At 36.8% G+C, this 144,179-nt stretch overlaps 2 long non-coding RNA genes across 3 annotated transcripts in view, besides 1 other annotated feature; both read left to right on the top strand.

The window, feature by feature from the left end:
- LOC105377698 (uncharacterized) overlaps positions 1-29,328 on the top strand; it is a 37,591-nt gene extending 8,263 nt beyond the window's left edge. Inside the window, exons 1-3 of one of the 2 annotated variants that reach the window (XR_941160.2) lie at positions 28,229-28,300; positions 28,455-28,694; positions 29,188-29,328. This is a non-coding gene — a long non-coding RNA (uncharacterized LOC105377698). Of the gene's footprint in view, positions 1-28,228; positions 28,301-28,454; positions 28,695-29,187 lie in introns of those variants that run through there. The other variant, XR_001742958.1, reaches the window with a different exon arrangement.
- Positions 29,329-60,983: 31,655 nt separating this feature from the next.
- On the top strand, positions 60,984-117,726 carry LOC105377697 (uncharacterized). Its single transcript, XR_941159.2, has 10 exons — positions 60,984-61,059; positions 90,725-90,884; positions 93,612-94,374; positions 96,359-96,638; positions 100,525-100,630; positions 103,749-103,840; positions 105,443-105,631; positions 107,481-107,592; positions 113,697-113,839; positions 117,606-117,726. It is a non-coding gene; the product is annotated as an uncharacterized LOC105377697 (long non-coding RNA).
- Positions 121,363-121,878: an enhancer, noted in NCBI's record as "H3K27ac-H3K4me1 hESC enhancer chr5:161957797-161958312 (GRCh37/hg19 assembly coordinates)". NCBI's record gives its function as "activates a minimal SCP1, AML or CMV promoter by ChIP-STARR-seq in naive H9 embryonic stem cells {active_cell/tissue: H9 hESC(naive)}" and the evidence as "EXISTENCE:reporter gene assay evidence [ECO:0000049][PMID:30033119]".

The raw sequence follows: 144,179 nt of genomic DNA, 5'->3' as shown, positions 1-144,179 counted from the left end.
CCCACCATCCTTCCCAGCCTCTGGGAACCATTATTCTACTCTCTACCTCCATGAGATTAACATTTTAGCTCCCACATATGAATGAGACATGCAGTATTTGTCATTCTGTGCCTAGCTTATTTCATGAAATACAACTTCCAGTTCCATCCATGTTGTTATATATGGTGGGATTTTATTTTTTAATTGCTGAATAATATGCCATTGTCTATATATACACCACGTTTTCTTTATTCATTCATCTGTTGATGGACACTTCCATATCCTGGCTATTGTGAATAGTGCTGCAATAAACGTGGAAGTGCAGATATTTCTTCAATATAGTGAATTCCTTTTTTCTGAGGGGGGGTGGGTACACAGACAATAGTGGAATTGCTGGATCATATGTTAGTTCTATTGTTAGTTTTTTGAGGGACCTCCAAACTGTTCTTCATAGTGGATGTAGTAATTTATATTCCCACCAAAGTGTACAAAGTTTCTTCTTTCTGTGTCTCCTTACCAGCATTTGTTATTGCCTTTTTTGTGAAAGCCATTTTAACTGATGTCTCACTGCAATTTTGATTTGAATTTCTCTGATGATTAGCCATGTTGAGCATGTTTTCGTATACATGTTGGCCATTTGTATGTCTTCTTTTGAAAAATGTCTATTCAGATCTTTTGCCCATTTTTAAATCAGATATATTTTGCTATTGAGTTGATCGAACTTCTTATATGTTCTGGTTATTAATCACTTGTCAGAGGGTCAGTTTGCAAATATTTTTTCTCATTCTGTGGGTTATCTTTTCATTTTGTTATTGTTTTCTTTGCTGTGCGGAAGCTTTTTAGCTTGATGTGATCTCATTTGTCCATTTTTATTTTGTTGCCTGTGCTTTTGGGGTCTTAAGAAATCTTTGCTCAAATCAATGTCTTAGAGCATTTCGTTAATATTTTCTTCCAGTAGTTTGATAGTTTCAAATATTAAATTTAAATATTCGATCCATTTTTATTTGACTTTTTCTATATGTTGAGGCATGGGGTTTAATTTCATTCTTCTGCCTGTGGATAACCAGTTTCCTCAGCACCATTTATTGAAGAGACTGTCCTTTCACCAAAGTATGCTCTTGACAGCTTTGTCAAAAATGAGTTGACTATAAATGTGCAGTTTTATTTCTGGGTTCTCTATTCGGTTCCATTGGTCTATGTGTCTGCTTTTATACCAATACCATACTGTTTTGGTTACTATAGCTTTGCAATATAATTTGAAGTTAGACAAAGTGATGCTTTCAGCTCTGTTCTTTTTGCTTAGGATTGCTTTGGCTATTTGGGGTCTTTTGTGGTTCCATATAAATTTTGAGGTTTTTCTTTCTATTTCTGTGAAAAATTAATAGACTTCACTTTTAACTTGAATAAGTAACTCTTGGGGAATCTCAGTTATCTCATCATGGCAAGTGGCTTGATATGGATGTCAGTTTCTTTACATATATAAAAAATAGATGATATCAACATTATTGAACTGTTGAGAAATTTAATGAGACCATTTATATAAAGCTGTTGGTAGAGTGTCTGATATTTAATAAGAACTCAGCAAATGTTAAATATTATAATAATTATGATTATGATGGTGGCAGCAAATTATTATTTGGGATTCTGGAAGTTAAGAGGATCTGAGAAGACCATATTATTCAGCAAAACAAAACAAAAACAGCAACAACAAAAAACTAGCACTAGCTTGAGGACAGACACTTAGTCTTAGAAGGACATTATGTTTCTCAAATAATATTCTGCTGTCTGCAAAGTAGGAATCACACAAAGATAGTAGGTCAATAAGGGTGGATTGTGAGAGGGATAGAGAGAGATATTGAAAGTGTCTAGCCTATTCTGCCCCATGCCCTCAGCACTCCGCAGATTTCAGGGCTTGTATAAAGCTCAATTTTATTCCGATACACAAGGGCTAATGGAGTTGGGATTACTTTGACACTTTTCATCTGGTTCAACATTATCAAATGAGGACATCCAAGAGCTTCAAATCAGACCATTAGTAGATCCAGCTGTGTGAATTAGAAAGGCCAAAGGCAGGGATATGAAACTACACAATCCATGCCAAGCTCTTGGCACAATGCCCCACAAATACTACTTGTAATTGTGGTGATTTCCTCCTTGACACTTTCTACTCTTGACTTACCTGATAACTAGGGTTGCCAGATTTAGCAAATAAATAATACAAGGTGCTCAGTTACATTTGCTTACCAGAGAAGCTATGACTAATTTTCAATATAGGTATTTCCCAAATGTTGCATATATTTAATAACCTCAGTGATAACCCACTTTCCTGGATTTCCTTTTTTCCCTTGCTACACATTCTGAGTCTTCTCCGGTGGTTCCTCCTCCTCATGAACTACACTGACCTCATATCCCATGTGTCAAACTTCTTCCTACCCTGTAAACTTAGCATATGTTATTGTCTTTGTCTGGAAAAAAAAACATTCTACCACTGTTAGCCTGGCCGCATTAGGCTCATCCTTTAAGTCTGGACATACTCATATTATCCTCACATTAAGTTAAATTCTTTATCATATAGTTTCACAGCACAATTTGCAGCACATATTACATTTACATTTGTTGAGTGCTGATTGCTAATTTTCAGCTAAACTCCATGGGGCAAGAACTGTGTTTGACTTAATATCTACTGAGTCTCCTGCACTTGGGACAGTAAACCTAATTAATAAACATGTAGAATGCAGCAGGAATAACTTTTGTTACTATGATTACTAACAAGCACTAGCATTTTGCCCTGCATTTTTCCAATATATTTCAAAGACACTGAAAAGTACACTTCTATTACATACTAATGAGATGTTAGTCAACAACAAGTTTTCATTGAGTATTGGTCATTCCTGTTTTCTAATATAATAATACAAATTTACTGAGCACCTGTAATGTCCCAGGTGCTGTGGGAAGTGCTTACAATACTCAGTTGTATCCACAGTCAATCATAATAAGATCAATTGTAATTCACAGAACATTAATTCACAGAATAATAATTCACAGAACATTAATTAATAATCTAGAATAATTAATAATCAGCTATTAACTTAATATTTGTCAGGATACTGATATTTGAAAAAAATTACTTATAAACCAAGGACAATACTCAATATGGGCAGGACAACTCAAGAAATCAAGCACTAAAGAGAAAGTTTTTGGTGAGTAAAGGGAGTTAGTGGCAGCATAAAGAAATAATGTCACAAGCTGCAAGAATTTGATTCTTTCTTTTCCAATATTTAGAGGTCATTTCTGTCTAGATGATGAATATTACACTTATTAGACTCAAATAACATAGTCTCTTATTGACTGTCAATTTCTACATAATATCTTATCATCTTTGTTTTACTAAGCCATTAAAAAATGACTGTCATAACTCATCCCACCAGAAATATTATAATTTTCTAAATATTGTCATTTCTTCAATTATAAATATTTTTAAATGATGTTCTATGTTGAAAACCCACAGAAGTCTTATCAATAACATAGTTACAAATTATTTCTTTGTTGTGAATAGCTTCCATATGATGAGTAATTTCACTCTTGTTAGGTATATTTTTATTCAGTTTCTGCAAATGATATTATCTACATTTGTTTTAAATGCTTGGTATCTACCCTTTCTGAGGACTGCAACTTCCTGTTCCCATATTACAAGGTGTTTTAAATTATTCAGAGACAAGAGAAAATGTTAAACAAAAATATTGTCAAGATTTGGCTATAGTTACTAGACTATATTAATACAAGTTTCTACAATAAAATCAAAGTTGGATACAACCACATTTTTATATCATTTATCAAATTTTAATACATGTTTAATAGAAGTTTAACGTGCTTGCAGACATACTTTGCTTTATTGCGCTTTTTTCTTGTGCTTCAAATATATTGTGCTTTATAGAAATTGATGGTTTGTGGCAACCCTGTGTCAAACAAGTCTTTTGGAGTCATTTGTCCAATAGTGTCTGCTCACTTGGTGCCTCTGTGTCACATTTTGATAATTCTCACAATTTATTTATTTATTTATTTGTTTATTTTGAGACAGAGTCTTGCTCTGTCACCAGGCTAGAGTGCAGTGGCGCAATCTCGGCTCACTGCAACCTCCGCCTCCCGGGTTCAAGTGATTCTCCTGCCTCAGCCTCCCGAGTATCTGGGATTACATGCTCACGCCACCATGTCCAGTTAATTTTTGTATTTTTAGTAGATACGGGGTTTCATCATGTTGGCCAGGATGGTCTCAATCTCTTGACTTTGTGATCTGTCTGCCTCGGCCTCCAAAGCACTGGGATTACAGGCGTGAGCCAATTCTCGCAATATTTTAAACTTTTTCAGTTTTATAATACAAATTATGGTGTTCTGTGATCAGGGATTTTGATATGACTATTGAAATTATTTTGAGGGTACCACAAACCACATGAGTATAAGAAGATGGACTTAATCAATAAATGCGTGTGTTCTGACTGATTCACCAACTGGTTGTTTTCTCATCGCTCTCTCTCTCTTCAAGCCTTACTATTCTCTGAGACACAACAATATTGAAATTAGTCCTGTTAATAACCCTACAGTGGGCTCTAAATGTTCAAGTGAAAGAAGGAGTTGCAAGTCTCTCACTTCAAATAAAAATCTAGAAATTATTTAGTTTAGCGAGGAAGGTACATCAGAAGCTGAAATAGACCAAAAAGCTAGGCCTCTTGGGCCAAATAGTTAACCAAGTTGTGCATGCAAGGAAAAGTTCTTGACAGAAATTAAAAGTGCTACTCCAGTGAACACACAAATGATAAGAAAGTGAAATAGCCTCAATCCTGATATTCAGAAGGTTTTAGTGGTCTGGATGGAAGATCAAACTGGCCACAGCAGTTCCTCAAGTCAAAACCTAATCCAGAGCAAGGCCCTATCTCTCTTCAATTCTGTGAAGGCTAAGAGAGACAAGGAAGCTGCACAATTAAAGCTGGAAGCTAACAGAGGTTGGTTCATGAAGTTTAAGGAAAGAAGACATCTCCACCCCGTAAAAATACCATGGTCAGAAACAAGTGCTAATGTAGAAACCTCAGCAAGTTATCCAGAAGATCTAGCTGAGATACCTGAAGGTGACTATATGTCTGGAGTTGGTTCCTTCCAGTGGATTTGTGGTCTTGCTGACTTCAAGAATGAAGCCGCAGAACTTCACAGTGTAACAGCTCTTAAAGATGGCACAGACTCAAAGAGTGGGCAGTAGCAAGATTTATTGTGAAGAGTGAAAGAACAAAGCTTCCACAGTGTGGAAGGGAACCCGAGTGCATTGCCACTGCTGGCTGGGGTGGCCAGCTTTTATTCCCTTATTTGTCCCCATCCATGTCGTGCTGGTTGGTCCATTTTACAGAGTGCTGATTGGTCCATTTTACAAACCTCTAGCTAGCCACAGAGTGGTGACTGGTGCATTTTGCAATCCTAGCTAGAGTGCTGATTGGTGCATTTTACAATCCTCCTGTAAGACAGAAAAGTTCTCCAAGTCCCCACCTAACCCAGAAGTTCAGCTGGCTTCACCTCTCAACTATACAAAACAACAGATTTTCAATGTGGATGAAAGAGTCTTATATTGAAAAAAAGATGTCATTTAGGACTTTAATAGCTAGAGAGGAGAAGTCAATGTCTGGCTTCAAAGCTTCAAAACACAGGCTGACTTTCTTGTTAGCAGCTAATGCAGCTTGTTACTTTAAGTGGAAACCAGTGCCTATTTACCATTCCAAAAGTTATAGGGCCCTTAAGCTTTATGCTAAATCTACTCTGCTTCTGCTCTATACATGGAATGACAAAGCCTGGATGACAGCCCTTTTATGTTTACAGCATGGTTTAGTGAACATTATAAGCCTACTGTTAAGAACTGCTGTTCAGAAAAAAAGATTTATTTCAAAACATTACTACTCTTTGGCAAGGCATCTGGTCACTCGGTAGCTCTGAGGGAAATGTGCATGAAGATTAATATTGTTTTCATGCCTCCCAGCACAACATCCATTCTGCAGCCTATAGACCAAGGAGTAATTTAGACTTCGAAGTCTTATTATTTAAGAAATCTTTTTCATAAGGCTAGAGCTACCATAGACAGTGATTCCTCTTATGAATTTAGGTAAAGTAAATTGAAACGCTTCTGGAAAGAATCCACTATTCTGCATGCCATTAAGAAAATTCATGATTCATGTGAGGGTGTGAAAATATCAACATTAACAAGAGTTTGGCAGAAGTAAATTCTAACCTTCCTGGATGACTATGAGGGGTTCAAAATTTCAGTGGAGGAAGTCACTGCAGATGTGGCAAAAATAGCAAGAAGACTAGAATTAGAAGTGGAGCTTGAAGATGTGACTGAATTGCTGCAATCTCATGATAAAACTTTAATAGATGAGCAGTTGCTTCTTATGAATGAACGAAAAAAGAAAGTTTTTTTTTTTTTTTTTTTTTTGAGATAGAATATACTCCTGGTGAAGATGCTGTGAACATTGTTCAAATGATAACAAAAGATTTGGAATACTACATAGGCTTAGTCGATAAAACAGCAGCAGGGTTTGAGAGAAGTAAATTCAATTTTGAAAGATGTTCAAGTGTGGGTAAAATGCTACCAAACAGCATGATACAGAGAAAACTTTCATGGAAAGGAGAGTAAATTAATGTGGCAAACTTCACTGTTGTCTTATTTCAACCCATTTCCACAGCCACCCCAACATTCAGCAACCACCACTTGATTAGTCAGCAGCCATCAACATCAAGGCAAGATGTTCCACCACAAAAATGTGACTCGCTGAAGGCTCAGGTAATCATTAGCATGTGTAGTAATAAAGTATGTTTAATTAAGGTACATTTTTACACATAATGATATTGTACACTTAATAGATTATAGTACAGTCTAATCATAATTTATATGCACTGGGAAACCAAAAAATTTGTGTGACTTGCTTTATGGCAAATTGGTTTTATCATGGTAGTCTGGAGCCAAACCCACAATATATCTGTGGTATGCCTGTATGTAAAAATGTACAGATCTAAAGTGTTCAACTTTTTGAATTATCACAGCCTGATCATACCTTTGTAACCCACCGCATAGATCAAAAGTAGACTATTTCCAGCATACCAAAAGCTAGTCTCTGGCTTCTATATCACTATCTTCATTCTACTCACCAAAGATACAAGGTGTTCTTAGTTTCAACATCTTAATTTAAATAAGTTGGCTTATATAAAATAGTTACCATTATATGTAGAAATGAAATTATACAGAATATGTTTTTGTGTCCAGTTTTATTAGCTTGTGTTGTTTTTTCAATCTCTTGTAGAAAGATGAACAGTGTATTTATCATCTCAGCTTCTTAGCTACAAGTTTTTCATCACATTCTCAGATGATGCTTTGGAATTTATGTATCCACAGTGGAAAAGTGGCACTGGATGTAGGGCTCATTTTTCTTTGTGCTTTCTTTCTCTACATGATCTTGGCCCGCAAATCTTCACTGCCTTGACGTATCTCCAGTGTCTTCAAACATAAATCTTTTTTATATTTTGGGCAGCTTTTCTAGTTGTTCTCAGTGTACATGTTGATCAGCAACAAGCTAATTCTTTATCAATATGAGTATAAATCAAGTGAAGCAATTTTCTTGTTGTAGAATTGTTCTTTCAGTTTTACTGGCTAATTTTATGGTACAAAAGTTTAATTGTCTTGCTTCTTATCCTGTAGAAGCTCCTTTTCATAGAGACTTATCTCTTCTTCTCAAGCATCCACCTACCATACCCTCATCGTTTCCCACAGGACAAGTACTACTTTCTTCAACACAAAGATTTCCTCTTGGCGTCTATCTTGCATCCATAATGCACTCTGTAATCTTGAGTGACATGTCATACTTCTACCAGGTACTTGCTCATCAGCATCTCTACACTGTTCAGAATGGGTAAGGGAAAGAAAGGAAATATTGTTTTTATCTTCAAGAGTAAGGATGAATAGCCATTATCTGTTCTATTTGAAGTTCCCAAAAGGTAAAGTCTACGGATTTGCTGCATCCTTCAATACTTGAGTTACTAAGTAGCATGTATCTCCAAAAAGTTTTTATCTGAAGCAAAACAATGTTTCCTGCATAAATCTCATTTTCCCTATTACTAGGGTTCTGGTTCTGACTTTCAAGCCTCATGGCTCTCTGTGGCAAACTGAGAAGCTGCGCATTCTCTGTTTGCCCAGGGTGTGTCAGTGACATAAAATGTCAAACATTCTTTAAATCCTAGTCTATTTTCTACTTTGGGAATGGTGGCTCCAATGACTTTGCTCTATTTAGTGCCTCTCTGATGTAAATGGAGTGTGTGTGTTGTTTGTGTGTGTGTGTGTGTGTGTGTGTGTGTGTGTGTGTGTGTACCAATTCCTCTTACCATGCACTGTGGCTTTATTCTTACATTGCTCTCTATTATTCCCCCTTAAATTGGTCAATTATAAAACTGTATTCATTTTCTCCTGGAGATATGGTAACAGCTGTACGCCTGCTCCTTTATAGTCTTTCTGTTGACCCTCTCATTATCTCTCCCTGAGATTATTACAGTCCCTGATGAAGAATCTCATTCTATTTCTTCCTGTTTTCTGATTGCTTCCACTGTTTGTTCCATGTAACGCAGCCTTCCTACAACATAGCTCCGATACCATTAAGCTGTTAAAATTTGTCACTATCCCCTCACTGTCAAACAAATAAAATTAAAATTACTTAGTCTGTGATCTTATATGGGGCTCATTACAGTACAAAAAATCAAATCTCACCTACCTTAAGTTATTAAAATATATTGATAGGAAGTGGTGGCAGATGCCTATTGCTCCTTGGTCACCGGCATATACTTCTCTTCTACAACCCTATTTCCTGTTTTGTTTTGGAAAATTATATTTCTCTTATTATATGTTGCCTTATTGTAGACTGCATACCAAAACACCCTGCCCTACTCTGGCCAAAGGGCAAGTAACAACCCTCTTGACTAGTACATGATCTAGTTAGTCAAATTAGGCTCCCTTTCAACCCTTTCAGGACTTTGAGTCTTGATTAGAGAGATAGGAGATAGATCAGATAGATCCCTGTAACTCTAGCAGCAGCACCCAATCAGAATGGTCAATATCTTCAGCAGTTTAGTTACTCCAAACTGCCTTGGCTTTTGTTCTCATTTCATCTCTTGTTTCTTTCCTGAAATGAGACATTCAGTCATTAACTAAGCTACCTAGTTTATCTCCAATCTTTTCAAGTTTTGCTTAGCTTATCCAAAATATTTCTTCGTGTTTTTGCAATCAATATAAACTGATAGAAGAGGAATAGGGAGAACTGAGGCATAGCAAGAGCAGAGCATACAGAGAAGATTTGGTGGACCACAACTAGAATTACTATATGGGTAAGAAACAGGGCAAGTTTTCCTTCTGTCTGTCTCTCTTTCTGGGATCACATGGTCTTTTCTCTGTTTCTACCTAATTTTCTCCTCTCTATCCACATTGGCTTTTTCTGATTCAAATAAATCTGCCCTCAGATTATCTGCTTCAACCCTTACTCAAAGTGCTGTCCAAATCGAAAAGCTCATACAGACCATCTTGAATCTTTGTTTGTAACAAATACGAATTTCTAAAAGAAAATATGTGATTGTCCTGGATTTGATCTTGTGCCCAATCTGGTTAAACCAGGTGTGGCCAATGTTGTGTATAATATAAACCATGCTTCTCTGGATTAAGTATGTTCTCCAAGAAGGGAATGTTGGGGTTGGGGGAAAAGTTGATATCTCTAGTGTATTTTAATTATATGGTCTTCTGTTCAGTCCTTTGTGCTTTGGTTCCGATTCGTGTGTGAACTATCTATGTGCCTTTCTATTTCTGTGTCATATTGACTCAATGCCTATTGAATTAAAAATTGTGACTATTCTTGAAGGACTTCTTCAAATGTTTCCTGATCCACAGAGTCATTCCTTTTTGTTCTTAACATTACAGTCTTACCTGAAAATAGCCACTCTTTATTCTAAAATTCCATGGAAGATAGTATTTAATTTATGACAGAAATTATTAATACATCTTAACTGTATTAAAATTATTATACATGCTTAATGAACATTATTATCTTGAAAGCCACATGAAGGCAGAAAATTTGTCTCATTTATTCTGTCTACTATAGTGTATTTTAATTAATATACTGGGATACATATTTGCTCAGTAAAAAAATAAAATTTTTAGGAATATAATTATTTTTAAAGAAATAGGGTCTCACTCTGTGGTCCAGGTTGGAGTACAGTGGTGCCTGATATCATAGCTCACTGCAGCCTTGAATTTCTGGGCTCAAGCAATCCTCCTGTCTCAGCCTCCGAAAGAGCTGGGACTACAGACTTGTGCCATCATGTCTGGAAGTGAATACAATCTTGAGTGAAATCTTTTTATGTTCTATGAATAAGGATTTCTGGTCAACACATCAATATTGACAATTTCTTTAGGAATTGAGCTGTCTTAAGGGTACTTAGATAGTTCAAATGGCTTCATTACATTTTTATAATACTCTAAAGCATCAGAAAACAGATGCTTAACATTTGTCATTATGAAAGTTAAGAATAGAAAAATGGTTGGTGTAACATCAAATAACTTGCTGGATGGACCTTCAGTCATAAAAGTCCACTTTTCTCACTAACCTATCTAGGAATTCCCACATAGGCTTGCTGTTGATGCCACTTGGACTTGTATCTTGGGTTAAAAAAAGAATTTGAAAGTTACTACGTTTTAGTTGAATTAGCTACATATATGCAATTTTCCACATTTTTTTCATATGCTAAATTACTACAAAATTGAGGTTATAGAGTTTCAGTTATATGATATGGTTAAAATACCAACATTTCATGAGATTTAGGAGAAACATCTTTAAATAAATTTATGATATTTTACATAAAACTAAATGCAAAACTGAAAAAATCTAGCAGTTTATGCATCATTACAAAGATTAATTAATTACTCATGTAGGAGAGAAACAACAACACATGATATATGAGGGTATATGCATTCCCTGCTACAGCCAGAGGGTGCAGTGATTGTTGATCTGTGACTGCTTAGATAATGCTGTCTGTTTAAAGGTCTCCAAATTTTACAAACAAAATCGCCACTCTCCTTCAAACAGGAAATGCGTTACCTTCCACAGTAATTTAACCTCTATGTTTACTCATCTTGAAAATGATAATGTCATAATTAACATGACTACTGTGTGAGACAATGGATATTTTCTTCCTTGCTTTTGAAGATGTTTTCTATAAAGCAGCATGAGCTCTTCCGAGAAAGCTGTGGTGTAATGAGCATTTTTTTTAAATTAGAAGTCATAGTGAGAGGCTAGTTAGCTGGAGAGCAGGCCATATAGGACTCAGATCGTAGGCTACAGTCCTATGTGATCAGATACATCTAGTTCTGTAAGTCTTGACCTATTCTCCAACCTCAGAAACCCTTTTTAAAAGTGATTGTCCACACCTATAGTGAACTCATTTTCCACAAAGATGACAGGAACATCCACTGGGGAAAAATCAGTCTCTTCAATAAATGGTGCTGGGAAAACTGGATATACATATGCAGAAGAATGAAACTAGACCCCATGTTTCACCATATATAAAAATTAAATAAAAATGGGTTACAGACTTAAATCTAAGACCTCAAACTATGAAACTACTACAAGAACACATTAGGGAAAATCTCTAAGACATTGGTCTGGGCAAACATTTCTTGAGCAATACATCGTGAGCACAGGCAACCAAAACAAAAATGGACAAATGACATTACATCAAGTCAAAAGGCTTCTGCACAGCAAAGGATACAATCAACAAAGTGAAGAGACAACCCACAGAATGAGACAAAATATTTGCAAGCTACCAATCTGACAAAAGATTAAGAACCAGAATATGTAAGGAGCTAAAACAACTCTACAGGCAAAAAATCTAATGATCCAATCAAAAATAGGCAAAAAATTTGAATATGACGTTTCTGAAAAGAAGGCAGACAAAAGACAAACAGGTATATGAAAAGGTGCTTAACATTACTAATTGTCAAGTAATGCAAATCAAAACTATAATGAGATATCTCAGTCCTGTTAAAATGACTTAGATCCAATAGACAGGCGATGACAAATGCTGGCGAGGATGTGGAGAAAAGAAAGCCATTGTATGCTGTTGGTGGGAATGTATTAATAAATTAGTACAACCACTATGGAGAAGAGTTTGGAGGTTCCTAAAAAAAACTAAAAATTGAGCTACCATATGATCCAGCAACCCCACTGCTGGGTATATACCTAAAATAAAGGAAATCAGTATATCAAAGAGATATCTGCATTCCTGTGTTTGTGCAGCACTGCTGGCAATAGCTGTGATTCAGAAGCAACCTATGTGTCCATCAGGAGACAAATGAATAAAGAAAATGTGCTGCATATAAACAATGAGGTACTGTTTGGCCATAAAAAAAAAGAGAGATCCAGTCATTTGCAACAAGATGGATGAAACTGGAGATCATTATGTTAAGTGAAATAAGCCAGATACAGAAAGACAACCATCTCATATTCTCACTTATTTGTGGGATCTAAAAATGAAAACAATTGAACTTATGAACATAGACGTAGGCAGATTGGAGAAGGTAGTCGGGGGCTGGAAGGGTGATACGAATGGGTAATGGGTACAAAACATAGTCAGGATGAATAAGGCCTACTGTTTGATCACACAGGAGGGTGACTATAGTCAATAATGACTTAACTGTGCATTTTAAAGTAACTTAAAGAGTGTAATTGGATTATTTGTAACTCAAAGGATAAATGCTTGAGGGGATGGATACCCCATTTTCCACAATGTGTTCATTTCATATTGCAAGCCTGTATCAAAACATTTCATGTATGCCATAAATACATACATCTACTATGTAACCACAAAAATAAAAAATAAGAATAAATAAATTATTATCATTGATCAGAAAGAGTGAGAAATGGCAGTTTTTAAAAAGAGATACTATAAGAAAATTCTTTTAATTACCCTCTATTTTGTCTGCCTTAGCTCTTTGTTTTGTCACATTGCAGAGCTATGCTTATAGAAATCAGGTTTAAATACATTGCTTACACTTAAAATAATATAAAAACTCAAAACTACAACTAAATATTGACGATGCATTTGACTGAGATTTCTTTCCATCTGGGAATTTGAGGCTCTTTATACTATGCCCTTATGGTAGGGCAGGATCCCAGTGGAATATACCTCTTTGTTATGCATATATAAACCTGAATTTTGCTTTTTTAAAAGCAAAATATAAAAGCAAAATTCACAGATTAAATTTGTGAAGAAAACAGATCTACTTCCGCTTGTTAAATTACTGTTCTAGAGAATGGATCAGCGTAAACAATCTTAGGTTTTATTGTAGACTAGAGCTAATCTAATTGATACTGATAGAGAGTGTGGTACGTTTGTCAAGAGTGACTTTGGGGTCAGCCAGCCTGGGTGTGACTTTCTGTTTTACTTACTTGACACATTATCAAAGCTTCCAATGTAATTCTTTGCAAGATGAAGGTTTAGTGGGTACCTATTGTTTTGGTCAGCACAGCATGCATTCAGCTCCCTTCTAATAACAGCTTCCTGGGCTTCTTTTGGGAGCTAGCCTTCCCTTAGATTCAATGTTTACATTTCAGTTGGTGCTGAACCTGCTCTGTGAATTCAGAGGTAAGCACATGACTTAGGCATAGTCAAAGAGTATGAGTGAACAATAGTGCTAAGATTTTAGGTGAAATTACTAGAAAATCTAATGGGATGGCAAGTCTGGAAGGATGTTTAAATATTTTTAAACAAATGTGCTTCCAACTAAAGTCAGCACAATGGAAAACAATTACTGGAGAGAATGAGAGAACCAATAAAATGTTATGTGGGCACCTGAATTTTGCTCTGCTTAAAGTCAGATGACTCCTTTATGACTTCAATTTTAGAAACAAATGAATATTGTTTATTTTGAAAAAAGAGTGTTGAATAATAAAAAGTAAAATTAGAATGTTTATAATCTTGTAGGAATTTTATGATTATAGAGTATTCGCTATAGTACCCACTAACTGTTTGATGACATTTGTTTGTGTGAACACCTATCTTGGTCAATCTAGATCAATGACTGAGTCTTACCAACAGTACTTATCTGAAGATTGAGGGAGGCAACCATGATAAACTTTTACAGAATTTCTTCTTAGCAATAACAAGCAACTTTTAGAAACAGAACACATAATTTTCAAAAAATTAGGACATATCCTTCCATGAAACTTTACTGGAATGCATTTATAGAGCATGGTCCATGTGTCAGATATATTTTCTTGTTCTCAGATATTTTTCCTCTTCCTAGCTAAAGCCAGAATCTCACTTTACAATATTAGTGCCAAGACTCTGTAGGACAAACAGCCTAAGAGTAAAAACAATAGTAACACATGTAAATAATACATAGAAAACATGGATTATACTAGAACTAGAGACACTCTTGAGTCATGTCTGGCTAAAGATTTTCACTAGTATCTTTGGAAGAAATAACAAAAATATATCTAATTCCATTATTTGAGTACAATCAATCTTAATTTTTTATAACCTCCATCATTTCTAGAAACTTCTGCATTTAGAGTACCTTTTATGATATGCAGATCTTGGCCAAAAGGCACAGATTCTATTATACCATTTCATCCAATATTCTGGTGCCCAGAATGGGCACATCGTGGAGAATGTTACCTTAAAAAGCTCAGCCATCTGGAGCTCTTAAACATCTGCAGACATATCTGCATGTAGAAAGTGTATGGACTTCTCAGCATCTATCCCGACATTCCCATGCAATACTCTTTTACCGTGGAGAATTCAACTTCACAAATGGCATTAAAAATTGCATCTTTGAGAGTCTTATAATAGCGCTGTTAACATATTAGCAATCTGTTAGCAGTCTGGACTGCCATGAGCAAGAACCCACGCACAGTATGAGCCATCGTTTATTTTTGGTCACACCAAGAAAGTACAACATTTATTTTAATAAACTAAGACACAAAAATCCCCAGCAGGTTGAGATACACCAAATGGGATATTGATAGACGACAAAATGTTGTTGACTCTTTATAAGGACAGAGGACAGACTGGGAGCTTGCAGCTTGTTTTTAACTCTTGTAAAAATAGGCGAGCCATTCTCTTGGTCACTCTAGGAAGAAATCTCAATTACTGTGTTAGTTTTCTTCTCAAGTGGTGATTGGTTGATGCCATTATTTACAATCCACGAGGATTGTTTTTCAAAGAGATATTCTGTTGGAAACATGAAACAGTGTGCTCTTAGCCTGCTGTACTGAGTTATTTTTATTCCCCTTTGGGAATAGTGAAGTATGATTCTGCACATACAGTACATGATTATGGCAAGACATTTTTAAATGGGAAACTATTGAGCATGAATGTGTAGGTACCAGGGTGAAAATTGGGCAGTGCCTGTAGAATGTAATTCATAATACCTATCTCTGGTGGTTGATATTCTGAAAAGGAGAAGCTTATAATAATCTTATTATACATAATGCATGTATACTAAGGAAATAACTTTTATGTTTATTTTTTGAATTTGGTCTTTCCCTTGAAGTCAGAAGAGGAAAATTACTGGCTTGAAACTCAGAGGCTGAAGAAAAGAAAATAGAAATAGGGCTTTGGTGAGGAACCATAGGCCTGGTGTGCAGTGCACAGACTGTACTTGCATAAGAATTACATATTTTGAGCAGGTTTTTCCAAGCCCCCAAAATGAAGGAATTTCCGCAGGAGAATGGCCATCCCAGGTGGGAAGCAATTTTAAACATAGTTGCTTCCTCACTAGAAAGTTGGGAGCAGAGTAAGAGACATCGTTAGTACAATAACGTACTGTGCAAGATGAAAACTGCATCAGCAGAGAGATCCTATGATGTTTATGTGGGACGAATCATTTATCTGTTTTCTTTTCACTTAGAGTAGAAGTAGTCACATACTTTTCTTTTTTTCCTTCTGAAAAGCTTCTTTTTTTCAGAAACTCATAAACCATTGCCCACAACCATACCTGGCTGTTTTCTCAAGAGTGAGCTCTTAATCTCATTCTCTTTGGTTGTTGAAAAATTGGGTGAACTCACCTGGTTAAGATGAGTTCTGAGGAGATACGACAGGCAGTGGAAGTATTTGTTACCTACAATGGCACATTGATGGAGCCCAAGGAAAAGCCCAGTTGCATAGATTATGAGGGCCAGGATTCAAAATATTATACGCATAAGTTTGCAAAACAAGTTGCAGGCATTTGGAACTGGAGTACTGAGCTTGGCAATTTCAAGAGTGGGTTGAAAAGGTGAGTTGATGTGGAACTTCTGGCATCCAGACTTTTTCAGGAAGCTGTTGTATGGAAGAGATACATTCACTTAAAAGGTCTGAGGACATTTACTCCATATAACAGTATTAGAAATGCAGCTGTGAGTAAAACACTATGCTGGCTCTCATGAGGCTTACAGCCTCATACCAGTTTTTATCAGCAAGATATTGCTTTTCTCGGGAAATGATTTGGCTTTTAAATTGTTTTCAGTGGATTGTATGTCAGGCTATGTGTTTGTTTTAAATAAGCCAATCTACAATAATCTGCAGTAAAAAAAACTTTATTTTTATCTTTTCCCAGTTCATCATGAAAATGAAATGTGCTGATCAAACATTTCATCAGGCAATGTATAGATTTTTGGGTTGTACAAAGTGATTAATATTCTGGAACTATGTTTAATCTTCTGGAGATAAACTAAAAAGATGAATGTTTCAATTGGCAGGAATTGCTGCTCATTAATCTCTGTTGTCAACATTAAAAAAAGAAAGAAAGGAGAAAAGCAAGCAAGCAGGCAAGTAAGAAAAGACAAGCCTCCTTGAAGTACTTTGTGAAAACTTATCTCCTTGCCTTAATGTGGTCAGTAGCCACAGCTTTATTAACCCATGGCAATTGACCCAATTAAATCACACTTTTATGTCTTTTCAATTTTTATTTCACTAGGAATTTTTCTCCACTTTGATATTCCATATCTCTATAGCACTTTTGCTACTTAGATTATCTCTAATGTCTTACTGATTTAATTATTTTTACCTTTTGAAACTACGTAGATAATTTCCAGACATAAATGATTTTGTCATAAGAATATACTTCAGAGAAATATCAATTTTTAAAACACACAAGGTAATGTTTTAAATAATAAATGTTGACATGTTTTGGATTTGTGTCCCCACCCAAATCTCATGTTAAATTGTAAACCCCAGTGTTGGAGGAGGGGCCTTGTGGGAGGTGATTTGATCATGGGATCAAATTTCCCCCTTGCTATTATCATGATAGTGAGTTCTCATGGGATCTGGTTGTTTTAAAGTGTGTAGCATCTCCGCCTTTGCTCTCTTCCTCCCTGGTCGTGTGAAGAAGTGCCCCCTTCCTTTTCACCTTCTGCCATGAGTGTAAGTTTCCTGAGGCCTCCCAGGCCATGCTTCCAGTACAGCCTGTGGAATCATGTGCCAACTAAACCTCTTTTCTTTATAAATTACACAGTATCAGGTATTTTTTATAGCAGTGCGAGAACAGACTAATATAGAAAATTGGTACCAAGAAGTGGGACACAGCTATAAAGACACCTGAAAGTGTGGAAGCAGCTTTGGAATTGGGTAATGGGAAGAGGTTGGAAGAGTGTGGAGGGCTCCGAAGGAGACAGGAAGATGATGGAAAGTTTGGAACTTCCTAGAGACTTCTTAAATTATTGTGACCAAACTGATTATTGTGATATGGCCAATGAAGTCCAGGCTGAAGAGGTCTCAGATGGAGATGTGAAAGTTACTGAGAACTTAAGCAAGGATCACTTTTGTTATGTCTTGGCAAAGAGGTTGGAAGTATTGTGCCCCTGCTCTAGAAATCTATGAACTTTGACCTTGAGAGTGATGATTTAGGCCATGTGATGGAAGAAATTTCTAAGCAGCAAAACATTCAAGATATGACCTGGCTGCTTCTAGAAGCTTATGCTCATATTCATGAGCAAAAAATATGTAGAACTAGAACTTATATTTAAAAGGGAAGCAGAACATAAAAGTTTGAAAAGTTTGCAGCCTGGCCATATGGTGGGAAAGAAAAACCCATTTTTGGGGAGGAATTCAAGCTGGCTTCAGAAATTTGCATAAGTAAAGGGGAGCCAAATGTTGATAGCCAGGATAATGGGGATAATGCCTTGAAGGCATTTCAGAGATCTACAAGGCAGCTTCTCCCATTGCAGGCCTGGAGGTGTAGGAGGGAAGAATGGTTTTGTGGGCCAGGGCCTGGGCCCTCCTGCTCTGTGCAGTCTCAGGACATGGCCCCCTGCATTGTAGCTGCTCCAGCTCCATCAATGGCTAAAAGGAGCCAATGGGCAGCTCAGGCTGTTGCTTCAGAAGGTGCAAACCATAAGACTTTGTGGCTTTCACATGGTATTAAGTCTGTAGGGGTGCAGAGTGTGAGAGTTGAGGCTTGGGAGCCTGCACCTGTATTTCAGAGGATGTATGGAAATGCCTGGATGTCCAGGCAGAAGTCTGCTGCAAGGGTGGAGGCTTCATGGAGAATGTCTACTAGGGCAGTGCCAAGATGAAATGTGGGTTTGGAGCCCCCACACAGAGTCTCCACTGGGGCACTGCCTATTGGAGCTGTGAGAAGAGGGCCACCATCCTTCAGACCCCAGAATAGAATGGTAGATCCACTGACAGCTTGTACCATGCTTTTGGAAAAGCCTCAGGCATTCAACACCCCATGAAAGCCCATGAAAGCAGCTGCAGGGGCTGTACCCTGCAGAGCCATAGGAGCAGAGCTGCCCAAGGCCTTGGGAGTCCACCCCTTGGATCAGTGTTGCCTGGATCTGACACATGGAGTCAAAGGAGATTATTTTGGAGCTTGAAGATTTAATGACTGCCCTGCTGGGTTTTGGACTTGCACAAGGTCTGTCACCCCTGCTTTTGGCAGATTTCTCCCCTTTGGAAAGGGAGTATTTACCCAATGCATTTCCCCCCATTTCATCTTGGAAGTAACTAACTTGTGTTTTATTTTATAGGCTCATAAGTGGGAGCAATGAACCTTGTCTCAGATGAGACTTTAGACTGTGGACTTTTGAGTTAATGCTGAAGTGAGTTAAGACTTGAGGGACTATTGAGAAGGAATGATTGTCTTTTGTAATGTGAGAAGGACATGAGATTTGGGAGGGGCCACGGGCGGAATGATATGGTTTGGATTTGTGTCCCCACCCAAATCTCATTTCAAATTGTAATCTCCAGTGTTGAAGGAGGGGCCTGGTGGGAAGTGATTGGATCCTGAGGGCAGAACTTCTCCTTGCTCTCCCTGTGATAGTGAGTGAGTTTTCATGAGATCTGGTTATTTAAAAGTGTGTAGCACCTCCCCTTTCTCACTCTTCCTCTGCTCTGACCATGTGAAGAGGTGCCTTCTTCCTCTTCACCTTCTGCCATGATTGTAAGTCTCCTGAGGCCTCCTCAGCCATGCTTCATGTACAGCCTGTGGAACCATGAGCCAATTAAATCTCTTTTCTTTATAAATTATCCAGACTTAGATATTTCTTTTTGGCAGTGCAAAAATGGACTAATACATATGTGTTATTAAGTTCTACTGGATATTTGTAATTTCTAGTATCAGAATTTCAAAACCAATAACTTCCTGTCATACTTTAAGTCATGAAGCTCATACAAATAGTGAGTTTTAGAAAATAAGAGCCTGGATTTTGCATCTTGTTGCATACCTAATGTTGAGATCATTCCTAAAACTTTTTTTTGATCGGAGAAGCTGATACTAAATCTCTCAAGGTGAAGTCTGTTGCCATCATTGCCCTTGTATATACAACAGCTTAACTGGCTTTTCTGTTCTTAGGAACCTAGGAAGGCCAGTGTTTCAGAAAGAGCTATGAGGAATAATTTAGCCATTCTGTGAGAAATTTAAATTAGCCCAATGATTTTTGTGAAAAAGAACTTATTTAATCAACTCCTAGAGGACAGAAAATAAAAATGTCCCATCGCTGACAGTCATATCCCAGCCTTTCTTGGTTAAAGTACAGGTGTTAACAAAAGAGTATCCTCTGAGTGTGGGAACCATTCACTTCATTGAACTGGTAATGAGATTCATTGTAACTATAAAGAACCATGTATGTGAATATCTTGCCACTCATCAGCTGAATAATCTTGGGTAAATTACTTAATTCTTTGCACACAAGATGCTTGAATTGGAAAATGGGCATAATAATAAAACCTACCTCATAGAGTTGTTATGCACACCAAATGAGTTAATATTATAAAGCACTTGAATACGACCATTTGAGAAGCAGTTTATTGTTTTGGTGCTCTATAAAGAAAATTACAAGGACACTAGAATAAAACAATATAGTGTCTCCATGATTACTTGCACACTGAGTCTTCATCAAATATTAGATTTCCATCCTCAATTCCTTTTTTCTATATGAGAAAAGAAGTGGATTAAACAACTATCTTCAAAGTATATGAGGGTCTTCAGAGTGTGGTCATTAGTTGTCAGGCTGCCTAGGTTCAAACCCTAACTACTATGCGCTTCTGTGATCTTAGGCAAAAATCTTAAACCACACTGTGTTGTATTTCTCTTGCTTGTGAAACAATAGTACTGGAAACATAAAATTATTTTATGAGGGTTAATTAACATGATGGGTGATAAAGATTTAGCCATTACAATGCTATTGTAAATTTTCTTTTTTTTTTTTCTTTTACTTTAAGTTATGGGATACCTGTGCTGAAAGTGCAGGTTTGTTACATAGCTAAACATGTGCCATGGTGGTTTGCTGCACCTATCAACCCGTCATCTAGGTTTTAAGCCCCACATGCATTAGGTATTTGTCCTAATGTTCTCCCTCCCTTTTCTTCCAACCTCTGACAAGCCCTGGCATGTGATGTTCCCCTCCCTGTGTCCATGTGTTCTCACTGTTCAGCTTCCACTTATGAGTGACAACATGCAGTGCTTGGTTTTCTGTTCCTGTGATAGTTTGCTGAGAATGATGGTTTCCAGCTTCATCCATGTCCCTGCAAAGGACATGAGCTCATTCTTTTGTATGGCTGCATAGTATTCCATGGAGTATATGTGCTACATTTTCTTTATCCAGTCTATCGTTGATGGACATTTGGGTTGGTTCCAAGTCTTTGCTATTGTAAATAGTGCTGCAATAAACATATGCGTGCATGTGTGTGTCTTTATAGTAGAATAATTTATAATCTTTGGGTATATACCCAGTAATGGGATTGCAGGGTCAAATGGTATTTCTGGTTCTAGATCTTTGAAGAATCCCACGCTGTCTTCCACAATGGTTGAACTAATTTACACTCCCACCAACAGTGTATAAGCGTTTCTATTTCTCCACATTCTCACCAGCATCTGTTCTTTCCAGACTTTTTAATAATCGCCATTCTAACTGGCATGAGATGGTATCTCATTGTGGTTTTGGTTTGCATTTCTCTAATGACCCATGATGATGAGCTTTTTTTCATGTTTGTTGTCTGCATAAATGTCTTCTTTTGAGAAGTGTCTGTTCATATTCTTCACCCACTGTTTGATGGGCTTGTTTTTTTTTCTTGTAATTTTTTTAAAGTTCCTTGTATATTCTGGATATTAGACCTTTGTCAGATGGATAGATTGTAAAAATTTTCTCCCATTTGTAGGTTGCCTGTTCACTCTGATGATACACTTTCTTTTGCTGAGCAGAAGCTCTTTAGTTTAATTAGATCCCATTTATCAATTTTGGCTTTTGTTACAATTGCTTTTGGTGTTTTCGTCATGAAGTTTTTGCCCATGCCTATGTCCTGATTGGTATTGCCTAGGTTTTCTTCAAGGGTTTTTATGGTTTTGGTTTTATGTTTAAGTCTTTAATCCATCTTGAGTTAATTTTTGTTTAAGGTATAAGGAAGGAGTCCAATTTCTGTTTTCTGCATATGGCTAGCCAGTTTTCCCAGCACCATTTATTAAACAGGGAATCATTTCCCCATTGCTTGTTTTTGTCAGGTTTGTCAAAGATCAGATGGTTTTAGATGTGTAATGTTATTTCTGGGATCTCTGTTCTGTTCCATTGGTCTATATATCTGTTTTGGTATCAGTACCATGCTGTTTTGGTTACTGTAGCCTTAGTTTGAAGTCAGGTAGTGTGATGCCTCCAGCTTTGTTCTTTTTGCTTAGGATTGTCTTGGACATATGGGTTCTTTTTTGGTTCCATATGACATTTAAAGTAGTTTTTTTTCTAATTCTGTGAAGAAAGTCAATGGTAACTTGATGGGAATAACATTGAATCTGTAAATTACTTTGGGCAGTTTGGCCATTTTCATGATATTGATTCTTCCTATCCATGAGCATGGAAGTTTTTCCATTTGTTTGTGTCCTCTCTTATTTCCTTGAGCAGTGGATTCTGGTTCTCCTTGAAGAAGTCCTTCATGTCCCTTGTAAGTTCTATTCCTAGGTATTTTATTATCTTTGTAGTAATTGTGAATGGGAGTTCACTGACGATTTGGCCCTCTGCGTGTCTATTATTGGTGTATAAGAATTCTTGTGAGTTTTGCACACGGATTTTGTAACCTGAGACTTTGCTAAAGTTCCTTGTCATACTAAGGAGTTTTTGGGCTGAGATGATGGGGTTTTCTAAATATACAATCATGTTATCTGTAGAGATAAGTTGACTTCCTCTCTTCCTATTTGAGTACCCCTTATTTCTTTCTCTTGCCTGGTTTCTATGGCCAGAACTTCCAACACTATGTTGAATAGGAGTAGTGAGAAAGGGCATGCTTGTCTTGTGCCGGTTTTCAAAGGGCATGCTTCCCATTCCCTTTGACAATCCCTTATGACAAACCCATAGCCAATATCATACTGAATGGGCATTCAATATGATGGGCATTCAGTATGATATCGGTTATGGGTTTGTCATAAATAGCTCTTATTATTTTGAGATATGTTCCATCAATACCTAGTTTATTTAGAGTTTTTAGCATAAAGCGGTGTTGAATTTTATCAAAGGCCTTTTCTGCATCTATTGAGATAATCATGAGATTTTTGTCATTGGTCCTGTTTATGTAATGGATTATGTTTACTGATTTGCATATGTTGAACCAGCCTTGCATCCCAGAGATGAAGTCGACTTGAACATAGTAGATAAGCTTTTTCATGTGCTGCTGGATTCTGTTTGCCAGTATTTTATTGAGGATTTTCACACTGAGGTTCATCAGGGATATTGGCCTGAAATTTTCTTTGTGTGTGTGTGTGTGTCTCTAACAGGTTTTGGTATCAGGATGATGCTGGCCTCATAAAATGAGTTAGGGGGGAGTCCCTCTTTTTCTATTGTTAGGAATAGTTTCAGAGGGAATGATACCAGCTCCTTTCTGTACCTCTAGTAGAATTCAACTGTGAATCCTTCTGGTACTGGGCTTTTTTGGTTGGTAGGCTATTAATTACTGCCTCAATTTCAGAACTTGTTATTGGTCTATTCAGGGATTTGACTTCTTCCTGATTTAGCCTTGGGAGGGTGTATGAGTCCAGGAATTTATCCATTTATTCTAGATTTTCTAGTATATTTGCATAGAGGTGTTTATTGTATTCTCTGATTGTCGTTTGTATTTCTGTGGGATCAGGAGTGATATCCCCTTTATCATTTTTATTGTGTCTATTTGATTGTTCTCTCTTTTCTTCTTTATTAGTCTGGCTAGCAGTCTATTTTGTTAATCTTTCAAAGAACCAGCTCCTGGATTCATTGACTTTTTAAAAGGTTTCTCATGTCTCTATCTCCTTCAGTTCTGCTCTGATCTTAGTTATTTTTTTGTCTTCTGCTAGCTTTTGAATTTGTTTGTTCTTTCTTCTCCAGTTTTTTTACTTGTGATGTTAGGGTGTTTATTTTAGACCTTTCATACTCTCTGATGTGAGCATTTAATGCTATGAATTTCCCTCTTAACACTGCTTTAGCTGTGTTTGATAGATTCTGGTATGTTGTCTCTTTGTTCTCATTGGTTTCAAAGAACTTATTTATTTCTGACTTAATTTCGTTATTTACCCAGTAGTCATTCAGGAGCAGGCTGTTCAGTTTCTATGTAATTGTGCAGTTTTGAGTGAGTTTCTTAATTCTGAGTTCTAATTTGATTGCACTGTGGTCTGAATGTTTGTTATGATTTCCATTCTTTTGCATTTGCTGTGGAGTGTTTTACTTCTAATTATGTGGTTGATTTTAGAATAAGTGCTATGTGGTGCTGAGAAGAATGTATATTCTGTTGATTTGTGGTGGAGAGTTCTGTAGATGTCTATTAGTTCTGCTTGGTCCAGAGCTGAGTTCAAGTCCTGAATATCCTTGTTGATTTTCTGTCTTGTTGAATTGTCTAATATTGACAGTGGAGTGTTAAAGTCTCCCACTGTTATTGTGTGGGAGTCTTTGTAGGTCTCTAAGAGCTTGCTTTATGAGTCTGGGTGCACCTGTATTGGGTGCATATATGTTTAGAATAGTTAGCTCTTTTTGTTGCATTGATCCCTTCACCATTATGTGGTGCCCTTCTTTGTCCATTTTGACCTCTGTTGGTTTAAAGTTGGTTTTATCAGAGACTAGGATTGCAACCCCTGCTTTCTTTGCTTTCCATTTGCTTGGTAAATTTTCCTTCATCCCTTTATTTTGAGCCTATGTGTGTCTTTGCACGTGAGATGGGTCTCCTGAAGGTAGCACACTGATTGGTCTTGACTTTTTATCCAATTTGCCTGTGTGTGTCTTTTAATTGGGGCACTTAGCCCATTGACATTTAAGGTTAGTATTGTTATGTGTGAATTTGATCCTGTTTTTATGATTCTAGCTGGTTATTTTGCACAAAAGTTGATGTAATTTCTTCACAGTGTTGTTGGTCTTCATATTTTGGTGTGTTTTTGCAGCAGCTGGTACTGGGTTTTTCTTTCCATATTTAGTGCTTCCTTCAGGAGGCAGGCCTGGTGCTGAAAAAAATCCCTCAGCATTTTCTAGTCTGTATAGGATTTTATTTTTCCTCCACTTATGAAGCTTAGTTTGGCTGCATATAAAATTCTGGGTTGAAAATTTTATTCTTTAAGAATATTGAATATTGGCCCCTACACTCCTCTAACTTGTAGCGTTTCTGCAGAGAGATCTGCTGTTAGTCTTATGAGATTCCCTTTGTAGGTAACCTGACATTTCTCTCTGGCTGCCATTAACATTTTTTCCTTCATTTCAACCTTGGGTAATCTGATGATTATGTGTCTTGGGGTTGCTCTTCTTGAGGAATATCTTAATGGTGTTTCTGTATTTCCTGAATTGGAATGTCGGCCTGTCTCGCTGGGTTGGGTAAGTTCTCCTGAATAGTATCCCGAAGTGTGTTTTCCAAGTTGGTTCCATTCTCCCCATCACTTTCAGGGACCCCAATCAATCGTAGGTTTGGTCTTTTCACAGTACCATATTTCTTGGAGGCTTTGTTCATTCCTTTTAATTCCTTTTTGTTTAATCTTGTCTTCTTGCCTTATTTTAGTAAGTTGATCTTCAATCTCTGATATCCTTTCTTCCACTTGATCAATTTGGCTATTGATACTTGTGTATGCTTCACGAAGTTCTTGTCCTGGGTTTTTCAGCTCCATCAGGTCATTTATGTTCTTCTCTAAACTGATTATTCTAGTTAGCAGTTCCTGTAACCTTTGTCAAGATTCTTAGCTTCCTTGTATTGGGTTAGAACCTGTTCTTCTAGCTCTGAGGAGTTTGTTATTACCCACCTTCTGAAGCCTCCTTCTGTCAATTCGTCAAACTCATTCTCCATCTAGTTTTGTGCCCTTGCTGGAGAGGAGTTGTGATCATTTGGAGGAGAAGAGGCATTCTGGTGTTTCGAATTTTTAGCATTTTGGGGCTGTTTTTTCCTCATCTTTGTGGATTTATCTACCTTTGATCTTTGACGCTGATTACCTTTGCATGAGATTTCTATGTGGGGGTCCTTTTTATTATGCTGATGTTATTGCTTTCTGTTTGTTAATTTTTCTTCTAACAGTCAGGCCTCTCATTTTCAGGTCTGCTGTGATTTGCTAGAGGTCCACTCCACACCCTATTTGCCTGGGTATCACCAGCAGAGGCTGCAGAACAGCAAAGATTGCTGCCTGCTCCTTCTTCTGGAAACTTTATCCTAGAGAGGCACCAGCCTGATGCCAGCCAGAGCTATCCTGTATTAGGTGTCTGTCAACCCCAGTTGGGAGGTCTCTCCCAGTTAGGAAGCATGGGGGTCAGAAACCCACTTGAGGAGGCAGCCTGTCCCTTATCAGAGCTCGAGTGCTCTGCTGGGAGAACCCTCCTTGTCAGGATCTGCTGCTCTCTTCAGAGCAGCCAGGCAAGAATGTTTAGGTCTGCTGAAGCTGCACCCACAGCCTCTCCTTCCCCCAGCTGCTCTGTTCCAGGCAGATGGGAGATTTATCTATAAGCCTCTTACTGGGGCTGCTGCCTTTCTCTCAGAGATGCCCTGCCCAGTGAAGAGGAATAACAGATGGGACAGAGAGGCAGTCCGGCCATAGCCACTTTGCTATGCTGTGTTGAGTTCCACCCAGTCCAAATTTCCAGGCCTCTTTGGCACTGTCAGGGGAAAACCACCTATTCAAGCCTCAGTAATGGTAGACTGATCCTCCCCCCTCCCCACCAAGCTTGATCATCGCAGGTCAACTTCAGACTGCTGTGCTGGCAGTGAGAATTTCAAGCCAGTGGTTCTTAGCTTGCTGGGCCCAGTGGGAGTAGGATCTGCTGAGCGAGACCACTTGACTCCCTGACTTCAGCCCCCTTTCCTGGGGAGTGAATGGTTCTGTCTCGCTGGAGTTCCAGGTGCCATTGGGGGTGGGGAGTGTGAGGGGAACAAAAAAAAAACTCCTGCAGCTAGCTCGGTGTCTGCCCAAACAGATGCCCAGTTTTTAAACCCAGGTCCCTGATGGTGTAGGCACACAAGGGAATCTCCTGATCTGAAGATTGCAAAAACCCTGGGAAAAATGTAGTATCTGGGCTGGATAGCATAGTCCCTCATGGCTTCCCTTGGCTGGGAAAGGGAGGCCCCCCACTCCTCATACTTCCTGGGTGAGGCAATGCCCCACCCTGCTTCTGCTAGCCCTCCATGGACTGCACTCTCTGCCTAACCAGTCCCAATGAGATGAACAGTGTACCTCAGATGGAAATGTAGAAGTCACTCACCTTCTGCATGGGTCTCGCTGGGAGCTGCAGACCAGAGCTGTTCCTATTTGGCCATCTTGCCAGATCCCCCTGTAAATTTTTAATGATGCTGTTTTTATTATTATTGTTACATATGTTATATATACGTAATATGCATTAAGACAGTTGAATAAAATATTAAATCAACAGATGACACATTGTAACATTTTTCACCCAAGTTGGACTGGTTAGTTATTTTATGTCTTTTTATTTAAAGAGTGGTTTCTCAACTATTACTATTGTTATTATTGGCACACTTATGAATTTAGCTAATAGTGCCATAAAACTAAGTAAAATAGGGTGTCAAAACAAGCTAAAAAATAAGAAACTATTTCTTCCCTGGTCATGTAAATACTAGCATCATTGTACTTAAATATATGAAGTTGAGTATTTTATTACCCAGGTAGCTGTCCTACTATGTGAAATGATTGCTTTCCTTATAAAAAGTATCAAATGAGCTTCTGAAATTTTGCCCTAGATTGCAGAGCCAGAAGAGAAAGAGTTGTCAGGAACATGTTGGAACCAGATTCAGAGCATGATATGTACCCAGGGGGTCATAACGAAGCCTGGGCTGGAAAAAGAGTTTGATAGTTCAACTTTCATGAAAAATGTGGAGTGGAAAGGAGTGAAAAATCTGGTTTCCTTCTCCACTGTTTTCCATTTCAGTATTGAAGTATTTCAATTCTCTGGACAATAAAATAAGGGAGTACATGATAGATGGCTGTCAAAGGCAATATTGCTCTTCAGCACCATTAATATTTTAAGTTTACACTAAAATAGCAGGTGGGACCTCTATGGTGATTTTGGCTTAAGGCAATGCTAAATCCTGAGAATTGCTGAAGCACTTTGAAGAACAGCACCCCAAGCTCTATTCCACAAGCTGGCTTTGATGATTGATAAATTATAATGGCAATTAATGTAGTTAATTTCAAAAATTAAAGAGATAGCTATTTTCTTTCAAGTTTTGCTATAATATGCAGCATTTTTTTCAAAGATACTCAGACTCAATTGCTGTTTGCCTCAGGTTTTGTATTCATCGCCTGACTTCCTACAGCTCTTCAGCAGGTCTCTCTGACATGAACCCACCTGAGGTATGTCAGCGTGCTTCCACTGCCCAATTGTTCTATACTCCAAATCAAAAGAATGACATCCTTCTCTAGTGTTCTGGAGTTCTGAAAATTGGATGCTTTATTTGAAAACACAAAGAAAATGTGACTCTTTCTCATGTTGTTCTTCTCTCCACAGGGAGGCCATTACATTAATGCCTTCAGCTTTCCGCACAGCCCATATTGCTTTGGTGGACGCTTTGAAATGTCTGGTCGTTATAACTCAGTCACTCAAGACACCTCACTTAAAAATTCTAGTTATGGAATAATTGTGATGCCATAGGAAGAAAATTAAGCAAGCTGTCTACTCTTGGGAAATGTTAACAAATGCCTGTGCATACTGTGAAGAGTCCACGGGGAAGAAAATGAGCCACACAAGGTCAGAATAACTTACTATGCTGTTAATAATATCTTCCTGGTTATTGAGGGGCTATTCATTTTTATTAAATAACAAAACACTGAGGCATTAAAAATATTTAACTCTAGTTGTTTTGATGAAAAATATAGATTTTTTTTATTTTAGCTAACAGTTTTTGAAAGCTGATTATTGGTCAGACTCTATGCCTAACACTTTATATATATATATATATATATTCCTTCACCTAATCTTCACAATGATCTGTGATCTAAGGCTTTTATGAAGATTCAATCAGAAAACATATAGAAAATAGTTGCAATAAATGTCTTCTGACACATACAAATTGTGGTATTACGATTTTTCTTATTTATTGCAATTAGGTGAGACTTAAGCACACATAGGCATAATATATATGATCATAAATGCTTGCACTAATTACAATGACCAAAAAAATTTAAACACATTTGAATTATTAATTGACTTAAGAGAAGTGTCTCTGACTTGGTTCCTTCAGATGGTCCCACCTATATTTATTATACACTGATCACTATGAAGACATAAAGATTTGTTAAAAGTGGCCTTTGAAGAGCATGTAATTGTGTCCAGAATTGGCGGGTTCTTGGTCTCACTGACTTCAAGAATGAAGCCGCAGACCCTCACGGTAAGTGTTACAGTTCTTAAAGGCAGCGTGTCCGGAGTTTGTTCCTTCTGATGTTCGGATGTGTTTGGAGTTTCTTCCTACTGGTGGGTTCGTGGTCTCGCTGGCTCAGGAGTGAAGCTGCATTCCTTCGCGGTCAGTGTTACAGCTTTTAAGGCGGTGCATCTGGAGTTGTTCGTTCCTCCCAGTGGGTTCGTGGTTTCACTGGCTTCAGGAGTGAAGCTGCAGACCTTCTCGGTGAGTGTTACAGCTCATAAAGGTGGTGTGGACCCAAAGATTGAGCAGTAGCAAGATTTATTGCAAAGAGCGAAAGAATAAAGCTTCCACGGTGTGGAAGGGGACCCAAGCGGGTTGCCCCTGCTGGCTGGGGCAGCCTGCTTTTATTCTCTTATCTGGCCCCACGCACATCCTGCTGATTGGTCCATTTTACAGAGAGCCGATTGGTCTGTTTTACAGAGAGCTGATTGATCCGTTTTGACAGGATGCTGAGTGGTGCATTTACAATCCCTGAGCTAGACACAAAAGTTCTCCATGTCCCCACTAAATTAGCTAGATACAGAGTATCCATTGGTGTATTTACAAACCCTGAGCTAGACACACAGTGCTGATTGGTGCATTTACAAACCTTGAGCTAGATACAGAGTGACGATTGGTGCATTCACAATCCCTTAGCTAGACATAAAGATTCTCCAAGTCCCCACCAGATTAGCTAGATACAGAGTGCCGATTGGTGCATCCACAAACCCTGAGCTAGACACAGGGTACTGATTGGTGTGTTTACAAACCTTGAGCTAGATACATAGTGCCGATTGGTGTATTCACAATCCCTTAGCTAGACATAAAGATTGTCCAAGTCCCCACCAGATTAGCTAGATACAGAGTACTGACTGGTGCATCCACAAACCCTGAGCTAGACACAGGGTGCTGATTGGTGTGTTTACAAACCTTGAGCTAGATACAGGGTGCCGATTGGTGTATTTACAATCCCCTAGCTAGACATAAAGGTTCTCCAAGTCCCTACCAGACTCAGGATCCCAGCTGGCTTCACCCAGTGGATCCCGCACTGGGGCCACAGGTGGAGCTGCTTCCAGTCCCGCACCGTGCGCCTGCACTCCTCAGCCCTTGGGTGGTCGATGGGACCGGGCACTGTGGAGCAGGGGGCAGCGCTCGTCAGGGAGGCTTGGGCCGTGCAGGAGCCCATGGCAGGGGGAGGGGAGGCTCAGACATGGCGGGCTGCAGGTGCCAAGCCCTGCCCCACGGGGAGGCAGCTAAGGCCTGGCAAGAAATCGAGTGCAGCGCCAGTGGGCTGGCACTGCTGGGGGACCTGGCGCACCCTCCGCAGCTGCTGGCCCAGGTGCTAAGCCCCTCACTACCCGGAGCCGGTGGGGCCAGCCGGCTGCTCCGAGTGTGGGGCCTGCCAAGCCCACGCCCACCCAGAAGTCTAGTTGGCCCGCAAGCACTGTGTGCAGCCCCGGTTCCCGCCCGTGCCTCTCCCTCCACACCTCGCCGCAGGCTGAGGGAGCCAGCTCTGGCCTCAGCCATCCGAGGAAGGGGCTCCCACAGTGAAGTGGTGGGCTGAAGGGCTCCTCAAGCATGGCCAGAATGGGCACCAAGGCCAAGGAGGCACCGAGAGCGAGTGAGGGCTGCGAGGGCTGCCAGCACGCTGTCACCTCTCATAATGAAATTGGAAAATCATTCTAAGCTTGCAGAAAACTTATGGAATAATAGATATTGGTATACAGTCAAATGCTAAATGGTAAGATGTAGGCGACTGACTAAAAATAGAGTTTGGAGAATTTTCCTGGAGGAAATAAAGCTTGCTGAAGTCTTCAAATTTGAAAATTTAGGTGATTTTATTTTAAAGAGGAAAGGAAAGGAAAAAAAAAAAACTACTGTAAGTAATACCTGAAGTTTCTTTCCATGGTGAGCAGTGGGAAATGAGTTCTTAAAGATTCTTGGTGCTCATTGATGGGAAAAATCAATATTGTTAAAATGGCCGTACTACCCAAAGCAATTTACAGATTCAATGCTATTCTTATAAAACTACCAATGTCATTCTTCACAAAACTAAAAAAAGCTATTTTAAAATTCATATGGATCCAAAAAAGAGCCTGAAAACCCAAAGCAATTCTAAACAGAAAGAAAAAGCTGGAGGCATCACGTTATCTGACTCCAAACTATACTACAAGGCTACAGTAACCAAAAAGGCATGGTACTGGTATAAAAACAGACACATAGACCAATGGAACAGAATAAAGAGCCCAGAAATACAGCTGCACAGTTAAAACCATCTGATCCTCAATAAAGGTGACAAGATCAAGCAATGGGGAAAAGACTTCCTATTCAATAAATAGTTTGGGGATAACTGGCTAGCCATATACAGAAGATTGAAGCTGGATGCCTTCCTTACACTATTTACAAAAATCAACCCAAGATTGATTAAAAACTTAAATGTAAAACTTAAACATTTAAAATTCCTGGAAGATAACCTAGGAAATACTGTTCTGAACATAGGCCTTGGCAAAGATTTTGTGATGAAGATGCCAAAAGCAATTGCAACAAAAACAAAAATTCACAGATGGGACCTAATTAAACTAAACAGCTTCTGGACAGGAGAAGAAACTACTGACAGAGTAAACAGACAACCTACAGAATGGGAGAAAACATTTGCAATCTATGCAGCTGACAAAGGTCTAACATCCAGAATCTATAAGGAACTTTAACTAACAAGCAAAGGGCCAGGCATAGTGGCTCACACCTGTAATCCTAACACTTTGGGAAGCCAAGGCGGGTGGATCTTCTGAGGTCAGGAGCTCGAGACCAGCCTGACCAACATGGTGAAACCCTGTCTCTACTAAACTACAAAAATTAGCCAGGTGTGGTGCCTGTAATTCCAGCTATTGGGAGGCTGAGGCAGGAGAATTGCTTCAACCTGGGAGGTGGAGATTGCAGTGAGCCAAGGTCACACCACTGCACTCCAGCCTGGGAGACAGAGTGAGTTACCATCTCAAAAAAAAAAAAAAAAAAAAAAGGAACAAGCAAAAAACAATGCCATTAAAAAGTGTGCAAAGGACATGAACAAACACTTCTCAAAACAAGTCATAATGTGGCCAACAAGGATATGAAAAAATGCTCAACATCACTAATCTCTAAAGCAGGGGTCCCCAACCACTGGGCTGTGGACCTCTAGAAGTCTGTGGCATTAAATTCTTATGGGAGCATGAATGCTGTTGTGAACTGCACAAGGAATCTAGGTTGTGCACTCCACTCCTTATGAGAATCTAATGCCTGATGATCTGAGGTGGAACAATTTTATCCTGAAACCATCCCACCTCATCCATGGAAAAATTGTCATCCACAAAACTGGTCTCTGGTGCCCAAAATGTTGGAAACTGCTGCTTTAGAGAAATGCGAATCAAAACCCCAATGAAATACCATCTCACACCAGTCAGAATGATTATTATTAAAAAGTAAAAAAATAACAGATGCTGTTGAGGTTGTGGAGAAAAGGGAATGCTTATACACAGGTCATGGGAATGTAAATTAATTCAGCCATTGTGGAAAGTAGTTTGCAATTTCTCAAAGAACTTAAAATAGAACTACCATTCAACCCAGCAATCCTATTGTTGAGTACATACCCAAAGGAATATAAATCATTCGACCATAAAGGCACAGGCACTCATATATTCATTGCAGCTCTATCACAGTAGCAGAGCCATGGAATCAATCTAAATGCCCATCAATGGTAGACTGGAGGAAGAAAATGTGGTACATATATATCATGGAATACTACACGGCCATAAAAAAGAATGAAGTCATGGTCCTTTGCAGCAACATGCATGGAACTGCAGGCTGGGATCCTAAGTGAATTAATGCAGGAACAAAAAGTAAAACACCACATGTTCTCTTATAAATGGAAGCTAAATATTGAGTAAACATAGACATAATGAAAGGAACAACAGACACTGGGGGCTACTTGGAGGTAGAGGGTGGTAGGAGTCAGAGGATTGAAAAAAACTACCTATTTGGTACTATGCTCATTACCTTGGTGGCAAAATAATCTGTACAACAAACCCCCATGACATGCAATTTACCTACATAACAAACCTGCACATGTACCCTTGAACCTAAAATAAAATTTTTTAAAAATTTAAATTTAAATAAAATTTTAAAAAATATTATATAATAAAAAATTATTACATAATCTTTGACCAAAAGTACTCGGAAAAATCTATGGTTCATCACAAATATAATTTCACACTGTTTGTCTTAGAGCCTAATAGTCTATTTCTTGACTCCAGCCAAAGACCTTTAATTGGACCTAAAACAAATGTTCTGTGCCTGGACATTGGGAGGGCTAAAGCTGGCATCTCTCTAACTAGCCCCTCCTACACCCCAACCCTACTCCTCAGTGAAAGTTGAAGAGAATCTACCTTCTCAGAGTTGAATGGATGTGCTGAAGCTACAAGAAAAATGTCAGGACTGATATTTTAGGCTGAAGTGAATCTGCTAATTTCAATTTGGGTTATTAGCATTTGAGGCCTTTCATTTCTCTCTCTTCTCCTTCTCATCTTCCCCTTACTTATATGCTCCCCTTTGTCTGTCATAGTTATTTATTTATTAATATTTTATAACTTACTTTGAAAAATGAAACCACTGGAAACAAATGCTCATATGCTCTTGCAATCTTGTTAGTTATCTACATTTGCAAGATGTCTTCATGAAACATGAGGTAAGACTTCTATTTACAACTATTCCCCATACGTTATCTGTGCTTTCCATACTCTGTGCTTTGCTTCTCATAGATCTCTCTTTCTCTGATGTCCTTTTCACCTTCTGTGATAAACAGAATAATGCTACCCCTCCAAACATGAAATGTATTTTTTTTAATCTCTGGAATCCATGTATATGTTAGGTTACATGGAAAAATTGAATTAAGGTTGCAGATAAAATTAAGATTGCTACCAACTGACCTTGAAATAGAGAGATTATCATGATTTATCCAACTGACCTGGTATAAACACAAAGGTATTTTATTTATTTATTTATTTATTTATTTATTTATTTTTGAGAGAGGGTCTTGCTCTGTCACCCAGGCTGGAGTGCAGTGGCCTGATCTTGGCTCACTGCAACCTCCGCCTCCTGGGTTCAAGCGATTCTCCTGCCTCAGCCTCCCTAGTAGCTGGGATTAGAGGCACACGCCGCTACCCCGGCTAATTTTTATATTTTTAGTAGAGATGGGGTTTCACCATGTTGGCCAGGCTGGTCTTGAATGCCTGACCTCAAGTGATCCACCTGCCTCAGCCTCCCAAAGTGAACACAAAGGATTTAAAATGTAGAAAAGGAATACAGAAGAGGAGAGTTATAGGGAGATGTTACTACGTAAGAAAGACACAGACAGATGCAAAGCTGACAGCTTTGAAGGTGGAGGAAGAAGATCACACACCAAGAAATGTGGGCAGCTTCTGGAAGCTGAAAAGGTAAAGAAACAGAAGCTCCCACAGAACCTTCAGAGAGTAATGCTTACACCTTGATTTTTAGCCAAGGAGACTCATGCCAAACTCCCAGACTACAGAATTGTAATGTAATAAACTAATGATGTTTCAGCTACTAAATTTGTGTCAATTTGTTACAACAGCAACAGGAAACCTTCACAATTCAAAATACATAGTGTAGATTCCATGATCGTTGCAGCTCCGTGGTAACATTCTATGTCTTTCACAATTGCTGAAACTATGATACATAGAAGAAACCTAGTAGAATGTCTGTTGGATTGATGAACAGATAGAGGCCTCCTCATGGAAAAGTAGCAATCTAGGTGTTATACCAGTTTGAGGAATTATGACCACCAGAATATATGGGGACAGTTGGTTTCTACTCAGTAGGGATATACCATAGATATATCGGTAAGGAAGGGTATTGAGATATGTATCTGAAATCCAGCAAAAGGGGACATAGATGAGACCAAGTACTGCTGCAGAAAATCAAGTACTAGAGAAGAGGAACAAAATAGGATCCGCCAAGGCAGAGAAAGTATTAGAAATAAACAGCAGGTCAAGGGAAAGGAGGCCTTCCCTGAGACTGAGAGGTTTCTGGCTATGGGGGTTATGTGTATGGGGTACGCTTTCCTAAGGTGGGGTTTAAGCTAATTGATTTGGACCTAATGGGTGACTCTGGATTATATCCATTCACTGTGATTACTTTGTTCTTACTGTTGTTTTAACTGAAAAATATCTTAATGCTTCAATGCGTAAACTTTGAAATGGACCAGACTGAGTTCTATTTCTATGTCTTTTACAGACTATATGGGCCTCAGTTCCTGATTTGTAGATTTTGGGTAACAACCATGCTTACATCACAGAGTTGGCATAACACATTTAAATATCTTAGGTGCCCAGCATCCCAGTAAGCCTACAGTGAATGATAACTTTCATTACTACAATGATAATTACATAATATTTATAAATTTAGCAAAACAGAGACCTATGATGTTTGGCACACTGATGTCCCCATCAATTGCAGCTAAAAAAGTGGCCTATTTTCCTAAAGGTTCTAAAATTGGAAAATTCTACATTCCACTCCAGTGCAGCCTTATGGAGCATTCTACTTAATGTTACAGAAAGATGTGTTAATTTTAGCTGTCACAGCTGGATATTTATTAAATGCAAGCCTTTCATCAGCAAGAGCAGAAATTTCAAAACACATGCAGGCATTCTCTTACACAATTAGAACATGTAAGTTGTTGACATTTCTGTTCCAAATGGTTTACAAAATCATGAAATGTATAAGTATCTACATATGTATTCTAGGCCCTGTAGTTATTAAAAGGAATATAATACCACCTGTAGCCCCCAAAAAGAACATTTTAAATATATAAAATGATTATTGAGGACGAGATTGTGTATAATAAACAGCTAATTTTGTGCAACAGAAAACTGGTAAATGGCCATTTTAAAAACCAAATGTTAGTTGTGTGTTTGAGAAAATGACATTTAACAGAGCACTACAAGAGACTGATGGTGGCTACAATAATCTAAGAAGCCTTCATTGAAAATTGGGATTTTATTTGGGGTTTGAAGCACGAATCGGTGGAGAGCAATGGTGGCAATTTCTGAAAGGAGAAATGGTATCAGAAAGGAATTAGAGGAAGTGAGACCATATTAACAAATGAGGGACAGTGATTGATAGCTATCCACCTCCAAGTAAAGTTGTGTAGAGGAGACATCTGGAAATGATTTCAATTTCTGGAAGTTTTGTTCAAGTGCCCTAGTCACCCCAGGGCTGGCATTTAGTAAATGACCTCCCAAACCTAGTCCTATTATTTTTGTCATAGCTTGACCTTGGCTCTTTGTTTTAATATGTAACTCATGGTTACTGTACTTAGAATGGCAGTGGAAAAAGAGAAATGGAAAGAGATAATGTAAGAAAATCAGGTTTAATGTTAAGCTAACCATGTCTTCTCACAAGAAGTTCAGGCTTCTCTACTAATTGGCTCTATTATATATAATATGACTGTTGAGAAAGTTTTTGCACGAGAAGGAAAATAAATGAGGAGCAATATGCAGATGTTCAAGTATCAGACTCATTAATTAGGTATGTATTAACTAATTCTAATAGCCTACTTGCTGTGCCTCAAGGAATTTATAGGGAGGTTAAAGAGATTTTATTTCAAGCCAATCTTTTTTAAAGTTTTATGATAAGGCTAAGACAATATTATTGAGTAAATGTTCTAATCCTGGATGGATAAAACCTTGCCATTTTCTCAAATTTAAGTCATTTGCTTACTCAATTAAAATTTTAAAATGTACACTTATTCATGTATCACTTTCATTATTTTGCCATATTTGCACATCAAAACCTTGTTAATTTTAAATATTTCTTTTTACATCAATTTACCAATTTATTAATTAAATGTATTTTAAGAGAAGACACATTTTGCTCTGAAAAGAAAATATACATCGTATTAGTATAGTAAAACCAAAATATTGTTAAACCTTATCTATAAATATGGCTGCTTCTTGAAGATTATGAGTCAGAAGGATTCACTGTCTTAGTTAAAAAAGCAAGATTTGTAAAAGGAGGAATCACAGATAATAAAAACAGCATAAATTACTCACAATGTGGTTTAATATTATTTTACCCTATGTCCAGGAACTGTATAAAAGCATCTACCTTACTGCTGCTTCTGTGAGAGACAGCTGTGACGGGAAAAGAAGGCAAAATAGGTGATATGACCCTTTCACTACCTAACTGGGCAGGGACACAGTTCTGTTTTCCATACTTCACACACTCTCTATCAGTTTTAGTATTTGCATCCTCTACTCTTATATAGGTAATTTATACCTAAGTAATTTTGAAAATTTTCATAATATTCCACTATAATTTTAATGTTATACAGTATTTTAACCTCAGTAAAACCGATCCATTCATTTATTCATTAACTCATTTAAAATGTTCATTGAATATTTACCTGATGTAGGACATTTTTCTGGGTACCAGAGACTCAGTAGCTAATCAAACAGACAAAAAGAATTCCCTGTCTTTAGGAAAAGAAATAATTAACAAATAAATGTTATATAGGTAGATAGCTATAAATATAGATACTGATGTGTAGATAATGATCAGTGGTATAGAGGAATATAGTGTGGGAAAAAAGGAAATGTAGGGAATTTTCAAAATGAAGGGCAGAAAAGAACTCAATGGAAACATGATATTTGGCCTAAGCCCTGACTGAGATGAAGAATGAAATTGATATCATGAATATCAAATATATTGAAGAAGAATGTTCCAGGCAGAGGAATGAGCTTGAATATACCCTTATGCAATGCGAGATGAGATCATGTAGGATATTTTAAGTCATTGAATGGGTTTTGGCTTTGACTCTGGGTAAAATAGGCAGTCATTGATGGTTTAGAAATGATATGTTTTGAGGTACATTTCAAAAAATCACTAGACTTCTGTGTAAATAATTAACTGTTTCATTATTAAGAAACTGTGGGGTAGCTGAGGATAGCAAAACAGTTAGATGGCTATGGACATTACCCAGGCAAGAGATACTCTTGACTTGGACCAGAGCGGTAGTAGAGGTAATGAGTTTTCTGAAGATATTGGAAAATAGAGCCAATAGATAATGCTGGTTGATTGAAAGTCGGGAATGAATCCAAAGGTTTGGCCTTAGCAACAAGAAGGATTACATTTCCATTAACTGAAATGGATAAGATTGGGTGAGGAGTAAATGTGGGGGAATGAGGAGAGGAAAAACTTAGATCAATATACTATAATTTTGAGATGTCTATTATTGTACATACAAGTAGAGATAGATGTCTGATAAACCGTTGAACATTTAAGAATGAAAGTTCATAGGAGCAGTTTGGATTAGAAAAATAAATTTGGGAGATATTATTTTTAGATAGTATTTTGAAATAATAAAACTACACAAATCAATATAACAATAAGCATAGACAGCTTAAAACTGAGCTTTGTTTAGTGGTTGGGGATGTGAGGTGAAATAAGCAAAGAAGATGAAAGAATGACAAGTGAGGTAGTAGAAAACCTAGGTGTATGTGGAGTCCTGAAAGTCAAGTAAGGAAAATTATTCAGTCAAGATGGATGAAATGTTAAATGTGCAGAGAGTTCAAGAATGATGAAGTCTGAGGCTTAAGTATTGTATTTGACCATATGAAGGTTACTGGTTACTTTGACGACAGCACATGTAATGAAGGATTGGAGACCACAGACTGTTAGGAAGGAATCAATAAAAAGTGAATGGGAAGACATTGGAAAAAGAGAGTAGATAAAATGTTCAGAGAGTTTTGATGTCAATAAGAATGAAATATTGGTGTGAGATGGAGAGGAAAATGAGGTCAAGAGAGGATTTGCTTTATATGACGGTAGAAATTACAATGTATGTGTAAGCTGAGGGAAAATATCTAGAAGAGAGAGAAGAAATTATGGTGTCAGGATGATGTGAGTAAACCACTGGATCCACATCTTTGAATAGGCAAAAGAACATGGCATCTAGTGCATGAATGGAAGAGTTGGATTTCAGTGACAATGTGAACAGCATATTTGTAGAATTGGGAAAAAACAAAAGGAGCATGTGGGCCAAAGTAGTCTCTGTTACATAACTGAATCTTTCTTTCATTTTATACAAGTTATATAATCTTCAATGGCTTTTTTATGTTCTTCATATCCTAGAATTTCTTCCAAGCCACAGATTAAATTTTCTTCTCTTCAAAGCCTTCTTTAGTAACAATAGTTCATATGGTTGACTGTCCATCTTGAATGCCAATAACACACAGTAATTGATACATCATATTTTGGTATTTACATATAATCAATTGTTTTGTCCTCTACTTCTATATCAAAAGCCAAAGATCTCTCTACTATATTGACACAACCACCTTATGAACTCATATGCATTTTTAAGGCCCTAATAAGTTGCTCTTTATTTTTGAGAAACCATCTGTGACTTCCCCCATAGTTTAATCCTTTCTGCTTTTAGCTTCTAGAACACTTAGGACATATTTCTACTATACCAATTCTCCATCTTCATTATAAATATTCTTGCTGATCTTCCTTATGGAGTCTTTTGAGTAGGGATTTTATGTTATTTGTATTTACATTGTCATCCTAGGCAGATCGTCTTGTGCATCATAGGTGCCGAAATTGTGAATGAAGAAATAAAACAAAATGCTAGCATTATGTTTGGATATGAGTATGTGCTGATTGACTTACACTAAATTATTGTACCACACAATTTAAAAACATTATTACTTATGGGTACTAAAAGTAGTGATTCCATTTCCTTAAAAAAATTATTAAATGGAATTGAGACATAGGAAGGAAGACCACTTACTCCTGACATGAGGCAGAGTATGTGTATTATTGTTTATTATGGTAAATACAAGTCTTATTGATAATGGCCTTAGTCTAGAAATGTTTCAACCTGAGGCATTCATGAAGAGTGTTTCATTTTCATTGATGCTTACGTTTTATTCTCTTCTTTAGAGTCCTTTACTTAACTCCTCTCATTTTAACAGTTGGTCTGTGTCCCAATTTTACTGTTTATTTCATTTAATCACATATTTACCAAATAATTATTACTGTCTATACTAATGTTATTATATTAGTTCTGGAATAATTTAATGTTGTCTATTTCCTCATGACAAATGTTCAGAAAAGGAATTAGAAAATTAGGAAAGAAATAAATAGAAAAGATAAAAGCAAGGTATGTCCAGGTAATTTTACTGATAGTGGATTGTTGATTCAGATATGTGAGGCAGCTTCAGACACACTAGGAAAGTTTATTGAGATAATTTATAACTGCCACATAATACATACCTGTCAGCCTTCCTTCTGTTTCTCTAATGAACTAATCTCTGGAGCTTCCATCTCCCCTGGAACCTTTATATATCAAGACACTCTTACCTTAACTCTTCCTTTTGCTGGAAAATTCTACATTTTCATATTTTGGTTTAGATGTCATCTCCTCTAATCAAAATTGCACCCCTCATCCACTCCTTTCTCATTCCTTATTTTATCTCAGTCACCATGTTTTCTCAAAATTTCTACAGCAAATAGAGACTAGCATGTATTTCTGTGCTTAAGTCAGCTTTATCTAGCACAGTACTTGGCATACAGTTTGCAATTAATACACATTTGTTAAGGAATGAATGAATATTACATGGGTGCATGGATGAATGCATGCATGGAAGGATGGACGGTGAATGTGTGTGTGTAAAACTTGGGCCTATTATTTTTTATTGTGGACTTAGAATATCTAATATTATGGTGTTAGGCCATTCTTGCATTGTTATAAATACCTGAGATTGTGTAATTTATAAGGAAAGGGTTTAACTGGCTCACATTTCTGCAGGCTGTGCAGGAAGCATGGTGCCAACATGTGCTCAGCTTTTGGTGATAGCCTCCGGAAGCTTACAATCATGGAAGAAGGTAAAGAGAGAGCAGGCATCTCACATGGCAGGAACAAGAAAGATGGGAGGGGAGGTGCCCTAGTTTTAAACAACCATATCTCACGGGTACTCACTCACTATCATTAGGGCAGCACCAAGCCATGAGACATCCTCTCCCATGATCTAATCATGTCCCGTACCCCACCTCCAACACTGAGATTACAATTCAACATGAGGCTTGGAGGGGGCATCCAAACTATACAATTCCAACCCTGGCCCCTCAAATCTCTGTCCTTCTCACATTGCAAAATATAAGAATCTCTTTCCAATAATCCCCCAAATTATTAGCTTATTCCAGCATTAACTTAAAATTCTAAAGTCTCATTTGAGACAATGCAAGTTCCTTTTACCTATGAGCCTGAAAAATCAAAAACAAATCATTTACTTACAAGATCAGGTGGGGATATAGGCATTAGGTAAACATTCCCATTCCAAAAGAGATAAATCAGTCAAAAGAAAGGGCTACAGGCCCCATGCAAGTCTGAAACCCAGCAGGGCAGCTGTTAAATCCTAAAGCTCCAAAATAGTCTCCTTTGAGTCCATGTCCCACATCCCGGACACACTGTTTCAAGGGGTGGGTTCCCAAGGCTTTGGGCAGGTCTGACCCTGTGGTTCTGCAGGGTTTAGCTCCCACATCTGCTCTTACAGGTTGGAATTTAGTGCTTGCAGATTTTCCAGGTGCAGGGTGCAAGCTTCCAGTGGCTTTAACATTCTGGGGTCTGGAGGATGGTGGAGTCCTTCCCACAGCTCCACTAGGCAGTGCCCCGCTGAGAACTCTGTCTTGGGTCTCCAACCCCACATTTCCCCTTGGCACTGCCCTAGTAGGGTTTCCCTGTGTGGGCTCCACCCCTGTAGCAGGCTTCTGCCTGGGCACCTACGCTTTTCCACACATCCTCTGAAATTTGGGTGGAGGCTGCCAAGCCTCTTTTACTCTTGCATTCTGTGTGCCCACAGACTTAATACCACATGGGAGCTGCCAAGGCTTACAGTGGCTTACACCCCACCTGCAGCCTGAGCTGTACCTGGGGTCCTCTGAACCAAGGCTAATGCAGGAGTTGCCTGGATGTGGGGAGCAGTCTCTTGAGCCCGTGCTGTGTCTTATGTCCTGGGTCCTGAGCAGTATACTGAGGCTGTGGAGCCCTGACTTCTGAAACCATTTTACCTTTCTAGACAAAGCCATTCTTTCCTCCTAGGGCCTGTGATGGGAGGGGTTGCCTAGAAGATTTCTCAAAAGCCTTCAAATCATGTTTCCCATTGCCTTGGATATCAGCACTTGGCTTTTTTTTTTTTTTTTTAGTTATGCAAATTTCTCGCAAGTGGTGGCTCCACGGCCTGCTTGACTTCTTCCCCTGAAAATGGGCTTTTCTTTTCTACCACATGGCCAGCCTGCAAGTTTTTCAAATTAATAGACTCGCTTCCCTTTAAAATATAAGTTCCAGATTTATGTCATTTCTTTGCCTGCATCAGAGCATAGGCTCTTAGAAGCAGTGGGGTCACACCTTGAATGCTTGGGTGCTTAGAAATTTCTTCCAACAAATACCCAAGGTCATCACTACCACGTTCAAACTTTCACAGGTCCCAAGAGTGAGGACACAATACAACTAGGTCCTTTGCTAAGGCATAACAAAGGTTATCCTTGATCCAGCTCCTAATACATTCCTCATTTTCATCTGAGACCTCATTCATTGTTTATATCACAACCAGCATTTTGATCACAACATTTCACCAGTCTCTAAGAAGTTCCAAATTTTTCCTGTCTTCTTCTGAACCCTCTAAACTCTTCCAATCCCTGCCTGTTAACCCAGTTGCGAAGCTGCTTCAACATTTTTTGGGTATCTTTACAGCAAGTACCAATTTTCTGTGTTAGGCTCTTTTTGCATTGCTATAAAGAAACACCTTAAGAGTGGGTAATTTATAAGAAAAAGGTTTAATTTGCTTATGGTTCTGCAGGCTGTGTAGGAAGCATGGTGCCACCATCTGCTTGGCTTCTGATGGAGGCTTCAGGAAGCTTAAAATCATGGTGGAAGAGGAAGTGGGAGCAGATATCTCACCTGGTGGAAGTAGGAACAAAAAAGATGGGGGCATGTGCCATACTTTTAAGTAAGCAGATCTCACGAGAACTTCCCATCATGAGAACACCACCAAGCCATAAGGGATCCACCTCCATGACCCAATACCCTCCCATCAGGCCTCACTTTCAAAACTGGAGGTTGCAATTCAACATGATATTTGGGATATCCAAAATATATCAATGATTAAGGATTTTTTTGTGTGTATTAAGTAAAATAGGATAGTTGCTAGCTTTCATTAAAAAATGATTTTAATGATTGTGGAATGTGTCATTGAATAGATGTACCATACAGTCTCCATTTTAAGTCAAACATTATGAGAAGGCTTTATTACTGCATCATTTCTATTCTTCACAATGATCCTGAAATGTAAATAGTATTATTATTTTACAGATTGAGAATCTGAGGCTTGGTAAAGTCAATCAAACTTCTTAAGTTTCTGTAGCCAATATGTAGAAGAACTGAGTATTAAAACTGGAACTGACTTCTAAAATGATTACTCTTTCCATTAAACCAAGCTACATTTATGTAGACTGTTAACATTGTAATAATACTATTAATAAATCCATCATAAATGTATAGTACTTTATGAATTATTTTCCAAATAAACCTTGATTATAATAAATTATTGGTACATTGGTAAAAAATATAATATTAATACTCATTGCAATAATAATGATGATATATACAGGTTGCAAAATGGTGGCCTCTGAAACAAATATAGATTTTTTTGAGGGGGAAGGAAGAAAGGGAAGTAGTAAAGTGTTTTTAAAATTTAAGCCAATGCTTTGTGAATTGTGAGAATTCTCACACAAACGCACACAAACGTACATACATGTACACACATACCCAGATATTTGGATTCCTCTAAGCAATCTATAGTTATTTTAATACTGGACTCCATTTTTGCTAGAGATGTGAGTTTGAACCTGACCTACTGCCACTTTAGTGAGATAGCATCTTCTAGTTCACCATTTCCAGCAGGCCAGTTTATTTAGACAACCTGTCAAGTAACTGTAGACATTTGCGTTTTTAGCCAATTAAATAGTAAGTTGAAGAACTCTTTTTTACATGCAATCTTAAGAAAATTTAATTTTCCTTATTCTTTATTTCTCTATGTAGTTGAGTTATACCAATGGCTGTAAAATGTAAGAAGGGAGAAGTTCTGACTTCCGAAGATGGCAGCAGCCTCTTTCTGTCTCTAGGGGCGCTATATTAAATGTTATTAACAGAGCTTGAAAAACTCTACTGCAAAAATTACACTTAATGTGAAAATGAAGTAATAAAATTACTTTTAATCATTGAAGAAAAATTTATATCTAATTCCATGATACCGATAAATGCTTGATTAAGCTATTAATAGCATACATTTGAGAAGAGAGAAGAATCTAAGATTAATCATCATCCAAAACCCCAGATTGAGTTTCAGTTTATACTAAATGTTCACTTTTAGGAGAAATTTCATAGAATCACTTTAATCTGAACTGTTTTAAAAAGAGCATAAACAAACAAAAACGTAGTTAATTATCCCCAAGTCACCATGATTATTCTTTTGTGTTTTCAGTGACATGAGGTTAATTGGATGAGAGATGAGAAACATTTTATAATTTAAAATTATATTGTTTTGCCTATGACCGTACGAGTCTCAGAATAAAACGGCTCTTGTGTTATATACAAGAGCTAATGAATGGCCTAATGAATGGTTCAGCTATCTGTTGTATGAGGATAACTGATGATCAAAACAAGTCTGTAAGTTTGCCTTCAATCTTTTAAAGATTGAGGAAAAAAACAATAAATACGCAAATAATGAATCTGTAATATTCATGTAACCATGCAAAAAAAATAATATCTGTTACTCTGGCCTCCTTTATTTAAAAAAGGCAAAAGATAAGCCAATAGGATGAAAATTGTCCTTTAGAAAGCTGACAAACTTCAATACCATAGTTAAACCAGACTTCCTTCAAATGTAGGGTTTTTATATGTCTAACCTTGAAATGTAATCATAAGATCTAAATCTACCACATGCAACTAACTATTTGAGCATGTGTATCAATGTCATCTGAGCCCTCTTGATTATAAAAAAACAGTACCTGCTAGCCAATACTTTAAATAGAACTTTACCAGCATTATTTTATTATTCAATTAATTTACAACTACACAGGTCTGGACATAAAAAATACAAAGATTTTCCACAGATATCCAGATAATCATTGTATATTTACATGAAATGCTACCATTGTATACAAACACCTTCAGGATTCAAATAATATCATAGCTTAAAATGTTTAAAAACTACTACTGTCAGGAGTGATAATCTTAAGAATTTTGTAGTCTTTCACATGAAAGGCCCATTGTGAATTTAGGGAACCATAGTTTTGGGAACACTGGCTACAGATGTACACTTAAGAGCCTGGTACCAAGTAGGAAAATGACTTGGATCTATTTAAATATGCCCAATTACTTTCACATCCAAGGGTTGTAAATACCATTAAGTTGACTCAATATTCTCTGATATTTCTTTCTGCATACATTTATTTTACTTACTTATTTAAAGACAGAGTCTCACTCTATTGCCCAGGCTGGAGTGCAGTAACGTGATCTCTGCTCACTGCAACCTCCACCTCCCATGTTCAAGTGATTCTCCTGCCTCAGCCTCCCAAGTAGCTGGAATTACAGGCGCACACCACCATGCCTGGCTAATTTTTTTTATTTTTAGTAGAGTCGAGGTTTCATCATGTTGGCCAGGCTGGTCTCGAGCTCCTGGGCTCAAGTGATCTGCCTGCCTCAGCCTCCCAAAGTGCTGGGATTACAGGCATGGACCACTGCACCCAGTCCTTTCTGCATAAATTTAAATAAATATTTCTAAAATATATGTATAAGAAGTCAAGTAATAAAGATTATTTTCCTTTTTTCATAGATAATAAAGGGAAATGAAAAATAAACCATTCTCATTCAACAATGAAGATATATTTTATGCTAGTTCAGTAATTTTAAATATATTGACATCATATTCCTTACCTTTACTATATCATATAGCTAAAAACTAATATGTATTGAACACTTTTGTGTCATGAATTGCACTAAGTGTTTGTTTGATATGCACTATTCACAAGTAAGTCTATTTGGTATAAGGCATCTGCAGATACATATATATATTTTTTGAGACCAAGTCTCGCTCTGTCACCCAGAATGAAGGGCAGTGGCAGGATCTCAGCTCACTGCAACTTCCGCCTCCTAGGTTCTAGCAGGTGATTCTTGTGCTTCAGTCTCCTGAGTAGCTGGGACTACAGGCACGCACCACCACACCTGGCTAACTTTATATTTTTTAGTAGAGATGGAGTTTTGCCATGTTGGCTAGGCTAGTCTTGAACCCCTGGCCTCAAGTGATCCGCCCACTTTGACTTATCAAAATGCTGGAATTACAGGCATGAGCCACTGCACCCAGCCAAATAAATTCAAATAACTTATTCACATTTGCTTGCCAAGGGATCCAGAATTTTATTTCAGCTGCATCCAAATCCGGATCCCATAGAGGAATACCACATTATTGTTCCAGGATAATAATATAGATTTACACAAATACACACATACACACAACACATTTATACAGAGGCACAATGTACATCCATATTCAAGCACACATAGAAACACATGTGTGCACACATACATACATGGATAAAACATAATTTATTTTGAAAATGAATTATATATGAATTATTGAGGGAAATATATGAAATGAGCATAACTGTATATGTGTGTATGTATGCGGTAATTTCCTAAATCTTCATAATCAAGCAGAATTCTAGTACCAAACCCACCACCTTTGTTTTAACCTTTATTGCCTCCTGAAAACTCAATTTCTATCACTGTCATTGCAATTTTACTGGTCATCCAATGTGACATTCATAATCTTTATTAATTATTTCATCCATTCTTACTTCCCATATCCAATCTTTCACCCTGTGCATCATGCTTTTGTTGAAGCAAAAACCTCCTTTCTCTTTTGTGGGCAGTTGATCTTAGTTGCTTTTTTTTTTATATACTTTCACAAAGTGTCTTCCTGTTAGATAATCCTTGCTTATGTATTAGCTGATGAGTTTGATTTGCTGTTTCTTTTTGAGAAATATATATGTTAATTAGACTAATACAATGTCACAAACTAAATGTATCTCTATTTTTACCCATAAGAGAGGGAGATAGAGCGTGAGAGAGAGAGAAAGAGAGAGAGATGAACAGTGGCTTTACCAGGAGTCAAAATTGCTGGGATGTAGGCCTAACTCTAATAACAACTAGCTCTATTAACCTTTGGCAGGTAGTGCTTATTTTGTCTTAATATCATCTCTTGTCAAAAATGATTTATATATGCATATTGCAACATCAAGTGCCTGTGAGAACTAAGTCTGAGGTTTAAAACTCTTTAAGCTTCTTCTGGTCTAATATGTGAAGGTTCCAGCCTCCAGCTCTACATACATGTAAATACTATACTCAATTTAAAAAGAAAAAAAAAACCAAAAATATATAGCTGAGTTCAAAAATGGCAATGTGGTGAGTTCCACGTACCCATTCCCCAGCAAAACAAGCAATGCAGATGAAAATTCAAAACAACAATGGCAGCAACAGAACAATATAAAAAATCTCTGGAAATTGTACTAAGAACATACAGAATTAAAGAAATACTTATTTAAGAAAATCTAAAACTCAATAAGAACAGCAAGAATTTGTGGCATTCGAGCCCTGACCTACTTACTACTTCCCCAACCCAGCTAAGTCTGATGGAAGTGCTAGTCCACATGAGTGTAGGGAAACATGTATCAAGAAGATGGGGTTTTGTCTCCTGTCAATTCCCAATCAAGACTTTCCATATCTCATATTGAGAGTTAGGCTGCCAGCCCTTCTCTCTTCTGCACCTTTGAGTTGAAGAAAGAAGGTAAATATATGCGGAGTGTAACTAAGAAGTTAAGGGCTCTCTTTCTCCCCACACCCCTACTTTTAGGACAGTGGTTCCACCTTGGCCATGGAAGGATGAGAATATTGGGGCCCCAACCACACTTCCTCCAGCTTAATCTTAGGTAGAGTTTTCATGCAAGGAAAGGCAAGCCAAGAACACCAGAGATTCCTGTCCTCCCAGCACCCAGAGTAGTGTCTCTGAAAGTTTGCTCATGAGTACAGTCAGTTCATAAAACAAAAGACTGCAAAGCTCTTACCAAATGAACTGACAATACTTGAAACAGAGTGAAGAAATGAAAACCCTATGAGCACTCTCAGAGACAACAGCTCCTCTTAATTAACAGCAATAAGGTTTACAATAGGCTACCTACCTCAGCAGAGAGAATCATTGAAAGAGATAGAAAAAAAAAAAAAGCCATTCTGCTATTCTGTGGTCAGAACAAACCTCAAATACTGTCTTCATAAATTATCCCTGTCCAGATTTTATTAGATTCGACTGCTGGGCTATTTATGCCTCAAGGCATTATCAAAACCAATAAAGCAGCCAACTCATAATTAACATGGCCTAATGGGTCAGTATATAACAAAATGAAGCATCCATCTTAAGACAGAGATCTGAGAGACAGTTGAAAAGGGCCCTGCTAAAACCACTGTCATCCCAGCATCCCAGAGTGACTGTGCACATGCCAATGGCTGCCTGCTGTTAAGAAGCAACAGTAAGTCTTCACACTGGAAGGAAAATAAATGTCACTAAAATAGCCTAGTCAAGTCACAAAACACGTGAAGAGAGAGCAAAAACAAACCTTGAAAGGGGGATATTATTATGCAGTATATTACAAACAATTCCTAGTTGTCAAAAAATCAATGAGACATAAAAAGAAACGGAAATGTGTAACCCATACACAGGAGGAAAAAAAGACAGACAACATGAACTGTCTATAAAAGAAACAAAGTATCATATTCAACAGTCAAAGACTTCCAAGTAGCTGATAATAATATGTTCCAAAAAAGTTAAAAAGAAAACATGCTTAAATAAATAAAAGAAGGTATGAAGACAATGTTTTATCAGATAGAGAATATTAAATAAGAAATATAAGTTATATTTATAAAAGAACCAAATGGAAACTCTGGTGTTGAAAATTAAAGCAGTCAAAATGAATATGAACATATATAAAAATGGTATATATACACATATACATTTATATACATATATATACAAGTATATACATATATATATGAAAACTCAAAAGGAGGCTTTAATTGACAGAATAAAATGTCTGTAAACTTTGAAATAGATTGATGGAGATTATGCAAGAATCTTCATAAGATCTTCATTCTGTTTTCTCTATGAAGAAAACATAAATTATATTTTTATGAAATTATGTTTTCATAAATTTCTACGAAGAAAATAGAATGAAGAAAAATAAAAGAACCTCAGAGAAATATACAGTATCTTTAAGCTCACCAACATTTGTGTAATGGTAGTACCAAGAGTGAGACAAAGAGAAAGGAGCAGAAAAATATATTAAAGAAATAAAGCTGAAAACGTCTGAAATTTGTTGAGAAGCAGTAATCTAAACATTTAAGAAACTCTATAAGCTCCAAGTAGGATAAATACAAAGAGATCCACACCCAGACACAGCACACTAAAAATCCTGAAAGCCAATAATAAAAAGTAAGTATTGAACACAGCAAGAGAAGATGCCTTGTCACATGTAAGAGGGGCCCAAAAAGATCAGCAGCTGATTTAACATTGGAAACCATAAAGGCCAGAAGACAGTGGGATGACACATTCAAAGTGCTGAAACAACAACAACAACAACAACAACAACAACAACAAAAACAAAAACAGATATGTGACCCAAAATTCTTATATCCAGTAAAGCAAGTTTTCAAAAATGAAGGCAAAATAAAGACCTTTCCAGATAAGCAAGAAATGAGAGAATTTGCTGCTAGAAGACCTGTCTTACCAGAAATATTGAAGGAGACTCATCAGACAGAAGCAAGTAAACCCAAATGGAAATTTGAATGTATTCAAGAAAACAAACAGGATTAGGAAAGGTAAATTATACAATTATACAGGGGCAGTATAAATGTATGTTTTCCTTCATTTACTACCTGATTCAAAAAGCAAGTGTACACAACAAAACTAAATACATGGAGGAAATGTTACTAAAATCTTTAACCATTATTGTTTTCTGTTTTCTGTTATTTATTCATTTACTTTTTTATTTTCCATCTTTTCTTTTAGATTCAGTGGGTGCAAGTGCGGGTTTGTTACCTGGGTATATTGCATGATGCTGAGGTTTTAGGAAGGAATGATTTTATCACCCATCTACAGAGTATAATAACCAACAGTTTTTCAACCCTTTCTCCCCTTTCCCCTCCTCTTCCAGTAGTTCTCAGTATCTACTGATGCTATCTTTCTGTCCTTGAGTACCCAACATTTAGTTCCCACTTATAAGTGAAAACATGCAGTATTTGATTTTCTGTGTCTGCATTGATTCACAGGATGATGGCCTCCAGCTGCATCCATATTGCTGCAAAGGACATGAGTTAATTCCATTTTATGACTGTGTAGTATACCCTGATGTATATATAGCATGTTTTCTTTAGTCTACTGTTGATGGGCATTCAGGTTGATTCCATGTCTTTGCTAATTGTGAATAGTGCTGCAATGAACATGCTAGAGTATGTGTCTTTTGGGTAGAACAATTTGTTTTCTTTTGAATGTGTATTCAGTAATGGGATTGCTAGGTTGAATGGTAGTTCTGTTTTAAGTTTTTGAGAAATCTCCAAACTGCTTTTCACAGTGGCTGAACTAATTTACATTCCCATTAACAGAGTATAAGCCTTCCCTTTTCTCCACAGCTGTGTCAACATCTGTTGTTTTTTGACTTTTTAATAGCCTTTCTGACTGGTGTGAAATGGTATTTCATTATGGTTTTGATTTGCATTTCTCTGATGATTGGTGATGATGAGCATTTTTTCATATACTTGTTGGCTGCTTGTATGTCTTCTTTTGAGAACAGTCTCTTTATGTCTTTTGTCCATGTTTAAATAAAATTATTTGATTTTTTTGCTTGTTCAGTTATTCATTTTTTTTATACATTCTGGACATTAGGCCTTTGTTGAATGCATAGTTAGTGAATATTTTCTCCATTTTATAGGTTGTCTGTGTATTCTATTGATAGCTTCTTTTGCTGTGCAGAAGTTCTTCAGTTTAATTAGGTCCCACTTGTCAATATTTGTTTCTGTTTCAATTGCTTTTGCTGACTTAGTCATAAATTCTTTACCAAGGTCCATGTCCAGAATGGTGTTTCCTAGGTTTTACTCTAAGATTCTTATATTTTGAGGTCTTACATTTAAATCCATAATCCATCTTGAGTCAATTTTTGTATATGGTGAAATATAGGAATCCAGTTGCATTCTTCTGAATATGGCTGGCTAATCAGTTATCGCAGACCATTTATTGAATGGGGAGTCCTTTCTCCATTGCTTATTTTTATCAATGTTGTCAAAGATTAGATGGCTGTAAGTATGCAGCTTTATTTCTGGATTCTCTAGTCTGTTCCATTGGTCTAGTTTTGTACTATTACCATGCTGTTTTGGTTACTGTAGCCTTGTAGTATAGTTTGAAGTTAGGCAATATGATGCCTCTAACTTTTTTCTTTTTGCTTAGGATTGCTTTGGATATTCAGGCTCTTTTTTGATTCCATAAGAATTTTAGAATAGTTTTTTATAGTTCTGTGAAAAATGATATTGACATTCGTAGTTTGATAGAAATAGCATTGGATTTATAGATTGCTTTGGGCAGTATGTCCATTTTAACAATATTGATTCTTCCAATCCATGAGTATGAAAAATTTTTCTATTTGCATGTGTCATATCTGATTTATTTTAGCAGTATATTATAGTTCTCCTTGAAGAGGTCTTTCACCTCCTTGGTTAGACGTATTCCGAGGTATTATATTCTATCATATTGTATTTTTCTGACTATTATAAGTGGGATCGTGTTCTTGATTTGACTCTCAACTTGAATGTTGTTGGTATATAGAAATGCTAATTTTGGTACATTGATTTTGTATCCTGAAGCTTTGATGAGGTCATTTTCAGTTCTAAGAGCCCTTTAGTGGGGTCTTTAGGGTTTTCAACGTACGGAATCATATTATCCATGAAGAGAGATAGTTTGCCCTCTTTTCCTATTTGGATGTCTTTTATTTCTTTTTCTTGCCCTAGTGCTCTGGCTAGCACTTCCAGTAGTATGGCAAATTGTCTAGTTTTCTCCTCAGTTCTGTTGGCTTTTTCTTCATGTATTTTGAGACTCTGTTGTCTATTTTATATATGGTTATGTATGATTATAATCGTTATAACTTGCTGATGGATTGACCCTTTTTATTCTAAAATATCATTTATCTTTAGTAACCTTTTTAAAATTTTTATAAATATTTAACAGTAACATAAAGGACGTGAGTGGAAGCAAGATATTAACTTATATATACAGGATAAAATAAGAAAATTAGAAATAGTAAATAAGAAGGCATAGATAGCATCAAAAATATATACTGCACTCCTTTCTTTTTTCAGCTTTTTTAATAGACATCAAATTATATAAAGTAATAATTATAATAATTTATGTTGTTTCTGTAATACAATTAGAAATAATATGTTTAATAATAATATCACAAAAAGAGAAGAGGAAATAGAGATAGGAGTAAAGTAATGTTTTCGAATCTCACTTGGATTAAATTAGTATACATCTAAAATAGATTCTGATAAGTTGTATATTATAAACCCTACATAGATCCCTCAAAATTAACTCAAGAAGGTCAGGCATGGTGGCTCATACCTGTAATCTCAGAACTTTAGGAGGCCAAAGCAGGAGGATTGCTTGAGCTCAGGAGTTTGAGCCTGGGTTACATGGCAAAATCCTGTATCTACAAAAAATCTAAAAATCAACTGGGCATGGTGGAACATGCCTGTAGTCCTAGCTACTGGGGAGACTGAGGTAGAAGGATGTGGCTTGAGCCCAGGAGGTGGAGGTTGCCGTGAGCCATGATGGAGCCACTGCATTCCAGCCTGGGTGACACAGCAAGACCCTGTCTCAAATAATAATAATAATAATAATAATAATAATAATAATAATAAATAACTCAAGAATATTGTGAAAAACTCATTAAATAAACTAAAATATTTTACTATATTTACTTAATGCAAAACAAACAGTAAAAGAGAAATAAAGGAACAAAAAAGCCATGAAACATATAGAAAACAAGTAACACGGTAAATAAAAATTCAACTATATTATAATAACATTAAATGTAAAGGGATAAAATAATGAAAAGGCAAAAATTATCAGACTGGATTTAAAAACAAAAATATATCCTATTGTCTGCTGTCTACAGAAGGCAGACTTTAGATTCAAATACATGAATAGGTTAAATATAAAAGATGAAAAAAGATGTATAATACAAAGAGCAAACATAAAAATACTGAGGTGGCGTATCCAGGCATGGTGGTGCATGCCTGTAGTCACATCTGCTTGGGAGGTTGAGGAGCAGGGATCACTTGATCCAAGGAGTTCAAAGCCAGCCTGGAAAACAGAGAGACCCTGTCTCAAAGGAAGAAAATTATACTGGAGTGGCTATGCTAACATCAGGCAAAACTGATTTAAATTTTTAAATAAATTTTAAATTAAAAAATTATAAAATGTTAAAGATAAAACATATTGTAGAATGAAAAGAGGGTCATCAGAAAGTTATAACAACTACAACCATATATGTAATAAAAGATTGTAAACTAGTAGTCACTTTGGAAAAAAGTCTGGCAGTGACATAAAATAATAACCATGAAGTTATCATTTGACCCAGCAATTCCACTCCCCAGGCAAATAACAACAATAAATACTTAAAAATGTATACGTTCATTTTCATAGCAGCATTATTCATAATAGAAAAAAATGGATACAGCACAGATCTCTATCAACTAATGAATGGATAAAGAAAATGGTGGAAACACACAATTGAATATTATTTATTGACAAAAAGAAATAAGTACTGATGAATACTCCAACATGATGAACCTTGAAAAAATTATGCTAAGTGAATGAAACCACTTACAAAGGACCACGTATGGAATATATCCATCTGTATGAAATGTTCGGAATAGGCAAATGTATACGGAGTAAAGTAGATTAGCGGTTTTCCACAGCTGTAGAAGACGGAAGGATTGAGGGAAATGGATGATAGATATGTGGTTTCTTTTTGGGGTAATAAAAAATATTCTAAAATTGATTGTGATGATGGATGCACAACTTCATGAATAAAATAAAACTTATGAATTGTATACTTTAAATAGGCGAATGGTATGAATATGTGAAATATATCCCAATACGCCATTGAAAAGCAAATAAAAAGAAGTATTTATATACCAGAAAAGAAGAATTGAAACCATAATTGTGAGCAACCAGTGACATGCAGCCCACTGGAGCATCAGAAGATAATATAGCCTACAAGAGTTGAGGTTTCAACAAGCAAATGAAAATCAGAAAGTGACCTTATGCTTCTGCATCATGAGGAATAGATTCTAAGATTTTTGCCTTCACTGAAAACCCAAGAAGTACTGTCCCTTCTGTAAGACAGTCTAGAAAGCCTCCTCTCACTGGTCTGGAGATAAAATACAAAAGAGAGCCATAGTTAGAAATAGGGCTCCCACTCTTACCTATGAAGAGGTAATGGGTCAGACTTCAATACTATTTACATAATGGAAACATTATTACTTAAGATTATTAACAAAAAAACTTACTCAGAACCAATTATCCCATGCACCCTATAGAGACAATGCAGAATCACTCCTCAGTGCATGTTGCCTTCATTATTTCAGGCCATGAACAATTCTCTGGGGGCAAAAATGATATAAAAATTGAGTAATCACCTCTTATGAACACAAATTTACTGTTAAAAATTATAAAACACAGAAGATAATAAGTCACCAAGACATTCTCAAGTGCTACTAATTGGAGATTTTAAATACCAACAAGCATAGGTGACATATTACATAAGATACCATAGTTGTTTACCTAAAGTGATTTTATGACTTTTCTTTACCTCATAGGTTGTGGAATAATTACTTGATTTGGGTTCTCCTGAATGTGCCACAAACTGACCTATTTCTAACTATTCCTTGCACTCTATTCTTCAGCAATTTACATCTAGTTTTGGTTTTCTATTGCTGCCTATAATCTTTCACTTCCCAAGAAATTTGCTTAAGTCCTACTTGGTGATTTTTCTCTATTTTAATATCCTTTTGGTAATTTCTGACCCAGCCTTTCATAGCCCCACTCCTGCTCTGACTGTTCCCAGGTCCCCCCAAGCACACTGATTTTCTCCTCTCTCAGACATGTTGTTACTCTTCTGTTACTCCTCAATTACTTAGAACTTATTGTAGCACAGTTCTACTAGAATTGTATTTATGTTTGTCTCTTGCTATAGATTACAAATTCCTGGAAAGCAAAGACAGTTCATAATCATTCTCCTTTCCACAACTTCTATCCTCCATGTATACTACAAAGATCTGCCACATAACAAGGCAAAATAATGAACATTGAAAGTCCAGTCATAAAAAGAGAAATGCAAAGAAAAACCAGTGGAAAAATTTTTTACAGTCATTTACCTAAGATTTCCAACAATCTGGAAGACTTTAAGATACCAACAATGAATAGCTTGTTACCATTTGGAAGCTGAGTGAAATTGAGGAAAATCTCCTGATCTTGACTAACAGCAGTAATAATAGCTACTGGACACCGTACTCTACATGCACTGTCTCATATGATTCTCACTATAACTCAATTTTCCACTTTATGAATGAGACTTAGGTTAAGGTTAAGCAGCTCACTCATGTTATTCCAGCTGAATAGGGATGAATATCAGATTTGAAGCCAGGTCTGTTTGATTTCTTAACTACTTCAGAGTCATAATTTTTTTCCAGTATGTTTACCAATGCAGAAAAAAAAAAACAGGATTATGCTATGAGGAAATGTGGACATTTTCTTGAGTTTCTGATTTCTTGTCTAGGCAATTTACTTCCACAAATTAAAAGAGCCATGATTACCAGATCCGTTTACTCACTATTAAGAATATATTGTCACATGGCATTTCTGGATTTCTCCCCTTTATCCACCCAAGTCCACATCAATTTACTTTGATGTTGCATTAAGCAATCAGATTTTGACAGTTTCAATTTGTATTATACAAATTCTTTTGTGTAATACGGTGAGAAAATTATGATTAAAAGATGTGTACAGTAATAGACACTTGAAAACGGAATGTCTATCAAGTGTTGCCATATCTCTGATTTAAAATGTTTATGGATTCATAGCAAGGTGCCTGTTGGTAACTAAGATATTCATCCATCTTCCCGGGCATATGTTAATCATACTCTTGGCACATGTTCAAAGAATAATGAAAAAGTTACTGTTTAAAAAAAAAGATGGAGAAAAAAATATTTGATTTGTTGTTAAGAAATAACTTATTAATAATACATTTATAAACCATAGAGCATAGTTTAAATCCTTAGTGTGGCATGGTGAGAAGATCTGAACATTAGAGCCAGAAAATCAAGTTTAAATGAATCCCAATTTTTCTACTTAGTAGCTGTGTGATTGAGAAAGTCACTCACTTGCTTAGACTTCTTTTCTTACTGATCTATTTAATTAATAGATAACATTTGCTTCAAAATGTTATCCATAGAAATCCAATCAATTAAATTGGGGAAAAACCCATAGTTCAATACCTGAAATAATTAATATTATCTCACTTTGTTAAAAATCTTTGATGATATCTTCCTGGAAGAATTCAACAGGTCATTTGCTGATTATCTATAAAGACATTATATATAAACTATATATGTAAAAATATGTATAAATATAACCTCTTAATTACAAATAACATCTAACTATAAATAACCATAAAATTATATATATAAATGTAATCATATCAAAGTGTTAAGGAGATATTTTAATTTATGAAGTATACAGCTTTAGAATCATATGACTGGATGCAGATACTGGGTCTACCATATACTGTGTTTGTGATCTGGAGTAAGTCACCCAAATGCAGAAAGCCTCAGTAACATTATCTGTAAAGTGGGCATACTAATAGAACTTGCTTCATTTTGTTTTTCTGAAAAGTAAATGATGTATGTTTAATATAGCACTCTGTATATAGTGCTATATAAAACTATATATATTCACTCTGTATATAGTGAATACTCAATAGATGCTAGGCAATTCTGTTATCTCCACTTAATCAACGAGGAAAAAGAGGTTAAGTGCTTTGCCTAAAAATTAACAGAATCAGGACTTGAATTTGGTTCCATTCAATTTTAAATCTCATTCTCTTTCTCCTACAACATTTAGCCATTTACATTCTGCTGATTCACCTACCCTATTCATGGAATGTTGTCTTTGTGCTCTGATATATCTGATGCCTGTAATGATTATCTTGCAGTACAAAATGATTTAATTGTGGCCCACCAATAAAATAATCCCATCCTCCATATGAAATAATTTCAACTTGCTTTTAGTTGTTTCTTTCTTAAAATTAAATTTGAGACCATCAGGAGGGTCTCAGTATGAAAATAAAATTATAGAAGAATAATGTTAATGTAATCCATATTAACAGCAAGCATAATTATTACAATCCATTGTAAAAATATGTGTGAAACTTGCATATGAATGGTTTTCATTAACAAAATATCATTAACTGATAATTATATAGTAATTTTGCATTTATTATTAGAATTTATAAAGTTATATTATTTCACCCTTACAAAAGCTTTAAAAGATAGGTTAGAAAAGTGTTTTTATAGACAGTAATGAAACCAATGCTCAGGGAATTAATAGGATGAGGCCAATACTGCAGTGCTTGTTAGTAGGTGATAGAGCTGAATTTGAATCCAAGATGCCTGATTGTAGGGGTACACTCCTGGGCATCACTATTATCCAGCCCAAGTACTTTCAGTATGAAATCAGAAGAGCTTTATAATTCAGTTACCTCCAACTTAAAGACGGGTGCATTGTTTTCCCCAACTGACATTTACTTCAAAAACAAATAAATACAGAATGAATGGCATTTAAAATAAAAAGCAGTCACTGTTTTTTATGCTGGACATTATGTTGACAAATGAGACAGGCTAGTTTAGGGTGAATGCCTGTTATTGCAAGGGATCTAGAGTATATTTGTGTATGTAAAATGAGGCTTCAACTGCATGTCCTCCATGTGGCCACCAATGGAAATACACCATGACATAAACTGATAAAGTGGGGAGATTGTTTTCTGTGTTCTATCCATCTCTATGAGAAATGTGTCATTACCCAGCCTGCAATTGCATCCTTCCCACTGATAGCCTTTCTGTATATCTAGTCAGACCTTGGTAAAAAATTAAATTATGATAAGACAATAAAACACTACGTGTTATGTCCTCAAGTCTGAAGATACAGTGGTATGGAGAAATATATATATGATTTGCTTGTCAGCACACCTTTGCTTATCAGAAAGAAGTTTCAGACAGCTGTATGAAAATGACTCATAAACTCTGACCATCCTCAAAGGGAAAAAAATCACTTTATCAAAATGACAACCAACCAGGTCATGTGCTCTTTTGCTCTATGATTTCCATGTCGTGGCCCTCAGTTTCCTAATCAAAATCTCTGGCTTTTTGCCCTCTGTTCTGCAAACTCTGATTCTATTTATAACTACAGATCATCCACTCTGAGACATGGAGCTGATACAGATACAAAAGAATCATTAGATGAATCAGTGATTGACAAGTTCTATAAATATATGGAGCATGGGATAGAATATGAAAGACAACAAAAGCAAAATCTTATTCTTATAATTTTTAATTTAGGTAGCAGAATTTGGGAGTGAACAGTTCAGCTTCGTGGTCTGAATCCATTCTCTTCTCACTAGCTCTGACCTTGGACAACTTAACTTCTCAATTCCTTCAGTTTTCTAATCTCTAGAATTGGATAACTAGGGTGTGTAAGCATTCAAAGTTTTTGAGAATTAAATACAGTAAAATATTTTAATTGCTTAGAATAGTTTATAGAATTAAAAAGCCATCAGTAAATACTACCTATTATAATCATTTGATCCTTTCACACATTCTGTGAAATTGGCACATTCAGCAGTAGGCTCAATTCATATGTGAAAAAAATATGCCCCAAATGGTCAAATGAAAGAAGGCTACCTCTAGCATGTCAGGGTGAGGAGGCTGGCAAATCCTCTCCCCAAAAGCAATTACACACTTGGATAGAACTGCCAAAAATGACTCTATATGCTCTGGGAGGCAGCCCAAAGTGTACAGCAAGCTGAGATGAGGTTTTTTGGTTTTTCTTTTCATTAGAAAGTACTAAATTTCAGACAAGAATAGTCAGAGTTTATAGCATTCTTGCCTGGAGCAATCCCTTTCACCCAGTCTCTCAGCTAAGTTGGCATGGTGATTCTATCACAGAGGACAATCTAAGAAAATCAGCAGTTCTGAGGCTGGAAAAGGGATTAATTAATTTCTAGTGGAAGACAGTAAACCCATATCCAGCAGAGGAAGGGAAAGGCCTAAATATAGCCTAGACGAAGATTGTAGTCCCATTTGAAGTGAGCAACAGACTAACCAGGGATTTAGCAGGAGGATCTGGGAGGCAAGATGGTCAGAGACAGGCTTGACATACTCTAAGTATGTTTGGCTGAACACAGAGCCTGCACACATTTGCTTCAAAGGTTGGAGATGGTTCAATATATCCACATATTACTGGCTTGCAGGAGACTGGACACACATCCAAAAGATATACGAGAGGTTCCAGCAAAAAGTAAATCAGGGCAGATTGAAAACTGCCTAGCTTTGAGTTTACCATCCAGACTACACACAGACACATGAACCAATCCTGTACTGCACAATACTGTGAGCAAGTGCCTCTTTAAGTTTTCCTCCCAAGCCTCCTTGTTTGCCTCACCTTAGTCCTGCCCCTGCAATGCAGACATACAGCTACTTCTAGGCTGCCATGCTTAAAATAATAATAACAATCATAATAAATTGAACATCAGCTAACATGCACCGTAAGAAAGACAGATATAATTAATTTAGTCTGGACATGATACTTACAAAAAAATTCAGGGGGGAAAATAAAAATCAGAAACCAGAGTTGTTGCTATATTAGCTAGAATGTCTCCTTCAGAGACTTCCAATAGTATTTCTTGAAAGGCAAGTTTGCTAGCAATAAATTCTATTAGTCTTGGTTTATCTACAAATACCTTTTCTCCCCATCATTTATGAAGGATACTTTTGCTGTATAAAGAATTCTTGTCCAATTTTTTCTTTTATTTCAGTCATTCATCCCATTGCTTTGTGGCTTCCATTGTATCAGATTAGAAGTCTGCCATTCATCATATTCTTGTTCCATTGTACTGAGGAATTATTTTTCTCTTTATGCCTAACTCAAAGTCATGACAATTTTATGCTATGTTAGCTAAAAACAATTTATAGTTTTATTAAGGTTTTGGATTTACATGTATGTTTGTCTAAGTTTTTTATGTATTGCTATAATAGAATACCACAGACTGGGTAACTTATAAATAAATTACATTTTTTTCTTACCATTCTGCAGGCTAAGACATCCAAGGTCAAAGGGCCTACATCTGGTGAAGGTCTTGCTGCTTTATCCCATGGTGGAAGGCAGATGGGTAAGAGAGCACAATAGAACAAGCCAGCAAGAGGGGGTCAAACCTGCTTTTATAAAAAGGCCACTCTCTTAACAACTAACACAGTCCCATGATTCTGACACTAATTCATTCACAAGGGCAGAGTCCTCATAACCTAATAACCACTTATTAGGCCCTACTTCACAGCACTTCCGTATTGGGTATTAAGTTTCTAATACATGAACTTTGGGGACACATTTAAATCCTGGCAATGTCCATTTTGAGTTGCCTTTTGTATATGGTGTTGATTTACAGACAGAATATTGTTTTTACTTTCTTTTTATTTCTTTTTCCTCTAAGTATATCCAATTGTGTCTACTCTATTTGTCAAAATAGCTATCTTTTCTCCATCAAATTACCTTTGTATTTGTACAAAAAAATCAGTCGTCCATATAGTTCTGGGACTATTTCTGGACTCTATAGTGTATTTGAGCAAAATGTACATTCTGACATCATTGAGTGTTGTGTTCTAGAAATATGAAAAAATGTCAGTTACTAAAATTTGTTTGATAATGTTGTTCTGGTCTTCTATATATTTCTATATCTTCCTTTCTTTACAGTCCTAGAAGATATCATCCTGTATGTTCCTTCTTGCTTTGTTTCTTCAGTGTTGTTTTTGGACTTTGTTTACCTCTGGATGCTTTTAATATTTCTAGTTTACATGTTTCATTAATTTTTAAGAGAACTACTTGATACTTACAACATACCTGTAGATTTGTCTTAGTGTTTCAGAGACTATAAGCATAGAGGTTAGAAATAGCAAATAAATAAAAAACTGGCAGTGTAATTGACAGGTACTTATGGAAGCTTTTCTTTTCCCAAATGACACTAGTATGAAAACAAAAATTTATGCTTTGCCTTTCTTTGCTGGCATTGTTTTTTCTTGTCTAATCTGTCAATGAAAACATAGTTATTCAAGGATCATTTTATCTTGTAGGAATCCCCCCACCTATCACTGCCCAAAACCTTATCTGTTGAGTTTTATGCAGCTGCAGGTATCAAACAACCCAGTTTCTTAAGCGGTAAATGCCCTCAGAGCAGCTGAGGCTTCAGTCATTATGTAAGTTTAGTGGGGAGAGAGCTAGGTATACGGATATAGGTTTTAATATACATAGGCATAAATATACATATAAATGTGCACATACACACATATACACATATAATTACTATATTGGACTGAAGAGAATATCCTACCGTGTGTTATATGTATCATTATGTATAATTGGCTTAACTCAAACTGAAAAAATACTCATGAATAAAATTATCTATTTCAGTAGTTACTTATCTGATTTAAAGTTAGCTTAGGGCAAATATAACTTCCCTACTGAATTTTTTTGAAATGAAATTCTGGAAAATATGAAGTAAATAGATCATAGGCACTATAATAGTCAACTAAATCATTTACAATTTTTTTCAAAAAAAGTTTTTTTCAGAAATTGATGTTGACCAAATCCTCTTCTTTTCTCCTAGGAATACTCCTTAGTTCAGTTTTTTCTCCATAACTCCAAAACTTAACTTCCGGAGATTTTCTAAATACAAAATTTCCTTCATATTATGTTTGTTTTTCTTTTACTTTTATAATTCATAATAGCTTTTTTGTTCCTAGCACGTGAAATTTTTAGTCTTTTTATGATGGCCAATTTATGAGAAACACGTTCACTTCCTCATTAATTTGATCTATCGCTATATCCAATGATTGTTCTCTCTCTGGAAAGAAACTGGTCATGCAAATTTCCATGTAGAGTGGTATTAAAGAAATCAGGAGCTACAAAACAAAAAAAAAGAACCCTCATGGAATTAGAATTATAATAATCTACTAAAACTATATGAAATAGCTGGTTATTGAAATATAAGATAAAACCCTTCACATATTAGAAGAAAAAAAAGTATGTTTTATACTAAACCATCTCCTTGCTGTGGGCTGCTTTTACTATAGGATGAGACATTTTGTTATCATGCTGTTTTGGAGCTTATAGAGTGGAAGATTAGTACAGGATTCCAAAGATACTTGCCAAATTTCTATTTTGTTCAAAGACACCAATATAACATATCATAAAGTCTGAAAAAATCATAATATTGTTAAATAGATCCTGTTAATGAGTACGTGGGTCGAATGAGTTATCAACTACAAATTATTGGAAAGTAACTAATCGCCAGAGAGTGAATTTGGTGGTCCACTTTTCAGGTTTTGCAGTTTTAATACTCCCAACATACTTAACATGTGAGTACTATTGTGAAGTCTATTAAATGTAATAATCAGTGCTTTCAGAAATAAAGTTAGTAATTGCAGGTTCCACAATTTATCAGTGCTAGAAGTAGGATTCGTTTGACACTAAAACCACCACATGAGGCCTAAAGTTTTGGCTAAATTTTTCCACCCAGGTGACATTGGCAAATATATTTTAAAATTTAAGACCTACTGATCTACCATGACAAATGATTTAGCTAGCATCTATATAAGTCTGTATCACCTTTAAACACATCATGCTGGATTTTAGTAACAATCAACTAATCCACATCCTAACTGTATGCAAAGATTGAAACTATATATAGAATCAAGCAACTTTTATGTTGTAAATGATCTAAGAAATCTTATGTTTTCAAATCTTGAGAACTTTACATTTCACTTCCCTGCAGCAAATAATATGACCAAAATCCCTTTAATCAAAGTGGATTCATCATTACAAAATAAAACATGATTTTAATAAAAACATAAATCACATCTTTAAACACAAAATCTTTTTTTCAGCTGAAATAGATGATTTTAGAAAGGACAAAGGATACTTCTTATGACAACAATTTAAAAAATGGTCAAGAAATGCAGCCTCCAAAAGAAACTTTCATCAGAGCAAACAGACAACCTACAGAATGGGAAAAATTTTTGCAATCTATCAATCTGACAAAGGTCTAATATCCAGCATCTTTGAGGAACTTAAACAAATTTACAGAAAAAGAATCCCATTAAAAAGTGGGCAAAGGACATGAATAGACACTTCTCAAAAGAAGACATACATGTGGCCAAGAAACTTACGGAAGAAAACTCAAAATCACTGATTATTAGAGAAATGCAAATAAAAACCATAATGAGATACAATCTCATACCAGTCAGACTAGCTATTATTAAAAAGTCAAAAATAGCAGATGCTGGCGAGGTTGTGGAGGAAAAGGAATGCTTTTACACTGTTGGAGGGAATATAAATTAGTTCAACCATTGTGGAAGACAGTGTGGTGATTCCTCCAAGACCTAGAGGCAGAAATACCATTTGACCTAGCAATCCCATTACTGGGTGTATACCCAAAGTAATATAAATCATTCTGTTATAAAGATACATGCATGTGTGTGTCCAATGCAGCACTATTCATAAGAGCAAAGACATGGAATCAACCTAAATGCCCATCAATGATAGACTGGATAAAGAAAATGTGGGACACATACACTATAGGATACTATGCAGCCATAAAATGGAATGAGATCATATCCTTTGTAAGGACATGGATGTAGCTGGATGCCATTACCCTCAGCAAACTAATACAGGAACAGAAAGCCAAATACCACATGTTCTAACTTATAAGTGGGAGCTGAATGATGAGAACATATGGACACATGGGAACAACAAACACTGGTGTCTGTTGGAGGGTGGGGGTGGGAGGAGGGAGGATATCAGGAAAAATAGCTAATGGATGCTAGGTGATTGGGTGATCTGTGCAGCAAACCACCGTGGCACATGTACCCCTTGACTTAAAGTTGGAAATCAAAAAAATAAAAGAATAAAAAAGAAATGCATCTTTCAAGGCCTTCAGGTACATGTCTCCAAGGTATATAGGGCATACCAGTTTCAATAAACCAAACAGCTTTCTATGGATTATTTTGTTCATTCCTCCAATTTTAAACTTCCATTTTAGTGCTTGCAGCAGTTTATTATCAGTATTATCAGTGCTGATGCCTACTTTTACAATTTTGCTGTTTCTTAGGGGTGCATTTTATAGAGCTGTGCTAACTCTCTGCCTTTGCAATATATTGCCTATACCAAAATTCTTAAACAATCTCTTTCATATCTTTAGCTCCCTTGTTTGCACTTATCATTGAGTTACTGATAAATTTTATCAAGGTAAATGGAATTTTTATATTTAATTTTCTTCTGAGGTACTGTTTTCTGGTTAACATTTTCTTGCTCTCTGATAAAGTGTCTCTTTAATCTTCTGAATGCTGCAATTGTAGAACTGTCTCCTAAAAACATTATGAAATTAGCAAACAAAAACTTTTCCTGTATTCAATTTAAATGCCTTCCCCATAAACTATTTTTCAGCACTTATTAACCCATGGCTACATATAAAAAAAAAGTGCTGAGATTCTACTTTAAAACTGAGTATACGGAATACTAAAAAGATTTACAGAACAATCATATATACTTGAATAATATATAATAAACTCATTTCTGATGTGTAACCCTATCATATGTTTTCTCATTTATTTCAATAACATCTTGCATCTGTATATGGTCTTTGGCTAATGACAGAATGGGTTTATTTAAGTCTGTTTTTATGTGTGTGTATATAGATATATGTAAATACACAAAAAATTATTAAACAAGTATAGGAAGTCGCTCTGACTTTCTTTTTTTTTTTTTTGAGAAGGAGTTTCGCTCTTGTTGCCCAGGCTGGAGTGCAATGGTGTGATCTCGGCTCATGGCAACTTCCGCCTCCCGGGCTCAAGCGATTCTCCTGCTTCAGCCTCCTGAGTAGCTGGGATTACAAGCATGCACCACCACGCCTGGTTAATTTTGTATTTTTAGTAGAGACGGGGTTTCTCCATGTTGGTCGGGCTGGTCTCAAATTCCTGACTTCAGGTGATCCGCTTGTCTTGGCCTCCCAAAGTTCTGGGATTAAAGGCATGAGCCATCGCGCCCGGCCGAGCTGACCCTTTTGTCTGGCTTCAAATACCATTCTGACCAGCACTGCAAATTTGTGCAGAGAAAACTAACTTAAAGTCATAATTGAAGTCTTGTAATGTGTTTTATCATTTAAAAATATGCACACATATTGACTTTACATTTTGCCTTAATTAAATCTAGTAATTGACAATTTTCAAAGAGTATAAAAATGAGAAAATTCTGGAATTACCATCAAACTTTAAAATGGATAAAAATTCTTTCTCTATTTTCTGGATTGTCTTGAATTATCTTCATGGATCTACTATTTTAAAAAACTTCTTTTTATCTCTATTCCTTGCTTTCAAACTTTCCTTGTAACTGCTCAGAGACTGCAGTCCAACTAAAAACAGTCATAATTCTATATTGTTAACTTTGTAGTGAAAAATAAAGCAGAGAAAACTAAAAACAATAGATCATATGAAAATCTCTATTTTTGTGGCAAATTCAAATGTATTTTAATGGTCTTGTTTTGATCACTTTATATATTACTGGAGGAGATATCAGTGAATCAAACAAAATCTATATCCCAAGTGTCATAGACTGTAGCAGAAAATAGTTAGTCTTGTGAAAAAATGAATAAGAATGCATGATTCTTAAACATCTAATTAATATGTTTATGCATTCAACAAATATTTAATATACACATGCACAAAGGCACTATGCAAAATAACTCACATTTTGGTCTTTAAGAGATTACCACATTTACTATATACAAGTCACATAAGAAAGATGTGAAAATTGACTTGTCACTTTAATTTTGAAATACCTGAAATAGACCTTTGCCTTCCAGGAATGGAAGAGTAAATTTTCTGGCTTCTAGAAATGGAGAAGTAACTAGGCCAAACTTATTGCAAGAAAAAAATTATACAATCTCAACAAAATATAAGAAGTAGCTATTTGAAGGTATTGAAAAGTGACCAAAAGTTGGGAGAAATTAGAGGAACATACATCTGAAAAGATAAACTGTCATATTTCGATTCTGCTAGAGAAGCAGAGAGATGCTGTTTATTAGTTTGAGGTTGGAAAGTATTGAATTTGAAAGAATAGCCAGCAAGTAAGAATGAGAGAGTGGAGGTATTCAGGAGGAAGAGCCATAAAAGACGAAAAGTCTACATTTAAAATCCACCCAAAGCATTGAATGAATACTAACCTATGTATGCAAAGGTGACACCCTAAAGAGTATAGTGAAAAAGTAGCAGCCAGAAGCTGAACGAACTTTGCAGAGATTTCACTGACTTCCCACTTCAGAGCAGATAAAAATGGAATTTGAGTCCAACCAAGTCAACTGTCTGTAAAAACAAATCTACAGAGGATGTATCAAAATGCAGATTTTATAAAACTTAGTATTTGTAAAATCCAACATACAATTAGAAACTACTGAACATATGATGAAACAGAAATATATGACCCATACTCAAGAAAATAAACATTCAAAGAAAACAACCCTGAGATAATTACACATTATAATGAAAACAAAAGGACTTTAAAAAACCCTACTATAAACATATTTAAGTATTTAAAAGAAAATACATGCATAATAAGTAGAGACAGACTATCAACACAAATATAGAAACAAAACAAAATGAAATAAAAATTCTAGAGCTGAAAAGCACAATAACTGATATAAAACTAATTGGAAAGGGTTAAGAAAATAATATCAATGGCAGAAATAAAATAACCAATGATCTTGTGGATAGAAAGAAATCATATAATCTTATGAACTAAAGAAAAAAATAGAAAAAAAAAGAAGTGTCTTAGAAGCCTGTATGACAATATTGAGTGAAATCTATTATAGGTGTGATTGGAATTCTGGAAGGACCAGAGACAGATCATGGACATTAAGGAAGAAAAACATGAAGAAATAATGGTTGAAAATGTTACAGATTTGGTAACAGACATTCATTTATAGATTCAAGAAGCTCAATACAATAGTCTAGAAGTATAAATGCAATAACAAGTATATACCTGGACATGTGATATTAAAATATTGATATCCAAAGATAAAGAGAAAATCCTGAAAGTCACCAAAGAATATTGAGATATTACAAATAGGAGAAGAGTTATTCAAATTAGGAATGACTTATCAGAAACATTAATAGACAAATGAGAGTGGAACATCTTTAAAATGCTGAAAGAAAATAACTGTAAAAGGAAAATTATTTATCGAGAGAAATACCTTTTAAAAGGAAAAGTAAAATAAAGATATTTCTGATAAAAATTGGAATACTTCATTGTCAGAAGATGTGGCCTAAAGGAAATTCTTCAAGCTGGAAGAAAGTTACACCAAATGATAATTTAAATCAATGGGATGAAAGTGGTAATTATCTCAATTTTATAGTTGAGAAAATTGAGGCATAGATAAAGTTTTGTCCCTGAGTACAGAAACCAGGAAACTCAAAACACAGAAATAGGAAATTTATTTTTCATGTTGTTAACCTTTGTAGTTGATGTTTTTTTTTTTAATTTTTTTTTAATTTTTATTATTATACTTTAAGTTTTAGGGTACATGTCCACAATGTGCCGGTTAGTTACATATGTATACATGTGCCATGCTGGTGTGCTGCACCCATTAACTCATCATTTAGCATTAGGTATATCTCCTAATGCTATCCGTCCCCCCTCCCCCCACCCCACAACAGTCCGCAGAGTGTGATGTTCCCCTTCCTGTGTCCACGTGTTCTCATTGTTCAATTCCCATCTATGAGTGAGAACATGCGGTGCTTGGTTTTTTGTTCTTGCGATAGTTTACTGAGAATGATGATTTCCAATTTCATCCATGTCCCTACAAAGGACATGAACTCATCATTTTTTATGGCTGCATAGTATTCCATGGTGTATATGTGCCACATTTTCTTAATCCAGTCTATCATTGTTGGACATTTGGATTGGTTCCAAGTCTTTGCTATTGCAAATAGTGCCACAATAAAAATACGTTTGCATGTGTCTTTATAGCAGCATGATTTATAGTCCTTTGGGTATATACCCAGTAATGGGATTGCTGGGTCAAATGGTATTTCTAGTTCTAGATCTCTGAGTAATCGCCACACTGACTTCCACAATGGTTGAACTAGTTTACAGTCCCACCAACAGTGTAAAAGTGTTCCTATTTCTCCACATCCTCTCCAGCACCTGTTGTTTTCTGACTTTTTAATGATTGCCATTCTAACTGGTGTGAGATGGTATCTCATTGTGGTTTTGAATTGCATTTCTCTGATGGCCAGTGATGATGAACATTTTTTCATGTATCTTTTGGCTGCATAAATGTCTTCTTTTGAGAAGTGTCTGTTCATATCCTTCACCCACTTTTTGATGGGGTTGTTTTTTTCTTGTAAATTTGTTTGAGTTCATTGTAGATTCTGGATACTAGCCCTTTGTCAGACGAGTAGGTTGCGAAAATTTTCTCCCATTTTTTAGGTTGCCTGTTCACTCTGATGGTAGTTTCTTTTGCTGTGCAGAAGCTCTTTAGTTTAATTAGATCCCATTTGTCAATTTTGGCTTTTGTTGCCATTGCTTTTCGTGTTTTAGACATGAAGTCCTTGCCCATGCCTATGTCCTGAATGGTAATGCCTAGGTTTTCTTCTAGGGTTTTTATGGTTTTAGGTCTAATGTTTAAGCCTTTAATCCATCTTGAATTAATTTTTGTATAAGGTGTAAGGAAGGGATCCAATTTCTGCTTTCTACATATGGCTAGCCAGTTTTCCCAGCACCATTTATTAAATAGGGAATCCTTTCCCCATTGCTTGTTTTTGTCAGGTTTGTCAAAGATCAGATAGTTGTAGAAATGCGGCGTTATTTCTGAGGGCTCTGTTCTGTTCCATTGATCTATATCTCTGTTTTGGTACCAGTACCATGCTGTTTTGGTTACTGTAGCCTTGTAGTATAGTTTGAAGTCAGGTAGCATGATGCCTCCAGCTTTGTTCTTTTGGCTTAGGATTGAATTGGCGATGCGGGCTCCTTTTTGTTTCCATATGAACTTTAAAGTAGTTTTTTCCAGTTCTGTGAAGAAAGTCATTGGTAGCTTGATGGGGATGGCATTGAATCTATAAATTACCTTGGGCAGTATGGCCATTTTCATGATATTGATTCTTCCTACCCATGAGCATGGAATGTTCTTCCATTTGTTTGTATCCTCTTTTATTTTATTGAGCAGTGGTTTGTAGTTCTCCTTGAAGAGGTCCTTCACGTCCCTTGTAAGTTGGATTCCTAGGTATTTTATGCTCTTTGAAGCAATTGTGAATGGTAGTTAACTCATGATTTTGCTCTCTGTTTGTCTGTTATTGGTGTATAAGAATGCTTGTGATTTTTGTACATTGATTTTGTATCCTGAGACTTTGCTGAAGTTGCTTATCAGCTTCAGGAGATTTTGGGCTGAGACAATGGGGTTTTCTAGATATACAATCATGTCATCTGCAAACAGGGACAATTTGACTTCCTCTTTTCCTAATTGAATACCCTTTATTTCCTTCTCCTGCCTGATTGCCCTGGCCAGAACTTCCAACACTATGTTGAATAGGAGTGGTGAGAAAGGGCATCCCTGTCTTGTGCCAGTTTTCAAAGGGAATGCTTCCAGTTTTTGCCCATTCAGTATGATATTGGCTGTGGGTCTGTCGTAGATAGCTCTTATTATTTTGAGATACGTCCCATCAATACCTAATTTATTGAGAGTTTTTAGCATGAAGAGTTGTTGAATTTTGTCAAAGGCCTTTTCTGCATCTATTGAGATAATCATGTGGTTTTTGTTTTTGGTTCTGTTTATATGCTGGATTACATTTATTGATTTGTATGTATTGAACCAGCCTTGCATCCCAGGGATGAAGCCCACTTGATCATGGTGGATAAGCTTTTTGATGTGTTGCTGGATTCGGTTTGCCAGTATTTTATTGAGGATTTTTGCATCAATGTTCATCAAAGATATTGGTCTAAAATTCTCTTTTTTGGTTGTGTCTCTGCCCAGCTTTGGTATCAGGATGATGCTGGCCTCATAAAATGAGTTAGAGAGGATTCCCTCTTTTTCTATTGATTGGAATAGTTTCAGAAGGAATGGTACCAGTTCCTCCTTGTACCCTGGTAGAATTTGGCTGTGAATCCGTCTGGTCCTGGACTCTTTTTGGTTGGTAAGCTATTGATTATTGCCACAATTTCAGAGCCTGTTATTGGTCTATTCAGAGATTCAACTTCTTCCTGGTTTAGTCTTGGGAGGGTGTATGTGTCAAGGAATTTATCCATTTCTTCTAGATTTTCTAGTTTATTTGCGTAGAGGTGTTTGTAGTATTCTCTGATGGTAGTTTATATTTCTGTAGGATCGGTGGTGATATCCCCTTTATCATTTTTTATTGAGTCTATTTGATTCTTCTCTCTTTTCTTCTTTATTAGTCTTGCTAGCGGTCTATGAATTTTGTTGATCCTTTCAAAAAACCAGCTCCTGGATTCATTAATTTTTTGAAGGGTTTTTTGTGTCTCTATTTCCTTCAGTTCTGCTCTGATTTTAGTTATTTCTTGCCTTCTGCTAGCTTTTGAATGTGTTTGCTCTTGCTTTTCTAGTTCTTTTAATTGTGATGTTGGGGTGTCAATTTTAGATCTTTCCTGCTTTCTCTTGTGGGCATTTAGTGCTATAAATTTCCCTCTACACACTGCTTTGAATGTGACCCAGAGATTCTGGTATGTTGTGTCTTTGTTCTCGTTGTTTTCAAAGAACATCTTTATTTCTGCCTTCATTTCGTTATGTACCCAGTAGTCATTCAGGAGCAGGTTGTTCAGTTTCCATGTAGTTGAGCGGTTTTGAGTGAGTTTCTTAATCCTGAGTTCTAGTTTGATTACACTGTGGTCTGAGAGGCAGTTTGTTATAATTGCTGTTGTTTTACATTTGCTGAGGAGTGCTTTACTTCCAACTATGTGGTCAATTTTGGAATAGGTGTGGTGTGGTGCTGAAAAAAATGAATATTCTGTTGACTTGGGGTGGAGCGTTCTGTAGATGTCTATTACATCCGCTTGTTGCAGAGCTGAGTTAATTCCTGGGAATCCTTGTTAACTTTCTGTCTCATTGATCTGTCTAATGTTGACAGTGGGGTGTTAAAGTCTCCCATTATTATTGTGTGGGAGTCTAAGTCTCCTTGTAGGTCACTCAGGACTTGCTTTATGAATCTGGATGCTCCTGTATTGGGCGCATATATATTTAGGATAGTTAGCTCTTCTTGTTGAATTGATCCCTTTGCCATTATGTAATGGCCTTCTTGGTCTCTTTTGATCTTTGTTGGTTTAAAATCTGTTTTATCAGAGACTAGGATTGCAACCCCTGCCTTTTTTTGTTTTCCATTTGCTTGGTAGATCTTCCTCCATCCTTTTATTTTGGGCCTATGTGTGTCTCTGCATGTGAGATGGGTTTCCTGAATACAGCACACTGATGGGTCTTGACTCTTTATCCAATTTGCCAGGCTGTGTCTTTTAATTGGAGCAATTAGTCCATTTACATTTAAAGTTAATATTGTTATGTGTGAATTTGATCCTGTCATTATGATGGTAGCTGGTGATTTTGCTCATTAGTTGATGCAGTTTCTTCCTAATCTCCATGGTCTTTACATTTTGGCATGATTTTGCAGCAGCTGGTACTGGTTGTGCCTTTTCATGTTTAGTGCTTCCTTCAGGAGCTCTTTTAGGGCAGGCCTGGTGGTGACAAAATCTCTCAGCGTTTGCTTGTCTGTAAAGTATTTTATTTCTCCTTCCCTTATGAAGCTTAGTTTGGCTGGATATGAAATTCTGGGTTGAAAATTCTTTTCTTTAAGAATGTTGAATATTGGCCCCCACTCTCTTCTGGCTTGTAGAGTTTCTGCTGAGAGATCCGCTGTTAGTCTGATGGGCTTCCCTTTGTGGGTAACCCAACCTTTCTCTCTGGCTGCCCTTAACATTTTTTCCTTCATTTCAACTTTGGTGAATCTGACAATTATGTGTCTTGGAGTTGCTCTTCTCGAGGAGTATCTTTGTGGCGTTCTCTGTATTTCCTGAATCTGAACGTTGGCCTGCCTTGCTAGATTGGGGAAGTTCTCCTGGATAATATCCTGCAGAGTGTTTTCCAACTTGGTTCCATTCTCCCCATCACTTTCAGGTACACCAATGAGACACAGATTTGGTCTTTTCACATAGTCCCATATTTCTTGGAGGCTTTGTTCATTTCTTTTTATTCTTTTTTCTCTAAACTTCCCTTCTCGCTTCATTTCATTCATTTCATCTTCCATCATTGATACCTTTTCTTCCAGTTGATCGCATCGGCTCCTGAGCCTTCTGCATTCTTCACGTAGTTCTCGAGCCTTGGCTTTCAGCTCCATCAGCTCCTTTAAGCACTTCTCTGTATTGGTTATTCTAGTTATACATTCGTCTAAATTTTTTTCAAAGTTTTCAACTTCTTTGCCTTTGGTTTGAATTTCCTCCTGTAGCTCGTAGTAGTTTGATCGTCTGAAGCCTTCTTCTCTCAACTCGTCAAAGTCATTCTCCATCTAGCTTTGTTCCATTGCTGGTGAGGAACTGTGTTCCTTTGGAGGAGGAGAGGCACTCTGCTTTTTAGAGTTTCCAGTTTTTCTGCTCTGCTTTTTCCCCATCTTTGTGGTTTTATCTACTTTTGGTCTTTGATGATGGTGATGTACAGATGGGTTTTTTGCTGTGGATGTCCTTTCTGTTTGTTAGTTTTCCTTCTAACAGACAGGACCCTCAGCTGCAGGTCTGTTGGAGTTTGCTAGAGGTCCACTCCAGACCCTGTTTGCCTGAGTATCAGCAGCGGTGTCTGCAGAACTGCGCGGATTTTTGTGATCCGCGAATGCTGCTGTCTGATTGTTCCTCTGGAAGTTTTGTCTCAGAGGAGTACCCGGCCATGTGAGGTGTCAGTCTGCCCCTACTGGGGGATGCCTCCCAGTTAGCCTGCTCGGGGGTCAGGGGTCAGGGACCCACTTGAGGAGGCAGTCTGCCCGTTCTCAGATCTCCAGCTGCGTGCTGGGAGAACCACTGCTCTCCTCAAAGCTGTCAGACAGGGACATTTAAGTCTGCAGAGGTTACTGCTGTCTTTTTGTTTGTCTGTGCCCTGCCCCCAGAAGTGGAGCCTACAGAGGCAGGCAGGCCTCCTTGAGCTGTGGTAGCCTCCACCCAGTTGGAGCTTCAGGGCTGCTTTGTTTACCTAAGCAAGCCTGGGCAATGGCGGGCGTCCATCCCCCAGCCTCACTGCCGCCTTGCAGTTTGATCTCAGACTGCTGTACTAGCAATCAGCGAGACTCCGTGGGCGTAGGACCCTCCAAGCCACGTGCAGGATATAATCTCCTGGTGCGCCCTTTCCTAAGCCCATCGGAAAAGCGCAGTATTTGGGTGGGAGTGGCCCGATTTTCCAGGTGCCCTCTGTCACCCCTTTCCTTGACCAGGAAAAGGAACTCCCTCACCCCTTGCACTTCCCGAGTGAGGCAATGCCTCACCCTGCTTCAGCTCGCGCACGGTGCGCTGCACCCACTGTCGTGCACCCACTGTCTGGCACTCCTTAGTGAGATGAACCTGGTACCTCAGATGGAAATGCAGCAATCACCCGTCTTCTGCCTCACTCACGCTGGGAGCTGTAGACCAGAGCTGTTCCTATTCGGCCATCTTGGCTCCTCTCTGTAGTTGATGTTTTAACTTACAGATAGACAGATAGGTAGATAGATAGATCGACCGACAGAGATAGAGATATCTTTTACCTATATATCTATAAAAGATGTTCATATATATATCTTTTATATATATAAAAATATCTCTCTGTATATTGCTCTATCCTTTAAAAGTCACAAAGACAAACATAAATTATAAATGGAATTACACAAATACCATTTCTTAGCTATACACCTTTCTCAAAGCACAAGCTCCAAATTTTTATTGTTTTACATTTAATTTGACAATGATGTCTCAATTTGTTTGACTATGGAGTTAAATATAGTATCAACTCCTTTCTGAAGGGAAAATAACAAAAAAATTGGTGAACTCTGTCAGTACTCAAATATAACCAAAGAAATAGTAATTCTTAAGAGATTTTGGTCAATGTATTCAGAGATTAGCTACGCAAAAACATGTACACACATGCATACATAAACGTAGAAACATTCAAACTTATACACTTTTTACTAACAAAACCCACAAATTCTAAATCCTGCATTTCTTGGTGAATGGTTCAGAAAATTAATCCTAGAATACTCTTCAGTGCCTGATTACAAAAAAAGGTTTTAAAAACTGACTCACTGAAAATATTGGCTGGGCATGGTGGCTCAGGTGTGTAATCCCAGCACTTTGGGAGGCCGAGGTGGGTGTATCACCTGAGGCCAGGAGTTTGAGACCAGCCTGGCCAGTATGGTGAAATCTCACCTCTACTAAAAATACAAAAATTAGCTGGGCATGATGGCATATGCCTGTAGCCTCAGCTACTCTGGATGAGGCAAGAGAATTGCTCAAACTGAGTAGGTGGAGGTTGCAGATAGCCCAGATTGCACCACTGCACTCCAGCCTGGGTGACACAGCGAGACTACATTTCCAAAAAAAAAAAAAAAAACAAGGGAAAATATATGGGAGTGTAGCAGTGGTAATGTAAAGAAAGTGTAGAAGGCACAGAACAGGACTTTGGAGAAAAGGATTAAATTCTCAGTAATATTGCTGATTTAGTTGTATATTCTGAAAGGTTTCATTTGGTTGTTTTATAAACTAAACAAGAGAAAACAGGTTGAAAATGTTGAGACATGATATAAAATGAGAAGTATGAGGTTTTATAAGCATCTTATCTTAACTTTTAAAAGTCATTTTTTTTCTTTTTTTGAGTCAGAGTCTTGCCCTGTCACCCAGGCTGGAGTGCAATGGGGCAATCTCAGCTCACTGCAACCTCTGCCTCCCAGGTTCAGGCAATTCTCCTGCCTCAGCCTCCCAAGTAGCTGGAATTACAGGCATGAGCCATGACACCTGGCTAATTTTTGTATTTTTAGTAGAGATGAGGTTTTGCCATAATGGCCAGGCTCGTAGTCTCCTGTCCTCAAGTGATCTACCTGCCTCAGCCTCCCAAAGTGCTGGGATTACAAGTGTGAGCCACCATGCCTGGCAAAAGTCTTTCGTTTTAACTACTCAAATCATTATTGTTTTCTTTAGCTACTATTTAAATTGGAGAACGTGACACATAATCTCTCTGTAACTGGATTAAAATTGGGGAAAAATAAAATAACAGTGTGTTCTCTGTTTTCTCCAAAGCAGACAGATATCCCAATAAACAAAGTTTGCTATTCATGCTCTCAAATGCTGAAAATTTACAATAAATATTGGATGGTGGGATAACAACTTTCACCATATCCAATATTTATCAAATGTCTTCAAAATTTTATATGCTTCATGATTTTCTGTATTCTTGTTCTATCATTTACTGAAATACAGTCGGGGGATACAGTGGGGTATTGAAATCTCTTTCTATAATTACAAACTTGTCTTTTTCTCCTTGAAATGTTATCAGTTTTTTAAAAGCTCTGTTATTAGGTACAAAATGTTCAGGATGGTGATGTCCTCTTGAAAAATTGATACCTTTCTTATAAAATGATTGTATTTGGTACCATTTTTTGCTCCAAAATATACTTTATCTGATATTATATAATCATTTCCACTTTAATTAATTTTAGTAAGATACAGCTTTTTTATTTTTTTATTTTTTATTTATTTTGAGACAGAGTCTTGCCCTGTTGCCCAGGCTGGAGTGCAATGGCTTGATCTTGGCTCACTGCAACTTTTGCCTCCTGGGTTCAAACAATTCTCCCATCTCAGCCTCCTGAGTAGCTGGGATTATAGGCATCCACCACCACGCCCAGCTAATTTTTGTATTTTTAGTAGAGTTGGGGTTTCACCATGTTGGCCAGTCTGGTCTCGAATTCCTGACCTCCAGTGATCTGCCCGCCTCAGACTCCCAAAGTGCTGGGATTACAGGCATGAGCCATCATGCCCGGATGATACAGCTTTTTATATCCTTTAACTTTTAACTAATTTGTGTCTTTACAAGAAAATGCTTCTCATAGGCAGCATATAGATGGGTCTATCTAATCTGAAAACCTCTCACCTTTAATTGGAGTACTTAGACCATTTATATTTAATGATTATTGCTATGGTTAGGCTTAAATCTCTCTTCTCATTATTTTTTTCTGTATGTCTTGTATGATCCTTGTCTCCATGTTGCTTTTTTTTTTTTTGCTTTCTTCAGAGAAAAATTTAAATTTATCCATTTTATCTCCATTGTTGATTCAGCTGCAACTCTTTCTTTTGCAAAGTTAGCAGTTGCTGAGTTTATAATATATATTGGATCCTTCACAGATAGTCTTCAAATGATACTATATTTCTTCTTGCAAAGTATAAGAATTTCACATTAAATAGTTTCATTTCTCAATTCCCACCTTTATGTTATTGTTGTCATTCATTTTACTTTTATGTAGTACAAAAACTGCAAACCATTGTTATTTAGTGTAAAATTTTGTTATTTACTTTGTAAAGGAATTTACATAACAAGAAAACCAATAATATATTTTTTCTCGTTTCTATTTCCAGTGTTCCTTACTCCTTTTGCATTTCTATATTTCCATTAGGTATCTTATTTTTCTGCCCAAAGGACTTCCTTTAATGTCTCTTGTAAGGCTGGTTTGTTAAAAAATAATTTTTTTCAGTGTTTCTAAGTCTGAAAAATTCTTGATTTCATGGTCTTTTTTGGAAACATATGTTAACTCTTTTAAAAATTCTATTTGCTAGATATATGGCTTCAGTACTTTAAACATAATGCTTTACTATCTTCTTGCTTAGATTGATTATGATAGTAAATCCTGTTATTTTTATCTTTTCTTTCCTCTATACTTAACTCACCATTTTTTTAATTAAAAAAATTCTTAAACATTAACATTTTTATCACTAATTTGAATAATTTGTTTCTGAAGTGCTTTGATACAGTTTTCTTTCTGTTTCTTCTGCTTAGGTTTCATAGAGCTTTTTGGAAAATTTGGAGACATTATTTCTTCAAATATTTTACTGCTCCTTTCTTTGAAGACTACAATTTTATATGTAATGCATCTTAATGTTGCCTCACAGCTCACTGATACACTTTTTCTTCTTTAAATTGTTTTTCTCTTTTTGTTACATTTTGTACATTATCTGTTGCTACGTATTCAAGTTCACTAATCTCTATTGTCTGGGCTGGAGTGCAGGGGTGTGATCATAGCTCACTGCAGCCTCAAACTTCTGGGCTCAAGCAATCCTCCTACCTCATCTTCCCAAGCAGCTGGAACCGCAGGTGCACATCACCACTTATGGGTATTTTTAAATTTTTTATTTATTGTAGAGAAGGTGTCTCACTATGTTGCCCAGGCTAATCTCAAACTCTGGGCCTCAAGCAATTCTCCTACCTCAGTCTCCTAAAGTCCTGAGATTACAGGCATGAGGCACTGTACCCAACTTGTTTTTAAGATGTGTTTAGTTTAGTGCTAATAACTCCCCAATACGGAGACAAGACCCTTGTGACTACTCTACCCTCTAACTCATAAAGATTTTACTAAGTGGTGGCAATAGGCACCCTATTCTTGTGTGAGGTGTTGACTACTCTTTATTTTCTAACGTACTTTTTTTTTGTAAGTTTGTTTTTACTTTTTTTCTTTGTGTCCTTCTTGCCTTTGCTTCTCTTGCCTTGTTTTTTCTCACTTCCTCTTTTCTTTTCCTTTTCTTAATACTGCTTAAACCCCTTCATTTCTTCCATTTCTTTATTTTTTTCCTTGTATTCTTGAGATAAGTGAAAGTGCCTTAATTATAGACACAGCATTTTGCTCAGCTCTATGAGAGATACTTAGAAGTATATAATATGGCCTTTGCGACATTCTATTTAGAGAAATAGAACATGACAATTATGCCTGCATTGTCAAACGTATTTTAAACATTAAAAGTACTGAAGGTATTGTTTGCAGATGGATAAATATTAAGATTAGATAAGTAAAAAGAAATGAAGTTGGCAATTTAGGTCAGTTTACCTCTCCAAGTGAAGTCCCAGACACCAGGACAGTACACAAGAAGGAAGAGTGGGGGCAGAGTGTACGTAAAGTGAGATTTGTGAATCACGCTTAAACAGTCTAAATAAACTATGCTAAAGAGATTTTTTTCTAGTTTTTCAAATAATTAGGACCCACTAAATGATTTTGTATATGAATGTTATAACCAAGATTTTTTTCCCCAAAACAAAGTCTTTGGGGGAAAGACTACTCTTGATGCTTCGCTATTCAAATTCCATAAAAGGTACACACCAATTTACATCGATAGCTGAGAAACGGTGGTGGTACATCTAGAAATTACTTAATTATTAAAAGTAGTCTCTTAAGTAGAATTCAAGCATCCTTAGTTACCCACCTATAATCCTGGACTCAAGGAATATTTCTTGTAAATATTCTCTTCTTTCTCCTAGAGACTGACTATCATGCCAAAGTCTAGTTTGGTAGCGAGTTTTGACCTTTTGTTCTGGTCATCATCTGCATACTTACTGTTAAGCAAGTACCTATTTCTTTTTAAGTGCCCTGTGTGAGAAAAGATCCCATTTTCTAACTATACCCACATGAGCAAAATCTAGATATTATGAAGCAGGGATAACAAAAGCTGCGGCTACACTTAACTCTAGCTTGGCCAAAGTAGTTAATTTCCTCAAAGCTTCAAAAAAAATTACTTTTGCAGATAAATTTTATTCGAAATGAAAATACAAATTTTATTCGAAATGAAAATACAGTTTTACAATGAATACTGTTCAGTACTTTCTTATTTTTAATTAATAATCAGATGTTACTTCTTTGTGCTGTGAGCCCAGAATGAGAAAGTTGTACCAAATATGTCAATATTGAATAACTGTTTCCCTGATCAATTGCCACTAATATGAATAAATTGTATTACTTAAAATATGTGGGAGGTATTTTGAACATCACAAGCCTGAACTAAAATCTTCCTTCTCTGAGCATACATCTTTAGTTTCTCAATTCTTTTTTCTCTTGAAATATACCTAGAATTGACTTAAAACATTAGAAATAGATACATAATTATATAAATATATTAGAAATACATGGATGCCTTAAAAATCAAATCCATTTATCATTTGCTTTATTAAAGTTTCTAAGACTTTTTTCCTGTTTTCATTTTTTTGTTTTTAAATATCAAATTTTATCTTAGATGCAAGGGTACATGCCAAGGTTTCTTACCTGGGAATGTTGTGTGATGCTGAAGTTTGGGGTATGGATCCCATCACCCAGGTAGTGAGCACAGTACTCAATAGGTAGTTTTTCAACTCACCATCCCCTTAACCCTCTAGTAGTCCTGAATGTCTATTGTTCCCATATTTATGTCCATGTGTGCTCAGTGTTTAGCTCTCACTTATAAGTGAGAACATGTAGGGTTTGATTTTCTGTTCCTGAGTTAATTCGCTTAGGTTTATGGCCTCCAGCTCCATCCATTTTGCTGCATTTTATCTTAGGCTGTCAGTACTTTATGCCATCTTACATTTCTCTGCCATTACTTTTTTAATTGAAGTTATATTAAAAATATTTGCAAATCTTGAGAAAGGTAATTTTGCTAAAATATCTTTTTAGTCTAACTTTGTAAAATGATAAGTGATGAATGATCCATCAAAAAATATTTACAGAATTGCAACCAGGGCTTTATCAATGTGCTATTTCATGTGGATATAAAATTAGCTCATCTCACTTGGTTAATCTTGGTGGAAAAACTTTAAATAAAGTTAGACATGGGTACCATGTTTTGAAGACATACCATATGGCATCACCTGTACTACTTGCTTTATGTATGTAATCTCACATATTCATCCGTAATGGCACTTATACATTTGACCTTTTCTTTATCAGTGTTTATGTATGGCAGAACAACACACATCCTTGGAGGTAAAGCTAGGTATTATATCTGAGGTGTCACATAAAATAATTTAATCTTTTAAAATTTTTCTCTAAGGAATGTATTTATGCTACTTCTCCCCTTCCCTAGTGTAAGTTTATTTTTGTTTAACCCTTCATAACGGTGTAGTTAAATTTTCACAAAACCCTATAAATTTGAGATTATAAACCTAAATTTAAAAACTAGGAGGTGGTATAACTGGTATTTAAATCTATGACACTATAATTAATCTGTACACTTCCAATGTACAAATTAACTTTTTATGAATTACTTTGAATCATTAGTTATTTTTGCATGAGTCCCACTGCTACCCCCATTCTCACATTTATGAATAGTGTTCAGGTCTCTGTCTCATAGTCTTTGTGTGCATAGTTGTATAGTACATGGCTTTATACACAATAGAATCTCATTACCTGTTTGTGGTTTCTTACCACAATGGTTCTAAGGCAGGACAAGGAGAATACATCAGAATTATATGGGAAGTTTTTTCAAACTTCACACACAGCCGTAAAAGATCCTAGTTGTCTCTTCTGTAGTAAGCCAATAGCACTCATGGGAATATGTAATATCCTTCAAGAATTTTGGGCTGTAATACAGATTGAGGAAAATGTCCTTATAAAAATGACTTGGGGCTCCAGCTGCATCATCTTTTTCAGAGCAGTACTTGTCATGCTACTCAAAGTGTCTTCTGTGGACCAATGCCAATCCACAAACTCCTAAGAGTTTGTAATAAAGGCAAACATTGAGAGAAAATGTTGAAAAGCTATAACATATCAACAGGCTTGTGTGTTCCCTTTTTTGTGTGTTTTATTTTACTATATTTTAGAATTACATTTTTAAATTCAATCCACATACAATGAACTGTAAATTAAAAGTAAACAACAAACACTCACCTTTCACCATAGACAGTTTGAGGAAAAGTGAGCAGTAGCATTTTTTTGGCATTCAGAATTCTTCTTCTTTTATTGATGTTCTTGATGCAGGGCAGGCGAGTCCCAAAAGCGGGGGTTAGCATGGGTGGGTTCCTGGCTTTGCTCAGGAAAGAATTCAAGAGTGAGCCAGCAGTGGAAGAAAGCAAGTTAGTAGAAGCAGCAGTGCACAGCTCAGTGACTGGTCCTTGTGGATCAGGGCTAAACCATAGGCAGTGCACCCAGAGTTAGCAGCATAGGGGCTCCTGGCTGGCAGTATTTATACCTACTTTTAATTACATGCAAATTAAGGGGAGGGTTATTCAGAAACATCCAGAAAAGAGGCAGGGAGTCCCAGGTGTTGCCACAGCATTTGTACACCGTCATGGCGCTGGTGGGAGTGTGTTATGCTGATGAGCAGCTAGGGCAACTAGAGGTTGCCTTTGGCATCATTCCCTAGTTCCACCTGGCTTCTTCCTTTTATCCTGTCGGGACCAGGAAATAAGTCTTGCCGGTCTCCTACCTCATTCCTATGATTGGTTAACACATAGCATATACCTTGTGTATTCTTAGAATGTTTCCCAGAACATGGAGATGCCTTACAGAATAGATTTGACTGTTAATATGTACTTAGTCACGGTGTACTTTGTTTTGTTAGTGAAATATCTGGAAAGGCATCAGGCAGAGAAAAGTGTGGAGTGAAAACTGCTGATGTGGTTTGGATCTGTGCCCCCATCCATATCTCATGTTGAATTGTAATCCCCAGTGCTGAAGGTGGAGTCTAGTGGGAGGTGATTAGATAATGGGGGCAGAATTCTTATTAATGGTTTAGTATTATCTCCCCTGGGACTGTAGAATGAGTGAGTTCTTATGTGCTCTGGTTGTTTAAAAGGTATGTAGCACCATCCCACTCGTTCTCTCCCTCCCGCTGCTGCCATGTAAGACGTGCCTGCTTCTCCTTTGCCTTCCTTCGTGATTGAAAGTTTCCTGAGGCCTCCCCAGAAGTCATCATGCTTCCTGTATAGCCTGAAGAACCATGAGTCAATTAAACTTCCATTTTTTATAAATTACCCAGTCTTAGGTATTTCCTCATAGTAATGCAAGGACGGACTAATACAACTTCCAGCAACTGTGCCCTGAAGTCTACCCTATCCAGAAGGCTTCTCTCTCTCTAATCCTGATTATCAGTAGGAGTACTACTTGGAAAGGAGGGATGAACCTGTGCCACAGTGGAATGCTAAGTTTTTTGACATCCAGGCCCACATCTTCCAACTTTCAATATTGACCACTGTTTGCAATGGAAATAAAGGCAACTAGGTTTCCTAAGAGAGTTAGGAGCGAAAAGAAGAGGCAGGAGGAGGTACATCCTAATGGTGTAACATGTTTTCTTTTCCATAGTAAAGTATAATAGTGATGTCATAGCTGTGTAATTACACACTTACATTCAAGCACTCCATTCCGTGTTTCTAAGATGTAGAGCAACTGCCCCTTCTGCTTTCTGAAAACTGAATTAAACAAGTACTTCCTTGTCTATAATATTAAAAGCCTTTTAATATAACATAAGCTAATACACAATATCAAGGAAAGATATTAGGCAAACAAGGTTAAATGACTTACAAGTTTTTCTTCCATCTATTCTGAATATAAATGGTGAACAGCCAGATGTGGAGAAAAGATACAAAGTAGAAGATAGAATGTTGCTATTAAAAGACTGTAGTACAAAAACAAAAAGCACAAACAAGAACAAAAGTCAATAGCTAGCCATCTATTTTCCTTTCTAAAAAGGTAGTAAAATACATTAAAGAAATACTTTCTTGTTGTATGTGCCTTATAGAGATTGTTTCCATTTCTCTGTCCAAGGAAACATAAGCAGTACATCTTTATAGAGGGCAGTGTATGTCCATAAAACAAATGCTGCCAAGTAGAACATTAAAAAGAGACTGTTGAAATACCTGCCAGAAAGATAATTTAGGTTAGGCTCTCTGTTTTGATAAAAGTACATGAAGCATAACGGTAACAATCTCTACTCTCTCTTAAAGCAAAGAGGAAAAAAAAGCCCCACTCTAAAACCCTTTAAAGATATCAGAATTAATTGTAAACTATGAAATATGCCCTAGTTCTTGTTCTGATTGGAATTCAGAAAAAGAAAGAGAGAATTAAAACAGGAAGAAGTGCTGTAAACTAAGTCACAATGCAGTGGCATACCGATTTGGAACCAAAGATCCATTTCCAACAGACCTCATTTAAATCACTGGGCTATTCAACAAGGGCTGCCTTAAATGGGTCACCTTACATGAACCTCAAATTATTACTTGTCAAGAAAAGCAGACAAACACCTATGTAGAAGGATTTCTGATTTTTTTTTAGCTTAGCACAGCAATTGAGAGGTAATGGACAAAAATGTAAGAAAATAAAAGATAAGGCCAATGGTCTGTGTTGCATGGCAACAGCGAGTTTAGAGATTAGCCCTTCACTTCTTTCAGTTACCAATATCACCAGAGGCAAAGCAGAAGCACAGAACTGTTTAGCATATAGATTTCAATACCACACAGACTTCTGCTGGAACCATATGTCTTACCCAAAGAATCATGCCACCAAATTAGGGAAAGCTTGCCTTTTGCTCAGAAAACAATCACACTTACAGATGTAATGACAGTTTGGGGGGCGGGTTCACATATCTATTTTGAAAACACTCATAAGAACAGTCCCATAGAAATAAGTATATGGACAAAAGTCTCGCACTCTTCTTTTTACATCATTCTGGTTATAGAAATTGAGAATATCTGGTGTATTATTTATTTATTGTTGTACAACAAATTACCCAGAAATGAGCAGATGAAAACAAACAAAATAATATTATTTCACAGAGGTTCTTAGACTCAGGAATCTGAGACCAGCTTAACTGAGTACTTGTGACTCAGCATCGATTCTGTGCTTGGAGTTAAGCTGCTGATTGAGGCTACTGTCTTATCTGGAAGTGCCACTTCCCAGCTCACTCATGTGGCCATTGGCAGGAGACTTTATTTCCTCACCATGAAGGGCTCTCCATGTGCTGCTTATGACGTAGTTTTACCAGAGAATAAGAACCAACAACAGAGAGAGGAAGAAAGAGTGAAAGAGAGAGAAGAGGGAGAGAGACCGCAGTGGTGGAGAGGGGCTGCCTGGAAAGCAGGTCTGAAAGGCTGGTTACCAGAGTCTACCCTCTGGCTCCAAAAGATCTAAGTTTCTCCCACATGCAAAATACCCTCACATCCTGCCATGTCCCCCAGTCCCTCACCAAATCTTATCCCATTACCATGTCAGAAAAACCTGCAGTATCATCCTATCTAAATCAAGTCCAGATGAGGGTGCATCTGCCACATGAAGCTTCTTATGTGTTGCTCCCTAAATAGAGTTCCTCCTGCAAGTCTGTGAAATACACACGGTATCTGCTCCTATACACCCAACAAAAAATGATGCTAACCACTACAGACTGCAGTTTCAAAAGGGAGAATATGTGAAGCACAGAGTCACAGATCCATAGCAATTTTGAAATTCATCCAGGCAAATGTAGGAAGTTCCTTGATTAGGACTCAGTCCTGTTACTTCCTGGAAATGATTCTTCAGAACATTCAACTCCACCCTCAGAGCTTTTGGTCCTTCCCGGTAGCCAATTGCTTTGCCATCTAAGTCACCCTTCCTTTGCCACGAAATGCAGCCCAGGCTTTTTCGATGAGTAGTTGCTTTAGCCTGTTGCTGGCTTGTCAATATTTAGGGTTCCAAAAGTCTCTTTTCATTTTGTACTGTTTCTGTCTCTTTTTCATCAAGCTATGTTTCTGCATCTATGATTTTTCTTAAAGATTTGATGCATCACCTTTGAATATTAATAGGATTCACTTCATTAGACAAAAGCCATACCCACAAATGTCTTCAGGATAATAACTTCTCTACCTTATCCCTTTGCTACAGAACAACATCCTTAAGTTTCTTAGTTATATTGTTTGATTGAGAGACTGTTTGAATTATACCCTTACAAGAAATTTCATAAGGATACAGAAAGTCTAAACAAAACTGTAACAAAATTGGCCCCACTGACAGTATAGAATACTCCAGCCAACAACCAAAGAATGTGCATCCCACTCAAAGGCAAATGGAAAAATCATTAAGACAAACTGGACAATAAAGACAACCCCAATAAACTTAGAAGTAAAATCATACTAATAGGGTCTTCCACATCAGGGTGTAAATGCACTTTTCACTTGTCCTCTTGCTAATTATAGCTAAAACTCATGGACATTATATACAAAGCAACAGAAGAAATCTATGTTAGGTGAAAAGAAGAAGATAGAGCAGCCAAGAACATTAGATACAAGGAACAGGTAGTAGATTTTCTTGGTTTTCTTCTGCTTCATTTATCACAGAGTCAGTGCAGGAAAAGTCACTAACCTCCAAATGTCAATGAATGAGAGTAAAAAAGCCCCAGGAAAATCCCATTCTCTCCATTCAAAGATCAGAAAAGAGCAGCCTAGCAATAGAGAAAATACGTAGACAATAATTGCCATACTTCAACCTTAGCACAGGAAAACAAAGTGTGGTCTCACTCCTCAAACTCTCAGTGAAGGTGAATGGGAGCCTAGACTTTCATTCTTACCAGGATATGAAGAAACATCCCTCCCCTTCCTGCCTGGGTGGTGTCAGAGATGACCAAGTGGGGACTGAAGACTTTCATCCCCCTGGTGGAGAGCACATGGGAAGCCTAGACTTCCACTCCCACTCAGCAGTAAAAATCTGTTCATCCTCTTCCCCATTGGATTGGGGTGAGAAAAGGCCATGTGGGAAACCTGGACTTTCATGACCTTCCAGGATACCTGACTTCCTACCTCCTTGATGTATTCAGAGGCATGAGGGGAGCAATGTGAGGCAGCCCACCCAGCCAGGGTGGCAAGAGTGGAGGACTAGTGGGAGCCTGAACTCCCATCCATCCTTGCCCAGCTGTAATGAGGTGCCATTCTTCCTCACCAGGATGTCAACAGAAACCAAGTGGGGAACAGAGACTAACTTGAGCTGAGGTTTGGTCCAGTAGCTCACATGGGTGTCCAGACTCTGTTTTTCTCTGTGTATTTATTAGCTCCACTCTGGTTGGCCCCCTTCTTTGTAGGCTTTCACTTCGTGAGAGTGAAATGACTATTATCAGTTCCCACGGCAATGCTACTATTAGTACCCATATGCAATACCGTATCTACTCTAGATATATTCTATATCGAGTCAAAAAGAGAATGTTTACTTATTTAATACTTCCAACAATATATAATCCTGCAATTGAGTCTTCTTAGGGACATATTGTCTGAATTTGATCATATGTCCATTTGTTAACAAATCACCATAGGAAAGGAGTACTCATTCCCTGTCTTCTTCAAATAATTTTTAGGATATTATTGCAAAAGGGAAGATGAATGGGCATTGGGGAAGCAAGTAACAAAATTTGCTAAAACATAAACTCAGTGTTGGGTACATATGTATAATACCTATTATTTTGCAACTTTTTTCACTTATCAACTTATTAATTTCAAATCAAATTTTATAAAATTATTTTACTCTTCTCAGAGACTATGAGGTATTTTATTGTATAGACATATTACATCCTTTTCATGAACACGTAAGTAATTTTATGTTTTGTTTTCGTTTGGAGATGGGTTTTTTTTTGTTATTATAAGCAGTGATACAATAAATATCTTTGTATGTAAATTTATTTTAAAACAATTCATGGAGTTACAATTTCAGTAAGTTTCAAAGAAACAATAAACACTTTTCTTTCTTGCTTTCAAGAACTCACTGGAGGGTAAAACAATTTCAAGTATGAAAAAATTGATAGTCACTTGATGTTATATGAACATAGCAGATGGTAAGAGTAATGTGTAATTTTAACACATTTCAGGTTTCTGTAGCATGTTAGATATTAAAACATCATATCCTTCTTCTTCCTCAACACATTCATCTTAAGCTTCTTAAATTCTCAACCACATAGTACAGTTTATAACATAAAATAGAAAAGTGAGATGCTCGGCTTCATCTCCAATTTTAGTCAGATGCACACACACATAGCCACTTCTTCACCATAAATACTTCCCGTGAGCCTGATACAGCTTAATGTTTTCTGATGCTTTTGTTCAGTGCTCCAGTTTCCTATTTTGAAATATCCCTGCTAATTTATGAGCTATCCTTAAAATGCTATGTGAGTAACAACAGCAGATGCCTCAGTATACCTATTTTGTAAAGAATATCAGGCTATCCAAGATGCTATTTACAACTATATAAATTTTATTTTCATTTCCATGAGAGAATAGTGATGAGATTTTAGTGTAAAATGTGTTTTATAATCAGAAGGGGAGCAAATGATAGATTTAACATCTTATTTTTTATAATTTTCATTTTCTGATGAAAGATGTTCATTTCTGTTGATTCTTTCTGCCGATGATTTTACTCCCCTTTCCTTTATCCTTCAGCCTATGTGATAAGTCACTCTTTTATACCAGTTAAGGTTAAATTGTTGAGGATTTTAATTTTATTTTTCCATTTTGAACCCTAGTACCAAGAATAAGTGTGTCTTCCCTGAATACAGAATTTGTTTAAAAATGACTCATGGAGGTTGCAATTGTTTAAAGGCTCAATGTATTTTTTTCACCTAGAAGCTGACCAACATAGCATAAATAATTTGAACATTTATTGTATCCTCTGGGTTTTAAGTGGAACCACATGCATGGTTTCCTTCATCACCAGGAAAACCACTGGGATAGAAAATCATAAATACCTTTGTCTCACTAATGGAGAAATTGAGCCATTTCTGCCTTTCTCTGCTCTTGTCTCTTGTACCAGTAGCTCTAGACCTATACTTTAGTCACGTTGTAGTTTTACTATATCTGTCTACTGCCAATATATATACCCTCCATGTTTGTTTGTATTGATCTCATATTTTTTATTTTGTTTGCCTACTATTTTTTTCTTGCATTTCAGAACATTTTTCCCTTTTCTTATCATATCCCTCCTTCTGGATACTGATATTTCATATAGTATCCAGTTTCTCATATAGATCTTGTAAATATTTGTTAGATTTATACCTGTTTCATTTTAGGGCTGCTAATACAAATGATATTGCATTTTTAATTTTAAATTTCATTTGTTTATTGCTAGTACTTTATTTAGGAAAGTAAATGACTTTTGTAAACGCTGTATCCTGCAACCTTCCTATTATTGTTTATTAGTTCTAAAAGGTATTTTTTGTTTGATATTTTTAGATTTTCTATATAGACGATCATGGCATTTGTACACAAAAACAGTTTTGTTTCTTCCTTCTCAATTTGTGTATCTTTTATATCCATTGCTTGTCTTATTGTACTAGCTGTCAGCTATCATTTTTAAAAAATGTTACCTCACTTAATTAATCATTAATCCTATTCTATCCTAGAACTTAGATAATATGTTAATACTTAGTAAAATGAGTTACCATATTTTCATTTTTATAATAATTGTCAGACATTTCTTCAGACCTATCTTACAGTTCACTAATATGTCCTTTAGTTGTGATAAATGTGTTAGCTAATTTACCTAATCCATTTTATGATGTTAAATTTCAACAACTTGTGTTCATTTTTTGCATATATCCTTTTTCAATTTTAATACTCTGTCCTTCTCATACATTCATCTTGATACTATTTTAATAACCTTAAACATACTAAAAAATGCGTGCTGTTTTGTTTCTCATTAAACAGTATTTGGTTCTAATTTTGCCCTTCTTTTGTCTTTTGACCTTTGATCATAATGCCTTGTTTACTTGCATATCCTACATTTTTTTTTTTTCAATTGTCAGTACATATTCTGTGGAATTGTAGCCATGGACTGTCTTCTTTTTTTTTTTTTTTTTTTCTGAGACGGAGTCTTGCCCTGTCACCCAGGCTGGAGTGCAAGGGCATGATCTCGGCTCACTGCAACCTCCACCTCCCAAGTTCAAACGATAAACGATTCTCCTGCCTCAGCCTCCCAAGTAGCTGGGATTACAGGCACCTACCACCAAGCCCAGCTATGTTTTGTATTTTTAGTAGAGATGGGTTTCACCATGTTGGCGAGGCTGGTCTCCAACTCTTGACCTCGTAATCCACTCGCCTCGGCCTCTCAAAGTGCCGGGATTACAGGAATGAGCCACCACGCCCAGCCGCCATGGACCTTCTTTGGAACATTGAAGACATGCTTCTCCATAGAATACATGCATGTACTCTTGACATGCAATTGTGTGTATTCTCGACCTAATATAGATTTTTAACAATGAGTTGTTATAAATATTGGTTCTGTCCCTTAGTAGCTGTGTGACTTTTGGTAAGATACTGAACTTCTTCATATAATAAGTTTTGCATTCAAAAATTGATAATTATATTACCTAGCTAATAAGTTGCTGTAAAGTCATATAGTATATATTAACTCTGAATTTTCCAACTTGACAGGAATAATTAGTAATTCTAAAAATTGCCTCAAGCAATGTGTCATTATTTTCAAAATCAGGAATATAAAATGTATTTCTAATATATAAATGAAACTGAAATTTCAATCAAAATAAAACAATAACACTGATAAGGTAATTCCAAAGACATTTAAAATGTGTTTGTTTCTACCTATAATACTTGTTTATCTTTCCCTTGTCTTTGCAGTACATACTGGGGGAGAAAACAAGAGAATTCATCTCCCAACTGCTCCTGGCATGTACACACTATATACATTAATGGTTATGAAGAGATGGTAGAATATTTGCTGCTTTCTGCTTTAGGTTGTTTCTGTCCAGACTAATCTTTTGGAGACTATTTGTTTTCTCTTTGGTGATTTCATCTTGTCTTCTCTTGTTCTTCCCAGGTTCACAGAAAATAGAAATTCTTTACACAGTCTTCTGATCAATAGAATCAAAGCCCTTTTTCTGTAAATACTGGCTAGAGAGTTGCTAACTTCCATAATGGAGAAATGGAAAAAGCAGTTTCTTTCTCCAATAAAACCACAAAAGCCATGGTTTTAAAAGGTAATTTTATTTAGAAAATAAGGTAAGTAAAATAAAGAAAATATGATGCAGCTATATTGGGTGGATAGAATGAAAAAAAAGGAAAGAAAGTATTTTGCTGATATTACTTCTGCCACCAACAGCAACTCATCCCCAGATACCTAACAGTGATTTTCAGATGACTGGTACATGCCATGATACATGCGGTATACTCCCTGGATGGCAACAACAGGGTCTGACTCTCGTCTTCCTTTTATCATTTTATTTCACCTGGTCTGTTCATCAAGGCACAGATTTATAATATTCACTCTTTTCCCACTTCCAAATGTCAGTTTTGCATTTAGCTGTAAAGGCTCTGTCTTTGTTTTGTGGAAAGTGCTTTAGAAAAATGTCCTGAGGCTGAACACAGTGGTTCATGCCTGTAATCCCAGCACTTTAGGAGGCTGAGGCGGGTGTATCGCCTGAAGTCAGGAGTTCAAGACCAGACTGACCAACATGGTGAAACCCTGTCTCTACTAAAAATACAAAAAAAATTAGCTGGGCATGGTGGCAATTGCCTGTAATCCCAGCTACTGGGGAGGCTGAGGCAGGAGAATTGCTTGAACCCGGGAGGTGGAGGTTGCGATGAGCCAAGATCTCACCACTGCACTCCAGCCTGGGAGACAGAAAGAGACTTCATCTAAAAGAAGAAGGAAAAGGAGAAGAAAGGAGACAGGTGTTTCAACCTAATTTTAGAAGCATCAGCGTCAAGTAATATACTTAGATTGATCTAATAAAAACCTTTTTGAAGGAGGCTCAAATTAAAATAGAAACAAAAGATTTTTTTAGGAGGTATAGATGTAGTTGTGAGCCTAAAATATTTGCTTTGAAAGTAGCAATTTACTTTCCATGGAGTGCATACATCTGTTAAGAGCTCAGTAACATTTGCTTTGAATGTACGGTCTATAAAATCAAATTAGTCTAATCAGAATATATGACAATAAAAACAGTCTCTAATGCCTTTAAATAAAGTAAATAAATGCTAGCATGCAAATATTGTTACACATTATTCAAAAGTAAATTTTGAAACTTAAAAAATCTCCAAGATTTAGAAATAAGCATGTAATATTTTTTCTTTAAGAAAAATAAGTATTTAAAATAATTATACATGAGTTTATATTTACCACTGATTGTGTAATAAAATACTAAAAGATTATATATTTCCATGCTTAAAATACTTTCTATGGATTGTTAATGATTTTCATATCATCTGTACCTTTCTGTTTTTGCAAAATATTTATAATTGTTATATATTATGGTTATAATAAACACAACTTTTATCTTAGATCAAATAGAAAAGGCAAGGGAGATGTCTATTAGAGAAAAAAATGAATAAGAGAGCAGACACACATTTTATTTATTTTTTGCTTCAGCTTTGCAGGAGATAAAGGAAATTGAGTTAAATAACTGATTTTCTTATTCTGTTAGGTAGTTGAATGTTGCTAAGTGGTTAAGCAAAATTATGAAGCTGGGTGGAGGTATTCTGCACTGCTCTGGCAGAAAAATGCCTCTTGTATGCCATTTAGTTAGCCTGTATGTTGAGATAAAAGAATTAGAGATACTTCCAAAAGGTGCTACCTTATCCAAATAAATGAAATCTGCTTATTAATTTAAGTAAGCAACTGTTTTTCTGGGATCTGAAAGGAGGAATCAATATATGATATAGTCTTTTAAAATTTTATTATCTAAATAGAGAGGACAGGCTTAACATATTTGAAATGATTTTAGAACAGAATAAGTCAAGTTCTTTTGATTAAGCATAGAACAGTTTACCATAGTCTGCTGGGGAATTAGGAATTCAAATAATAAAACTATTGCTATTTTGAGGGGATTATCAAGAAAGCTTTTATAAGAGGTCTTAAAATGAGATTGGAAGCAAAGTTAGTTTTGGATTAATGGAAGGGTAGAAGGGCAATTCCTGAAAACAGTTCAGAATAGTTCAGAAAGCAGCAGGAAAGAATCAGGAATTTTCTTCAGTCCTAAATTGGAATGAAGAGAGAGGCGTGCTCATTAGAGTAGAGTCACAGCATCTATGCATTTGTTTTGACCTTATAAATTAACTGTTCACTCTTCCTAGCAAAACATAAGTAATCTTTTTTTTTTCTTTTTTTTTTTTTTTTTTTTTTTTGAGATGGAGTGTTGCTCTGTTGCCAGTCTGGAGTGCAGTGGCCCGATCTTGGCTCACTGCAACCTCGACCTCCCAGGTTCAAATGATTCTCCTGCCTCAGCCTCCCGAGTGGCTGGGACTACAGGCAAGTGCCACCACACCCGGCAAATTTTTGTATTTATGGTTGAGATGGGGTTTCACTATGTTGGCCAGGCTGGTCTCAAACTCCTGACCTCATGATCTGCCTGCAGTGGCATCCCAAAGTGCTGGGATTATAGGGGTGAGCCACCGCGCCCGGCAACATAACTAATCTTTAAGGGCATAGGAGGGGAGGTAAGTATATATTCTGGATTGAGTTACTCATCTGCTCCAACTTTCTTCTAGTTTACCTTTCAGTACTCAGAGAGGTAAGGAACATTGATTGCAGCCAGGCTACAATCCCATTTAGGTTTCACCTTCAGAAGCGATGTGTGAACTTTGAAAAGTTGAAGTGGAAGATAAGATGGTGGCCACATTTTTGCTGCTATTAGCTTTTCTCCTATACAGCACAGCACAGTCTTAAAAACATTTATCTCTCTCTTTCTCTTTTGCTTTTCCTGCAGAAACTATAGAGGATTTCTTGTGTGGAGTCCTTAGCTTTGTGACTGCTGAGATTTAAGACATAGGAAATCATGACTTCCTCGTGGCAGCCTCATGATTCTGAGATCACAGCACGTGCATTTGGTACAGCCAGCAGAGGTGGTGGTGTCTTCTCGAATTCCTGACCTTCTTTCCATGGCAGAAGAAGCAACCCTTTTGCTAACTGAGGTCTATGGTGGTGTTCCTGGAATCTCCATCTCTAACCTATTTACCTAATCCTTCCAAAAATCTTATATTGAATCTTTTCATGTTTAAATTATTTAGAATGGTTTGTGGTATCTGTAAACACTGACCAATGCTTCCCACAATAAAATCAGCAGTATGGAAAGAAAGAAAGCAGATGGTTAAATAGTTTCTAACATAATTGCTAAAAATACAGTTTGTATGTGGGCTTGGTTAAGGATCTGTTAAGCTGCAGCTAGATGCTTTGGCACTTATGTCTTGTCCACATAGTAACAATATACTCATTGATTACTACATCTTAGATTTATAGCTACTTAATAATATAACTTATTGGAGCAACACATCTGGGCAAGAGAAATTTCTTCTTAGTCCTCTTTTGTTTTACATTCCAAGCTATACATACGGTCATACTTCATTTTATTATGTATTGCAGATATTGCATTGTTTACAAATTGAAGATGTGTGGTGACCCCGCGACAAGCAAGTCTACCAAAGCCACTTTTCAGCAGCATCTTCTCACTTCCTGTCTCTGTTTCAATTATGGTAATTCTCACAATATGCCACCACACCTGGCTAATTTTCGTATTTTTTGTAGAGACAGAGTTTCACCATGTTGCCAGGCCAGTCCGGAACTCCTGAGTTCAAGTGATCCACCTGCCTCGGCTTCCCAAATTGCTGGGATGACAAGTATGAGCCACCATGCCTGGCCTGTAATCTTTGATGTTACTTTTGTAATTGTCTTTAGGTGCCACAAAGTGTGACAATATAAAACAATGTACTTAATTAATGTATGTGTTATGACTGTTCCACCAACCAGTTATTCCCCCATCTCCCTCCATCTCCCGGGGCCCCTCTATTTCCTGAGAAAGAATAATACTGAAATTAGTCCAGTTAATATAACTCTACAATAACCTCTAGTGTTCAGCTGAAAGGAAGAGTCACACATATTTCACTTTAGATCAAAAGCTAGAAATGATCAAGCTTAGTCAGGAAGGCATGCCAAAAGCTGCGATAGGCTGAAAGCTAGGCCTCTTGACACCAAACAGTTAGCCAAGTTGTGGATGCAAAGGAAAAATTCTTGAAGAAAAGTAAAAATGCTACTCTAGTGAACACATGAATGATAAGAAAGTGAAACCACCTGATTGTTGACATGGATAAAGTTTTAGTGGTCTAGATATATCAAAACATCCACAACATTCCCTTAAGCCAGAGACTAATCTACAGCAAGGCTCTAACAATTCTGTTCCTCAGTTCTTCAAGTCTAATTCTATGAAGGCTGAGGAAGATAAGGAAGCTACAGAAGAATAGTTTGAATATTATATTCAAATAATTCACAGCAGAGGTTAATATTAATATCTCTGAATATTAATAGCAGAGGTTGGTTCATGAAGTTTAAGGAAAGAATATGTTTCCATAACCATAAAAGTACAAGCTGAAGCAGTAAGTACTGATGTAGAAGCTACAGCAAATTATCCTGAAGATCTAGCTAAGATAATTGATAAAGGTGGCAACACTAAACAGATTTTCAGTATAGACAAAATAGCCTTCTATTGGAGACAATGCCATCTAAGACTTTCATAGGTAAAGAGGAGAAGTCAACGTCTGGCATCAAAGCTTCAAAGGAGAGGCTGACCCTCTTGTTAGAGGTTAAGACAGCTGGTAACTTTAAGTTAAATACTCATTTAACATTCCAAAAATCCTAGGACCCTTAAGAATTGTGCTAAATTTATTCTGCCTGTGCTCTATAAATGAAACAATGAAGACTGGGTGACAGCACATCTGTTTATAGCAATTTTGATAGTAAAATGCTATCAAACAGCATTGCATGTTACAGAGAAATCTTTCGTGAAATAATCAACTGATGTGGCAAACTTCATTGTTTTATTTTAAGAAATTGCCTCAGCCACCCCTACTTCAGCAACCTTTATTCTGATCCATCAGCATTCATCAACATTGTGACAAGATCTTCCACCAGCAAAAAGATTATGACTGGCTAAAGGCTCTGATAATTATTAACATTTTTTAGCAACAAAGCATTTTTTAATTAAGGTATATATACTTTTTAGACATAATGCTACTGCACACAATAGTCAACACTATAGTGTAAACATAACTTTTATATGCACTGGAAAACTACAAAATATTTGTGACTTGTTTTATTGTGGTATTTGCTTTATCTCAGTGGTCTGAAACCAAACACAAAATGTCTCTAAGGTGTGCCTGTATTTGATTGTTATCTTAAAAGGCAGAAATATTTAAATATTCAAATATAAAAAAATTGTTATTTCTTATTTACTTTCCATTTTTGTTAGATTAGCTTCACCTTTGGCAAAATAACTCTTAGTGTCCTCATCTCTGAGACGAAGGTAAAAACTCAAACCAACTTCATAGGGTTATCATGAGGAATACACAAATTAATGAATTGGGTCAGGAGGTTCCACAGGACCCTCCTAAGACTTGATGATTGAATGAAACAACTCACATGATTCAGAAAAGCTGCTATACTAATAGTTATTGTTTATTACAGAGAACAGATGTAGAGATTAGAATCGGCAAAGGGAAAAGGCCCATGGGATGAAGGCCAGAAGAAATCAAGCTACAAGTTTTTCTCTCCAGTGGAGTCCCATGAGGATGCACACAACTCTCCCAGCAGCAATGTGGGACAACACATGCAAAGTATTGGCCATCAGGGAAGCTCCCCCCAGCTTTGGTCACCAGGGTTTTTTATTGGTTGTCAGTCATGCACACATTCAGTGCTTCTGTGACTGACCTCACCCACCAGACTGTAACCTCAAGAGCAAAATCAGGTATTCACCATAAATCAGACTGTTAGGATAAACTTATATGCTCAAATTGCCATAGCATGGCCCAAGGCCTCAGGCTTATGGAAATATTATCAGGCAGGGTATTCCAGGAGCTCAGAAATTGTCTCCAGGAGACGAATGGGACAGGGAAGGTAGGAGGTTGTAGCAACTTGCTAAAATGGGAGACATTTCACAAGAAAAAATCAGTTGTAGAAAATCCTCATTCATCAAAGGGTCACTGTATTCTTGGGCATAAAACCTTGACTGCACATATTTCCAGCTGTGCTTACATTAAAAATTCCCAAAGGGATTTGTTGGAAGTAAGAAGAGAAAAATGATCAGTCTAAATCTACAGAGTGACTGCAGAGGCATGGATTAGTACATGTGAATACTGAATATGCAAATCAATAAAGAAAACACATTTATTCTTGAGGCAAAAAAAGCAATGCAATGAAAAAAAATTAAGGTTAACTTCATCGGGAAGCATTAACCATAACATGTATTCTCACTCACATACTTTAGGAAAATGAGAAGAATAGCTCCAATTTATTGATTTATTTCACTCAAATATTCATTGCTACTGACTATCTATCATTCACTCATTTATTCATCCATTCATTTAATCAACATATATGGAATACCCAATATGTGATAGGTACTTTTCTAGGCATTGAACCCAATGAGCAGAGCAGATTAAAGGCCTGCTCTCATGCAACTTACTTTGTACTAAAGGAAACAGCAACAAACAAACACATGAAATCATTTCAAAATTTTCTCCCATTTTGTAGGTTGCCTGTTCACTCTGATGGTAGTTTCTGTTGCTGTGCAGAAGCTCTTTAGTGTAATTAGATCCCATTTGTCAATTTTGGCTTTTGTTGCCATTGCTTTTGGTGTTTTAGACATGTGGGCTTCATCCCTGGGATGCAAGGCTGGTTCAATATACACAAATCAATAAATGTAATCCAGCATATAAACAGAACCAAAGACAAAAACCACATGATTATTTCAATAGATGCAGAAAAGGCCTTTGACAAAATTCAACAACGCTTCATGCTAAAAACTCTCAATAAATTAGGTATTGATGGGACGTATCTCAAAATAATAAGAGCTATCTATGACAAACCCACAGCCAATATCATACTGAATGGGCAAAAACTGGAAGCATTCCCACTGAAAACTGGCACAAGACAGGGATGCCCTCTCTCACCACTCCTATTCAACATAGTGTTGGAAGTTCTGGCCAGGGAAATTAGGCAGGAGAAGGAAATAAAGGGTATTCCATTAGGAAAAGAGGAAGTCAAATTGTCCCTGTTTGCAGATGACATGATTGTATATCTAGAAAACCCCATTGTCTCAGCCCAAAATCTCCTGAAGCTAGTAAGCAACTTCAGCAAAGTCTCAGGATACAAAATCAATGTACAAAAATCACAAGCATTCTTATACACCAATAACAGACAAACAGAGAACCAAATCATGAGTGAACTCCCATTCACAATTGCTTCAAAGAGAATAAAATACCTAGGAACCCAACTTACAAGGGATGTGAAGGACCTCTTCAAGGAGAACTACAAACCACTGATCAATGAAATAAAAGAGGATACAAACAAATGGAAGAACATTCCATGCTCATGGGTAGGAAGAATCAATATCGTGAAAATGGCCATACTGCCCAAGGTAATTTATAGATTCAATGCCATCCCCATCAAGCTACCAATGACTTTCTTCACAGAATTGGAAAAAACTACTTTAAAGTTCATATGGCACCAAAAAAGAGCCCACATCGCCAAGTCAATCTTAAGCCAAAAGAACAAAGCTGGAGGCATCATGCTACCTGACTTCAAACTACACTACAAAGCTACAGTAACCAAAACAGCATGGTACTGGTACCAAAACAGAGATATAGATCAATGGAACAGAACGGAGCCCTCAGAAATAACGCCGCATATCTACAACTATCTGATCTCTGACAAACCTGACAAAAACAAGCAATGGGGAAAGGATTCCCTATTTAATAAATGGTGCTGGGAAAACTGGCTAGCCATATGTAGAAAGCTGAAACTGGATCCCTTCCTTACACCTTATACAAAAATTAATTCAAGATGGATTAAAGACTTAAACGTTAGACCTAAAACCATAAAAACCCTAGAAGAAAACCTAGGCATTACCATTCAGGACATAGGCATGGGCAAGGACTTCACCATCAAAAAGTGGGCAAAAGACATGAACAGACATTTCTCAAAAGAAGACATTTATGCAGTCAAAAAATGCATGAAAAAATGCTCACCATCACTGGCTATCAGAGAAATGCAAATCAAAACCACAATGAGATACCATCTCACACCAGTTAGAATGGCAATCATTAAAAAGTCAGGAAACAACAGGTGCTGGAGAGGATGTGGAGAAATAGGAAGACTTTTACACTGTTGGTGGGACTTTAAACTAGTTCAACCATAGTGGAAATCAGTGTGGCAATTACTCAGGGATCTAGCACTAGAAATACCATTTGACCCAGCCATCCCATTACTGGGTATATACCCAAAGGACTATAAATCATGCTGCTATAAAGACACATGCACACATATGTTTATTGTGGCACTATTCACAATAGCAAAGACTTGGAACCAACCCAAATGTCCAACAATGATAGACTGGATTAAGAAAATGTGGCACATATACACCATGGAATACTATGCAGCTATAAAAAATGATGAGTTCGTGTCCTTTGTAGGGACATGGATGAAATTGGAAATCATCATTCTCAGTAAACTGTCACAAGAACAAAAAACCAAACACCACATCTTCTCACTCATAGGTGGGAATTGAACAACGAGAACACATGGACACATCCATGTAGGGGAACATCACACTCCGGGGACTGTTGTGGGGTGGGGGGAGGGTGGAGGGATAGCATTAGGAGATATACCTAATGCTAAATGACGAGTTAATGGGTGCAGCACACCAGCATGGCACATGTATACATAAGTAACTAACCTGCACATTGTGCACATGTACCCTAAAACTTAAAGTATAATAATAATAAAAATAAATAAATAAAATAAAATCATTTCAAGTGATGTTAAGTGGTACTAAGAAAATAATAATTGAAGCAATAAAGCCTCAGGTTTTATAGAAGCAGTTGAACTTTGTCATTTTAACTACATATCCGGAAGCCTTAAGAAGAAGTTGAAAGACTATCAATTCCTATAAAAACATATCTATGAGGATATTGTATTAATTTCCAAATATGCTGTAACAAACTACTGTAAACTTGGTGGCTAAAAACAGCACATATTTATTATCTTACAGTTTTGGAGGTCAAAAATCTGAAATGGGTCTCATTGGAGTAAATCAAGGTATAGCAGGGCTGTGTTCCTTCTGCATTGTTCCTTCTAGAGGAAAATTAGTTTTTCATACTTTTTCCAACTCTAAAGGCTGCCTACTTTACTTGGCTTGTGGCTTCTTTCCATCGTCAAACCCAGCAATAGCTAGTAAAGTCTTTCTCTTGCTGTATCACTCTTAACAGTGAGTCTTCTCTCTCCTTCTTCCACCTTTTCCTAGCCCTTGGATTACTTTGGGCACACATAGATAATCTAGTATAATCTTCCTATTTTAAAGTTAACTGATTAGCCACCTTAAATCCATCTGCAATCTTAAATCCACTTTGCCATATATCACAACATATTTATAGCTTCCGAAAATGTGGATATGGACATCTTTGTGGGAGCCATTTTTCTTCTGCCTACCACAATCAGCTGCACTTACTTGAATGCAAAAGAAGCAATCTCTCTATAAAACTCAAAGGCTACATTTGTTTGAGTGTTCCCTCTCTATTTTATTATGTTAAATTCGATATTTGAAAATCTAAAATTAACATCTCTTGGTCTTACAGATTTTTTTAGTGTGCAAAATGTCTTTCTCAATATTGAAAATCCATATGAGTACATGGACAATTTCACATACCATGTGGACTTGCGAAATATTACCTAATTTAGAGGGTAAGTAAAAAAATCAAAATAAAGTTTGCAAATGATTGTTTACTTCATGCAAAGAATTATGCAAAATATTGTTATATATGATTCTGATTATAGGTAAAGACAGCTAATATCCTCTAAAATTGTGATACAGTGAAAGAAGCTGAGGGAAAAGGCAGGCAATAAAAGTTGCTCCAATTGGAATCAGACATTCTACACAATACCACTGAAGTGGCACGGTAGTGCAGGCTAGCCAAATTTGATTAACAATTCTCCTTTTATATCTAGGGTCAGGCATGAATAGATATGGTATTCTGCCATCCTTTATTATTTCTCTGTTAACCACAGTAACAATTTTCACTCAGTTTTCTTAGAATGTTTGGTTTTCTTCTTCTTGCTAGTTGAAATACAAAATTTTTATAGTATGCTACTCACCTCCTCTCTTTATGGGAAGGACCCAAATATTACTTATCACACCAAATCATTGAATAAAACCAAGATCCATCTGGGAAATTTCCAGTGTTTAAGGGCAACTAGAAAAGGTGCATGGAGAACATGAAACAATGTAATTTGGGAATAACAAGGGCAAATCATTTCAAAATGGAGACCAAGTCCTCAGTGATCTCACTTCCCTATTACTATTTGTAAATGCTCATGATGTTTATTATGGGATGCAATTTATTTCCAGTGATGGAGTTGGGGAGGATTATTGGATTTATTCAGGATGCTAGAGGTACACATATTTCAGTGGCTAACCCTGGAGACACAGGCAAAAAATTATTAAGCAAATTTGACACCTTCAGATATCTTCCTGTCACTTAAGAGCTAATGTCTAGAAACTCTGTTTTATTCCAATTGGAGCCACCCTCAATATGTATCTTGTTTTTTAATAAAAGAAGATTGTGAAAGGTTCTAAGTATCAAAATGTATCCTTTTGAACTAAGGTGAGATTAAGCATAGCCTACTCCTCCATTATGACAAATGTCATGACAGCAATCCAGTCTCAGAAGAAATTGAAACCAGGACCATCTTCTCATATTGCCAGAGGACTCCAGATTTCCCTGGATAGTCAATGATTGTAGTATCAGAAGGTATTGCTATGGACATTGTTACAACTAACTTGTGAAGTGGGAAAAGTTCCCTTGTTCCCTCACAGGACGTGCGATGGGGGTGTGGCTCACTTCCTCAGTGCCCCGCTGCTGGGACCTCTAGGGGAGCATATAGATGTGCAGGCTGTGGGGCTCCGACCCCAAGGCAGTGTCTAGGGGTGAATGTTTATGGCTCCTGAAGCCCCAGTGGTTGTGTGTTACAGGGTGCTCTTTTAGTTTGCCTATAGGCGGCTTGTGTTAGCTCAATTAGACCCTCTTATTGTTGCAAGGAGAGAAGGCTTTCTGTATCCTAGGTTCTTGCCTTGGAGTACTGGAAGAATCGGATCACACCTGGGCTTGGAGAATGAGTGCAAGGTTTTATTGAGTGGAAGTAGCTCTCAGCAGATGGGGGACATAGAAGGGAGATAGCTTTCCCCTGGAGTTGGCCATCAGTAGCCCGGGCTCTTCTCTGACTGCCCTGGCCAAACTCCACGTCGTTCTGCCAGTTGGTGGCCTGCTGGTGTGCCCGTGCCTGTCGGTGCTTTCCTCTAGAAGTCCAACCGCCTGTGTGTTCCTCCGCCAATGTGCTTCTCTCCACGTCCACCTGTCTCTGTGCCTTCTTTCGCGGATCTGCTCCTCTCAACGTCCAGCCTCTTGTGTATCTTCCCACTAAGGTCTCAAGTTTTTGTTTTAGTTTTTGTTTTGAGACGGAGTTTCACTCTTGTTGCTTGGAGTACAATGGTGCATTCTTGGCTCACTGCAACCTCCGCCTCTTGGGTTCAAGAGATTCCCCTGCCTAGGCCTCCCGAGTAGCTGGGATTACAGGCATGCACCACTACGCCCGGCTAATGTTTTTGTATTTTTAGTAGAGAGGGGCTTCACCATGTTGGCCAGGCTGGTCTCGAACTCCTGACCTCAGGTGATCCACCCGCCTCAGCCTCCCAAAGTGCCCGTATCACAGGCACCAGCCACTGCATCCAGCAGGTCTCAAGTTTTTATAGGTCCAGGCTAGGGTGGTCTTGGAAAATGCAACATTTGGGCTCCAAAGCAGGAGTGCCTGTCCTCACCTGGGTCCATGGTGTGGAGCCCTAGCCAGGGACCACACTCACCTCCACCCAGTACTTCCCTTTCTCTCTTCCATATCATTTAAAGGGACCACACTCTTCCCTTCCCAGAACTCTGGCATCACTAGGATCTATTTCCCTGTGGCTGTGATTATTTAGTCTAAAAGAATATAACTTACTTAAGACAAATGTCATTTGTCTGAAAGAATCTTTGGAGGTTTTCATGGCTCATGTGATGCATCCTATGTCTTTGAAACCAGAAAACATTCTGGTCTTTGTTTAACTCAAAATAAATGAATTTGTAATATTTTATGAACTCTAAAATTATAGTTGTGCTTTAAGTTGCTTTCCATCTATTGTATCTCTTGTGTAAACACAACTCCATGACAGCCTGTATCCTTGGGGTGGGAGTGGGAAAATAATGTTGTAATAGAAGAAAACTTACTAAGGAGATCTGTGTTTAATTACAATATATGTGGTTTATTCTGAAAGAACTTGGAGTTTTCTTTATTATTCTAAATTGTCCAAGACCAGACTGCTTGAATGCCCTAGTCCAAATGGCAAATGTCTCTCTTTCTATAGTTTATACACAGAACAGGAAAAAACAGTCATTCTTCATCTCCCTTCTTATTCTTGTTTACAAAAGACTTTAACTAGGTCTTATGTCTGGGGATTCCTTTAAAAGTATTATTCTAGTTCAGCTAGCTGAGAATGAATAGAACAAAGAGAAGTCATTATCCCAGGGAGGCTTTAAAGTTTCCTGAAGTCACTTGTAATGCCATTTTAATAGCATATATAGAGAACCATTCTGGCTAAAATATCCTGGGGGTCTTGACCACTAACATCATGGAGGAATGGAGGTTAAACAAGCACAAACACTGGACCAGAGTGAGAAAAACAGGATACCAGCAAAGTTCCTGCTACTCATTATGCTTGGCCATAGGCAGTACCTTCTCTCTGGAGCTGAGATTTTTCTGTCCATAAATACAGGTTTGAAAGCTCAGAAGTTGTGTCCGGAGTTGTTTCCTTCCGGTGGGTTCATAGTCTCACTGACTTCAAGAATGGAGCCACGGACCTTCACGGTGAGTGTTACAGCTCAGAAAGATGGCACAGACCCAAAGAGTGAGCAGGAGCAAGATTTATTGTGAAGAGCGAAAGAACAAAGCTTCCACAGCCTGGAAGGGGACCCGAGTGGGTTGCCCCTGCTGGCTGGGGTGGTCAGCTTTTATTCGCTTATTTGTCCCCACCCATGTTCCGTTTTTGTCCTATCAGAGTGCCCTTTTTTCAATCCTCCCTCCAATTGGCTACTTTTAGGATCCTGCTGATGGGTGCGTTTTACAGAGCGCTGATTGGTGCATTTTACAATCCTCTTGCTAGCTACAGAGCACTGATTGGTGCGTTTTACAATCCTGGCTACAGAGCGCTGATTGGTGCGTTTTACAATCCTCTTGTAAGGCAGAAAAGTTCTCCAAGTCCCCACTCCACCCAGGAAGTGTAGCTGGCTTCACCTCTCAAAGTGACCTTCATCTTCACTGAAGGCTTAGGAGAAGAGGTAGAGCATTATATTGACCTATTTTACAAATTAAGCTTCCACTTGAGAGTTCTCTTAGATAAAAGGTGAATCCTAGATTTTATCTGATGTGCCTGAGAATTCTTTTGTTTTATGAAATGGAATTTTACTTATGAGTTTAATTCATTTATTGATTGATTCTCATTAATCAAATATTTATTGAAAATATAGTCTGGCAATTAATGTTTGGCAATCAATGGATACTTAAAGATTCTCTTCCACCTGGATACTGTGTGGATTTAATTAAGTTCTTATTTTCTTATAATCTCAGGCATTCCTTAAATTGGAATGTTACAAACTATTGATAAGAGAGAAATTTTGAATGTGAAAGGAGAGCTAAATTTATTTGCGGGTAGATTAAATGATATTCTATGTGGTATGATTCAAGCAGCATAAAAAATCCTCCTGAAATATTCTACCACTACCCTTTTTCTAATTCCTAAAAATTCATAATTAATAAGTCATGAACTTATTAATTATGGGACTTCTAAAAAAAGGAAAAGCATCTGTAGAAATGGAAATTCTAAAAACAGGAAAAATAAAGTCATTAATATTCAGCAATAAACATTCAACGTGTATTAAATGTAGACCTATTTTGGGTTAGGCTTAGTTTATTTTTTAATACAACAACAGAGAATTCTAAAGGAAAGGAATTGTTCAATGAAGTGGAAGTACCTATGAATCTATTAATTTAATGCCTTAATACATTTTGTAGAACATTCTATACCAGCATTGTGGTCTTTGAGCAGTATCCCTTTTCCCTCGCCAGATTTTAAACAAAATAAGAAATAAGACAAAATGTAAGATAAGTGGGAGGTGTAAATATCACCATTTTATTAATAAAAATCAAGTTAAACAATTTAGTTTTGTGTAAAAACAAATAGGCCTGTTAATTAAAACCCCAAATTAGGCAGACTTACCTATCATGCTATGGTAATATTGGGCTAAGGCAGCCTCTCATGTGTTCAAAGACAGACCAGGTAGGAGTGAAGGTGTGGTAGAGAGGGAAAGAGCAGCTAATCTCTGTGGGCAGCCGCTCATGTCCATATAAGAAAAAAGTCGGGGAGAGAAATTTAAGCATGTTCCGTTTATTCTTTCCAAATTTATCAACCAGATAAGTCATTCCACTTCTTCTGAGGGAGTGAAGAAAGAGGCCAAGTTCAGAATTGTACCAATTGACTACCTTGACCTGGACATAAGCACCAGAATGGTTGCACTCAACAACAAAGACTGTACTGGGAATAGAAAGATGAACAAGACAGTGCACTTCCCTTCAAAGAGCTTACAGAATCACAACCAGCAGGTAAAATAGAACACATCCCAGCTTAGAATCTTAGACGCTTACCTGTAAAATAAGAATGATGATACAAACCTCACATATTTGTTGTTTGAAGTCAGTGAGATTTTGTGTATAAAGTATGTACCATCATATCTAGCTGGAGAAATAATTTAATAGACGTTTGTTTCTCATCTCCGCTTTCCACATTCAGGTTGCCTCTACACTGTGTGGAATGAAATAGGTTCTATGTTTTTAAGATATTCTAGACCTCTAAGAATTCTTTAACAAATGGAAGATCAAAGTTATAAGCATTTTATTTAGGGACTGTGAGTCAGAAGATAGACATTTGATAGCATTAAATATTAAAGGAACAGAAATAAGTTAGCCTTTACCTGCCTCTGATGATAAAGACTGTTGTAGCAAACATTGGTTGAAAAAAAAAAAAACCATAAAGTAATATAACTTTGTTTCTGGCAGTGCAGCAGTCTTAGCCTTCAGCAACTAAATACTCAAAAAATGTAATCGAATTCTTGAAAGACAGAATCTGTCAATCTAAAATTTTGTGAAAAGATAAGCTGTTTTTCAAGAATGAGGACAAACTAAAGGCATTATTAAAGGGAAAAAACTGAGACTGTTTAACAACCATAAATCCTCACTTAAGAACTTTCAAGCAGAAGAGAAATGACATTAGAATGAAAGTTTGAGTTGCAAAGAGTAAAAACATATATAGAAATTGGTAAATATGGGATACATATGAACAAACAGTATTTGTTCATATGTATCCCATATTTACAATACAATAAATACAAAATACAATATTTATTGTGTTTTACAAATAGTGTTTGTAAAATAGTATTACATAATGCTTAATTAAAGGTGTAAAAGTAAAGTTTTGGCAAAAAAAAAACATAAGTTGTTAGGCTGGCAGAGTTAAACATGTAAACACATCTTATTTGAATGGAAGGTAGATACGGATTGACTTTAGAACTTGTGAAGTGTACATGTATATTTGTTGAAGTTAAACACTTAAAATGGGATATATATTTAGAAACATCTAAGTTAGTAGAGGATAAAAATTGAGACAAAATTTAAAAACTTAATTTATTGAAAAGAAGGCAAGAATGAAGGGTGCATTATAGAGAAAGTAGAACTACAACACCACAACCAAAAACCCAAAGATGTGAGAAACATCTCAGCTTATCTATAATCCCAGTAATCACAAAGACAATAAATTCACTAGGTAGATGACAAAAATTATCATCACAGTGGAATAAAGATCAAAGTTTATGTTACTTCTAAGAGATTCACCTAAAAACACAAGGACAAGTATTAGAGTACAAGTATAAGGAATAAATATAACAGGAAAGTAATACACAAAATAAAGTTTGAACAGTTAAAATAACATAAAAAAAGAAAACTTTACCAGAAAAATTTTTGAAAGGAACATCATTAGGAATAGAGGTAGTCATAGCATGAGAAAGGTCCAATTCTTGAGAGAAATACAATAATTTTATCTTGTTTGGACCTAATAGCTCCAAACACACAAATAATACAGTCAATACATCTACAAGAAAAGCTGCACAGTTTAGTACTATAATGGCCATAATATACTCCATCACTTTGGGTTACTTACATGCCAAGCAAATAAAAATGTAAAGATATAGAAGATCTGGTTATTTAAAAGTTTTGAGTGAACAGGTACCATCTATAAATTCTTAAGCCAGCATATATCAGCAGTACAATTTTAAAATAATTGTTATAAAGCATTTCACTGTGTGAATATAACATATTTTTTGCAACCAATTCTCATTTCTGAGGCTTGACCCTTTCGACATGTCACGTCCTTATTATATTTTTCTCCATGTCAATGTAGAGAGATTTTAAAGGCCTCTTGCTGCATGAGATGGAACAGTAAGACCAGAGGGATCCTGTTTCTTCATTTATTTCAGTACCAGCAACCCCATTGAGTTCATCACATCCTCATGGTATTTCTCAAGGGCAGAGAATAATTTATTGGTATAGAATTGTTGGCATGTTTTTCTTCCTCAACCATTAAAATACTCATCCTTTATAGCTTTCTAAAAAGGAAGTACATGTAAGAAATACTAGTTGTCAATTCTTCCTAGGCTTGAGTCATTCCCTCTGCAATCTCTTTCAGTTTGTATCTCTAATGTTGATAGGATGCTGTGAGGGAGGCAGGAAGAAAATCCATCCATAAACATTTGCTACTAGACACATGAACAATTTCAGATATGTTTCCCCAAAGAAGACACACAACAGTTTTCAACATTATATTTATGTGCCACACAAACAGGAATTGGGCACATTGTTTTTCTTCAGAGGCTATTTAGGTGCACACTGAGTTGTTGGTAATGAGTTTCATAAAACAGGGACGTCACCTTATCCCATCTTAACAGAGCAGCGATATTGCATGCTTAATTGTGAGAAGCATTTGGGAAATGACCTTCATAAAACCAAATGTCCAACCCTAGCAGGAGGAAATGTATGGTGTTCAAATTATTTTTGTTCTTTTGTTCAGAATTCTGAGGACTTAAACACTTAGAGTATTTATGTTTTATTTTGTTTTCTACTTGAGTCGGAATCAGAATAATCAGAAAAGTTTACAATTTTTTTCTCTATCCGAAAACAGATAATATCATAGTTTGAAGAAATATTATGTATTTAGTAGCATTTTAGAGATGCATCTTTCAATTGCTCTAATTCATTGAAATCAATCATTTTTACTTGTTGAATTAGTCTCTTACAGAGGAATGCAAATTGATTATATCAGTGAAAAATGCATTTAAATATCAAGATTTCTGTCTAAATAATATTTACATTAATTACTTTAATTACATTAATTATTTTAGCTCAACATCCTTTAGTTCAAATCTTATTAATGGTATGTATCTCAAGATACAAAATTTGCCAAAACCTTTCCTAAATTTAAATTTAAATTTATTTTTTATTTTAATTTTAATTTATTTTTATTTTAATTTAATTTCAAGAAAGGAAAAAATAAAAGAGAAAAGTTGGAACTAAACCACAAGACAATATTGTCAGAGACTTTTAATGCCCATTTACAGCTGACAGACTTGTGGTATTTGAGACTTGCTTTAACAATATCTGAAATGATAATGGCATAGAACTTTATCTGCAAATTTGGGAAGACTAATTGACCCTGACAGTAATTGTCTCAGTAGAGGAGAAGGAAGTCAAAACTAAAACTTCAGCCACTTAACCACCCCTTACAGCCAAATCCCTTGATGATCAGTGTGGAAAAATAATGAGACCTGCTGTTTCCAAAGGACCATCTTGCTATTGTCAACACTCCAAGGTTTCTCATTTGAGACTCAAATTTATTTCAGTTCCTTACATGCTCCATGATATCTGCCTGTATTACCATAAATTATTTCCACTAGAAATGTTGAACTGAAAAACAAAGAGCACCGGGTGTTTTCGTGCAAGAGAAATGAATCTTACCCAAAGGAAATAATGGCCTCATTCCACTCTGATGCACAGCCTTGTATGTTCAGAATCTTTGCCTTCACCCCAGGTGGGGGCCATTATACAATTGTAATACAATTGCTACAAATGATTAAACACATTGCTAATCTAAACCAAAGCAAAAGACTTCCAGTTTTCCCATCTCAAAGCATTTAACCAACATCTTCCAGTATGAAACTTGTTTCTTTTTTGTTCAGTTGGACTTGAATTCTATGCTTAGCTCTCATAAGGTTTTGTGTTCACTGTTTTGTAAACACTGCATGCCTTATTCCCATCTCCAGATGCATATGCAAATGCATATGCCCCAAAACTAATTACAGATGCATATGCTCCAAAAACCAGTTATGGTGTTGAAAGTCTTCCTGTACAATAATCTCCTGAGGTCAGTGTTGTTATTCTTATTTAATTAATAATAATAGTTACAATAAAAGGAACAAGAACAATTCCCATCATTTTCTGAGAACTTGCTATATGACAGGCTCTGTGTGAAGTACTTCATATGCATCACCTTCTTGAAATCTCACAGTGATCACACATGACAGATTCTAGTCTAATTCCAACATACAATGAAATAACCTAGCACTTACTAATTTTCTAAGGGTGATGCATCTTGTAATGGAGCAGAGAGTGAAACACAGATTTGTGTGACTCCAAGTCTAGCATCCCTTTCTCTTCTAAATATCCAGAGCTTACCTATTCTTCCAGATATGACTTGAATCTCACATTCAACTATAAAGACTTCCCTATTATTCCTATCTTTTTCTTTTCTTTTTCTTTCTTCCTTTTTTTTAAATTATACTTTAAGTTCTGGGATACATGTGCAGAACATGCAGGTTTGTTACATAGGTATACACGTGCCATGGTGGTTTGCTGCACCCATCAACCCGTCATCTACATCAGGTATTTCTCCTAATGCTCTCCCTCCCCACCCCACCCCCTGACAGGCCCCAGTGTGTGATGTTCCCCTCCCTGTGTTCATGTGTTCTCGTTCTTCAACTCCCACTTATGAGTGAGAACATGAGGTGTTTGGTTTTCTGTTCCTGTATTAGTTTGCTGAGAATGATGGTGATGGTTTCCAGCTTCATCCATGTCCCTGCAAAGGACATGAACTCATCCTTTTTATGGCTGCATAGTATTCCATGGTGTATATGTGCCACAGTTTCTTTATCCAGTCCACCATTGATGGGCATTTGGGTTGGTTCCAAGTCTTTGCTATTGTGAACAGTGCTGCTGTGATGATCCCTCAAGGATCTAAAACCAGAACTACCTTTTGACCCAGCAATCCCATTACTGGGTATATACCCAAAGGATTATAAATCATTCTTTTTTTTATTTTTGAGACTCACTATGTCACCAAGGCTGGAGTGAAGTAGCACAATCTCAGCTCACTGCAACCTCTATCTCTTGAGCTCAAGCCATCCTCCCACCTCAGCCTCCCAAGTAGCTGGGACTACAGATGTGTGCCACCACGCCAAGCTAATGTTTGTTTTTTTTATAGAGACATGATTTCCCCATGTAGCCCAGGCTGGTCTCAAACTCCTGGGCTCATCTCCCACCTCAGACTCCCAAATTACTGGGACTACAGGGGTGAGCCACCACACCAGGCCCCTTCCCTAGTATTCTGAGGCTGTCTTAGTTCTGTGCCTTACACAGAACATACAGCTGTTACTATGAACATTATTACACAATTCTTATCTTTCAGGCTTGTTGCTGTTATTCATATTTGCCATTCTTACATCATCAGTATTACAAAGGTGTCATCTTGGTGCTTCCTTTACAATACCTGGTTCAATGTCGAGCATATCATATAGGTGCTCTCTGTACCTATTAGTGAATTGTTTTCAGTCAAGTAAGCCACGTGGGGACAGAGAGAAGGGCTTAGTTAAGTGCAGAGGAGGCTTGTTCAGAATTCCATTCTGAGTACGTCTATTTTGGCATGTACCAAAAGAAGAGCTCTTCTCACTGTTTTGCCCTTTTCATCAGATAATTAAATAAAATATGTAGCCACTTAGCCTGATTTCCAATGCATTCTCCACTTCATTGCCTTTTAAAATCATCTTAATAAACACAAGCTGAGGTGGAAAATATTAGCAACCTCATCAGGTTATTGTTGAAACTGGAAAAAAAAAATCCCCTTCTAACAAGATACCAACTGTTCAGTTTCCTCTTTAGGCATTTTCTTTCTTGTTCCAGAAAATATACACGATGTACACTGTGGGTTGTCTTAGTTACCTTTTCCTTTTTTTGGAAAGTGGGCACAGAGGACAGTGAGATCTAATTTTATACAATATTATTTCAATTGATGTACAAAATAGTCAATAATAGCTAGTAATAAGGAGGATGAAATTATAATTATGATCACAAATTGTTATGAATTTTAGATGATATTAAAAATATATTTCAAAAATAAGGAATATAAAATTTGGTGAGATTACTTAACTTTTTAAAGGTGACACACGGGGCTAAAGAAAAGGTAGAGTCTCTATTTGACTCCCTGTCTCGCAAACACCTAAGTCCATGACGAATTCACAGTAAAGCAAGGTATCACTGAATCTTTATTGTGGCCAAGTATCCTTCCTTTGCTTTGCTTTAGCAAAGCCCTACTTTCTTGCTTTTCTTCAGTGTTGCTTACTGAACAGGAAGAATAATAAATTGTGCGACTCTCTCTGGCATTTTTGATTGATAGAAGGAGAAAAGATCAATACTTCTGCTTTCTACATTTTAAATCATGAGGTCACCATGCTCAAACACTCTCCTCTACATTTCCACTTTGAATTAGGTCCAGCAAACAGAGCTATCATTTCTGAAGCTCATTAACCCTGCTTTGCTTTCTCGCTTTATCCTACACCTTTAGTTCTTAACCACGACTACTATGGAAATAAAAGAAAATATCATCCATTTATTTTAGAATTCATAACTAGAAGTACATGAAAATTTCATTAACTATTTTTGGTTTTGAAGTTAAAGTGATTGATTATTATATTCAAGTAAAAGTATTCACTTGGGCAGTCAGGAGGCCAATATATAATCTAGAATTGTAATAATTTATATACTTGATGATTTGATATATGTCCTGCATTTATCTACCACTGGCTCTAAACCAAGCCACCATCATTGCCTGTCCACGTAACAGAGTAGCCTGCTCATCATTGTACTTTTTCTATCCTTTCCTAACTTTGGTTTCTCCTCCACTCAGCAGCCAGAGGGAACCTTTTACAATAAAAGCCAGATTAAATTCATTGTTCAACTCAAAATTTTCCCCAATTTTTTTCATGAAACAGCCCACGTTCACATAATGGCCCATAAAGTCCTTCATGATCTGTCCTTCCAATCTCTCTCTGATATCAACTCCTACTACTCTCTCCTTTCCTTTTTTTTCAATCTATTCAGAAAAACCTGGGTTCTTCACTATTCTCCAATTATGCCAGGCATGCTTCTGCTTCAGGGCCTGGTTACTATCTGTTTCCTCTGCATACAGTGCTCTTCCTCCAGATATCCACATGGCTAACTCCATGACTCCTTTAAGTTTCTACTCAGATAAAACCTTCTCAGAAGGCCCACCATAATCATCCTATTTAAAACTGCCAAATCAAAGCACTCCTGATCTTTCTTATCATACTCTAAGGTTTCTGTCATAACACATCACTTTTATACATTATGTATTTATAATAAATTATTTGCTAGACTATAAGTTCCAGGAGGTAAAAGAACTTCATCTTCTCTGTTCATTGATGTATATTGAGCATTTAGGTAAGTGCCTTATACTCAGTATTTGCTGATTGAATGAATGAATGAGTTAAAACAAATCTTGAAGGATCTTTATCAACTTATTTAAGGTGGCCTGGGTTATAACACGGTGCATGTCACATAAAGAGAGTCTCATGCTTTGATATGAAACCAAGCTACTTTAACATAGACTACTCTGGGATCCAGGTACATAATTTCAGATACCCAATTATGCAGAATTAAACAAGTAATCATTATTATATATGTAGACGAATAAAAAGTAAAAATTTTTTAAAGTAAATTTCAATCAATTGTTCTATGGTAGAGAAGTCAAATAGTTTTCAACAAATGACGTTTCTCATTCTTTCTTTAAAATATCTGTAATAGTACTTATTTTACAGGACAATACATCTGTTACTAATAATGGTAAGTAATTAAATTTTATAATGATAACTAATGTTCATCAGTGTACCAATATATCCTTATCATAATTACCATCTCTGGCTTGGATTTTTATGTAACATCTTGCTGCTGCACAGATGGTATGGAGGAAACAACTGTCTTTGGTTGAGATTCTTGATAAAGTTTATAGTCTTTAAGCCTGGAAAAACTCCAAATCATGCAAGCATCTGCCTTTATACAAAGTATGAATATGAAATTCATCATACCACACCCTTAGCTTTATTTTCCTGCAAGCAAAATACTGTCTTTCTGTGACATTTGGTTAAGGTTAATGATAATGTAATATTCTCAGGTACTTATAAAATCTATACAATATGTAGCTACCATGTCTCTTTTGATTATGACTTCAAACTGGTTTCTTCAAACCGTTGTTTTTTTTTTTTAATGGTGTAAGGAAGATAAAAAGCAGATGGAATAGCAATAACAACAACTAAAGGACAGAAAAACCTAGCAACCACAAGGCAAGAGCAAGATAAAAATAAGAATAATAAAAGATAAATGCACGAATTCCTAAACACCTTCCTCCTCTTCTCTCAGGTAACACAAATGAAAGCCTTCTTACTAACAGTTTTCGGTTATCTCACTGTAGAAGGTAGTCTGCTGTAGAGAGTAATTCCATCTATCTACAGTGCTGTACTTGAAACTGATAGTCCCATATGGAGTTTTTTGGATACAGATTGAAATTAACCCTTATGGACTTAAAGCTTGAAGATTATATTTTTTTATATGAGTTCCTTCCTCAGAAAAGGACCTTCAGGCCTCCCCCGCAAAAAAATATCCGCCAGGCATGGTGGCTCATGCCTGTAATGCCAGCACTTTGGGAGACCAAGGCAGGTGGATCACCTGTGGTCAGGAGTTAGAGACCAGCCTGGCCAACATGGTGTAACCCCATCTCTCCTAAAAAATACAAAAATTAGCTGGGCGTGGTGGCAGGTGCCTGTAGTCCCAGCTACTCGGGAGGCTGAGGCAGGAGAATCACTTGAACTTGGGAGGCATAGTTTGCAGTGAGCCAAGATTGCACCATTGCACTCCCACCTGGGAGACAGAGCAAGACTCTGTCTCAAAAAAAAAAAAAAAAAAAATGTATCAAACAACTGAATCTCACCAGATCACGTCAGACAATGGCCAATGACCAAACCCCTTATTCATCATGATTGCTTACTTGCCCGTCCCTACTATCTGTTTTCTTACACATTGTTTTATTTGTTCCCTGCTATATACCCCTAGTTTTAGTCAGTCAGGGAGTTAGATTTGAGACTGAGCTCCCATCTCCTCAGCTGCAGCACCTGATTAAAGCCTTCTTCCTTGGCAATACTCATTGTCTCAGTCATTGCCCTTCTGTGTGGGAGGTAGCAGAACCCAGACCGAACCCCTGGTGTTTTGGTAACATACTGATGCTCTACAATTTAAACAACCAACAACCAACGTGAGGACATTAAAAAAAAGTCTTATTTTTATCCTCACATCTTTGGTTGTTTATAAATAGAAGAAACACTTACAGGATGAAAAAGAAAAGATATGAAAACATAAGCAGGGCAATTTATTTGTTGGTCCAAAAATACAGACACAACATGAAAATACTTTACAGTAGACTGGTATTGGCGGAACACATAAGCCTTGATATAAGCGAATGCTTTCCAGAGAAACTCACCTTCAACCTCGTTATGAAGAAGTCTCACAAATAATTTCTGGAAAAAAAACATACGGCTCACAACGAAAAATAACAAAGCACATAGGGAAAAGTTACCATAATTAAGAAATTACTTAAATAACCGTATGTATCCTATTGTTATTGTAACTAATTACTCCAAATGTAGTATCTTAAAACAACCCACATTTATCATCTTATAATTACAGAGGTTAAGAATTCCAAAAATAAAGGGGTCACCAGGGCTGCATTTCTTCAGGAGGTTCTGGTGGAAATCTGTTTTCTTGCCTTTTCCATATTGGAGGCAGGATGAATTTATTGGGTCATGACCTCTTTCTCATTTCCTGTAATCTCTCCCCCCACAATGATACTTTCTTCTCTGACTGTGATGCTACTGCCCTCCTGTGATAAGGAGCCTTGACATTACTTTGGGCATACCTGTATAATTCAAGATAATGTCTTCATCTTAATTAATTAATTAATTTAGAGAAGGAGTCTCGCTTTGTTGCGCAGGCTGGAGTGCAGTGGCAGGATCTCGGCTCACTGCAAGCTCCGCCTCCTGAGTTCACGCCATTCTCCTGCCTCAGCCTCCCCAATAGCTGGGACTACAGGCACCCGCCACCACGCCTGGCTAATTTTTTGTATTTTTAGTAGAGACGGGGTTTCACTGTGTTAGCCAGGATGGTCTCGATCTCCTGACCTCATGATCTGCCCGCCTCGGCCTCCCAAAGTGCTGGGATTTCAGGCGTGAGCCACCGCGCCCGGCCAGATATCAGAATTATTAAAATACCTATTATAAAATAATTATAATTATTTGTGTTTAAAGCAATAGAAGATTGGAAAAAATGCATGTATGGAACAAGAAACTAAAAATTTTCTAGCATATTTGCAAAAGTATGAAATGAAATGAGAACTCAGAAAGTTAGATTAAAAAAACACCAAATAGATGAGTATAATAGCACATATCCGAATATACAGTTAGTAAAATTATTTCAGAATAAATTTTCAAAAATACATGGAAAAATGTTCCATTTTCCCTTCTAGATGAAATTATCACAGTTCATTTTAAAATGCTCTTTAAATTCTGCGTGTACATTTATGTACTTCTCTGTATGTATGAAATCTTTAAAAATATCAGTGAAACTTTTGTGCGGTTGGACACAACAAAAGATAAACTTGAATAATTAAGTAGGAATCTCAAAGACATTAAAAAAATAAAAGTACAAGTTATGAAAGAAAGTTAATGTGGTATAGAATATATATAGAGGAGATTCAATATCTGGTCATAGTAGTTTGTGAAGGAATGAACAGATTGAATATAGGGGATTAATTTTTCTAGAAATTAGCAAATACTCAACTAGAAAATATGGGGCAGTTTCACCCAAATACATCTATAAATTTATTATAATTTTAGGTGTAAAACTATTTTAAGTAAAGTTATTGCAGAGTGAAAAAGAATAAAATTCAGAAAGCAATACAAATGAGATTTAGCATATTCTAAAGGTCATGCTAATTATTAATGGGTACAGAATCGACTGTTCTCTAACTACTGTTAAGACAACTAGGTTTTATAATGAAAGAGCTTTCAAAGTTTCTACCTCACCCAAATTATACTCTAGTTCAAGTCAAAATGTAAGTGTAAATCAACAATGATAATTATTATAAAAGCATAATAAAAAATAAATGAGAATATGTTCCTAATCTTAGTGTAGTATATCTCGACACAGCAAGATAAAGATATATTTATTCTTAGAGGTATCTCTTCTAGATTTGATAACATAAAACATTAAAAACTTATTTGGAAGAAGTGATCATAAATTATACAATTCAGCAGATATTTATAAGCCCCTAACATGTACTAACTGTTCAAAAATCTTGGTATATATGAGGAACAAAACATACAAAAATACTTGCTCTTATTAATTTTAAATTTACTGGAAAAACAGGGAATAAAAACATAAAAATAAATGATATATTCTTTTAGAAGGTTCTAAGTGCTATAAAAAAAGGCAGAGTAAAGATGATCTGGCCTGGCTTTTGTGGCAACGGGAGTGTGCTGAAATTAAATACAGTGGTTAGTGTAGGCCTCATTAAGAAGGTGATATGTGACAAAGACTTGGAGAGGTTAAGGGGTGAGAATCCAGAGAAAAGCATTCTAGGCAAAGAGAACAGTCATTGAAAATTCCAAATTCTTAATTTTTTTTTTTTTTTTTTTTTTTTGAGACGGAGTCTCGCTCTGTCTCCGAGGCTGGAGTGCAGTGGCGCAATCTCGGTTCACGCCATTCTCCTGCCTCAGCTTCCTGAGTAGCTGGGACTACAGGCGCCCGCCACAACGCCTGGCTAATTTTTTGTATTAGAATAAAGACTTATAGAGACGGGGTTTCACCGTGTTAGCCAGGATGGTCTCGATCTCCTGACCTCGTGATCTGCCCGTCTCAGCTTCCCAAAGTGCTGGGATTACAGGCGTGAGCGACCGCGCCTGGCCGCAAATTCTTAATGTTTAGAGAACATCTAAGGGACTGAGTGCCTGAAGCAGAGCAAATATGGGAGAAAAAGTAGAAAAGTGAATAAAATTAAACGAAATGAAGGGACAAATGATTTGTCAGGAGAAAATATTTGCAATATTTATAAGAAAAGGGTTTGTATCTTTAAAAGGAGTTCCAATGCCTGAATAGGAAAATAACAGACATCCCAGAAGAATACTGAACAATGCATACAAATAAGTACATCGCTGAAGAAGCAAACTGCCCAATAAAGTCTTCAATCTCTGTGGTGGTAAGAATGATCAGGGAAATAATAAGGTAAATACAAATAATTAATTACTTCCTATGTTTTTTAGTTTTCAGTATACAAGTTTTGTCCTTACTTTTTTGAACATATAACTAAGTATTCTGGGTTATTAATGCTATTATAAATGGAATTGTTTTCTTAATTTCAGTTTTTATAATGCTCATAACAAGTGTATATTTATAGGTGTATACACACATATAAATTATGTAATCTGAAAATATAGAGAGTCTTATTTTTTCTTTTCCTATCTGGGTACTTTCTCTTTCTTATTTTTGCCTACATGCCCTGGCCAGCACCCCCAGTACAACGTTAGAAGTGGCAAGAATGAATATCCTTATATTTTTCATGATGTTAGGAGAAAAGAATTGTCTTTCACCATTAGGTATGATGGTAGCTGTTAATTTTTTTGCAAATCCCCTTTACTAGGGTGAGGCTTCTACTCCTAGTTTTTTTGTTTGTTTGTTTTTGGTATTGTATTTCTGTCAAATTTTTTTCTGGATTTATTGAGATGAGCATATAGTTTTTCTTTATTCTACTGACATGGCATATCGCATAAATTAACTTTTGGATGTTAAACTGAACTTACATTTTGATAGAGATTGCATTAAATCTGTAGATCACTTTGTGTACTGTTGAAATTTTAACAATACTAACCCCTAATCAAGAATGTGAGATATTTTTTCATTTATTGATGTCTTCCTTAATTTTATTGGTTAATGTTTTATAATTTTCATTGTACAAGTCTTTTACTTCCTTGGTTTGGTTAATTCTTAAGTATTTTATTATTTGTAATGGTATTGCAAATGAAAATATTTTCTTAATTTTATTTTTAGATGTTTATTATTAGTATATAAAAATGCAACTGATTTGTGTGTCTGAACTTTATATCTTCTTTGCTAAATTCATTTAAATTCTGAGTATTTTGTGTATATATTTATATAGAATCTTTAGTTTTCTACATATGAAATCATAAAACAGAGATAATTTTATTTCTTTTTTTCTGATTGAATTTTTAAATTTATTTTTCTTGCTTAAGTTCTCTGACTAGGACTTCCAGTACTATGTTAAATAGAAGTGAGAAGTATTCCCATTCATAGGCATAAGCTGGAAAATGTTTATCTCATAGAAATAAAAAATATAACAAAGAATACTATAAGCTGGAAAAAATAGGGGAAATGGGGAGGTAGGGAGAGATTTGTTAAAGAATACAAAATTACAGCTAGATAGGAAAAATAAGTACTAGTGTTCTATATCACTGTATGATAACTATAGTTAACAATAATATATCATATAGTCTCAAATAGCCAGAAGGAGGTTTTTTGGTGTTCCCCGAACAAAGAAATGATATATGTTTGAGATAATGAATATGGTAGTTACTTTGATCCAATTACTATACACTGTATGTTTCAAAACATCCCTCTGTACACCATAAATATGTACAATTATCGTGTATAAATTTATTTAAAAAACCTCTAAAGAATCAATCAATAAGTACTTTTTTGGTTTTCTTTTCTTTTTTCTTTATTTTTTTTTTTTTTTTTGAGACAGAGTCTCGCTCTGTACCCCAGGCTGGAGTGCAGTGGTGCAATCTCAGCTCACTGCAACCTCCACCTCCCGGGTCCTGGTTCAAGCAATTCTCCGGCCTCAGCCTCCCAAGTAGCTGGGATTACAGGCATGCACCACCATGCCCAGCTAATTTTTGTATTTTTAGTAGAGATGGGGGTTTCACCATGTTGGCCAGGCTGGTCTTGAACTCCTGACCTCGTGATCTGCCCACCTTGGCCTCCCAAAGTGCTGGGATTACAGGCATGAGACACTGTGTATGGCCCACTTTTTTGGTTTTCTAAGGAGAAAAAAATGTTCTTGATCTTAAAGGAAAGCTTCCAATTTTTTATTAATACTATTAATATAATGTTTGCCGTGGAGTTTTTATATATGGGTTTTATTATGTTGAGGTAATTGCCTTCTATTTCTACTTTGTCTTTTTTCAGTCATGAAGTAAGGCTGAATTATGTCAAATGCTTTTTCTGCATCAATTGAGATAATCGTGTAATATTTTCTTTCATTTCCTTAATGTAGTATATTTCATTGATTGATTTGTATACATTGAACCTTGCTTTCCAAGTGAGTAAATTTTTAATGTGCTGTTGAATTCAGTTTTCTAGTATACTGTCGAAAACGTTTGCATCTATGTTTATTAGTGATTTTGGTCTGTAATTTTCTTTTCTTCAATTGTGTTTTCCTGGTTTTGGCATCAGGGTAATGCTTGTCTCATGAAGTCAGTCAGGAAGTGCTCTCACCTCTTCAATATATTTGGAAAACTTTGAAAAAAATTTCCATTAATTATCCTTTAAAGATTAAGTGGAATTCACTAGTGAGGGCTTCAGGTCCAGGGATTTACTTTGTTGGGAGATTTTTATTATTTATTTTATTTTCTTACTCATTATATAGTTCTATTTAAATTTTCTATTTCTTCATGGTTTAGTCTTGGTAGCTTTCGAGTTTATAAGGATTTCATGTAGTTATCCAATTGTTGGCATGCAACTGCTCGTAGTACTGTCTTATAATCCTTTTATTTCTATAAAATCCGTAGTAATGTCTTTCATTTTTTAGTTTTGTAATTTGAGTCTTTTCTGCCCTGCTTTTTCTCTTTTTTTATTTAGCTAAAGGTTTGTCAAACTTGATCTTTTCAAAGAGCCAACTTTAGTTTCGTTGCATTTCTCTATTATTATTTTATTCTCTATCCCATTTATCTTTGCTCTTCTATTATTTCCTTCCTTCTGTTACCTTTGTGTTTTTCTTTTTCTAGTACCTTAAGTTATAAAGTTAATCTGCTGATTTAAAACATTTTTGATTAATTTTTAATGTGTTACAGCTATAAATTTTCTTCTTAGTGTGGCCTTCACTGTGCCCCATAAATATTGGTATGTTATGTTTATATTTTCATTTATCTTAAATATTTTTCAGTTTTCCTTGTGATTTCTTTATTAATTCATTTGTTATTTGAGTGTGTTTTGTCATTTCCACAAATTTATGAATTTTCTTGTTTTCCTTCTGTTACTGATTTCTAACTTCATCTGTTGTGGTAAGAGATGAATCTTTGTTTCATAGCTATCCTTTCACACCTACTGAGACAATGTATAGGCCCAAACATAGTCTATCCTGGAAAATGTTCCATGTACCCTTGAGAAGAATTAGTATTCTGTTGCTGGGCAGAGTGTTCCATATGTCTGTTAAAACTACTTGGTTTAGGAGGAGCCAAGATGGCTGAATAGGAACAGCTCCGGTCTACAGCTCCCAGTGTGAGCGACACAGAAGACGGTGATTTCTGCATTTCCATCTGAGGTACCGGGTTCATCTCACCAGGGAGTGCCAGACAGTGGGCACAGGTCAGTGGGTGCATGCACCATGCGTGAGCCAAAGCAGGGCGAGGCATTGCCTCACTTGGGAAGCGCAAGGGGTCAGGGAGTTCCCTTTCCGAGTCAAAGAAAGGGGTGATGGACGGCACCTGGAAAATCGGGTCACTCCCACCCGAATACTGTGCTTTTCCAACGGGCTTAAAAAACGGCGCACCACGAGATTATATCCCGCACCTGGCTTGGAGGTTCCTACGCCCACGGAGTCTCACTGATTGCTAGCACAGCAGTCTGAGATCAAACTGCAAGGTGGCAGCCAGGCTGGGAGAGGGGCGCCCACCATAGCCCAGGCTTGATTAGGTAAACAAAGCAGCCGGGAAGCTCCAACTGGGCGGAGCCCACCACAGCTCAAGGAGGCCTGCCTGCCTCTGTAGGCTCCACCTCTGGGGGAAGGGCACAGACAAACAAAAAGACAGCAGTAACCTCTGCAGACTTAAATGTCCCTGTCTGACAGCTTTGAAGAGAGCAGTGGTTCTCCCAGCATGCAGCTGGAGATCTGAGAACTCCACAGACTGCCTCCTCAAGTGGGTCCCTGAGCCCTGACCCCTGAGCAGCCTAACTGGGAGGCACCCCCCAGCAGGGGCACACTGACACCTCACACAGCAGGGAATTCCAACAGACCTGCAGCTGAGGGTCCTGTCTGTTAGAAGGAAAACTAACAAACAGAAAGGACATCCACACCAAAAACCCATCTGTACATCACCATCATCAAAGACCAAAAGTAGATAAAACCACAAAGATGGGGAAAAAACAGAACAGAAAAACTGGAAGGGCTTCTATTGACCATTTTCCCTGTGTATGCATTACATTCACATTCTTTCCATGTCTCCTAACTTTTTATTGAAAACAGCTTATTTTAGATAGTATAACAAATCTGAATATAGATCCGCTACAGGAAGGAGTAATTGTTATTTGATTGGTTTTTTTGTTTATTTGTTTAGTAACATGGTTGAAATCCATTACTTTTCAGCATGCAGTCTCTTATGTCCCTGGTCAGATTTTTTTTTGGTTTGTTTGTTTTAATCTTGTAGCTTGGCTACTTATAGGTCAGTCCTAGTCAGCATAGCCACTTATTAGTCAAATGTTATGATTAAACTCTCTCAGCCAGTAAGATCTTTCCTCCATATGTTGATATGTTGAATATGTATGTGGCTTACAGACTACTGTCTAAATTCAGCTTGGGACCAAGACCTTGGAGGTTATTCTTCTCATTGCTGTTTTGAGGGCACAGCATTGGGCATGCACACTCTTTCAGACTACCAGTGGTGGCTATGATTTATTTCTAAACATAGCTTCCTAGGAGTTCACACTTGTGTCAGAGAAGCTTGCCAGTAAGTGTTTGTTTCATAAGAAGTTGAATTTAAGCATTTGTGCCATTGAGGGGTGTGCCCTTGTAATTGGTCTGTGTGTGGTTTTGAAAACACCTTCAAGTCTGTCCACTTCCTGTGCTGATTGCTTCTGAGTGAGCGAAGCACAGCCTTCTTGACTCCCGGGGTTGAGTATGATTCCAGGAGTACTCTTCTTAGATATCTCTTTTCCTTGTTCTCTCTATTAAAGCTCTGAATGTTTCCCTCTATTGCATCATGCTTTGTATCATGGAGCTTCTAGTCTCTCTTAATTTCTCACCACTAAGATATCCATTATTTTGAATACTTCTCTTAGTCACAGAGTTCCCCATGCTTTTTAACAACAACAATAATAATAATAAAAACCCTCAGGCAGCGTTGCAGAGCTCCGTAGATGAAAGCTGGGGTGGGGGAAAGGATCAGAAAAGGGAGCCCTGTGTTTTTGGCTATACCAATCTGCAATATAGTTTTTTGCATGCTGGGCTGAAGGGGGTAGAAAGCAAGTGGGTCATGACCCAAATACTATAGAAACTCACTGTTCTTACTGAGACTTAGTAGATTTTTCCAGTGAATGATTCTTCAATTCCTGTATGCTCTTAGACAATTTCCCTAGACTATAAATATTTTTTATGGTCTTCAACAATAAAATTTTTGTTTTGCCAAGAAAAGGTTACTCCTTTTCTAGGCTAGGTTACTCCTAGCTCTTGACTCTGTCACTCTGGAAGTTCTGCCTCCTATATACGTATTTGCATATGCAACTCATGCAGAGAAATGTATTTATAGTGTGTGTGCAACCACATACATTTACAATTGAATAGAAAAAAATCTGGCACACTAAGCACACTAATGTTAGCAAAATAGAACCTTGGGTATGGTTGGCTAAGTGCAGACTAGTTTTTATTTTATCAGTTATTTCTATTGATACAGTGCTGTCACTCTCCTGCTTTATATACCTCATTAAATTCTTGCCATTCCAAATAGTAAATACTTAAATGTTGCCATCCTAGGTCCTTTCTAGTCTGTTTCCAAGACTTTTGTCCAACATGTCCTTACTCTCCTTTCTTCCTGTTAAAATTTGACTTACTATCCAAGGCCCTTATGAAACATTACCTTTCTCAAGATTTATTTCTTGATCATGCCTTTGTGTCCCACCTTCCCTTTCATATAACTTTATGGGATACATGGTTTAGTTAACTTAATCCTTTCCTGCTAGATTGTGAATGCCTCACAGGCGGAAAGTATGTCTTATTCTTTTTATTCTTTCCCTAGTGCTTTACAAAGCAACTGCCACTTAGTAGGAACTCAATGAAAATTAGTCATTCTCGAATAATTGTATTCCACCATAATATCTGGCAGCAGAAATCACTTGCTTAAGGCTGTGTCTACATGCATTCAACATTAAGTGTAAACAGAAATATGTACTCTGTTAGGAAATTAGTGGAAATATATTGCCTTGAATACTTGAACTTACAGGGCACAAAACATATGCAATTGAGGGTGTGAAAAAAATATGAAATTCTGGCTCCCAGAAAAAAGAAAGCTATGAAAGTTGAATTTTTTCTGAGTATTTGCTTTGCTCCAGGCAGTATGTTACTCACCTTTCATACTTTGACTTATCTGTTTATTTTTTATAATAATCCTGAGACTTAGGCATTATTCACACTTCACAGAATGAGAATTTGAGACCCAGAGCTGTTAAATGACTTACCGAATGTTACAAAACCAATAGCTGGTGGAGCCAAGACTCAAACCCAGGCGTGATCCAAAGCTTGACTTTCCTGAATTTTAATTTGTCATTGTAATAAAACTATTTAAAATTAATTATCCTGTAACTGGCAGTGATCTTTAACTTCTGTTTTCCCTGTTTGGGGTCATCTTAAAAATCAGTGGTATATTGGACTGACTGGATCTTTTTGTCTCATTAGATATCGTCACATAAGCATAGACAAGAACATGGGTGAGACTTATAACACCTATTGGTTGTAGGGAAGACCAGAAAGCCTTCCTGGCATTTCCTGCAGAAACAGCCTTTCAGATGTCTTCTTGGTGGGAGACACAGGGCATTGCCAACTAGCTAATAGGCAGACCTATCTTTTAAAAAGAATACTGGATAATGCTCTGAAAGCAGAAAATATTTATCCTTAGTTGCATGTTAAGGTCAGCATGTTATCTCTGAATTTTCCCCTTCCCTTCCTCTCTCCACAATAACAGATGGATACAGCTATTTGGATAATGCCTCATTTTAGTGAAGTTCCTTAATTAAACTAGATACTCTGAAAAAACACAGTGTTTTGCAGGTGGTGACACATGCATCAACATGTTAAAAAATTCCCTGTGTAAGTGAAAATTACTTATTTGCTTTCAGCAAATAATTTGAATTCAGCCTAATAGGTCATTGGTTTGAATAAATATGGTTTGTTTCTTAGTGTGGGATAATACATAGGCAATGTATCACTATGCTCTGTAATGACATATTTCTAGAGCAAGGATATGTTCTATAAATGAACTTCTTCATCGAACTTACATAGCACCGTTTTATACACATTTGGCTGCTTCAGAAAGAGCCAAGGACTTCACCTGATCATTGGGGCTCTTCCTAAGACACCTCAAGGGAGAGTCCTTTAATATGTGGCTTCCTGTCATTCCCATGGCCAACAAATCAGGCCAACCAATCAGGCCATACCACCACAGGCAACACAGTTTTAACAGCATGGGCCTTGGAACCAGACAAACCTAGACTGGAATCTTGTAATCACCTACTGCTAACAGCATAACCTTGGATGAGTTACAATCCTATCTAGATTTTAGTGTCCTCATTTGTAAAATGGGATTAGTAACACCTAGCTCCTTGGTTTGTTGTAGGAATTAAGTAAAATGATTAAGGAAAAAATAATAAGCCATTAATTGAGATGCATTTATAAATAACTCTTGAGCTCAGCACAGGAAAGAATTCTGATGGATTGGTGATGTTTCTGACAGCATAGGATAGGGAATGGCAGTGCAATTTGCAATCTCATATTTCTCACTTTCAAATCTTACAAGGTCATTGTCATTGGTTTCTTTGAGCTCTGGCTTGAGAAAAAAGGAGAACATAGTTCTACGGATGGAGGATGATTCTATTTACAGAGGTTAGATTTTTTTTTTATTGTAAACTTATGATAAAAGGAATTTAAGTTTAATGTAGGCAAGAGATTACCAGAAGTATGGGAAAAATAATCCCAAGAGAGATTTGGAATTATTTAGGAATTTTAAGAGTAAACTAACTGGCCGGTCGTGTTGGCTCACACCTGTAATCCTAGCACTTTGGGAAGCTGAGGCTAGTAGATTGCCTGAACTCAGGAGTTCAAGACCACCCTGGGCAACATGGTGAAACCCTGTCTCTACTAGAAATACAAAAAAAAGAAAAAATTTTCTGGGTGTGGTGGTGTGCACCTGTAGTCCCAGCTACTCGGGAAGCTAAGGCACGAGAATCACTTGAGCCCAGGAGGCAGAGGTTGCAGTGAGCCGAGATTGCACCAATTCACTCCAGCCTGGGTGACAGAGTGAGACTCCATCTCAAAAAAAAAAAAAAAGAGTAAGCCAACAAATATTAATACACATGTGCAAAGTCTAAGGGAAATCAGTCCAGAATAAAAATAAATAAAGGTAAATCTCAGAAAGCACCTTCAAGAAGGTGGATTAACGGGTCAGGCATGGTGGCTCACGCCTGTAATCCCAGCACTTTGGGAGGCTGAGGCAGAGGGACCACGAGGTCAGGAGATCGAGACCATCCTGGCTAGCATGGTGAAACCCCATCTCTACTAAAATAATTAAAAAATAATAAATAAAAAAAGAAGGAAAAGAAGGTGGATTAAAAGCACCAAGTAGTCTTATCCTCCACAAAGGGGAACCAAAATAGTGAGAAGATAACTGCAATGCAAATACATAAATACATAATGTAAGAAAGAACACTGGAATTCAACAGAGAAGCTACAGGAAACACCTAAAATAAGCACGGAGAGGGAAGCATGGCAGTCTGCTTCTCTGGGATCATCCGGTAGCCTGAAGAGATTCTCCATTGCAGTCAAGGATAAGTGAGTCACCCATAGAGCTTCACATTTCCACTATGGACTCTTGCATCCTGGGCATGGGAAAGCCCCTAGACCCTTGCAGTCCCTAAGACTAGCATAAGGAGTTGCATGGAGGCAGTATGAAAACATTGTTCCAGACAGGGAGCTCACACTGAGTCCAATACATTCTAAGCTAAGCAGCTACTGAAAGACAGCATATTTAGAGCCCAGCCTCCACCAGACTGCATCCTGCCTGGAGGTCCAACAGTGCTTGCATCCCCACATCTCTAGAGCCTTCAGAGATTCCCCACCTTCAGCCACCACCATGGCTGGATGCTGCATCCAGGGCTGAAGTATGAGCTTTTGGCAAATACCCTGTTGCCCCAGGAGTGATGTCACTTCACATTTTCATGCACTCTGAGGGCAAACTCTGCAACTAGCAGTAGCCATCACTACAAGCTGTCACATCCAGGGTTGAAACACAAGTGAAGCACATACTCCTCAGCTGTCTGCCTATGACTGTTGTCCCTGAAAGCACACCTGTTCTCCCCAATAGTAGGTCTACAGTGCAGCCACTGCTGCTGCCACCCTCACCCAGAGCATTCTGCTGTGGGCCTTGGGCTCAATCTGCTGCTGCCTACCACAGCCAGTGCCTATCCACACCACTTGGGTGCTGGAGGATGGGCCCACCAAGCCCTGCTTTACATTCTTATGCTGTTCAAGGGCCTGGGGACTTCCCTGCCCAGTCCACTACTGTTGACACCCGAGTGTTCCTCTTAAGGGACTGAGATCAGGCCCACCCAACCTGTTGCTACCATCACAGTTGGCACTAAACTGCACATGCTTCTGTGGGCCTGGAAACTGGCCCACCTTGCTCATTGCAGCCACTGCTAACACTGGCAAATACCACTTGGTTCCCAAAGGTTAGACACCCCACTGCTATTGCCATTGTCCACAACATGCAGGCTGCTAGAGGCCTGATAACCCACCACCAGCAAAGCCTATCAATGCCTAGAGGCTCAAAAATTCATCCCTCTGAACCATCTAAAACTGGTGCCAGTGTATTCAGCCCTAGGGACCAAGGACAGGCATGCTCTGCCTGCTGCTGCCACCACTGGTCCCTGAGCACTGGCCCAACTGGCATCCTGAGCCCAGCAAAACTTCACCACAGCCTCCACTAACAACTTTACCCTAAATCACTGAGGAAATAACAGACACCACTGATGCTTTTTACAGCCAAAGACATCACACAGAGTCCACACTACTGCACACATCCAGAATCAAAGCCAATGTACTCTACTGAACTAACACCATAAATACATACTCAAAAAGAATTCCTCCCCTATGAAAGCAAATTGAAAAATTTGAAAGCAGTCACTATTACACCAGATGTGCAGATATCAACATAAGGACACAGAAACATAAAAAAGCATGGAAAATATGACACTTCCAAAGGAACGCAATAATTCTTCAGCAACAGATTCCAATCAAAAAGAAATTTATGAAATCCCAAGATGAAGATAAAAGGAATATAAATGTGTTCATTATCACTGTACACTTAAAAATGATGAAGGTAATATATATGTATATATACATATATACATAAACACACATAAACACACTTATATGTATAAAACCTCAATAAAAAACTTCAAAAAATTTAATATTAAAAAAGAGAGAATATTATGAAATTCCCGATAAAGTATTCAATATCATGATATTAAATAATCTAAATGAGATACAATGAAATTTTTAAGATTACAAAGAAATTAGAAAAACAATTCAGGATCTGAATGAAGAGTTTTCCAAAGAGATAGATATAAGAAAGAACTAAACAGAAATTCCGCAACTAAAGAATTCCTTGAATAAAGTACAAAATGCATTTAAAAACTTCAAAAGTAGATTAGCGAAAATCAAAGAAATAATTTCAAAACTTGAAGGCAGGTCTTTTGAAATTACCCAGTGAGACAAAACTCAGAAAAAAAGAACCAAAAAGAGTGAGCAAAATCTATGTGACATGTGAAACATGATAAAGCAACCGCATATTTAAATTTTCATTGTCCCTGAAGGTAAAGAAATAAACAAAATAATTAGAAAACATATTTAACAAAATAATAGCAGAAAACTTTCCAAGTCTACCAAGAGATTTAGACATTGAGATACAAGACATTCAGAAATCCTCAAACTGATACAATCAAACACGTCTTCTTCATGGCATATTAAAATCAAAGTATCAAAAGTCAAGACAAAGAAAGAAGATAAAAACAGTAAGAGAAAAATATCTATTCCCTTAGACGTAAATCTAGAATAATAGCAGATTTCTCAGTGAAAACCTTACAGGCCAGGAGAGAATGGGATGACATATTCACTGTGCTGAAAGATAAAACCAGCTAATCAAGGATACTAGAGTTGGCAAAGTTATCCTTTATAAGATAAGATAATAAAAGACAGATAAAGTCTTTCTCAGACAAGCAAAAGCTCAGGGAATTCATCAACACTAGATTGGCCCTTAAAATTTGCTTAAGGGCTGGGCACGGTGGCTCATGCCTATAATCCCAGCAATTTGGGAGGCCGAGGCCAGTGGATCATGAGGTCAGGAGATGAAGACCATCCTGGCTAACACAGTGAAACCCTGTCTCTACTAAAAATACAAAAAATTAGCTGGGCGTGTTGGTGGGCACCTGTAGTCCCAGCTACTTGGGAGACTGAGGCAGGAGAATGACATGAACCCAGGAGGCAGAGCTTTCAGTGAGCTGAGATCGCACCACTGCACTCCAGCCAGGGTGACACAGCGAGACTGTGTCTCAATAAATAAATAAATAAATACATACATACATACATAAATTGCTTAAGAGAGTACTATAACTGGAAGCAAACGGATGCTATTTATCACCATGAAAAAACATGAAATTTCAAAACCCACTGATAAAACAAACACAAAATTAAAGAAGAGAAATAATTCAAATGTTACCACTGCAGAAAAAAAAAAAAACCAAAATGGCAAACAATAAAAGGGAAATAAAAGAACAAAGGATATACAAAACAATGATAAATCAATCAGGAACAACCCTCACATATCAATAATAACATTAAATGTAAATGGATTAAACTTTCCACTTAAAAGATGTAGACTGACTGAATGGATTAAAAACAAACAAACAAACAAACAAAAACCAGGCCCAGCTATATGCTGTCTATGCTCTCTAAAAGAAACTAATCTCACTTGTAAAAACAATTTTAGACTGAAAGTGAAAGTTGGAAAATTACACTTGTGCAAATGGAAACCATAATTGAGTAGGAGTGGCTATACTTATATCAGATAAAACAGAATTTAAGTCAGAAGAAGTAAAAACAGACAAAGAGGGTCATATGTAATGCTAAGGGGATAAATTCAGCAAGAGAATATAACAGTTCTAAACATATATGCAGCCAACACAGAGCACACAAATATGTAAATCAAATATTATTAGAGCTAAAAGGAGAGATAGACTCCAATACAATAAGATTTGGGGACTTGAACACCCTACTCTCAGCATCAGACAGATCATCTGGACAGACAATTAACAGAGACACATTGGATTTAAACTGCAATTAAACTAAATGGACCTAACAGACATTTACAGAACATTTCATCCCACTGCTGCAGAATGCACATCTTTATCAGCTCATGAAACATTCTCCATGATAGAACATATATTAGGACATAAAACAAATTTAAAGAAATTTTTAAAAATCAAAATTATATGAAGTATCTTCTCAGACAACTGTAAAATTAAAAAGGAATTAATACCAAGAGGTACATGGGAAAGAGTACAATTACATGGAAATTAAATGTCATGCTAAATTAACACCTGGATGACCATTGGGTCAAGGAAGTAATTAAGGAAGAAATTAAAATTAAAAAGTCTTGAAACAAATGGAAACAGATATACAACATAACAAAACCTCTGGAATATAGAAAAAGCAGTGCTATGAAGAAACTTTATAGCAATAAATGCCTACATCAAAGTAGTAGAAAGATTTAAAATAAAAAAAAATTAATGATGCACCTCAAGGAACTAGAATAAACTGAACTCCAACTTAGTAGAAGAAAATAAATAATAAGTACTGAAGCAGAACTAAACAAAATAAAAACAAAAAAAAAAGGCTCAACAAAATGAAAACTTGGTTTATTGAAAAGATAAACAAAATCAATAATAAATAGCTGGCTAGATAAACCAAAAGAAAACAGAGAGCTCAAACTCAGTCTGAAGTGAATAAGGAGACATGACAACTCACGCCACAGAATGGGCTGGCAAAGTTGTGTGGATGGATGGTTAGGGATAAGGAACGTTTGGTTAATGGGTACAAGCATACAGTTAGATAGAAGAAATAAGTTCTAATGCTTGATAGCAGAATAGACTAACTATACTTAACAACAATGTATTGCATATTTCAAAATAGAAGAGAGAACTTGAAATGTTCCCAACACATAGAAGTGATAAATACTGGAGGTGATAGATACCCCAAGTACTCTGACTTGATCCTTATACAGTCTATGCATGTAATAAAATATCACATATTCCAATCAATAGGTAAAAAACATTTGTCAATAAAAAAATAGAGCTATGGAAGAAGAGGCAGATCAAGACAGCTGAATAGAAGCCTCCAGTAATTATCCCCCCTCAAGAAGAACACCAAATCGAACAACAATCCACACACAAAAAAGTGAATGATTAGAAGGGAGTGATCACAGTACTTGGTTTTAACATCACAGTACTTGGTTTTAACATCATGTTTAGGAAAGAGGCACTAAGCAGGGTGAGAAACACAGTCTTGAATTGCTTAAATCACCCCTCATCCATCCCTTGGCAGCCGTCACATGGTGTATAGAGAGAATCTGTGTGCTTGTGCTTGGGAGAGGGAGAATGCAGTGATTGTGGCACTTTGCATTGGAACTCAGTTCTGCTGTGTCACAGCAGAAAGCAAACAAGGCAGAACTCAAGTGACACCCATGGAAGGAGCATTTAGACCAGCCTAGCCAGAGGCAAATTGTCCATCCCAGTAGGTGGAGTCTGATTTCCAATAAGCCCCATGACTGTGTGCTAAATGCTGTGAGTTTTTAAATAAACTTGAAAAGCAGTCTACACCACAAGGACTGCAATTCCTGGGCAAGCCCAGGTGCTGTGCTGAGCTCAAAGCTGGTACATGAAACCTAGTGAGACACCAGGTGATGCAGCCAAAGGAGGGCTTGCATCAATCCTACACCAGCCTCAGGCAGCACAGCTTGCAGCTGTGGAAGGCACTCCTTCCTTCCACTGTGGAGAAAAGAAGGGAAAATAAAGAGGGATTTGTCTTGAAACTTTGATACCAGCTCAGCCACAGTAGAATAGAGTACTGGCAGAGTCCTGTAGCCTCCATTACAGGCCATAGCTCATGGATGGCATTTCTAGACACATCTGGGCCAGAAGGAAGCCTGCTGCCTTGAAGGGAAGGACAATATTCTGGTAGGATTTATCACCTTCTGACTAAAGAGCCTTTGGCCCCTAAATAATCATCAGCAGTAGCCAGGTAGTAATGACCATGAGCTTTGGGTGAAACTCAGAGCTGTGCTGGCTTCAGGTGTGACCCATCACACTACCAGCTATAGTGGCTATGGGGAGAGTCTCCTGCTTGAGAATCAGAGAGAGAGGAGTAAAGAGACTTTGCTTTGTAGCTTAGGCACTAGCTTGGCCACAGTGTAGTAAAGTACCAATGGGGCTCCTATGGTCCCCAATTGCAGAGCTTGGCTTTTGTATGACATTTCTGGACCTGCCCTTAGCCAGAGGGGTCCCACTGTCTTGAATGAAGAGAATCAGGCCTGACAACATTCACCACAAGCTGATGGTAGAGTTCCTGGGCCTTGAGTGAACAATGCAGGTAGCCAGGCAGTATTCACTATGGACTAGGGTGGTGGTTGCCATGGAGAGAGACACCTCTACTTTAGGAAAGGGAAGGGAAGAGTGGGAAAGACATTGCCTTGTGCTTCAGTTTCAGCTCAGCTGCAGTAGAACAGAGCACCAGGTACATTCCTAAGGCTCCTGACTCCAGGTCCTGACTCCTGGACAACACCTCTGAACCTGCACAGGGCCAAAGAGAATTCATCATCTTGAATGGAAGGACACAAATCTGGCTGTATTTATCTCCTGCTGATAATAGAGCCTTGGGTCTTGAGTGAACATAGGTGATAGCCAGGGAGTGTACACTGTGGACTTTGGGCAAGACAGGTGCTGTGCTAGTTTCAGGTCTGACCTATCACAGCACCAGTGACGGTGGCCACAGAGATGCTTGTTTCACCTCTCACCCAGCTCCGGGTAGCTCAGTACATATAGAGAAAGACTCCATTGGTTTGGGAGAAAGTAGGGAAAAAGAACAAGAGTCTCTGCCTTGTAACATGGAATTTTCCTGGATCTTCCTTAGAACACCAAGGCATTATGTCTATGAGTCTGCCAGAGCTACATTACTGGGCTTGGGGTCCCTTCTAATGCACATATAGATGCAGTTACCAAAGACTTAGATCACAACACCTAAGTCCTTGCAAATACTTGGAAAGCATTCCCAAGAAGTACAAATACAAATTAGCCCAGACTACAAAGACTACAATAAATACCTAACTCTTCAATGCCACAACATTGATGAACATCCACAAGCATCAATACCATTCAGTAAAACGTGACCTCACCAAACAAACTACACCAAGCACCAGTGACAGAGATAGGACCTTTCAGACAGAGACTTTAAAATAGCTGTTTTGAAGAAGCTCAATGAAATTCAAGATTATACATACAAGGAATCCAGAATTCTATCAGAAAAATTTAATGAAGAGATTGAAATAATTTTGAGAAATGAAACAAAACTTCTGGAGCTGAAAAATTAAATTGACATACCCAAGAATGCATCAGAGTCTCTTAACAGCAGAACTGATTAAGCAGAAAAAAGAATTAGTGAGCTTGAAGACAAGCTATTTGAAAATGCACAGTAGACGAAAACAGAAGAAAAATATAAAAAAGACAGAAGGATGCCTACAAGGTCTAGAAAATAAAATCGAAAAGAGCAAATCTGAGAGTTATTGGTCAAAGGAGAGATAGAGAGAGATCAGGGTAGAAAGTTTATTCAAAAGGATAATAACATAACTTTCTAAATCTAGAGAAAGAAATATCAATACACAATTAAAAGAAGGTTATAGAACACCAAGCAGATTTAATCCAAATAAGAGCACCTCTAGATATTTAATAATAGAACTCCAATAGGTCAAGGATAAAGAAAAGATTCTAAAAGCAGCAAGAAAAAGAAAACAAATAACATACAAAGGAGTTCCAATATGTCTAGCAGCAGACTTTTCAGTGGAAACTTTACAGGTCAGGATAGAGTAGCATGACGTATTTAAACTGCTGAAATTAAAAAAAAAAAAAAAAAAACCTTTATACTAGGAAATTACATTCAGTGAAACTATCCTCAAACATAAAGGAAAAATAAAGACTTTCCCAGACAAATAAAAATTGAAGGCATTCATCAACACCAGACTTGTCCAAAAAGAAATGCTAAAGAAACCTCTTCAATCTTTAAGAAAATGAAAATAATCAGTAATAAGAAATAATCTGAAGGTATAAAACTCAACTGGTAATACTAAATACACAAACAGGATATTACCGTACTGTATTTGTAGTGTGTAAACTATGCACATCTTGAGTAGGAAGGCTAAAACATGAAACTAGCAAAAATAATAAAAACAAAACTTTTCAAGAAGTAGTATAATAAAAATAGTTAGAAACAACAAAAAGTTAAAAAGTGAAAGATGAAGTTAAAGTGTAAAGCTTTCATTGCATTTCTTTTGGCTTGTTTGTTATGTTGTTTGATTGTTTATGCAATCACTGTAAACTTGTCAGTTTAAAATAATGGGCTTTAAGCTATTATTTGCAAGCCTCACGGCAATTCCAAATGAAAGCACATACAACAAATACATAAAAAATAAAAAGAAAGAAATTAAAGAAATTAAAATATACCACCTGAGATAATTCTCTTTCCTAAAAGGAAGACAGGAAGAAAGAAAAGAAGAGAGAGAACACCACAAAACAACTAGAAAATGAATAACAAAATGACAGAATTAAGTCCTTACTTATCAATAATAACATGTAAATGGATTAAACTCTCCAATCAAGACATAGAGTGGCTTAATGAAAAAAAGAAAATCCAATGATCTGTTGCCTACAAGATACACTTTATCTATAAAGACACATGTAGACTGAAAATAAAGGGATGGAAAAAGATATTCTACTGAAACGGAAACCAAAAAAGAGAAGGAGCAGATACATCAGACAACATATATTTCAAGACAAAACTCTAAATAGAGACAAAGAAGGTCATTACATAATGATAAATGAGTGAATTAAGTAACAGGACATAACAATTGTAAATATATATGCACCCAACACTGGATCACCCAGATATATAAAGCAAATATCATTAGAGCTACGGAGAGAAATAGATCTCAATACAATAATAGCTGGAAACGTCAACACTCAACTCTCAGCATTGAATAGATCATCCGGACAGAAAATCAACATAGAAACATCTGATGGAACTATTAGATATTAACAGAACATTTCATCCAACAGCTTTGGAATACAGATTCTTTTCTTCATCACAAAGATCATTCTCAAGGATAGACCATATGTTAGGCCACAAAACAAGTCTTAGAAAATTCAAAAAAAATGAAATAATATCAAATATCTTCTTAGAAAATAATGAAATAAAAGTAGAAACCATAACAAGATATTGACTTAGGAAACTATACAAAACATGGAAATTAAACAATATGCTCTTGAATGACCAGTGGGTCAATGCAGAAATTAAGAAAAAAAGTTATGAATTTATTGAAACAACTGATAATGGAATCACAATGTACTTAAACCTATGAGATACAATGAAAGCAGTACTAAGAGGGAAGTTTGTGTCAATAAGCACCCACATCAAAAAAGTAGAAACACTTCAAATAAATAATCTAATAATGTGTCTTAAAGATCTAAAAAAGCAAGAGCAAATCAAATTCAAAATAAATAGAAGAAACAAAATAATAACGACAGGAGCAGAAATAAATGAAATGGAAAGGAATAAAAATACAAAAGATCAATGAAAAATTGTTTCTTTGAAAGATAAGCAAAATTAATGAAACTTTACCCAGATGATATGATTTGGCTCTGTGTCCCCACCCAAATCTCATGTTGAATTGTAATTCCCAATGTTGGAGAAGGAACCTGATGGGAGGTGATTGGAACATGAGGGCAGATTTTCCCCTTGCTGTTGTTGTGATGGTGAGTGAGTTCTCATGAGATGTGATATTTTAACAGTGTGTGGCATGTCCTCCTTTGCTCTCTCTCTTGCCTCCATGTGAAAATACACTTGCTTCCCCTTTACCCTTCTGCAATAATTGTATGTTTCCTGAGGCCTCCCAGCCATGCTTCCTGTACAGCCTGAAGAACTGTGAATCAATTAAACCTCTTTTCTTCATAAATTAACTAGTCTCAGGTAGTTCTTTATAGCAGTGTGAAAATGAACTAACACATCAAACTAAGAAAAAAAAAGAGAAGACCCAAATAATATCAGAGATAAAATGCAGATATTAAAACTGCAGATACTGCAGAAATTCAAGGATCATTAGAGGCTACTATGAACAACTATATGCCAATAAATTGGAATACCTAAAAGAAATGGATAAATTACTAGACACATACAACCTACCAAGATTGAACCATGAAGAAATTCAAAACGTGAATGGACCAATAACAAGTAATGAGATTGAAGTTGTAATAAAAAGCCTCTTAGCAAAGGAAAGCCTAGGACCTAATACCTTTACTCCTGAATTTTAGCAAACATTTAAAGAACTAACACCAATTCTAGTCAAACTACTCCACAAAATAAAGGAGGAAATAATACTTTGAACACATTCTACAAGGCCAGTATTACCCTGGTACCAAAGTCGAAGATGCAGCAAAAAGAAAAAAAAAAGAAATGAAATTACAGCCTAATATGCCTGTTTAACATTGATGCAAAAATCCTCAATGAAATACTAGCAAACTGAATTTAACAACACATTAAAAAGATCATTCATTATGACCATATAGGGTTTATCCCAGTGATGCAATGATGGTTCAACATACACAAATCAATGAATGTAATACACCATATCAAGAACATAAAGGACAAAAGCCATTTGATCATTTCAATTGATGCTTAGAAAGCATTTGATGAAATTCAGTATCCCTTCATGACAAAAACCTTCAAAAACTAGGAATAGAAGGAACATACCTCAATACAATAAAAGCCATATATGAGAGACACACATCTGGTATCATACTGAATGGGGAGAAACTGAACCCTTTTCCTCTAAGATATGGAACAAGACAAAATATCTACTTTCACCACTCTTATTCAACATAGGACTGGAAGTTCTAGCTAGACAATTAGACAAGAGGATGAAATAAAGCATATACAAACTGGGAAGGAAGAAGTCAAGTTATCCTTGTTTGCAGATAATATGATCTTATATTTAGAAAAACCTAAATAATCCACAAAAAAACTATTGTTAATGATAAACAAACTCAGTGAGTGTCAGGATAGAAAATCTACATACAAAAGTCAGTAGCATTTCTATATGCCAGTGGTGAACAAGAAATCAAGAAAGTAATTCCATTTACAATAGCTACAAATAAAACAAACTACCTAGGAATAAACCTAAGCAAAGAAGTAAAAATCTCAAGAATATAAACTATAATACACTGATGGATGAAATTGAAGAGGACAGGCAAAAATGGAAAGATATTCTGTGTTCATTGATTGGAAGAATCAATATTTTTAAGATGTTCATACTACCCAAAGCAGTCTACAGATTCAATGCAATCCCTGTCAAAAACCAGTAATAATCTTCATAGAAATAAAAAAACCCATAAAATTTATATGGAATAACAAAAGATCCAGCATAGCAAAATCTATTCAGATCAAAAAGAACAAAATTTAAAAAATTACATTATTTGATTTCAGATTATACTACAGAACTATAATAAGCAAAATGGTATGACATTATTATAAAAACAGATACACAGACCAATGGAACAAAATACTACCATGAATTCATTTTCAATGAAGTTGCCAAGGGGATGCATTGGGGAAAGGATATATTCTTTAATAAATGGTGCTGAGAAAACTGGATATCCATATACAGAAGAATGAAACTTGACTCCTATCTCTCACCATATGTAAAAATAAAACCAAAATCAATTAGAGACTTAAATCTAAGATCTCAAGCTATGAAACTAACAAAAGAAGACATTCAGAAAACTCTCTAGGCCATTGGTCTGGGCAAAGGTTTCTTGAGTAGTACCTAACAAGCACGGGCAACCAGAGAAAAAATGGACAACTAACATCACATCAGATTAAAAAGCTTCTGCACAGCAAAAGATACAATCAACAAAGTGAAGAGACAATCCATTGGATGGGAAAAATGTTCACAAACTACTCATCTGACAAGGGATTAATAACCAGATTGTATAAAGAGGTAAAACAAGTCAATAGCAAAAGAAATCGAATAATATAATTTTTAAAATGGGCCAAAGATCTGCATAGACATTTCTCAGAAGAACACATATAAATGGCAAATGGGTATATGAAAACATGCTCAACATCCTTGATCATCAGAGAAATGCAAATGAAAACTACAATGAGATATCATCTTACTCCAGTTAAAATGGCTTATATCCAAAAGACACACAATAAAAATGCTGGCCAGGAGGTGGAGAAAAGGAACCCGTGTACACCGTTGGTGGGAATGTAAATTAGTAAAACCACTATGAAGGACATTCTGGAGATTCCTCAAAAAGCTAAAATTAGAACTAGCATATGATCTAGCAATCCTATTGCTAGGTATATACTTAAATGACAGAAAATCAGTATATTGAAGAGATAGCTTCATTTTCATGTTTATGGCAGCATTATTCACAATAGCCAATATTTTAAAGCAACCTAAGTGTTCATCAACAAATGAATGGATAGAGAAAAATGTGGCACAAATGCGTAATGTAACACTATTCAGCCATACAAAAGAATAAGATTTCATCATTTGCAGGATCATGAATGAAACTGGAGAACATTGTGTTAAGTGAAATAAGACAGGCACAGAAAGATAAACTTTATATGTTGTCACTTATTTGTGGGAGCTAAAATTACAACTGATCTCATGTAAGTAGAGAGTAGAATGATAGTTATCAGAGGCTGGGAAGGGTAGTGGGGCAGTGGGGAATGTGGATGGTTAATGGATACAAAATATAATTCAATAGAATGAATAAGATCTAGTACCTGTTAGCACAATAGGGTGACTACAGACAACAATAATTTACTGTACATTTAGAACTAACTAAAGGAGAACCATTGAATTGTACTTTTCTTTGCAACACAAAAAAAGAATAAATGCTTGAGGTGATGAATATCCCATTTACCCTTATATGATCACTACACATTGCATGCCTGTATCAAAATATCTCAGGAACCCTATAAAAATATATATACCTACTATGTACTCACAAAAATTTAAAAAATAGAGCACGGAGTATAAATTAAAATGTACATTTTTCTGACATTTCAAGTTATATTTCTATTTGGTAGTAGCATGCATTTGGTTATTTTTGTCTTTGTTGCAGTTACATATATTATTAACTTAGGTAGTGAGTCAGCAAGTCAGGAATGTGTCTCTTGCCCTGGAGATAAGTAAAGGAAGAAAGAGAGAGAGCAAGATAGGGAGTGGAGGGAAGAAAAAGAGAGAAAGAGACAGGAAAAGAAGGAGGAGGAGGAAAAAAGAGGAGGAGGAGGAAAAGAAGGGAAGAAAAAGGAAATAAAAAGTGAAAGCACAGAATAACACATAAATCGAAAGAGAAAAAAGAAAGAAAGTGTGAGAGGAAGAGAGAAAGAGAGGAAGGGAGGAAGGAAAGAAGGAAGGAAGGGGAAAGACTAGAAAGAAAGAGAAAGAAAGGAAGACAGAAAGAAAGAAAAACAAAAGAAAGGAAGGAAAAAAGGAAGAGAGGGAGGGAAGGAAGGAAGCGAGGGAGTGGAAGAATAGAAAGAAAGAGAAAGAAAGAGAAAGAGAGAAAGAAAAAGAGAGAAAAAAGGAAAGAAAGGAAAGAAAGAAAGAGGGAAGGAAGGTAGGTGGGAAGGAGTTTCTTTCATTCGGGAACCCATAGCCTAGAGGACATGCTTAAAAAATTTTATCTTTATAATAATTTAAAATTCATTACAAGTCTTAGAGACATCTTGGATTAGGAGGGCAACCGTCAGTGCTCACTATTTGTGTCTTAAAATTTAATGTGCATACAAATCATTCAGATTCTTATTTGTTGGGTCAAGTTGGGGCCCAGATAATGCATTTTTAAAGTTAATACACCTTAGAAAATGCATTATCTGAGACGATATTGATACTCTGAAACCACATGTGGAGTGGCAGGACGTATGGCCCCAGCCTTACGACCAATGAAGGGTTTTGAGGCAGTTTAATTCCTTACAAAGACCTGTAAATATGCTTATAGTTAACAGTTCTTAAACATGGCTGCCCATTGGAATTTCCCAGGGAACCTGAAAAAATTATTGATACCTGTATCTTCTCCTGACCCCAGAATTTCTATAATTGTTCTGGAGTGTGACCTGGGCATTAGAGCGATTAAAAGAACCCCAAGTTTACTGAATTTCTACTGCCGTTGTGAGAAATTTACCACAAGTTTTGTGGTTTTTAAGAACACAAATTTATTACTGTACAGTTCTGTAGATCATAAGTCTAATGGGGATCTCAATGAGCTAAGATAAAGGTGTCAGAAGGGTGCATCTAGAAGTAAGTTCATCTTCCCGTCATTTCTAGTTTTTAGAGGATGCTTGCCTTCCTTGGTTCAAGGCCCACTTACCCAAACTTCAAAGCCAGCAAAATTAGGTCAAGTTTACCACAAGCTGCTGTCCCTCTGGTTCTCTTTTCATAATTACTCTTCCACTTTTAAGGGCTCTTATGATTATATTGTGCCCACGCAGATAGTCCAGAGTAATCTCCCTGTTTAATCACCTGATGATTAACCTTAATTTCATCTGCAAACTTAATTTCTCTTTAACAGAAAATAACATTTTCACGGATTTTGGAGAGTAGAATGTAGACATCTTTGAGGACCATTCTTCTGCCTACCATGCCATGTAACTCTGATTTGTAGCCACGGATGGAAGACAATATAAAGCATTACTTATTGCCACTTAAATTGGACTCAGACAAATAAAATAAAAATGATCTGGTGACATCAGGAGAAAGACATAACTTTTATACGCTTTATAAATTGCTCATTAGTAATATATGTGTACTTCCTCTTGCATGAGGAAATAAAATCTTCTCTTTAACTTCATCTCCTCTTTAATATGTTGTCAATAGTTTCCTGTTAGATATATAGGATATAATATTAACTGAGGAAAAATAGTCCGTTGAGAAGAAAATTGGTGGTGATGGGAGAAACTTTAAATACCAATTTTGGTATTCCAGAATTGTGCACACAATGTGAATTGAACCTTTCCATTTTATTGCTTGAGTCGGTGATCATCACCCTTTTCTATGCCTCTGACCACTGTCTCATTTGAGGCATCTGATAAATTTCTTAAATGCCAGCACCTGGGCACAGGAAACCTCACTGAGATGCCTAAGCTTTAAAGTGACAATCCAAAGGTAAAGGTGATACCAAAAAGGTGATGAATCCACTTATTAGGAATGCAGACCCATTATAATTATATTATGATGCAAATATAGTTGCTCTGAGTAGTCTTATCCTTCAAAATTCAAAACAGCACAGTATGACAGTTAAACATTATAGGAGAGAGGAATAACTACACTATAATGAAAGCAATCAATGATTAGAATCTGCATATTTGCATGCAAAATGAGTGAATACAAATGTACAGTAGGAAAAGAGGGAGAAAATATTTCAAAATTCCAAATACAGGGAACAAAAATTATTTATATAAAAACAGTAAAAACTGTGATATCTCATAATTAGCTTATAAATTTTTTCTTTCTGATTCTCATTTTATATTCAAATACAACTTTCTGGAAGCCCAAACAATGAATCCATAGATAATTGCTATGCCAGATGTGAACATACAAGACTAATACAGAAAACACCCAAGGAAAACAGATTTTTAAAATAACGTCTACTTTAGAAATTACTTTGTTCATGAATCCTTTCCTAACCCTCCAAGTCTGTGTTAATTGATCCTCATATATAAATCTGTCAGTCTGTTTTTTTTTTTTTTTCTTTTTGAGACGGAGGAGTCTCGCTCTTTCGCCCAGGCTGGAGTGCAGTGGCGCTATCTCGGCTCCCTGCAAGCTCCGCCTCCCGGGTTCACGCCATTCTCCTGCCTCAGCCTCCCGAGTAGCTGGGACTACAGGTGCGTGCCACCGCGCCCGGCTAATTTTTTGTATTTTTAGTAGAGATGGTGTTTCACTGTATTAGCCAGGATGGTCTTGATCTCCTGACCTCGTGATCCGCCCGCCTCGGCCTCCCAAAGTGCTGGGATTACAGGAGTGAGCCACCGCGCCTGGCCTCTGTCAGTCTTTATTACCCCGTCAAAGCCTTTATCATGCTAATCTGTAATCATCTTTTTATTAATCTGCATCTTCACCAAATGTTGGAACCTGTGAGCATAGAAATCTCATGGTCTTCTTCACTAATATATCCGTTGTGTTTGGCATATAGACAGGAGTCCGTTAAATATGAATGAGCAAATAAATAGATTTCTATTCCAAAGCTACTTGACTAAAGTTATAAATGAAATAAAACACAATCTCCAGGCTTCTTTTGACAATGCTAACAACAAATTATATACATATATATGTTAATTGAAAATATTGTTAATTTTCAATTTGTTAATTGAAAATATCTTCAAGGGCTTATTCTGGTGGCTGGAAATAGAAACACCAGCAAGGTCAGATTCCCACTCTTCAGGAGCTCACAGTTTCAGCCAAGATACATAAACAGGAAGATACATAAACAATATGCTCTTGGAAGTATGATAGAGATGAGCACAACATGTTCTGATTGGAAAAAAGGAAAGCTCTCAACATATTTTAAGCAGTAAAAAAGTGTTTCAAGACAGACCTCCCGGAAAAGGTGACTTTAAAAATGAATCATAGGCCGGGCTCACGCCTGTAATCCCAGCACTTTGGGAGGCCGAGGTGGGAGGATCACAAGGTCAAAAGATCTAGACCATCCTGGCCAACATGGTGAAACCCCATCTCTACTAAAAATACAAAAATTAGCTGAGCATGGTGGCACACGTCTGTAGTCCCAGCTACTCGGGAGGCTGAGGCAGGAGAATCACTTGAACCCAGAAGGTAGAGGTTGCAGTGAGCCAAGATCATGTGAGCCAAGACTCTGTCTCAAAAAAAAAAAAAAAAAAGATGGATATAGGAACCTTGTGTCTGGCAACCCATGGAATAAAAATAAAAGTAGGAGTTAGCCATGTGGTGGATTGAAGAAGTATATTGCAGACAAAGGAAGCAGAAGGAAAGTACACAACTATCTGGAAGAGGGAGAAGAACAGATACAGTGAGAAGTACAAATAGGAGGTGGGATAAAGAGCAGCTGCCCTGAATGTTGCTGAGTTTAACTGAGCTGTCTGTCCCAGCAAAATGTCAAACCAAGCACCAATTTTAGTGTCAGAAATTAATTATACAGTACCCATGTCTATTCTGGTTATATAGTATCCATTATAATGTAGTTATTCCTCTCTCTTATCATATGTAACAATCATACCATACCATTTTGAATACTCAAGACTATTCAGAACAACTATTTGAACCAGAATAGGGCTTATATTTTAAATTTCACTGAGGTGAAATATTAAAACAGTTTCAATGTTTCTCTCAAAGTGTGTGTTCCCAGAGCAACACAACAGCATTCCCTTGGAACTTGTTAGAAATGAAATTCCTTGTGACCTATCGGAGACCTACTAAATAAAAAAACTCTGGGGTGAAGCCCATCAATCTTGTTTTTTTTGTGACACGTCCTCTAGGTGATTTTCGTGTACACTCAAGTTTTAGAGCTACTGTAGCAAATGAACACAAGAATAGCTTTGTAGGAAAACTTGCTCATTTGTTGTTATTGATGCTGTTGTTATCGGTGGTAGTAGTGGTGGAATAGATTGTAGGTACAATGTTATGAAAAGGCTCTGTTTTAGTGAATATATATATTAGAAATAGGATTGCTCTCTCATCCAGGCTGAAATGCAGTGGTGCTATCATAGCACATCACAGCCTCAAACTCCTAGGCTCAAGCCCTACTCCCACATCAGCCTCCCAAGTAGCTGGGATTACAGGCATAAGCCACCATGCCTGGCACCTATAGAATACTGAAGATACAAACTTGAAAGTGTATGGATTCTGAAATTATTGCATGGAGCAGAGCTGCTTGATAAAAAGACTTTAGGTTTCACATAGCTCTTTATCACTTGGTAAAATAACTCTTTTATTCTTGTTTATCTAGAATTGCTTTAATCTATAATGTGTGTTATTTTATCAAATGCCTTATTAGCATCTATCAAGATAGT

The sequence above is a fragment of the Homo sapiens genome, chromosome 5 (genome assembly GCF_000001405.40).
Source record: "Homo sapiens chromosome 5, GRCh38.p14 Primary Assembly".
Taxonomy (NCBI): Eukaryota; Metazoa; Chordata; class Mammalia; order Primates; family Hominidae; genus Homo; species Homo sapiens.
Note: the sequence above shows the minus strand (reverse complement) of the source record. Positions and strands in the feature narration are given on the sequence as shown.